Here is a 144,179-nt window from a genome sequence, read left to right as displayed (position 1 = left end):
TAGCTACAGCAGAAACAACAGAACAATAAATATTACTGTATTAATTATTTGTTTGTGTCACGTGGTATCCTGTCTGTTTGATGTGAAGTACAAAATATTCTTGTATTCTTATGTAACACTATGCCATGGGTTACATAAGAATATTTATGTAAAATGAACAAATGTCCAAAGAAAACAACCACTCTGTCCAGTAATTGAACTATTAGGGGTCGTTACATGTGGGGTTGAGGGTAAAATGTTGTGGGTGGCGGTGATGTCTTGTGCTTCCAATGCATGGATTCCGATATGGTTTCAGGATGTTGGTGGTGGAGCCACGTTTATTCAGTTACCAGAAGCAAGATAAAGTCGGTCGGTTCTGTTTTGATCAGTTTGAAAAGCTCGTGACAAGTTACTGCTAATCGTTATGGCTACAGAGGTGTGGATCGGTGGGAGTGAGACCCATATTACTGAGATCTTTGACATGGCCAACTGTTCATGGATGATGGTGATATCACTGTTTTGAGGAATTCCAAATTCCATGGATGTTTTGGTGATTTAAAAAAATGAAGCAATTCTCGATGTTTAATCTCTCAGCCTGCGCAAGTTTGTGGGTCTGTCACATCTGCTGGATATCCTAACCTGGCGTCATCTCTAGGTTCTTGCCTTAGTCCACACTCTCATGTCAACCTCCCATTTGCTTACTCGAGAGTCTAGATTACGTATGAGAGTGCAGTGTTCCATGTGCGCCATGCATATGTCTGTGGATTTATTTGTGGCTGGAACGTTCTTTGCATAACAGATGAAATGACATCTGAATACTATATTATTACAGTGACATCCTTGAATGTATGGCATAGCAAACTTCAATATTGTAACGATTTTGAGAAGTGTAACGGGTTTTGAGAAGTGTAACGGGTTTTGAGGAGTGTAACAATTTTGGAGGAAGGGTAACGGATGTGAAGAGTATGGTTTTGGTATGGTAACATCCTGGTAATGTAAATAATGGTCGCAGCCGTCCTCCTAATTAATTTCATAGAACATACACGCAGGTCACGATATATCTTTTAAATAGTGTATTTCCTTATTCCATGTAGGCTAAGTATGTGTTTTCCACTAGATTGACTTTGCATTGTATCAAACAAAATAAGCGTAGGCCCTTCCAATTTCCCCAAAACCTCCCTTCCATTTGCCTTCCGCATTTTGGTCGGTTTTTCTCTTCAACCACCATTGGCCACGAGGTAAGGTTGGAGAAGAAAGGCGTGTCTCCACCTCGTCAGAAGAGGGCAGGAGTGAACCGGCCCTAACAGCCAATCAACACCGCGGTGAGTGACCCGGTAGGCGTGCCCTCGGAGCCGGCGGCTTAATTCCGCCGGAGGTGATAAAAGCGAATGTAAGGAACTGCTTGACGGAGAGGCCTTGAGAGATACGCTGGGGGATGACCTGGAAGAGGAGCGCAATCCACCGCAAGCCCTACCTACCTACCTGCCTGCAATATCCCCTGTCGTTGGAGAGACGCGCTGAACGGAGGGAGACGGCTCCACCCCAGGAAGAGGAGCAGGTGTGCCGAGCCAGCGCGTGACGGCCGCGGATACGCGACGGAGGTTTTCCCGCCAAAACCGCGAGGGGTTGAAAGCTGCTGCCTCCGACCTTGCCTTCCTCTCAAGCAATCAACCTCGAGCCATTACCTGCCTGCAATATCCACCGTGTGAGTGTGAACGTCCTGTCCTACTCGTTTGTCTTGGGGATTAAGTAAATGAAATAGAATAAGTTAACAATGCACTGTGTGACTGCTCTTTTCCATCTATTGCTGTAAATAATATTGGTCGCTCTAAAATATTGCTTGTGTGTGTATAATAAATCTGTTCTTCCTCCAAACTCTGTCTTTCTTCTCTCTTCTTCTCTTTCGGTCGCTTTAGAGGTTTCCCAATTGAATATCTGTAGCGCGATTAGTCAACGTTCGGGTGGAATCGGGTTTTAATCGGGGAGTAACTGTTCGGACGCGGTTAAATACACCACCGCTCGGTCAATATAACATCTAAAAGCCGTGTCCGTAACAATTGGTGTCGAGGAGTCGGATTCGGACCCGGGACTAAATTTGTTAGGCCCAAATTTAAAAAAAAAATTTTTGGTCAAAATTACGAGCTGCCGAAATTGTGTTGTTTTATAAAACCCGAATTTTGAGATCGCGCCATGGACAATCAAGGCGATCGGATGTCGGTGGGGGAGATAGACGGGTTAGGGGTAACCCAGGAACCAGGGGAAATGTATGTGGAAGAAAGGGAGGAGGAAAATGGCAATGTGGTTGCGGGAATTTCAGGTGCACAAAATGGCGCTCTCGCGCACGTGATTACAGCGGCGCCACATTTAGCCACGCCCATGGTCGCGGTAGTCGAACCGGAGATGCCAATGGATTTGAACCTTTTTTTTATACAAATGAAGGCCCTTATGGCCCAGAATAGTGAGCGATTGGAGGGCCGGATGGATGCTCAGAGTGAGCAATTGGGGGTAATGGGGAACCGGATGGATGCTCAGAGTGAGCAATTGGGGGTAATGGGGAACCGGATGGATGCTCAGGGTGAGCGATTGGAGGGCCAAATGGGGGTAATGAGGGACGAAGCGAGGGGTACCGGTGAGGGGTTAGACAATAATTTTAAGGAGTTAGACAAGAAATTAATGGGGTTAGAAAATAGGATGGAGGACAAATTGCGGGAAATGAGGGAACAATCCGCCCGGGAAATCGAACAGATGGGGAACCAGATGGAGGAAATACGAAGAGGGATGAGTGAGGAGGTCTCGGGGCTACGCGAGGAGGTAAAGCGAGGCGAAAAGCGTATCGAGAAAGAGGTGAGAAATAATACGGTAAAGTTACAGGGGGGAATAGAAGATCTGACGGAGGAGGTGGAGCAGCTGACAGAGGGACAAACTAAGTTAGTGGAGCAGGTTCAAAAGAACACTGCGGTACTAGGAGGGTTAAAGGCGACACAAAAAGAAATAAAAAACGAATTAATAGCGACGCAGAGGCAATGTCAGATGGTACGGGAGGAACTGACAATGAGGGTGGAAGAGGTGACAGAAGCAATGGAGACGAAGGACCGGGAGGTAAGGACGCACGTAGAAACGGTCACGGTAGCCTTAGAGGACGAACTTGAGGAGACGCACCGGGAAATAAAAGAGGTTAAACAAAAATTAGAGGAAGTGGGAGAAGAGGTGAGTGAAATTAAGAAGGGACGGACAGAAACTAAGAGAGAAATCCGGGAGGAGGTGATGGAATGTGTACAAGGTCTGTGTTCAAATCATGATGCGGTGCTCACTAACCAAATAAAAAGTTTGCAGGTGGCAGAGAAGGTGCGACGAGGTACGGAGGTGAGTGGCAATGTACATGATGTGAGGGGAGATTCAGTCGGCTTGGGGATTGGTTTGGATCCGGGTGTTCGTGAAAGGCCGTTGGTGAGGTGTGTGACAGGACAGGTGTGCGAAAAAAGGGGTGTGCGAGAATGTCCGACCATGGGGTGTGTGAGGAAAAAGTGCACGCCGAGGAGTGAGTGTGCCGTCAAGAGTGAATTGGTCGAAGCGCGTGTGCGAGGGAGCACAGGGAAGCGCGGTGTGGTGAGTGTTACGGAGGAAGTAACGAAAAAGTGTGCGCGGGAGGACGCGCGAGAAAGGTGTGTAACGGACGGGTGCATGAGGAAAGAGTGTGCTGTCGAGAGTAAGGGTGAGTGCGCGACCGAGAGTGGAGGTGAGAGTAGTGAGAGTGAAACGGAGCGTGAGTTGGTTGTGACAGGTGAGCGAGGATGTACACCTGGAATGGAAGGATGCACACCTGGAATGGTAGAGCGTGAGTGGGAATGCACGCTGGAGTTGGTGGTGAGGCACGTGGTTGGGTGTGCGAATGAGGGCACACCTGTGATTGTCACAGAGGAGGTGACCGAGGAGGGGGCGCGAAGCGGTGTATTGGTGAGGTGTGCGAGCAACGAATGTGTGCCAAAGTGTTCGGTGGTCAGGTGTGTGACCAAGGCTGTGAGTGGAATGGGTGTACCGAGGTGTGTCAGGAAAGGTACGAGGAGAATGGGAACAGCTGCATGTATGAGCAAGAAAGGGGTAGCGTATGCTTGTAGGAATCCAGGTGAAGCGTCGACGATAACTGGGTTAAAGGTTAGAACGACTTATAGCCGACTCGGGCCCTCGGTGCGTGCCGGGCTTCGCGTGCCGCGAGAACCAGCGGGGATCCGAACCACGGCGGTTTCGAAAGAACCGCCGTGCGCGATCCACGCTGGGCCTCGCTTTGAACGGCCGCGGCCGGGCTCCACTAGGCGGAGCGGGCGGCTGGATAGGAAGGGTCGCTATGGCGACCACGTTTTGTTGAGACGTGCCGGCAGGTCGAGATCGGGACATTGGATGGCTCCACGCCGAGGTGATGCGTGGGATCTCGGCCCGGGTAAGCCCCGCCCCGGCCCCGAATGCGGGACGCATCCAGCCGCCAGCACAAAAGAATCCGCGTTCAGTGCTCGGCTGTACGAAGCCGGGCTGTAGATGTGAATTGGCGCACCGAGAGGATGTAATAAGTAGACGGGTGATGGTGATAGTGATAGTGATTTAAAACGAAATTTAGAAAAGTGAATGGAATTGGCAGTAAATGGAAAATTTTTGAATTGTTGGATTTGGACGAGCGAAATTGGTAGTGAGAGACCCCCGATGTGGTGGGATGGCAAATCCACCATCCCTCACAGGTGGGGGCAAATGCGCAATAGTTTATGGGGTGGCTATGACAACCGAGCCAGGGAGGGCTTGGATAATGATAGGGATCTAGAAGAGATTGACATTAGGTAACGTTAAGGTTAGTTAGTGACTGATACCTGTAGTGGGGACGCAGGTAGATTAGTGTGGATTATAATGACGTGGGAGCGCAATAGTTTAAAGGGACGACTGGGAAGCGCAAGTTTCAGAGGGGAGTAGTTAGCTGAGATGATGCCGTGTGTGTGAGGATTGAACAGGTGAGAATGGAACAGGTGTGATTGCACAGGTGTGCAACTGAACAGGTGTGTGGAGCAGTGTATGAGGGAGTAGTGGTGATTGCGTGTTGTGTTGACCAAATGGTCCAGGAAGAAAGGAGGGTGCAGGTGGCACCAGGTATGATTGCACAGGTGTGCAACGACAGGTGAATGAAAGACAGGTGTATGGAATAAATGGTATGGAGTATTGGCCAATGGATGGTCGTGGAGTGGGTATGGTGGAAATTGTGGAGTGGAGTGGATGGTGCGAAGGTGTGAATGGGGGAAGAGTGGACCCCCATCACGGATACCCGGGGCGGGTAGTGTAAGTGTTAGGTAGAGGGTACAGGTAAATTGTGGTTGGATATTGGCATCTGTGGTGCGGGTGACAGAATGGTATGTGGATGGGTGCGTTGGTGTTGTGGAAATGGCTGGGCGTGTAGCCTGTTAGTGTGTAGTTGGTTTGGGCACTCCACCACTGTAAGGATGTCGGCCAGGTGAGGCCGCAGGTGGGCTCTGGGAGCCGGTAGTAGTTGTGTGGATGGGGCCCGAGGATCCGGAGGACGGACCCGGGTAGCCCAGTGCCAGAGGGCACCAAGGGGTGACAGAGCCAGGAGAGGGGCTGTCCCCAGTTAGTTAGGTTAGGGTGAGGAGCTAGGTAAGCTCGGGTGGCAACTACAGTGGTGGAGGTGTGCAGGTGGGTAGACCTGTTGGGAGAGGTACACGTCGCAGCCCAGAAATTGTGCTAGAGCACCGGGAGATGAATCGGGGGAGTGAGACCCCAAATTGAGGAGCACCACAGTTTGGTCAATGGGAATTTGGTTTTTAGAACCAATAGTGTAAGTGGCCAATGGATTGGCAGGGAAAGACCCCGGGTAGTGTAAAGTGTGTTAAAATCATTTAGAGGATAGGTAGGATGAAGGATCTCCTCGCACCATCTGCATCCACTCACCTGAGGTGACAGGTACTCCACACCATGCCATGTTTTGATTATTTTTTTATGATGCAAATGTTTGGGTTGTGAGACGCATCATGACGTGGGTGTGACATTGTGCGTAATTCCATCTCTCCCTCCTTTTGAGGATTGATGATGAATTAATGATGGCAAATTTTGAAGTAGAGGGATTGTGGTGACGAATTTGGTATAAGGGAAATATGGGGAAGACGTGACAGTAGTGACGAATTTGTAAATGGGTAGATTTTGTAAATATGGGGTAAGAGCAAGGGTAGTGTAGGTGACAGGGGGGTGACGTACGGTAGGGACGAGCTTTCTCACTTCGCCCTCCGTACGCATTTCACCTTGCATTGCCTTGTTTGACGTGTACCCTTGTGACCTTACCCCTCGCTCAATTGTCTTTCTTTTGTCTCCCACATGACCTGTGCGCCATTGGGTGCCGAGGGGAGCGTGCGTGAGGTGGCCATTGTGCGCCCGAGATTCCCAGAACCAGCACGCATTGCGTTGATGTACCACTTTATGGACCGCTGTTCGGCGGCCAAGTACCACTTGATGGACCCCAGGTTCTGGGGCAGAGCACCTCTGTTGGAGACCGGCCATAGTGGCCAGGGAATCTTGCTTGCGGACCTCGGTAAGGTGGCACCTATGCCAAACAGGTGGACCACCCTTAGTTGGCCCCTGAGGCCCTAAATAATAATAAAAAACGAACACAAGTTGTGCTTTTTTTATTATGTCCAAATAGGCCGCATGAAGCCAGAAGACGTCAGGAAGAACATCGGCCCAGCAGACAAGGAGAAGACCACCACCAGTTGTTTTGTTGTGTTTATTATGAACCACGGTGACTGCGCACCGAGTGGTGCTTGTGGTGCTTTTGGGTGCTTTTGGGTGCTTTGGTGGTATTGGTACTGGTGCATCGATGCAATGCGTGCTGTCTCCTCCCTCCCAACAGGAATTTCTTTCTCTTGTTCCCTAAAAAGAAAAGAAAAAAACACACAGGTCCTGGGTTGCGTTGTAAATAAGAAATCACGTCATTGTAAATAATGCTCCCCACCGTAAATGTATAGTTTCAGAATAATTCCGTAATTCGGTTAGCTGTGGGCTTGAGTCTGTTAGACAGGATGCAATGCAATAGGGGGACATACTTATTTGTGTTTTAAAATTGTCACACTCAGGGTCAGGTTAATTGTAGAGGGAATTACACCTACATGTCACACTCAGTTAAGTCTAGTAGGCCCGAGGACGTGCCTGAAGAAAGGAGGGTGCAGTGTAACGATTTTGAGAAGTGTAACGGGTTTTGAGAAGTGTAACGGGTTTTGAGGAGTGTAACAATTTTGGAGGAAGGGTAACGGATGTGAAGAGTATGGTTTTGGTATGGTAACATCCTGGTAATGTAAATAATGGTCGCAGCCGTCCTCCTAATTAATTTCATAGAACATACACGCAGGTCACGATATATCTTTTAAATAGTGTATTTCCTTATTCCATGTAGGCTAAGTATGTGTTTTCCACTAGATTGACTTTGCATTGTATCAAACAAAATAAGCGTAGGCCCTTCCAATTTCCCCAAAACCTCCCTTCCATTTGCCTTCCGCATTTTGGTCGGTTTTTCTCTTCAACCACCATTGGCCACGAGGTAAGGTTGGAGAAGAAAGGCGTGTCTCCACCTCGTCAGAAGAGGGCAGGAGTGAACCGGCCCTAACAGCCAATCAACACCGCGGTGAGTGACCCGGTAGGCGTGCCCTCGGAGCCGGCGGCTTAATTCCGCCGGAGGTGATAAAAGCGAATGTAAGGAACTGCTTGACGGAGAGGCCTTGAGAGATACGCTGGGGGATGACCTGGAAGAGGAGCGCAATCCACCGCAAGCCCTACCTACCTGCCTGCAATATCCCCTGTCGTTGGAGAGACGCGCTGAACGGAGGGAGACGGCTCCACCCCAGGAAGAGGAGCAGGTGTGCCGAGCCAGCGCGTGACGGCCGCGGATACGCGACGGAGGTTTTCCCGCCAAAACCGCGAGGGGTTGAAAGCTGCTGCCTCCGACCTTGCCTTCCTCTCAAGCAATCAACCTCGAGCCATTACCTGCCTGCAATATCCACCGTGTGAGTGTGAACGTCCTGTCCTACTCGTTTGTCTTGGGGATTAAGTAAATGAAATAGAATAAGTTAACAATGCACTGTGTGACTGCTCTTTTCCATCTATTGCTGTAAATAATATTGGTCGCTCTAAAATATTGCTTGTGTGTGTATAATAAATCTGTTCTTCCTCCAAACTCTGTCTTTCTTCTCTCTTCTTCTCTTTCGGTCGCTTTAGAGGTTTCCCAATTGAATATCTGTAGCGCGATTAGTCAACGTTCGGGTGGAATCGGGTTTTAATCGGGGAGTAACTGTTCGGACGCGGTTAAATACACCACCGCTCGGTCAATATAACATCTAAAAGCCGTGTCCGTAACAATATTATACTCTGAAGCAACAGACAAAGTCTTTTTCATGGAACCGATGGCGTCTGCAAGGGTGTCCATCACTGGAGAAAGGGGAAAAAGAGTAGTGGGAAGACCTCTTCTCAACCTCCTCTCCCTCAGAAGGAAATATGAGACTCTCCACCTATGGAAGCAAACACATTGCCAACAGTTTTTTAAAACAATGCCAAGATTGCCCATTTTAATTGGTCGAAGCTTTTTATAAACTGGCATGAAAGTGTCTTTTGACCATAAACGGAGTTATTATCTACCACATTTGTAGCTGTCCAACTTCAGTGCATTGACTTGTACGTTATAAATAGTTCCATCTTCCCCTAATTGTCTCAGGAGTTTTTCAGACATCTATTATTTATGTCGGTTTATCTTCCTCCTATCCAAGTCCAGCCCAATAATGGCATCACTCCTTATGGCGATGAGCCTCGATCACCTTCATCAACTAGTTGCACAAAGGGGCCGTCACTACATATTGCATTGAGAATAACAAACCGAGGAAGGGGCAATGGGGATGCCATGAACAAGTTTTCACTCGAAATGCTCTTTATGCGCAGACTTCCTTTTCAGTGGCTTTTTACATCTCCTAGTTCTATTTACTTGGATAGCACAAGCATGACATCCATTCCTAAAATGAGAAGTGTCCATTTGTAATAGAAGAAGCGTCCATTGGTCCATCACGCTTTATTCTAAAGAGTTCCTGCTGTCATAGAATAATAAACATGGTTCAGTTGGAAAGATAATGAATGATTTTCTTTGTTGGAAACCTAATAATCGATTTACTTGGAACAAATAATAGTGTCTGTTTAATCATAAAGGTACCTGCTTTAAAATCCCGTCTCCTAAAAAATACCGAGGAAGAAGCAGGGTTTTGAGCTGAATATAACAGTTCCTATACGGTGCCATTCTTATTATTCTACAATGGCAGGAACCATATTGAATAAAACATGATGGACACAGAAGGAGCACACAAAATTATATGCAGTAATACTTCTTGAAGCAATGGAAAATATATATATTAGTACACAAACAAGTCCGAGAGCTACTCATGTGAAAAGTCTGCCTCCTGATCCATGGCTCGCATGAGATGCACGAGCTACGTGTTATAAAAGACTCTTTTTCATGATTTCACGTCATCCTACATCTTCGTTGAGACTCGCAGGTGACATGCTATATGTTTGTGAAGTGCAATATGCCGTCTTTTGAAAAAATCCATCAGTGAAGTGTCGGGTACCATCAGCACCAAATTTATGGTGGTGGAAGTCCTGGGGCACACATGGGTGGCGGTGGCACTTTCTGCCACCAACAATAAAGTAAAGAAGTAGTTTTCAACCGTTTTTACTGAGGGCACCCTAAACTCTTATCTTATTCTGTGGCGCCCCTATTCATTTTTCTATTTGTATGGTTGCCTTAAGAACATTGCAGGCTCCATGAGTTAAATTATTGGATAAAATACATAATTTCCTTGGAGATTGAATTTCCTCGGAGCTCAGCTTTCTGAAGAAACCAAAAATCCATAGATCTCGTCATATGCTTACTATTGGCTGTTGTAGCGCACTCAATAGGCTATCAGGAACTGGCAAGAATGAGGTGATTTTTAAATGCCTAGCAGCAGAGTCCTGATTAGGTTGTTCAACGACCGGATGTGGTGTTCCTGGGTCATCCAGACGAACGCTGCATCGGCATGCATGTTTCTAAATTTCAGCACACTCTGAATTATCGCATTTTCTGCCACTGGCTTCTCATAGTATACAAGAAACTGCTGCGCTTGGATGCCACAAAAGTACGCAATCCTTTTAAGCGACACAACATTGGGTGGTGGAGGCCCCGGGGCACTTGCCCCGGTTGCCCTTGGGTAAATCCAGCTCTGGGTAAATCTGACCGTAACGGCTTAGCTAGTTTTACTATGAAATTGAATCTAATCCTGTGTACTCATTCGGTTTTTCACTTTGCAGAAGATCTCTACACCTTCTAACCCGTATTAGTGACAGACAAGATGTAGCATTATGTCTATCGTAAACTAGCTGGAACACCACCTCAAATCCTATTATAATTCAAGAAGTGTCTGTTTGTTTGTGTGACTTCTATGCAGTCCTGAACCATAGGATGGAATGAGGTGAAAACTGTTGTCATACCTCGGAGGTACACGGCAAGGTTTTAGGTGGGACTATATTTTTTATAAACCTGGGGGTTCAGGGTGGGTGGAGTACCTCATTTCTCTCTATTTAAGTATACAACTAGAATAATGATTGCAGTCATAACTAGGGCGGCACTCGGTAGAGAGCATACCTCCGCCATGCTGAACAGTTTTATATGTTTTTTATCCCAGTGTTTTATATCCCAGTGACAGGCAGGATCTGGATTTGGACCTGAACCAAAATTGAATGGCCTTGTTCTTGTCACCTAACATTCACACACAATAATGATTACTTGGTAATTAGCAGGTATTTTGTTGAATAATAATCTAACATACACTACTGGTCAAAAGTTTAGGTACACCCAACATTTTTTATTTATTTTACTGTTTCATGTGCAAAATGGACATAAGATGTGAACAAAACTCTTACCAAAGATAAATGTGCTTATCTATTGATAATATATTGTGCTTCAATGCATCTTTCTTGTGTGAAACGTAGGTTTAAAGCAATTTTTGGAAATAGGTTGAAAAGTGCAATACAAAATTTAAACTGAAACGTGAAGTTAATGTTATAAACTTTTCATGTAAGGAGCAAAAACTGTTTACAAATACTCTGCTCTGTGTGGAATGAATGTTTGTTGTTGGTTTCTTAATCACGTGCAATGTCTATTATTGCCAGGCGTTGAAAAAAATGTTTACAGAAAGGCCGGCCCATACGATTTAATGAGTGTGTTTTTTTTTGTTTCAGATTGCATGAACATGGGTGCCAAAGTTCAGCTAATGCCAGAAAAAAGACAGGCAAAAATTCAACAAACATTCATTCCACACAGAGCAGAGTATTTGTAAACAGTTTTTGCTCCTTTCATGAAAAGTTTATAACATTAACGTCACGTTTCAGTTTAGATTTTGTATTGCACTTTTCGACCTTGAAACTAAAGGTGGTTATTGCACTTTTCGACCTATTTCCAAAAATTGCTTTAAACCTACGTTTCACACAAGAAAGATGAATTGACGTACAATATAATATCAGTAGATAAGCAGATTTATCTTTGGTAAGAATCTTGTTCACATCTTAAGTTTATTAACTCAACTGGACTATGTCCAGCTGAGGTTTTGTCGACACCCAGTGTCCGTCATCCATCGTCCGTCGTCCGTCTGTCTGTAAACAATTCGACGTCTATGCTCTAAAAGTCACAAATAATGATAGAATTTGATGAAACTTGTTATGCAGCATCTTTAAGACATGAACTAATTTGGGATTGCATTTGGGCGATGCACACCCAAAAATGCACGCGGCAGGGCGGCCATATTGAAAAATCAATTTTTGTCATATATTTTTAGCACGTTTTTTTTTTTTTTTTTTTTTGTGTACAGAGTCGAGGCTCGTGAAAGAGCTAACATTTATCAAACAAACAAATCAAACAAACAAGCAAACAAAGTATATAAAAAGGGGGAGCGGTCGACAAGATGGGGAGAGAAGGGGAGGAAGCACACAAACACAACATTTGAGAGCAGGGACATCGGGAGATGTTTTTGGAGGGCGAGGGCCTGGGGGGAGGCAGGATAGGTATAAAACGCAAGGACACCAAGGACTTCCAGGAGAGAAGTCAAAAGTCACCTAAAAAAAGTGGATTTGGGGTGAAATTAGCAGGGGTAGAAAAGATCAAGGTTTTGGATTGGGGAAGATAAGAGATGGTGGTGAACAGCCGTTTTAAAGACCTGGAGGGAGGAGTGGGATTGAAGAGAGTGAGGGAGTTTGTTCCAGAGGCGGGAGAAAAGAGGATGAAGGAGTGAAGGTGAGCAGAGAGTCTTGATTTTGGCAGTTTAACCATAAGAGGGTTGCAGGCAGATCTTGTGCGACCTGCAGGAATATTTGGGGGACAGAGCCCAGAGAGAGCTGGGGGAGCAAGGCCGGAGAGGAGTCGGTAGAAGACAGAAAAACCACCAACCTGCCTGCGGTGATTAAGTGAAAGGCCCTCGGAGATAGCGTCATCGCGGGAGATTCCAATGATTCTGAACGCTTTGGTTTCAACAGCGTGAAGACGAGCTAGGTGTGAGGCAGGAGCACCAGCCCAGAGGGGAGAGCAGTACTCCATTGAGCTGCGGATGAAAGCCTTGTATGTGGCGAGGAGCTCAGGTGTGCCAAGGAAGGACTTCGCACGCCGGAGGATGCCCAGTCGGCGACTGGCTTTGGAGGCCAGCTTGGAAATGTGGTTTTCCCAGGAAAGATCATGGCAGATAGTGAGACCCAAAAGCTTGAGTGACAGAACTTCTTGGAGAGGATTATTCAGAAAGTAGATGGGAGGGTTGTCCAGTCGGTCTTTTCGGAGAGACATCGTAAGAGTGTGAGATTTGTCAGGATTGAAAGACATGTTCCACTTGTTTGCCCAGTCTGTGATTTTGTCCAGGTCTGCAGAGAGTGAGGAGGCTGCAGACTGCCGATCTGAGGGATGAGGAATGGAGCGGCAGAGAGTGGAGTCATCAGCAAAGAGATAGAGAGGATTTTCAAGAGAGGATTTTCAAGAGACACCCAATATAAACTATATAGTTTGTGGTTCTATTATGCATATTCTAACCATATTGATATAGACCAGTTGAGTTCAGGTTCCCTGGAACCTCTAGTTTTGCACATGAAACAGTCAAATATAAAAAAATGTTGGGTGTACCTAAACTTTTGACCGGTAATGTATACTACAAAAAAATTCTCATGGTACATTAGCAAATTAGGTTGTGAATTCATAACTGCTCACCTACTCTGAGTGCCTTAAACTGTTTACTTTTTTCAGTACATGGGTTGTTGATACCCAGTATCTACCTGTATTTGCTACAGAAAAGGAAGTCCTCACCCTTACCGCTGTTGTAACTTTTGTTGCTGTTGAGTGTCCGTGATACTGACACCTTTATTAATCGTCATATTATAAGGCCATTAACTTCATTTGGAATACCCTGTTGCATAAATCTGGTCTGTCAGATGCTTGAAGAACAATGTTTCTAACCTGGAAAATATTGTTACAGACACGACTTTGATGTTAAGGTGGGCCGAGCGGAATGGCCGTCGTGTCCGCACAAATTACCCGATTGTACTCGAACGTTGACGAAGCCGCGCCACGCTGGCTCAATAAGGAAAAAGAAGACACACGGCTGAATTATAATGACAGACACCAGGGATACGGTTAGATCTCCGGAGGAGATTATATTCGTGCGGAAGGTCAGATTACAGGGACGAGAGGTACAACATAGAAAGACAAGCACTTAGACACAATCTTATATTATTCCCCAACAGACGACAGGCAAACGGGACAAGGCTGACTCACACGGGGGTTGATGAAAAGGCCAGCGGGTATCGATGGCTCAAGGTGCACTCTTGGCTCAAGGACAGGGTCGACCCGGTCCGGTCCAGAGATGCGGAAGGTTGCACAGCGCTCGAGGTGGTAACGTTCTTTCACAGGCGGGTTCTCTTCCTCTCAGCCGTCGTAGGCAACGTTCTTTCTCCAGCTGGGGGCGCATCTGACGTCACATCCGGCGCGTGGCCGCGTATATCCGGCGGGGAGTGACACGCCCTCGGCTCGTTAGCTCCGCCTCGTGGAATCGGCACGTTGCTTCTCATTGGGTGCGTGCGGGGGGTTTACCAGGCTCCGCCCTTGACGAGGAGCTGACAAGGAGCCCCTTCGTGGTAACCCCGTGGAGCGCATGGTCTGGAGCGCATCGTCTGAAGCGCATTGTCGATGGCGGCGAACCGAGCCGGTGGGAGGACGCACACTCCCCCCGCGCAGCGCCATGCCCCTCTGTTGTTGTAGACGGGGAAGAAGATGGAAGGAGGTATGGGAAAGGTCCTAAACTCACTACTGGTGCTATATAATCACATTCTGGTGCAACGAAGAGTCATAATTAATGGAAACGAGGCCTTAACTGACATAGATTAAGAATAACTAGCAAGATGTCCGAAAGTTGTCTACGTGTGGTGCGGTGGACCTGGGCACGACATTTAATGGGGGAATAAGGGGAAGGTCGGCTCTACTGAGTGTTATTTACATGCAATGGGACTAGGGAATGGGGGATTGGGGAAAGTTGGGGAGTACTGGAGAAATAGGGGAATATTTACAAGCGGATATGGAGGCCAAATTCCATATTCGCAACATTGCACCCTTCTCTACCCTCGGGGCGTCCCGACCCGATAAATTTTTACCTAGTTTAGTGTGGCACTCAGATGTAGTCCCTCTACTATTAACGCTACCCTGAGTGCGACAGTTTTACAGATGTTCACAAATGAGTAAATATGTCCCCCTGCGACGTTGCACCCTTCTCCTCACAGAAACACACCCACAGGATAACCGAATCCGGAAAGAATTCTCAAACTAAACATACAGCCGGTAGGGAGCATTATTTACAAGACTACGCTGCTATTTACACTACGATCCAGGACCTGTTTTTGGAGGAACACATGCAGATGTTATGCATAGAGAGAGCGCGCTTGCCAGCATCGATACACCAACCCACGAGTGCTCTGTGGCCGACGGCCTTTAATAACGTGCAGAGCACCCTTTCCCAGCATCAAAAGCACCACCCCACCACCAATCGGTGCAGTCACCATTGTTCATTGGAATAAAAATAAATTCGACAACCCCTAACCCTGCAGGTGTCTCTTGCTCTTCTTGTGGTGCACTTGGTGTTAACTAAAAGTGGTTCACCTGTATGGCATAGGTGCCACGTTGACCCATAGGTCCATCCCCGGGTGGTGCTTGGCCGCAAACGAACTGCGGTCCATTGTGGGTGGCCACAAACATTGCGGTCCATATGGTGTATCGATCCCGGCAGCAAACAGCGAAAGTGCAGGCCCACAACTGCGCAGCCAGCACCTCTCTCTCCTCTCTCTCTACCCCAAAGCCAGATCCTCGGAGGTGGGAGACAAAAGAAGCAGACAAGTGAGTAAGGTGGTAAGGGCGCAAAAGTGCACGCAATGTAAGGTGATGCACACTGGGGGCACATGGGAACCAGGTGAGACAGGTACGTTCCTATCGTACGCCCCCCCCCCCCCCCACCAGGTAACCTACATGGCCCCTCCCTTACCCCTTACTGTATCCACAAAACACAACACTACCCATAAACATCTACTTTACAAATCAACAAACATCCCTACTGTCTTCCCCGTTCCTCCCATATACCAAATTCGTCTTCTCTCCCTCCTAACCAATCAAATTTGCCATTTTCAACTCTCATCAAAATTTGCCATCTCCAACTCAACATCATAATTTGCCATTACCAATTCATCATCAGTCCCTCCTAGGGAGGGAGAGATGGAATCACCCCAATGTCTCATCCACGTCGTGATGCGTCTCACAAATCCACACAGCGATTCATCTCCTGCAACAAACAAAGAAAACACAGGTGTGGAGTCATCATCATCACCACAGGTAAGTGGCTGCGTATGGTGCGACAGGTTCATCAATCCTAACTATTTCCTAAGTGACTTTAACAACTTTACACTACCCGGGGTCTTTCTCCGGCCAAACCATTGGCCCTCTTACACTATGGGTTCTAAAAACCAATTCCCATTGGCCAAACTGTGGTGCTCTTCAATTTGGGGTCTCACTCCCCCGATTCATCTCCCGGTGCCCTCGTACAATTTCTGGGCTGCGACGTGTACCTCTCCCAGTGGGTCTACCCACCTGCACACCTCCACCACTGCAGTTGCCTCCGAGCTTACCTGCTCCTTGCCCTAACCTAACTACCTGGGGAAGGCCCTCTGGCACTCTCCCCACTCGGTGCCCTCTCTGGCACTGGGCTACCCGGGTCCGTCCTCCGGATCCTCGGGCCCCATCCACAACTCTACCGGCTCCCAGAGCCCACCTGCGGCCTCACCTGGCCGACATCCTCACAGTGGTGGAGTGCCCAACCAACTACACACACTAACAGGCTACACGCCCCGCCATTTCCACAACACTAATGCACCCATTCACAACACCATTCTGCAACCGCACCACAAATGCCAATATCCAACCACAACTTACCTATACCCTCTACCTAACACTTACACTACCCGCCCCGGGTACTCGTGAAAGGGGTCCACTCTTCCCCCATCCACACCTTCGCACCATGCACACCACTCCGTACCACTTACTCCAACTCTCTCCACACACCTGTAGTTGCACACCTGTGCTCTCACACCTGGTGCCACCTGCACCCTTCTCTCCCCAAGCGCATTCGCGCTGATCCACACACTCACTACTCATACACTGCTCCACACACCTGTCCAGTTGCACACCTGTGCAATCACACCTGTTCAATTCTCACACACACGGCATCATCTCAGCTAACTACTCCCTTCTGAAACTTGCGCTTCCCAGTCGTCCCTTTAAACTATTGCGCTCCCTCGTCATTATCATCCACACTAATCTACCTGCGTCCCCACTACAGGTATCAGTCACTAACTAAACTTAACGTTACCTACTGTCATCTTCTAGGGCCCTATCAATATAACCTAACCCACCCGGGCTAGTTTTCACTGCCATACACCCCATAAACTATTGCGCATTTGCCCCCCACATGGGAAGGGTGGCAGGGATGCCATCCCACCACATCGGGGGTCTCTCACTACCAATTTTGCACATCAAATTTCAACAAATTAAAAATTTGCCAATCACTGCCCATCATCTGCCAATCACTACTGCCAATCCCTTGCCAATCATCAAATTTTGTTTTTCTCTAATTTTGGGTCCAGAACACTAACCTCATCACCCAGTCGACTCACTAATACCTCTCGGTGCGCCAATCCCTGTCCAAAGCCCGGCTTCGTAAAGCCAAGCAATGGATGCTGGTTGTTTTGTGCCAGCGGCTGGATACATCCCGCATTCGGTGCAGGGAAGGAGGTTTACCCGGGCCGAGATACCACGCACCATCTCGGCACGGAGCCATCCAATGTCCCGATCTCGACCTGCCGGCACGTCTCAACAAAACGTGGTCGCCATAACGACCCTTTCTATTGGGCTGCCAGCTCCGCCTAGTGGAGCACGGACGCGGCCGTTCAAAGCGAGGCCCGGCACGCACCGAGGGCCTGCTTCGGCTAAAAGTCGCTCTAACCTCTAACCCGTGTAACGTCGATGCTTCACCTGGACGCTTACACCCCGCAGCCCGTTCCTTGCTCACACATCCAGCCGTGCCCATGCTCCTTGTACCGTTCCTTACACACCCAGGTACACCCATTCCACTCACAGCCTTGGTCACACACCTGACCACCGAACACTTTGGCACACATTCGTTGCTCGCACACCTCACCAATACACCGCTTCGCGCCCCCTCCTCGGTCACCTCCTCTGTGACAATCACAGGTGTGCCCTCATTCGCACACCCAACCACGTGCCTCACCACCAACTCCAGCGTGCATTCCCACTCACGCTCTACCATTCCAGGTGTGCATCCTTCCATCCCAGGTGTACATCCTCGCTCACCTGTCACAACTAACTCACGCTCCATGTCACTCTCACTACTTTCACCTCCACTCGTGACAACGCACTCACCCTTACTCTTGACAGCACACTCTTTCCCCATGCACCTGTCCGTCACACACCTTTCTCGCGCACACTCTCCCGTTACACCCTCTGTAACACTCACCACAGGTGGACACTCTTCCTTACTTCTGACAGCGCACTCTTTCCTCATGCACCTGTCCGTCACACACCTTTCTCGCGCACACTCTTGCGCACACTCTCCCATCACACCCTCTGTAACACTCACCACCCCGCGCTTCCACGTGCTCCCTCGCACACACGCTACGACCGACTCACTCTCGCCAGCACACTCACTCCTTGGCACGCACTTTTTCCTCACACACCCCAGAGTCGGACTTTCTTGCACACCTCCATTTTCGCACACCAGACCTGTCGCACACTTCACCAACGGCCTCTCACGAACACCCGGGTCTATCTCGACCCCCAAGCCTCTTAAATCACCTGGCGCATCATACGCACGACCATATTGGTCACCACTTACACCGGGTCCTCTTCCTCTTCGCTTCTCCTCCATCACCTGCGAATCCCTCATCCGGTTAACGAGCACATCACGATCCAAACACAGACTTTGGACCAATTCTTTTATCTCCTCTTTTATCTCTTTGTTATCCCCTCTCCGTCGCTTCTCAATTTCGCTCACCCCTTCTTCCACTTCTTCTAATTTGTGCCTCACCTCTTTTATTCCCCGGTACGTCTCCTCAAGCTCGTCCTCCAAGGCTACCTTGACCGTTTCCATGTGCGTCCTCACCTGCCGGTCCTTCGTCTCCATTACCTCTATCACCTCGTCCAACCTCGTTGTCAGTCCCTCACGTACTATCTGACATTCCCTCTTTGTCGCTATTAAGTCGTTTTTTATGTCGTTTTGTGTCGCTTTTAAACCTCCTAATACTGCAGTGTTCCTTTGAACCTGCTCCGTTAGTCCTTTTTGTCCCTCCGTCAGCTGTTCCACCTCCTGCGTCAGGTCCTCTATGCCCCCTTGTAACTTTACAGTCCCCTTTCTCACCTCCTTTTCCATGTGCTCCTCACAGTGCCTCACCTCCTCGCGCACTCCTCCGACCTCCTCACTCACTCCTCTTCTGATCTCCTCTCCCATCACTTGCATCTCCTGCCCAGATGCCACCCTCATCTGCTCCATTTCCTCCCTGTGAGCATCCAATTTGGTTTCTACCCCCATTCTGACCCCCTCTATCTGCTGCCCCATTTGGTTAACTTCCCTTTCCGCTTGGTCCCTCATGTCCCTCAATTTGCCTTCCATGGTGTTTTCTAACCCCTCTAACCCATTTTTCACTCCCTCTATTTGATTCTCCTGGGCAGCCATTCTATTTTCTACCCCCTCTAACCCATGTCTCACCTCTTTTATCCCATTGTCTAACCCCTCAAAATTTTTGTCTAACTTCTCAAAATTATTGTCTAACTTCTCAAATTTCATGTCTAATCCCTTAAAATTATTGTCTAATCCCTCACTGGTACCCCTCGCTTCGTCCCTCATTACCCCCAATTGCTCACTCCGAGCCCTCGCTTCGTCCCTCATTACCCCCATTTGCTCACTCTGAGCCTCCATCCGGTTCCCCATTACCCCCATTTGGCCCTCCAATCGCTCACCCAATCGCTCAATTTGGCTCCCCATACTCATCTGTACAGCTGCCTGTAGCTGCGCAATGAGGGCCTGTATGTCAATCGGCTGCATGTTAAAGCCCGTTGATACAGCGGGCTCGGCTACCGCGCGCTCTTGCGAGGCGCCATTTTGCGTGCCTGCTACCCTCGCTGTTTCGCTCTCCTCATGTCCCTCATGTCCCTCAATTTGGTCCTGGACCGACCCTGCTTCACTCTCCGCTACCGGACCCCAGCCGTCTTGATCCGCCATAGCGCGACTTGCAAAATTCGAGTTTCGTAAAACAAATCCAAATTTTTTTTTTTTTTTTTTTCGTTATAATTTCGGCGAGCGCAGTAACCGCGGGACCGCACTCCGGCTCGATTTGGTCGAGCGCAGTACGCGCTCCGAACCGATTTTCCCTCCCAAAATTTGGGCCTAACTAATTTAGTCCCGGGTCCGAATCTCACTCCTCGACACCAATTGTTACCGTACTAACACAATTGGTGTCCAAAATTTGGGCTAAATAAATTTAGTCCCAGGTTCGAATCCAACTCCTGACAACCAATTGTTACAGACACGACTTTGATGTTAAGGTGGGCCGAGCGGAATGGCCGTCGTGTCCGCACAAATTACCCGATTGTACTCGAACGTTGACGAAGCCGCGCCACGCTGGCTCAATAAGGAAAAAGAAGACACACGGCTGAATTATAATGACAGACACCAGGGATACGGTTCTCAAGACCTCCGGAGGAGATTATATTCGTGCGGAAGGTCAGATTACAGGGACGAGAGGTACAACATAGAAAGACAAGCACTTAGACACAATCTTATATTATTCCCCAACAGACGACAGGCAAACGGGACAAGGCTGACTCACACGGGGGTTGATGAAAAGGACAGCGGGTATCGATGGCTCAAGGTGCACTCTTGGCTCAAGGACAGGGTCGACCCGGTCCGGTCCAGAGATGCGGAAGGTTGCACAGCGCTCGAGGTGGTAACGTTCTTTCACAGGCGGGTTCTCTTCCTCTCAGCCGTCGTAGGCAACGTTCTTTCTCCAGCTGGGGGCGAATCTGACGTCACATCCGGCGCGTGGCCGCGTATATCCGGCGGGGAGTGACACGCCCTCGGCTCGTTAGCTCCGCCTCGTGGAATCGGCACGTTGCTTCTCATTGGGTGCGTGCGGGGGGTTTACCAGGCTCCGCCCTTGACGAGGAGCTGACAAGGAGCCCCTTCGTGGTAACCCCGTGGAGCGCATGGTCTGGAGCGCATCGTCTGGAGCGCATTGTCGATGGCGGCGAACCGAGCCGGTGGGAGGACGCACACTCCCCCCCGCGCAGCGCCGTGCCCCTCTGTTGTTGTAGACGGGGAAGAAGATGGAAGGAGGTATGGGAAAGGTCCTAAACTCACTACTGGTGCTATATAATCACATTCTGGTGCAACGAAGAGTCATAATTAATGGAAACGAGGCCTTAACTGACATAGATTAAGAATAACTAGCAAGATGTCCGAAAGTTGTCTACGTGTGGTGCGGTGGACCTGGGCACGACATTTAATGGGGGAATAAGGGGAAGGTCGGCTCTACTGAGTGTTATTTACATGCAATGGGACTAGGGAATGGGGGATTGGGGAAAGTTGGGGAGTACTGGAGAAATAGGGGAATATTTACAAGCGGATATGGAGGCCAAATTCCATATTCGCAACAATATTTTATACATACATCTTCTTTAAATATACTAACACAATTCACCATGGTCTAATCCAACTATTTACATTTGAAACAACCTATATATATATATATATATATATATATATATATATATATATATATATATACATACACACACACACACACACACACACACACACACACACACACACACTGTCACGCGATCCCTTCCGGTTAATACCAGGGCTCGCGAATGACCAAACGTCTTTAATGGAGGCGACGATCAAACACGGATTCGGCTATAAGAGCATGGGAGGAAGAAGTGAAGAAGAAGAAGAAGCGAAAGCGCTTACCTATAGCGAACCGATGGCAGCTCCAATCCTGCAGGGGAAAGTAACTCAACGAACACGGGAGGTAAAATGTACAAAGAGAATGATTTATTTCAAACCCAAGACAATGAAACGCGACGGAAGATAAATAATTTTCCTAAATCGGGATCCCGCACACCGACTTCCAAATACAAGACAAAGGAATGAATTACATAAAATAACTGTCCCGTCGAGTAATGTTCTGTGGGGTGCGGCCTTATCTGTCAGTAGTCTGTAGTGTGTCGTCCGGAATTGTCTAGGCTCCAGTGGCGCGAAGAAACCACTGTCCGCCTTGCTCGCACGCTCCGCTAGGCCCCGAGTTCACGCCGCCAGGTAGGCCCCGGCCTCGTCTGCTCGCACGCGAGGTCCCGCTCGCTCCAAGCACCACGACGAACCAGCTAAAAGCTCCGAGCGCCGAGATCTCTCCAAGAGCGAAGCACGAAGGGTCCAGGCAAAAAGAGAGCGAAGCACGACGGGTCCAGCGCAGAGGCTAAAAGAGGGCGAATGGTGATCTCCAACACGAAGGGGTCCAGCGCGAAGCAAAAAGCACGAAGGGGTCCAGCACGAAGAGAGAAAATGTCTTCCAGCAAGTCCTTTTGTCACCTCACATGTGACGTCAATTCTGGCACGTTCCCAATCAGAGCCTCGTCTCTCGACCTCTCGAATGTTCTGACTGCGCTGGTGCCCTCCCATTGGCCAAGTGCTTCCCGCCCTGTGGTGTTGCTCGCCCCTCCCCATGGCCAATCAACAGTCCTCCTGGGCGTGGCTCCCAGCCTTGCTCGATGCTTGGTCGCCCATGGTAGCATACTGCGCAGCTGCTGCCTGCTTGTCTTTCGGGGTCAGTCATTGAAAGGGGAGGGAATTATTTAATGTGTGCTCTAAGGGATCTATCTAGTGCCGTGGTTCTTAACCTGGGTTCGACCGAACCCCAGGGGTTCAGTGAGCCAGTCTCAGGGGCTCGGCGGAGGTCCACCGAAACGCATTGCAATTTGTTTTTTTGTTTGTTTTTTTGTTTTGTATCAATTTTGAATCTATATGTAATTACGCTTAGTATTAATATTATTATTAATAGGAGGAAATGTTGAGTTGGATCTTGGAGACGGCGTGAAGCTGGAAGGTGTGAAAACATTTTGCTACCTCGGAGACATGCTGAATGGAGAAGGTGGATCAGACTCGGCAACGGTTGCTAGAGTGAGATGTGCATGGAAGAAGTTTCGGGAACTGAGTGGCGTGCTGATGAGGAGGGGAGTGTCGTTGAAGCTGAAGAGAAAGGTGTATGCTGCATGTGTGAGGAGTGTTATGATTTATGGGAGCGAGACATGGGTAATGAACGTAGAGCAGCAACGAAGGCTGGAAAGGTTGGAAATGTGAATGGTTCGGTGGATGTGCTAAGTATCGTTGAGAGAGAGTAAGACAAATGATGAATTGCGAAAGATGATGGGAATAGAGCCTGTGATTGATGATGTGAAGAGGAACAGGTTGAGATGGTTTGGTCATGTGTTGAGGAAGGACGAAAGTGACTGGTTGAGAAGAGTGATGGAAATGTATGTAGAAGGAAGTAGAGGACGGGGAAGATCGAGAAAGACTTGGCTGAAGATGGTGGAAGAAGAAATGCGGGCAAGGGGGTTAACAAGGAGAGATGCAGAAAATAGGGCAAAATGGAGAAGATTGTCATGGGGACCGCAAGGCTAACCCCCGCTCTTGCAGGGAAAATGGCCTTAAAATGCATGTTGTTGTTGTTGTATTAATATTATTATTATTTTGCTATGTATGTTACGAACGAATGGAAATGTTATTTGTAATTGTATTCCCATCCCATTCATGGTTTCTCTGGTCTGTGTTTAAGATAAGTGGTTTCACACTGACTGTAGTAAGTTGAATCAATGAGCAACTTGCTAATTATTCTGTTGATGGTGCTTACTTGCTTACTTACTTACTGGATTTTGGACTTTGCAGGTGTTCGGAAATTCCAGTGAATAGCCTCGATTAGCTTGCCGTGTGCCGTGCGTCATTGGTCGCGCCTTACTTTGGAGTTACTGTTTAATTGAAAAGTAAGTTGGAAATGTTTGTGGATATGCAGGGCGGGTTCAGAGTTATATTAAAGTCAAAAGTGGATGGTGATTATAAAATATGATTGAATTACTCAGAAAATTAGGTGGAGGTGATATAACTGCTTTGGTCGCAATTCAAAACGAACAATTCGCAGTTTTCTATGTAATATTATAATGGGACTTGAGGTGACAGAGTTGAGTAGATAATAAATCCCATCATCGTAACTATAAATTATGTTTTCTTCGTTAAAATTTCTCAGTTTTCAGAGGGGTACTGATTATATTTAAGCATGTTCCTTTTTAAATTTTTGTCATATAATTATTTGCCCGAACTCAATTAAGATCAGTTTGTTACTTTTTTTTTTTTGCAGTATGTCGAGCAAAAAAAGGAAGTGGTCGGAGGATTACGTGCGGTACGGGTTCACGTGTTTGATGGAACGGAAGTCAGTGTCCTCAATGCATGCTTTGCAATGTCAAGTTGAGCAACTCCAGCCTAGCACCAGCAAAACTACGGGAACACTTCAAAAAACTGCATGGCGTGGGGCAGTACAAAGACGCAACGCTGGATGAATTCAAATTGAAGAGAGTCCGATTCGACGCAAGTGCTACCTTGCCCACTCTCGGCTTGGTTCCAATTGACAAACCGATCCTCACCGTGTCGTATGAAGTTGCGTACCTGATCGCAAAGCAGGGCAAACCGCACACCGTTGGCGAGACACTCATCAAACCGGCCGCGTTGAAGATGGCCAACATCATGCTGGGAAAAGCTGCTGAAAACAAGTTGTCTCTCGTTCCACTCTCAAATGACACCATCAGATGCAGAATCGATGACATGAGCGACGACATCCTCGCCCAGGTAGTTGCAGATTTAGTCGCGAGCCCGACAAAATTCAGCCTTCAACTCGACGAGACCACCGACGTTTCGAATTTGAGCCAGCTCATCTTATTTGTGCATTATGTCAAAGGAGACGAGATCAAGGAAGACTTTCTGTTCTGCAAGCCTCTCACAACAACGACAAAGGCAGCTGACGTGAAGAAGCTTGTGGACGACTTCTTCAGAAGCAACGGCCTCTCGTGGAACATGGTGTCTGCAGTTTGCACGGACAGAGCTCCAGCCATGCTGGGATGCAACTCCGGTTTTGGAGCGCGGGTGAAGGCCGATGCACCATACATCATCGTCACGCACTGCGTCCTGCACAGACACGCGCTGGCATCAAAAACCCTGCCTCCAAAACTGGCCAATGTTCTGAAAATCGTCGTTGAAACTGTGAATTACATGTGAAGCCGTGCTCTGAATCATCGCATCTTCAAAGAGCTGTGCAATGAAATCGGCTCTGAATTCGAAGTCCTTCTCTACCACTCTAACGTTCGATGGTTATCATGAGGGAAGGTAATGAGCCGTGTTTTTGCCTTGCGTGTAGAATTAGCCCTGTTTTTGCGAGAACACCAGCATTGCCATGCAACGCGCTTCCAAGAGTCAGAGTTCATCCTCGCCCTGGCGTACTTGGCTGACATCTTCGACGCACTCAATCATCTCAATTGCCAGATGCAGGGCGGTGGAGTGAATGTCATCGAATCTGAAGAAAAGCTGAGTGCTTTCCGAAAGAAGTTACCGTTGTGGAGGCGGCGAACAGAGAACGATAACTTCACGAACTTTTCGCTACTGGACGAGTGCGTGAGCGGAATCGAAGACGAGTCTGAAGTAGGAGGCACTGCTGTACTGGGGGAGCTGAAGCAAGCGATTGCCATGCACTTGGATGAGTTGGGAAAGTCATTCGACGGCTACTTCCCCGACCAAGAGGAATACCCAGCTTGGGTGTGGCAGCCGTTTACTTTCGACGTTGCAAAGGCAGATGTCAACCACCAATACCTTGACGACCTCATCGAACTTCAGCAGAGCCAGACTCAACAACAACTCTTCAGCACAACAACGCTCTCAACGCTTTGGTGCCGCCAAATGTAAGGGTATCCTCACATCGCTAAAATTGCCCTTGAGATCCTTACGCCGTTCAATACAACGTATCTCTGCGAGCATGCGTTTTTGAAACTGGTGGACATTAAAACAAAGAAAAGGAGCATGCTTGCATGTGAAAATGATTTGAGGGTGGCCCTTGCCAAAACAAAACCACGCATTTCCCAGATCGCCTCCCGAAAAGAAGAACAGAAAACGCATTAAGATGCAATTCTTCTTAATTTTTTTGTCAAATTTCAGGGGTTCCGTGAGTGCTCGGTGGGTTTCGTTCGGGTTTGGCGCCTTTAAAAAGGTTACGAACCACTGATCTAGTGTTTATGTGAGTGTGTATTACCATAAAGGGCACAGGTTTGGCAGAGGGGACGACGAACAAAGGAATCTTGTCCATAATCCGTGTACTACTTAGCACGCCCCGTCCCCTCGTGGCGGGGACACCAATACAGCTTATACCGACATCCGGCTAACCATAGAACTTATTACAGGTAGATTCCCTATCACGACAGTCGAATACCTACCTATACAGATCTATCTGACTCTATATATCACTCTACCCAAATTCATAACAATACTGTATATATATATAAAATAAAAAAGCAGGAGTGTCTACCTCTCCCATACCTGAAATGATTCGATTTTGGTGAAGATCCAGACTCGGATTTGGATCCGAGAATTTTAAAAGCGATTCTTCACCTTTGAAAGATGGGGCCAAAAACGATATATAGCACGATATTTAAAAAAAATTGTGGATGGATTATGACAAAATTTGGTGGATAGGTTGGGTGTGTGACAAGCACGAATCGATTAGATTTTGGTGAAGATTCAAATACGGATCCGGATAAGAGAACTTTTAAATTCTTTAAAGTGATTCTTCACCATTGAGCGATGGGGCAAAAAACGATAAATAGCATGATATTTTAAAAAGTTGTAGACGGATTATAACAAAACTTGTTGGATGAGTTGGTTAGGTGATAAGAACAAGCCGATTAGATTTTTGTTTGGGTCCGAATCCAGATCCGGCCTATCAGTGGGATACAAAACGTAAACTATTCAGCTTGGCAGAGGTATGCTCTCTACCGAGTGTTGTTTGAGTATTTATTATGTACTAGCAGGTGTACCCATTGTTGCTCGGTCCTTTTTTTGAGGGGGTCTAAAACACTTCCCGAGCCACACTAAGCAATGGCGTCGGGGATCGTTTGATATTACCTTTCACATAGCTACAAAGGCCTCGGCACTATAAAGGGATTAAAAATTTTTTTTAAATCCCAAGAAACGGAACTTCTTTTTTAAAATGTGGAATTTTTTTTTTGCCCAAAACGTTCCCCCAGCACGCACTGAGGAACTTTCGAAAGTTTGATGAAGATCCGTTCAGCCATCTATGAAAAAAATGGCGACACACACACACACACAGCTCTCTTATAGTATAGATACAGGTAGGATACATCCACATAGTTGCTTGCAGTATTCAAGCATGCCCCATTGATTGATGTGTGTGTGTGTTTGTATATATATATGTTTGTATATCTCGTATATATATATACATACAGTATACGTGTATATATAATAATGCAGGAGTGTCTTACCTGTCTCTGTGCCACGTTTGGTGGGGCTGGTCCCAAAACTGAGTAGTTGACCGAACTACTCTCAGTTTTGGGACGGCCCCACCAAACTTCTTGTGGAACCTTATGGGGTCCCAGCGGGTGTCCTAAGGTGAGTGTGAGTTTCCACAAAAAAATGTGTTCTTTTCTTTCGAGATTTTGGGCTCCCACTTGTACCTCACTAGTATGTATCTATATACCCGTTGTCCATCCCAAAGATTCCTCAGCAGTTACCAAGGCACTCACTACCACTTTGAGGTGGTCGAGGAATTTATTCCAACATGAAGGGTCAAGCATATACATGTACATGTGTAGTACTAGTCGGGAGATACCTTGAAAATAGGTGAAATGTATCAACTTTGCTGTACCTTTTGATTTCCCTTCCACTGTAAAGACTCCACGTCAAATTTGAACAACCTTCATATATAAATAAGCACGTTGTCGAGGATGTTTCAGGAATGTTGCTGCAGCAGTGAAGAAAACCAGCGTTGAAAGATTAATCTATCTTAAGCAGTTGTGAATGTGTCTTTGAGATAATTGACCAATGGCAGCATTGAAAGGCGTGTTTTTACCTCCATTGACCAATGGCAAATGAGCAAGCTAAAAGTAGGTCGGAACACAGTTCGGTGCTATACTAGTTTATGTTTGTGACGAGCATGTGGTTTGCAATAGTTATTCGAATTGTTTTTAGTTCGGTAGCTGAGCCTCTGGCTCTTTGCAGCGTTTGCTCTGCAGTCTGTATCTGTCTGTGCACTATCTTTCCCATCTTGGATTGTTATTCGAGTCGGGTTGTCCGCGCTTCTTTTGTCGTGTCTGTGTCCACACCTGAGATATCCGTCTCTCCGTCTGCATGGTTTCCAAGCTGCCGCAGCCGCTGTCCGTGCTTGTGACGGGCGGTTTGGGCTTTCTCGGGGCACGCCTCGTGCGGGAGCTGCTGCTGCTGCGTGCGCCGGATGGAAACGGCCACCTCGTGCGTCTCGTGCGAGCCATGGACCTTGACGTACACTGTGCACGCAAGGCGCTCTCGGACTTGAACGGTGCACGCACCAAGTCGCTGGACGGCGCCGCGCTCCACCTTGTATTTCCTTGTCATTTGTTCGTCCTTCATTCACAGGACGCCTTTTTTGGTCTTTGATTTTTGTTTTTTGTTTGCTTCTCCAGTTGTTTTCATATTTTGCTGTCTTTCTTTCCCTTTTTTCATTTATTACCTCCGCCACCAAAGGTATTTTCGATGGAGGTTGGTTTCACCCCTGTCTGTCTGTCTCTCCGTTTGTGAACAAAATATCTCAAAAAGTTGTGGACGGATTCGGACGACATTTGGCGTAGGTCAAGATGAATCAAGGAATTAGGGTCAATTTGGCGTAGGTCAAGATGATGTTCACTACATATAATATGTAGTGTATGTGACAAGGACGAAATGATTAGATTGTGGTGAAGATCCGGATCCGGCTACTAGAATTTTTCAAGTGATTCTTCACTATTGGGAGATAGCGCCAAAAACGATACATCGCAGGATATCCCAAAAAGTTGTGGACGGATTTGGACGAGGCTTGGTGGAGAGGTTGTGTGTGTGACAAGGACGATTCGATTAAATTTTGGTGAAGATCTGAATATGGATTGGGATATGAGAATTATTTAATTTTTAAAGCGATTCTTCACCATTGGGAAATAGGGCCAAAAACGATACATCGCAGGATATCTCAAAAAGTTGTGGACGGATTTGGACGAGGCTTGGTGGAGAGGTTGTGTGTGTGACAAGGACGATTCGATTAAATTTTGGTGAAGATCTGAATATGGATTGGGATATGAGAATTATTTAATTTCTTAAATGATTCTTTACCATTGAGAGATCGGGCCAAAAACGATACATAGCAGGATATCCCAAAAAGTGTTGGACAGATTTGGACAAAGCTTGGTGGAGAGGTTGTGTGTGTGACAAGGACGATTCGATTCAATTTTGGTGAAAATCTGAATACGGATTCGGATATAAGAATTATTTAATTATTTAAGTGATTCTTCACAATTGGGACATAAGTCCAAAACGATACATAGCAGGATATCTCAAAAAGTTATGGATGGATTTGGACGAAACTTGTTGGACCGGTTGTGTGTGTCATAGGGAAGAATTGGTTCAATTTTGGTGAAGATCTGGATCCGGCTACTGAAATTTTAAAGTGATTCTTAACCATTGCCAAAAAACATAGCAGGATATCTCAAAAGGTTATGGATGGATTTGGCCGAAACTTGTTGGACAGGTTGTGTGTGTGACAAGGAAGAATCGATTCAATTTTGGTGAAGATCCGGATCCGGCTAGTAGAAAATTTTCAGTGATTCTTCACCATTGAGTGATATGGCCAAACAGGTGGTGGTATGGTCTCTACTGAGTTCCGTTGTAGTTGTCTGTCTGTTTTTCTGTCTTTGCTTTAATTATCTTTATTAGTCCCCTACCGGTGTACACCGGAGGGGACTATAGGTTTGCACTCCGTCCCTCCGTCTGTCAGTCTGTCAGTCCGTCATGCAAAGAACAGTTTTCCGGACTTTTTTCCTAAACTCTTAATGCTAATGATTTCAAACTTGGCACATGGTTTCCTCATGATAAGTTGCAGATCAAGTTCGAACTTCACGACGTTTCGATCATTTTTGACAAAGTTATGGCACTTTGAACTTTGGTAATTTCCCCAACAGTTTTCCGGACGACAGACTGCCGGTAGGGGACATGTATTGCAGCGCAATACTCAGAATGCTTGTTTTACCTCTTTCTTGTTAAGTCTTTCATTTCACTGATTTTTTCCTCTCACCCCTGTTTTGTTTCGTGGTTCTCTATCTATCCACTTTATATCTCACTTTTTGCACGAGTGTCTGTACAAGTTGTACGGATGATTGTGTCTTTGACTCAAAGTGTGCGTTAATGTGCAGTACAAGTTGAAGGAATTCTTCAGATATCTATTTATATCTCCATCTCCATCTCCTGCCTGATTGGATGACTTAAGGACATAACTCAGGATGTGGACCCACTGTTTGGAAAGGTTAATGGATTGACAGGTGGTGGCCATTGAATCAGACATTCGATGAATTGAGTCCTCTCCCTCATCTGTTTTCTGCTTCCCTTGTGTTTTGCCTTTCATTCCCTAACTTTTCCTCTATACATCAATTTTTTACATTCATTGTCGATGTTCTTGAGTTTCCATAATCATTTAGTGTCATTTCAACGTTGGTCTCGGTTAAAAAAAAGGTATTTTAATTCTCTCGACGATTGTACAATTAAGTTTGAATGATCTGATGGCCTACTGGTGTAGAGCAACGTAGCACATGCTTCGAATGGATTTTAAAGTTCTCAGTTGTTAATGTAAACTTTGAAAGCTTCATGTGACCATATTAATTATTTGTTGTTGCTTATGGTGATTCTGCTTAGCTAGAATCTTTGCTGTAATGAAAATTAAGTTGGAGATATAATGAATTTTTCACTAATATTGATTCATTTTTTTTCCACTAATTTGTTCAATGTATGCAGAAGATGAGTGGTGTAGGGTCGACTTGTGCCAGGGGGATGTGCGTGATCCGACGTCTGTCCATGAAGCGTGTCGTGGCATGGATGCGGTCATACATTGTGCTGCCCTCATAGATGTTTGGGGTCAGGAGAGCGACGAGAAGATTTACTCTGTCAACGTGGAAGGTTCGATTCTGCATCCAACTATATTTAATCGCCTTAGCTTTCTAACTGCCAAGTTATCCTAATCTCATTTCTTTTGTTTCATTATACTCACCTCCAACTGCTCAACTCTCTAGGTAGTCTAGTACTTCAACCTAAATTTGAACCTTGTGACATGCTAACAAGCTTTAAACAAGCTGTATGTTTTTCAGTGATTCACTTTTCACTATCCTTTAAAAAAATGTATCGGGAAAGCTAGAACATTATATATTTATTATATATATATCTATATATATATATATATATATATATATATATATATATATAACACAGTTTGTGTGTGTGTGTGTGTGTGTGTGTGTGTGTGTGTGTAATGTTACCGATAGACTCCTAAACGGAGAGGCTTACGTGCTTGATATTTGGCATAGACATGGCCATTGAGCCTGGGACGAACATGGCCTAACTCAAAATATTTGACGATCCATATTTTTTATCCATATTTACCTCAGCGCATTTCAGCGCACGGAATCAACGGAATCAGAGCAGGTGGGCGCCGATTCGCTCAGAGCGATCACATGATGACGCTATGAACGCTATGACGCTATGAAAAAAAAAATCGCTATGACGCTATGACGCTATGAAAAAAAAAAATCGCTCGCTTTGCCAAGGGGCTCGCTCCCCCCCCCCCCCGTTCCCCTCCCCTCCCCTTCTCCCTCCCCCACCCCTTCCCCGCCCGGCAATGCCGGGTACTTCTGCTAGTCTATATATATAAAACACAGTTTGTGTGTGTGTGTGTGTGTGTGTGTGTGTGTGTGTGTGTGTAATGTTACCGATAGACTCCTAAACGGAGAGGCTTACGTGCTTGATATTTGGCATAGACATAGCCATTGAGCCTGGGACGAACATGGCCGAACTCAAAATATTTGACGATCCATATTTTTTATTCATATTTACCTCAGCGCATTTCAGCACACGGAATCAACGGAATCAGAGCAGGTGGGCGCCGATTCGCTCAGAGCGATCACATGATGACGCTATGATGCTATGAACGCTATGACGCTATGACGCTATGAAAAAACAAATCGCTATGACGCTATGAAACGCTATGAACGCGATGACGCTATGACGCTATGAAACGTACGCTATGAACGATATGACGCTATGAAAAAAAAAATCGCTATGAACGCGATGACGCTATGAACGATATGACGCTATGACGCTATGAAAAAAAAAATCGCTATGACGCTATGAAACGCTATGAACGCTATGACGCTATGAACGATATGGACGCTATGACGCTATGAAAAAAAAAATCGCTATGACGCTATGAAACGCTATGAACGCTATGACGCTATGACGCTATGACGCTATGAAAAAAAAAATCGCTCGCTTTACCAAGGGGCTCGCTCCCCCCCCCCCGTTCCCCTCCCCTCCCCTTCCCCCTCCCCTCCCCTCCCCTCCCCTTCCCCCTCCCCCTCCCCTCCCCCACCCGGCAATGCTGGGTACTTCTGCTAGTATATATCAATCTATAATTCCAGTAATCTCTGTGTGTGTGTGTGTATGTGTGTGTGTCGTTTGTCTGTGACCGCTGTTTCTCGACAACCACGGGTCCGATATACTTGAAACTTGCCAGGTATATTGCTGGGGACCCGAGGATGTGCCTTTTCAAGGTTTCATATTAATCGGAGAAGTAGTTACCGAGCTATGGCGATTTATTTACCAAACTCCGCAAGCCGTTCGCTTTGGACCAAACCATTTCATGTAAATAGAGGGGGGGGATTGTCACCGTACTCGCAAGCCGTTCGCTTTGGCTTTGCGAATGGACCAAACCATTTCATGTAAATAGAGGGGGGGGGGGGGGGATTGTCACCGTACTCGCAAGCCGTTCGCTTTGGCTTTGCGAATGGACCAAACCATTTCATGTAAATAGAGGGGGGGGATATAATTTTAGATATATATATAGTACGGGCATGCCCTAGTATATACAATTTTATAACTAGAGAGTTCATCGAACATGATACCCCACGCAGTGTTCAGGTATATACTTCAGTTAAATAAACAATTATTTTAAAGATCGTTTCAAAAAAAAATCCAGAAGTTTACATACAGAGCCAAATTTGCAGTCTTCTTCACCTGATACTGGCCCTCTCATGCCACGCCCTCTCATGCCATTGTTACGGTTGTGCAAAGAATGGAGAGATGCCGGTGGTGTTCAGTTGCTGCTTCTCTAAAGCTGCTTTGATGTGGCGTTCAGTTGGGCTGGACGTTCCCCATATTGGAGGCTCCACCTTCATGGATAAGAACGAAAGGCAATGTCGTTTTATTTCAGGAAAGAGGCAATACATTGACTGTTTTGCAATGTAAGAGGTTGCTTTGGCGAACTCCTGAAGAACAAACAGTACATTGTTATTAAGAACTACATCATGCGCACTACCTTTCTTGCCAGCTGAAAGGGGGAGAAGTTGAAAGGTTTTTAGCTTGAAAGCAAGACGGACCACCATTTTGTGAATCCTGTGTGAGGAGTCGAGAGGTTTTGCCTCGGAGACACGACGTGGCTCCATTTTTCAGTCATTCAAGCTCCTGGGTCTCACTGTCAGCCATGATCTTACTTTGGCAAACCACATTTAAAAGTTGGCCTCCAAAGCCAGCCGCCGACTAGGTATCCTCCATCATACAAAGTCCTTCTTTGGCAAATTTGAACTCCTATCTACCTACAAGGCCTTCATCTGCAGCTTGATTTAATACTGCTGTCCCCTCTGGACCGGCTCCATTGCCTCACATCTTGCTCAGCTTGATGCCGTGGAAACCTAGGCCTTTAGGATTATTGGAATCTCCCGCGATGAAGCTGAGTCTACGTGCTTATCACTGTCATCCCTGTGTTTCACAGGCAGGGCGATTCATCAATAAGTGTGCCTTCCCTCAGATGGACGTTAAACTGGGCGTCTCGTCTGCCGGCATTAGTTGGTCGGTGTTAAACATCCCGCAGTATTCTTCACAAAATTTTTAAGGTAATTTTAGAACTTGATTACTTTAACATTTCCATGGAGATGCTGCACATCTCTACTTCTTCCTCCATCGATTTTGCTCCAAAACGATTCTTTTTTTCATATTTTATTTTTCCGCGTACATTGCTGCCGTGGCACTCATCTCCGATACGCCTCTCCTGCAGATTTAAAATTTGCTTCCCCCCTGCTGCACATTTGATTTAGAGTACCATACTGCATTATTATTTGGTGAGCTTGCAAAGCAGATCCCCTCGCCGCTCTTTCTTATCGTTGGTATGTTTGTAATGCTGGCGGCAGCTTGGGCCTGGTTGCCGGATCAGGCATAGTGGTGTTATTCAAGTTTTCCCTCAACTTTCAAATTTATTATTGGCTCTTCTTCATATTTTCAAGATGTTGATAGCACATTCACCCACATTTGACATGCCTTGTATGAATGCAAAAAAATAAGCAATGAAGTCCAGTTCCATTGAACAGTTTGAATAGTGTGTGAAAGAATCTGTTCCCCTGTTGTTGTGTCTTTTCATAGAAGTAGAATTTGGGATTACGAAATGTTACCGTTTCATTTCTTGGCTTACAACAGCTGTCACCGGTTTTGTTTGAAAAGCCTAATCGTCATGCTAAAGAAGTGTTGTTCCATTTACATGTATGTTTAACTATTGTCCTTGGTGGAAGAGAAATTGTAATGGAAATTACTTCTTTTTTTCACACAGGAACGCGCTTGCTTCTGAAATACTCGATCCTAGAGGGAGCCCGTGTATTTGTGTTCACAAGTTCGGTGGAGGTGACCGGGCCCAACAGTCGAGGAGACCCGATCTACGATGGAGATGAAGAAACGCAGTATGAGCCAGACCTGAAGTTTCCTTATAGTCGCAGCAAGGCTGAAGCGGAGAAACTGGTTTTGGCTGCGAACGGCTGCCCACTGTCCCCTCGGCCTGGTTTCCAACAGCATGAATTGACTGCCTTAGTTTTGCGCCCTATGTACATATATGGTGAGGACAGCCGCTTTTTGCTGTACCACATGAAAAAAGCGGTTGCCAATAAGAACGTGATCATTCGCTCCTCCCTACCCACGGCCATCGTCAACCCCATTTACGTCGGTAACGCCGCCTATGCTCACGCGCTGGTCACCGTGAGGGCCTTGCAGGCTGGCCAGAGAGCTCCGGCTGAGGTTGGGGGAAAGTTCTACTATGTGTCTGACGATACTCCTCCATCAAGCTACACAGACATAAACTACTTGCTCCTCGCTTCTTTAGGGTTTGGAGTTGCATCACACCTCCCTTTACCTTACGCGCTTTTGTACCTGTACGCTGCTTGGCTGGAGTTGTGTGCATTGTTACTCAGACCGTTCTTTCGCTACGTCCCTCCACTCAATCGGCAGCTGCTCGTCATGCTGAATACACACTTCACGTTTCGCTACAAGCGTGTGCAGGATGCCTTTGGGTACAAACCACGGTTTTCTTGGGAGGAGTCTCGCACACGTACCACAGCATGGCTCGATAAGCAGTTGATGTCAATGTAACTCGTAGATAGTCAGTTTAACTACCATTTTAGAAATTTTATTTTGTGCACGGAGCGTGGATCTTGATGTTACCTTAGTTTCCTTTTGCACCTCACTGAAACCGAGCCGGTTCACAGTTGGTGGTTTCTCATGTGAAAAGCTGTCTGCCTGCCCCTTAATGCCCTCTCGACATTGATCATGATGAATTTAATGCACATGAACCACATTCGATACTGTGGTCCAACAAGACCTAATGAATCATGTCACTTGCCTGGCTTCCCAACCAGCGAATGATTCACAAAATGCGGACGATGGAGGATCACACTATGGACGGACGTGTATAATAATGCTCAATTGGGAGAGCTAGGGCGATTGTTGTATACTACACTAAATTGTTTACAGTTAATCATATTTGAACGTCGGGAAGTTATGACTACTATATTTCAGCCTTGTGGTGTCCATGCTGCTTTTCTTCTTTTATTTTTTGGGGAGCGATGACCCACAAAGTGTGTTCCTTCATCTCCCATCAAGAAAATGGCATCAATGGTGTTTGATTTCAATAGTTGACAAACGTAATCTCTTCTTTTTATCACTCGGTTGCTTCCCTTGGTACTTCAAACCTTGAAATGCAAAAAGGCCCTGTTATACTTCTGATGGATGCATCATATAGTGTATACAAAATCAGTGAGAGGTCAATGTTTCCTCCATTTTACGTATTTATTATGTATCCCTCTCTCCCGTCCCTCAATGAAATGGTTTAAAATCATTTGATTCATGGGTTGCGATGAGCAATGGGGTTTTGCGATGTGTATTTTCCCAACAAGCACAGAAGAGCTTTGTCTGATATTCTGCTTTTCAACCCAAGGTCTTGTTCTACAAAGCATAACAGCAGCAGCTTGTTGTGACCATGACTGGCCATCCGTTAAAAGAAATACCGACTCGAAACCGGAAAACATCCATGGAACAGAGACCTCTAGGATAGATAACGACCTTTAATGTCTCAGATCAGCAACTGTCATGACATTGTTGTGTCATTTACGTGGCTAGACATGTCTGCTCGCTCAGCAGTGCATTTTGGTGCTGTCTATTTATTACATATACAAATATGATGGAATTTTCCCTGCCACCTCATTACCTTATGCCCCTTTCCCACCCTCTCATTTTACCAAGAAGGTGGAGAATGAATCTTGTGTTTGAAATAATTGAAACTTTTGCCATATTTTTTTCTCTGTAACTGCTGCTGTGCAGTTGATGTAAAGGAATGCCCTCCCAAAAGCAAAACCATTATTTGAGTGTTTGCTAACCCGAAACAAATCCCGTTAAGCTACTATGTAGATTTTGTAAAATTAGACATTCACCTAGTTATCAACTTGTTCTGCAGTTTCATCAAGGGTCTATAAATTGAGGAAAATATAACAGATTATTAATATAGAGTGTGGGAAGGCAAGGGAAGGGAAAGGATGTTGAGGTGGAATGAAAGGGCAAGTATGAAGCATGCAAGGATTGTCGGGGTGAAATATTTGCGCACGTAATAAATAGATGAACACGCAAGTAACCCTTTGTTTTTGCGAGTTTCATAAGGTGTGGGCAAAGACTTCCCATTGCGAAAAAAATGTTGTGGTTAGTTGCATAGTTCTGTCTTGAAGTTGAATCTAACGAAAGCTGACGTTCTCGTGCAATGCCAGGTGACAGGTGAGAGTACTGTATCATGGAGTATGCTGTTCTTTGAATTAGACGTTAATTCGACTATTGTGTTTGCAATCATGTAGATGTAAAAGATTCGCCTTTCTTTCCTTCTTTAAGACATCCACTTAACGTGGTGACATCATGAGATTTGCCAATGTTCTCGATTGGACATAGCATTGACTAAATCAACCTTACACAGGCTGGTGTCCTTGATAATGTTGTAAAACGATTCTCCTTGAGACTTCAGGGTAGGACTTCCTTTGCTGGATCTTCATGGCACATCACATGACCGGCAAGGTGAAGTCAGTGTTGCCTCACAATAGCAGAGATGCGGTGAAGAGAAGCATGCAAATCTCTGTCGGTGACGCGGTCTCACCAATAAACGTTCAGGACTTTACGAAGCAATCAGGTGTAGGTACCATCCAATGATTTCTCCAGGGCTTGTTGGGTCAAGATCCACGATTCGCACCCATAGAGAAGGATCCACTCAGCAGTCGTTTTGAAGATCCTCAGCCAACTCTGTCTGTGGACTGGAAATCTCCAAAGTTTGTTGAGAACCTGAACTGCTGCCCAAGCCTGAGTTTTTCTGTACTCTGAGTCAGGTTGCGTGTTGGTGTAGGAGCCGAGGTATTTGAAGTCATTCACTTTCTCTATCGGATATCCAGAAACACAAAGTAGAGCACAATCTGCAGAAGAAATGACGTGCAAAAAATCCGCAGTAGAATATATATTTAAAAGTTTAGACCTTTGGGCTCTTGCCATCATCAAATGAACCCCGTCCAGAGATTGAACTGGAAATAAGTAAAATGAAACAATTGGTGGAGGTTAAACTTTGTGTTTATATCGGTGGGAAACATCACTCGCGATTGAACGTTTCACGTTATTTAACAATAGTTGTTGTCAATATTATTTTGATTGCGCTTGCTTTCTGCCCGCAGTACTGATGGCCAATGTGGATTTGTAAAAGTGCTTATGAGAATTGCACAATGTGTCCTTTGCTCTTTGGGTGGTAGTTCCGTACCCTGCGGAGATATATCTCCTCTCTTTCCTATTGTTTTCACTGCTTTTGTTGTTATTGTAAAATGTTCTTGAGATTATCTTCTGTACTTTCTTATCCTAAACATATACCTGATAGCGGAGTGTGATTCTTCTCCCCCTCCTTTCCCACTTTAGGCAGATAGACCCTGCCGATTCGCTATCTTATTGCTCAAAGCTTTAACTACAGCTTATACTTATCTGTACCAATTGTTGAAGCATATTTATCAATAACAACTGTTAAATCCTGTAATGTTTGACTCGGTTGTTTTTCAGATCTATATCATAATTCTAAAGTCATGGTGGTTGTGTAATGAGAGAACCGAGCACCTCGATATCAGCACGACTGCTACAACTACTTTTAACAGCCCCAATTACTCCCACCTTCTTGTGTGGTTTGTTGGAGAAAGTTCTTTCATGAACCAGGTAGCAGGCCTGACATTTGACTCGCAAAAAGTATGTCCAACTTGAGGCAATCCGGAAAACTTAACCTTATAAAACTGAAGGCCGAACTCTCCAACCAGTCTCATTCAAGTCAAGCTGGTACCTCCTTGTCAAGTGTGTCTCTGGTGTATCCGCACCCTCCATGCTGTTCCTCACCTCAAACTGCAGTATATACTGCAGACTGCTCAAGATGCCCAAGCAACTCATCCCGTTCTGTCTCTTCGTACCCGGACATACCCACTGTCTATTGGACTCTTCACCCGAGAAGGTAGGGAGAGTTCTATCCGGCCTTCACCTTATATCAGTGCCCTGTTCACATATCCTCCTCTGCTGCTCTTGCTTCCTCTCCATCTGCCATATTCGGTCTACCCTTGTCATCTGGCCACCTGCCCTCTGCATGGAAGTCAGCAAACATCACTCCGATCTACAATAAGGATGCAAAAACAGACTCTATACCAACTACAGGCCAGTGAGCTTGCTTCCAATTACTGTACTAGCAAAGTAATGGAATCCATCATTACTTCTGATGTAGACCTTCCTGTTTTCATTCTCCAGAAGGAGTTTGTGATTTACTATAGAAGGAGCGCCCATCTCTCCAGAAGTATCGGCAAACAAACCCACTTATTTCCTTGGTCATCCATTGGAAGAGGTTAGTTTAGTTTCTTGAACTTCCGGGCCCACTAAAGCACCAACTCTCAGCACTAAAGCGGATAACTCTCTCTCAATCAGCACATGTTACACTAATTTAGACTTGTTTATTTTGGAGATGAAAAGAAGAATAGCCGCTTTGTCGTCAAAATGCTCATGAGGCATCATCTGGAACCCATGCAGAACATGTCACGGAAAAACAAGTGCCAGCACATCATGCACTAATCTGAATTGTTATTTTAAAAATTTCAGAAATCCTGCTTTCAATGCAAGAATAAGGATTGCACAATATTTAATATAGTATACATTGGGGAGACTGTCTGTGCAAGTGATACCATGGGTGGTCTAGCAAGCCAAACATTCTAAATCTACAAGAATGTTCCCCTAACATATTTATCTGCATTGCCTGGATGCCCCAGTTCAGCCTGATGCTCACACGTGAGGCGTGATCAGTAAGTCCATGGCATAATACAGTAACTGAAAGCCGATATGTTCCTCACTTGGTTGGTCATTAGTAGTTTTATCCAGCAGTAACTTTTGCTCAACCTGGCAAGTGATCTCAAAACCGATAATACCCTACAGTAGGCCTATATCTTTTAGTTTGGCACCTGAGATTCAAAAGCATCCAGTGGCAGGGAGTGCACAACATATATTATTACCTACTAGATCCCAAGATTGGAATTGTCACTTCTGATTCCTGTGCAATAAATACAAGTGTGTCAAAGTTTAAGTGTAAACATAAGCCAACTATGTAAAAAGTTAAACAAACTACAACAACAAAGTCAACATTGTAATGCAACTCCGAAAGGACCAGACAGATACTGAGATAGATAGGGGTTCAAATTTTTTTGTTTGTTTGTTTGGGGAAGATTACAAATGACAGAAGCCTGTGGGTGGGGAAAGACTAGCGAGTTGATGTGCCTCCGGAAGATGTTGCGCTCAATGGACTGCATGATTGTTTGCTTTTTTGTAACAGCCTTGCTCAATATTTCTGGCCGGCACCTCACCTGGCATCGCCCAGTGGCTCTTCCACAGCTCTGGCATCCATCCCATCGGAGTTTGTGCCAAGCGACTAATATTTGATTTTGATGTGCTGTACCTTTGCGGAGCATTGGTGCTGCCGAAGCAGTTTGCAATAGGCAATCATTGGGTTACACTGGTTTGCCATTGCCTTGCCAGCATTGTTTGTCCGGGCTCTATCCCCTTAAATGCTGAACATCAAGTGAGGAAGCGGCACGTACCATTTTGAAAGTCTTTGGTATGATTCAGACGGGATTTGAACCACTGATCTCCCAGATTCAGAGCGGACGTTAGAACCATGACACCACCGAATCTGGACACACAGCTCTTGTTATGTATAATTTACATCTTATTTTGGACAGTGGTGTTAAGAGTGGGCTCTCCAAATTAGCAGATCCCACAAAGCTTGCAGGTAAGGTAGACAGCTCAGAAGCCGAGTGGGTGATTACATTAAGGAAAGTCTAAACTCTAGATACTTTCATACATTGGGCAAAACATTGGCATATGCAGATCAACACAAGGTAATGTAAAGTGTTGGATTTGGGTAAGAATAATGAACTGGGATTATATAATGCTTGGGGCAGTGTTAGAGTGTGCGACTCAAGAGGACTTGAGAGTGGTAATAAATGTTGAGAAGGGGCGGTGGGTATAGCAGACAGCACAGTTCCAGGCAAAGCTAAGTGGGTTTTACATTGAAATGTTTTCCTCGGGGATAAATCATAAGATGTTGTGTCAACACTGTACAGGAATTTAGTGAGGCTTTTACCCGGAATATTGTGTTAAGTTTTGCCCACCACATCTGAGGAAGGACATAGCTGCCAAAGAGAGGGTTCAGCGCTTGGCTACTAGATTGATTCCAGGCCTAGCTAGACTCAGCTATGAGCAGCAGCTGAAGGAAACATGACTTTATACATTAGAAAGGAGATGGTTATGAGGGGATATCATACTAAAATACGCCATTTGTGTCTGTCTGATGAATTTTTGACTCCAATACATTCTGTTGTTACTTATCCAATCTCGACCAAACTTGACAGGATGACGAAGGGTTACATAATGAAGGTTGTAGCGCATTCATTTGCCCCCCTCCCCAAGGGGGTTTTCTCCCCCGAGCGGGGTTTCCCCACCATTGCCGTCAATGGGGTTGCGTGTTGAGATGTATATCCATATTAAGTTAGCTTTATCGTGGCGTTTTTCCAATGCCGCTTCTAATAACAAAACTGACGATAATAGCATAATATCAATGTTATTACAAAACAATATTAATACCAATAACATCCCACCACCCCAAGTGGTTTTTCCTCCTTGAACAAATGTCAAGTCAACGTTTCTAAATAACTTATCATGCTATTTGCTAACCGAATTAAAAATATTATAAACCACAAACACATGTGATTAGCTTTTTAAACAGTCACTAATGCTATTTATAACACCAACTAAAGAAATTTGGAGGAATCCCGACATCCGTGAGGTAAGTTTTATTTACAGAACTGAGCGAATATCTACGGTACTCTATATACCCCACAAGAATTGGTTTAATAACCTGACCCTTCCTGGTGCTAACGTGGCGTTTTTCGTCGCGAACTTTTAAAACTCGCTCCTGCTGTTTAACATGAAACTGAAAGGGAGTTAGCCCAGGTTGTGCTCATTTGCCAAGCAGCTAGCTCGCGCTTGCCAAACCAGCCATTCCTTAACGGTTTTGAATGGAGTGCTTGCTCGAATGCTTAAACCACTTGGCAATCTCTCCACAAGAAACTTGGTAAATGAACACACCCAATGTTCTTGAGACCTGACCATAGATTGACTGTAATCTATGCACCCCAAAGAGGAATGACCCTTCCTGCCACTCCTGTAGTGAGCGGTAGTACTAGTAAAAGATGTTTAATATAATGAAAGGTATAGACGAAATAGGTGGAGAATAATTTTTTCAGCAGAGTGGACAGTGATATGACCAGGGGCCATGACTTCAGAGGAAAAAAACAATGCAACTGCGTCGCCAATATGCCTCCGCATAGTCCCTACCCGTGACAATGGGTAGATGTCCTCATTGATTGTTCTAAAAATAAACAAGTTTGATTTAAATCCCTTCAGCTGTTCTCAAGTATCACATTTTTACCAGACATGACATCGATCGGTGAAGCGGTTTCAGAGAAGGGGTGTTTTTAAATATCGACTTTCAAGCTAATATGGCTGCCAAACCACGTGGCATATGACATCAAAATGTACATTCTGCATATTGTCCTGTGGATGACTATTAAGACTTTACAACCACGGATGGCTAATCGAGCTTTAATGAGGCGTTCACTTCAATAAATGGTGGATGATACGCAAGGGTAAAACCCCAAGAACAAAGAACGCGATGGTGAAAACTAAACCCCTCTAATGAGCGCTCCTACACAGACTTCAACTACAGGACAAATGGAAGGATAAATAAAACAAACGTTGTGTTCTGTGTGGTGCGTCTTATCTGTCTGGATGTGATGTCAGGGATTGTCAGGTCCGAGCATGTCGTCCGACCACAGCTCCAGTTGGCGCGAACTGCTCGGTCATTGGCGCGAACACCGGCCTCGCTGCACTGTCCGTCCCACGCCACAGCACTCACACGCAGGCACCAAGAGAAAGAACAACAGGGGAGGATGATCATCGGCGCTCCACCGTCTCTCCACCATTCGTCGTCACCCAACAAGCAAAGGTCCCAACAGGAAGAGGTCCAAACGGGAGAGAAGGGAAGATAGGTCTGGGCAGGAAGGAATCCAAAATTGAGGAGCGGGAACTGTCGGCCAGCGAGTGGTTTTACTGGCCGTCTCGTGACGTCAGCTCTCTTTCCCCTCCAACCAGTGCGTCGCTTCTTGCTAGTCTTTTGCGCCCTCCTCTCTGATTGGCCGAGCGCTTCGCGCCTTTGGTGTTACGTCATCAGTTGGTGGCCAATCAGTGTGGCACGTCCTTCACCTTCCTTACTCTGCCAATCGGCGACCTGGTTGTTACTCGCCCCTCCCCCGGCCAATCACGAGTCCTCCTGGGCATGGCTCTCGGCCTGCCTGTGCAATGTCTGTCGCCATGCCGGTGTTGTCAGCTCAAGTGCGTGGTCGCTTCCTGTCTGTTCTTCCGTAAGTTATTGTGGCGGAGGGGGGATTTAATTAGTGTGGTGCTAATTGGCCGAGCTAATGTCTATTAGTGCATTGCCATACGGGACACAGGTATGATCACAGAGGGAACGACGTACAATGGAATTTTATCCTTATGCCCTAATCTAGTTAACAAGCCCCGCCCCCTCGTGACGGGGACACATGTCCAACTTATCCGACATCTGGGCTGGACAGGTCCTCTACTTATTTACATTGAGATGGTTCTTCTTCTTCACGACATCGGAGCACCTACATCAGAGCGCCCCATACCTAAATCTATATATCCCCCCACCCTAATGACATAACAATATGTATGGGTAGGGATCACTTTTGTGAAGTTTTGTGTTGATTAGATAAGGTTCGTTTTTTATCTAAGATGTCTGCCAAACCACGTTTTTCAAACTATATGCAGCAATGGTGTTAGATGACGTTTGTAAAGTTTTGCATTGATAGGGTAAGCGGTTTCTTAGATATAATTATTTCATATTTTCTTTCAATCCAATATGGCTGACACACCATGTGACAGATGACATTTTCGTAATCAACTTTTAATCGCCATGCTTAGTCGATGACACGAGTAAAGTTTTGAGTCGATTGCTTAGGTGGCTTGGAAGATGTTTTTAAAGGTTTTAGGTTGAATCCAATATGGCTGCCAAACCATGTGACCTATGTCATAAATTTAATATTTCAATAAAATTGGGTCATACATTATGTGCATGCAATTTCAGATTTTTAGGATAAGGCATTCAATTAAAACATTTATGGCTGGTATTTTCACCAATGATGTCATCATTACCATGCTTTTGTTCCCCATTGGGAGTACTTGACAATGTGCCAAGTTTCAAATTTTTCCATTCAGCGGTTTCCAATAAATGCTTTTTTTATTATTTGTGTTTAATCCAATTTGGCTGCCATACCACGTGACCTATGACATACCAATTATCACAGAAAAACATTCTATAGCATGTCGCTCCTACCCTGAAAGTTTTGTCTCAATCGGACATGTGGTTGCTGGAAAAAAAACGAGGTTTAGCACGAACCTACTTTTAAATTAGTCACGTGAAAAAGTAAGTACACCCCATGTAAAGTTTTGACTTTTTCAACATATTTCAACATCCAGCTATTTGATCTTCATTTCAACACTATTGATAGATAAAGGTGATGTAATATAACAAATATCATGAAACATTTACATTTTGTAGTCCATTGTACAATTTAAATAAACATAAATGCAAATTTTGCATGTGGAAAAAGTAAGTACACCCCTACATTTATCACTACTTCAAATACCTAAAATTAGAATCGAGTGCACCAGCTCAGGTGCAAATGATTAGAACATCGTTGGAGAGGATCTTGGAGGAACCTGTCTTATTTAAACCTCAGACATTTCGTTTGGTTTGCTCTTTGTTGTTGAAGTGTGCGGTGTCACCATGCTTAGATCAAAAGAGCTCTCTGAGGCCTTCAGAAAGAAGGTTATAGATGCCTACGAATCTGGGAAGGGTTTTAAAAAGATCTCCAAACAATTTGAAATCAATCATTCGACTGTCCGGAAGATCATCTACAAGTAGAGAAGATTCCAAACAACTGCCAACTTGTTCAAGCCAGGCCGCCCCAGCAAGTTCAGCCCGAGAGCAGACCGCAAGATGCTGAAAGAAGTCTCTAAGAACCCCAGAATGTCATCAGGTGACCTGCAGGTAGCTCTTGACACTGTTGATGTCAAAGTGCACGAGTCTACCATTAGAAAGAGGCTGCACAAATTTGATCTACATGGGAGGTGTGCCAGGAGGAAACCTTTGCTGTCCAGAAAGAACATCAGGGTAAGACTAAAGTTTGCCAATGAACACCGAGGCAAAGACCAGCACTTCTGGAACAATGTGCTCTGGACAGATGAGTCAAAGGTAGAGCTATTTGGCCACAGTACCAGAAGACATGTTTGGCGAAAACCAGACAGCATTTGACCACAAGAACCTGATACCAACTGTAAAGCATGGCGGTGGAAATAGCGTTGCGGTTCTGAGAATGTACATATTGATTAATAAAGGTTAACGGTTTGCCCCCATAGTTAGTCCACATGCAACACGTAGGCCACCTTAGAACATTAGTTATGTCATAGTATATGTGAGAATAAGGCCATTTCCAATAGTGATACCTGCGTTGTGTAAAATAAATAAGCTTAGGTCCCATTCATTTTGCGGCCCACCCTCCAAATCTATCTCGTTGGGCAGCATCCAGTCTGCGCCCCATTGTTGCTATTGCCCCTCGCATTGGGATGCTCAAACCAGCCAAATGCCATGAGGTAGGCCTGAAAAGGGGGAGGAGCACGAGGTCGGGGTGTGGCCATGTCAAGCAGACGTCAAGGACGGAGCCAGTAAGAGCCAACAACCAACCAGGGCTCGGGTGGAATGGCGTGAGGGGCGTGGTAAGACGTGGCTGGGAAGTTCCAGAGGGTTCGCTGGGCGGCGCTATATAAACGCGCATGCAAAGCCCTTCCACAGGACTCGTGAGGGAAGCCAAGCATTGGCATGATACAGGACTCATGAGGGAAGCCAAGCATTGGCATGATATAGGGCTTGAGGATATACGCGCTCTGCAAGAGGACTTTTGCACTTTATCGAAGGGCTTATTGAGAGGACTGATGAGCGAGGGGCTTTGTAACAGGACTGACGGAACTGCAATCGTTGTTTGGAGGACTCCCGTGTGAAAGGACTGGCCAGAAGGGGTATATGCGCTTTACCAAAGAGGACGATTGGGAGAGGTGCTTTGTTGGAAGGACTTGAACGAAGGACTCGCATCAGTGGCGCATTGTTGAGGAATTCGGCGGGAGAGGCGCTTCACCATTTGAACTGTTGGAGCGCATATAGCGCCGGTTCGTTTATTACATACGCGGCTGAGCCGCGAAGTAACCGCCAGCCTCGTGTACCTTTCCCCCTATAATTGTCCGATCCATGCCAATGACACGCGGGGAGCTTTCTGCTATCCTTCCATCTTCTTCACGGCGAGTCGGGGACCCAGAGAACGAGCTGTGGACATCATCCCTGGAACATCAACCCAACCATCTACATCCGTGAGTGTGTGTGTGTGTGTGTGTGTGTGTGTGTGTGTGTGTGTGTGTGTGTGTGGGCCCGTTTGTCCAGGGGATAAGTTAAGACTGTTCTTAAGGCTGCACTGTGTATTCTTCTTCTTCTTATTGTACAAAGTGTTAATAAACCAATCTGTTCTTCCTTTCTTTTTAATCCGACCGTATTAGTGATTTCTTCCATTGGGTAAGCGTGGCACGATTACAACCGCTCGGATCGGGTTTAGTACCTGTTAACGGCCCGGATCACGGCTCGCTATCGCTCGGCATTTCCACTACAACCGTGGTTCGGGCGGGGTTATTTCCTTGCTTCCTGGGAGGCGCTGGTAATTAGGTAATAGGAATAATTCGGCCTACCACCCTATTCAGCGCTGACCGGAAGGAATGTCATAGCCCCGGATCACGTCGGCTAGATAAGAGACAAGGGGATTAATCCCCCCCTTGGTAAGGGGAAGGCCGACTTTGAGATCCGCAACAATATTATTGTTTGGGGCAGCTTTGCTGCATCAGGGCCTGGACAGCTCACCATCATAGAATCCACTATGAATTCTTCATTGTACCAGAGGGTGCTTGAGGATAATGTGAGGCCATGTGTCGGAAAGTTGAATCTCAACCGAAAGTGGACCTTGCAACATGACAATGACCCTAAACATACCAATAAATCCACCAAGGAATGGCTGAAAAGAAAGAAATGGAGGGTTCTGGAATGGCCAAGTCAACGCCCGGATCTAAATCCCATCGAGATGTTGTGGGGGGATTTGAAACGAGCTGTGCATGCAAGAAACCCCTCAAACATCGCACAGCTGAAAGAATTCTGCATGGAGGAGTGGGCAAAAATTTCTCCCAGTCGATGTCAGAGACTGCTAGACAGTTATAAGAAACGCCTACTTGAGGTTGTTTCTGCCAAAGGGGGCAATACCACCTATTAGAGCCAAGGGTGTACTTACTTTTTCCACGTGCGAAATTTGCATTTATGTTTATTTAAATTATACAATAGACTACAAAATGTAAATGTTTCATGATATTTGTTATGTTATATCACCTTTATCTATCAATATTGTTGAAATGAAGATCAAATAGCTGTATGTTGAAATATGTTGAAAAAGTCAAAACTTTACATGGGGTGTACTTACTTTTTCACGTGACTGTAAGTACATGCAAGTACTCCAATCAAAACCCTTAAGGAACGGCTGGCTTGGCAAGTGCTAGCTAAGTGCTTGGTAAATTAGCACAACCTGGGCTTCCTCCCTTTCAGTTTCATGTTAAACAGCAGGAGCGAGTTTCGAAAGTTCACTCCGAAAAACGCCACGGTGTAGCGCCAGGAAAAGGATGGACAGACAACCCAAAAAACATAATGCCTCCAGCCACCTTCGGGGGTGGAGGCATAAAAATAAAGAGGAGTTAGGGCTGTAGTCAATTTTGGGTCTTTCATTTGGAGAATTGTAAGTAAGTACATGGAATGGTTTCCCTGAAAAGTAGGGACAACAGAAACAGCAAAACGTTTAAACTGGAATTATTTTATTTTTACAACATGTTTGTAGGTAATGAGAAGCAATGGATATAATTAAGTACGTGGACATTTACAGGAACGGTATGTAGCTAAGGTATAGATGGATGATTGCATACATTTGTAGTGATTCTGTGAGAGAGTCTCCTTAGACAGTCTTTTGCCCCTCCTGTTTTTCCTGGCCCTGGACCCACTGAGCAACCTCATAAATGAGCAAGGACATGGATACACCCGAATGTCCAATAAGAGAGCATGCAAACAGACAGGAAAGGTGACACATTGATAGTACATGTATGATTTAAACTCGTTGCAACAAACGAGAAAAAAATTGGTCGAACACCTGAAATTAGTGAAATGGTTATCCGACGACATTCATATGGAATTTGGCTTAGATAAGCGTTTAGTTTAGAACCACCTTTGGTGGGGGAGGTAAAAATGACCAAATACCAGGACCTCAAAAATGAACTGAAAAGATTCTGGAATCTGAAGAGTGCCGAAATTGTACTTAGTGATAATTAATTGGAGCAAAAGGAATGATGAAGAACTTTACAGAGATCTTAAAAACCATCTCTGGGAATATTACGACAAACGCACTGCAGTTGGAAGCTGTCCGAGGCTCAGTGACGATCTTGAAAAGATCCCTCAGAACAAAACTTTGTGAACAAGAAAACCTCACAAACTGGTCCACAAATCATGATCCTTTACTGAAACGGTGGATTACTTCAAGGTCTGGGAGGACTCCGTTCCACCTTCTGAAACCCCCATAGGAAGTTAAACCAACGACACACATACATAAAACACACACAAACACACACTTCCTATGGAATGAGGCAGACTGAACTAGTTGACCTAGACCTGTCCCCTCTACTACGAGTTGTCAGGCATTTGTCTTGCAATATCTTGACTTATTCTGAAGTATCTCTGACATGTATCACATTTGAAATTGGCAAGAGCACTTGTCAATCTGTTCTTGTCTGACAACATCGCAAATTTGAGCATCGTAGTTTTAGTCCAGTGGAATTTCAGAAAAGCGTGTTTTGCGGTATGGATGATGTTTTATTGTTGATTCTGGTACTATGGCATGTCCTGAGCAGGAATCAGCCGGGTACCACTTTGGCACCCTTGGGGAAATTTTTTTACGGGCCAAAAATAAAATGGCCGCCGGGCGACTATGTCGCCGATCATAAATACCTCATAACTTCCTTATTATTGGTGCTAGAAAGTTAATCTTGGTGTCTACACCTATGTTTTCAGGGTCCAGGAAGCCATTTATACCATCTAATTTATCATTGTCACTTCCCTACAGCATGATATTGCCGACATGACCAATATTTATACTAAATTATGCATGTATAATGATGGTGGTTCGCTAACATTGATCTCTTTCTGACCTAACAGGTATATATAACAGCACGACCAATGATGGATGGCAGATGCTTCTTTGACTGTACAAATGATTCTCCTAATCTTATAAACTGTGGTGTTGGTAGACTAGAAACTGTTAGAAACTGTAGCATTAGGCGTAGTGATGGGCTAATTAATAAACTTGCTGGAGTTGATTCGATCAGATGTCACAAGAATTGTGTATCTACATATACATCAGCACATCACATAAAAAGATTTCGATCCAGGCAGAAAGATGACAATCTAGGAACTGATGAAGTTATTCCCCACAAAAAATCTTGCAGATCAGGGACAACAGACTTCAACTTCAAAGAACATTGCTTGTTCGGTGGCGAGAGATGTATAACATTGGCCTCCAGCTCCCGGCATCCTGACAGATGGAGTAAAGTAATCCAGTGTCGAACAGCAGATCACTTCAAGCAGAACATGTTACTTACCTGTGATGTTCGCAATGATTGTCCAGCAGATGAAGTCCGAGTTCGAGTTAGTGGTGCGGTTTCAGATTTGCATGCTGCTGATGGGCAGTATCATGATGATTGTTATAAGCTCTTCATGAATCACAAGAATATACAAGCAGCTGCTAACTGCGCAACAAATTTTTCCACAACCAGATGATTCTGCCTTTGATGCCTTGATTGAAGAAATATCAGTAAATAAGTCGCATGTATGGAACTCTCTTGAAATTCAAGATACATACGCTAATCATGGAGGTACCGCACAACCACGTCGCAAGCTCATTGATCGATTAATCACTTTGGTGATGATATCCTTGTGCTCTCAGGTAATGGAGTTGCGAGTATACTCGTCTCCCGCAGAAAAGCTCCTCATCTCCTCAAACTTGTTGACGCTAACGCTGATGTTGATGTGACACCCATTGCCAAAACAATCAAGAAAGAGTGTTCAGAAAGATCAGCTGACCGAGACACGTATAAAACTCGACTATTGCTGGAAGATGCCTCTGAAGCATGTAGTGATCTACTTCTAAACTTGCTTGCTGAATTGTCACCCAAATTGGATCACACAAACATGGCGCTACTGAAAGGCAACATCATAACTAGTGTTCTAACCAACAGACCAACAACACTACAGATAACTCTTGGAACTTGTTTGACTAAGCTACAAGTTGAAGTATCAAACCGTCGTACCAACCCTCCAGATGCCATAATCATTAAAGGGTGTGCCTTGTTGTGGAGTGTCCATTGGCCTGCAAGTAGTACTGTCGAAGATTACATAAATAACTTCATGGGAGGCTTCTACTACTACCTTCGAAAGTGTTGTGTACATCTCATCTTTGATAGATATCCACCAACAAGTACCAAGGGTGCTACAAGATCCAACCGCGCTGGAAAAGATGCTAGCTGCAAACATCTACTGACACTGCATACGCCTCTACTGGCCCAGAAAGTAGTTCTGAATGTCACACACAACAAGACCCAACTGATCAGCTTGATCAGCCAATATCTGGTTGATCATCTGGTAGGCAATACCAACAATGCGCTGGTCATCACATCTGAACACCCAGTTCCTGTAGCGATCAGAAACGGTGAAATAACCACGAGGAATGATCTGCATAACACTCACGAGGAGGCTGATGTTATTGTCGCGCAACCGCCGAAATTAATATCTGGCGGTCACGGATTGCCGATCACGAGGCTTTAACTCCGAGGCGGAAGCTCAATGGCAGATTCCAAAATCTAAAACACCTAAGCGCGCGGAATGGAGGGAAACAGTGCAAGTCCCCGCAGCCTTATCTATCAAATCAATCAGGTGGTAAACTGTGTTCAAGTATGTACAGAAAATAATGCAAGGGTTTATTGGGAAAAGCAAAGACAGTGAAAAGCACGCGCCGGTAATAAAATAAGGTAGCTAAATTGGGATCCCACACACAACAGATATCAAATACAAAAACGAGGGAGATGAATACGAAAATAAAAACGTCCGTTATGTAATTGGGTACACGGAGCTCGGTTTTAGCTGTCTTGTCGTCTTCAATTCCCGGCCTGGAAGAATCGTCCGTCCGCCTCGCACGCCCCGCTAGGCCCGAGGCAACGCCCTCGCCGCTGCACACGAGGTCCGTGCACCAAGCTCCAAAGCACCACGAGGTCCCACAGCAGGACAGCGAGCTCCACTCCGGCTACACCTCAGCCCAACTCGGGTCGGGGTCTCTGAACTACGCTGCCAGGAATCCAACTGCTTGGGATCAACTACCGAACTGCGAACTGCGCACTGCCAACTCCGCTTGGGCTCTCTGCGCTCAACTGAACTGCTCTCTGCACAACTCCACACGCCGAGTCTCAACTGCTCAGGATCGCACCGGGACTGTAACTCAACTGCTTCTTCTGAACTCGACTCCTCTCAACTCAGGTCGGGGCTCTGATCTCATCTCAACTGCTCAACTGAACTGCTCGAAAATGGCGTCTGGCCCCCGTTAATATCTCTGGCCGATGACGTCAGCATTGGCGCACTGCTCTGCCAATCAGAGCCTCCCCCGATTCGCCGGCTCGTCCAGGTCACGCCCACTGCGTCACTCCACTCCCGCTCCTGCTCCTTGGTCACAGCACGTGCTATGCGAGGTGGGTAGGCCTCTCGGAGGTGTAAATGGTGGCGGCCAATTGTGGCGGTGCTTCAGCCTGATTTCTTCCAAAGTCATGTCAGGGGAGAAGGCGTCATTTAGTGTTGTACTAAAGGTCCTAACTAATGTTTAAGTGGTGTGCAATGCCAAAATGGACAAAGGTTTGACTACCAGGTGAGACATACAAGGGCTCTACTGATTAACCCCTACACTACCTATCACCCGAATCTCCTGGTAGATCCACAGTTATACACCTTAACCCAACAAACGCCTACACATGACTTATTACAGGTAGATTCCCTATTGCGACATCTCGAAGCATGTTACCTACTCAGATCTACTCTGCTCTACATATTGCTCTACCAAACTCGTAACATTATCATAGTAAATCAGTTGGTAGAATTGGCGGTCAGAGGTACATCGAACATCTGCGTAGTTTGTGATGACACTGATGTCTTTGTTCTCCTCATACACTTCTACTGTAGAGAGAAACTAAATTGTGGTCTGACGATGGAGAGCCCCATTGCTGGACGATGTGTCATAGACATAAAGGCTACCGCAAACAAACATAGGAACATCACAGACTATCTTCCTGGTGCGTTGAGCGGTTGTGACACTACTTCATATCTTTACGGCATTGGTAAAGCAACAGCCTTGAAAGCACTGAGCAGCGGAACGTCACTGAAGTTGTTGGGAATGCAAGACGTCAATATGGACGATGTAGTATCTGAAGCTACATTGTAGCGGCTGCCGCTGGGTTTTCACAATCGCCTTGCACCTATCAAGGACGCGGAGCGATCACCATGCCGGGCTCGTCCAGGACGCCCGGGCAGGCCCGCGCTCAACTTGCCAGGCCTCGGTCGGGACGCTGGGCCACGCCCCCTGGCGCCAGGCCTGGGCAAACCCCCTGGGTTAATCGATATATTGCTGCCCGATAAACGGGTTTTCAGAGTGCCTGAGTGTTTGATTTCATTAAAGCAAATCGGATGAATTCTAGCTTTTTGTCGTGTCCATTCTTCCGATCGACGTGGGAGCCCCAGCTCCTTCATTGGTGACCTATCGACATGGACACGGCAGTCGCCCTTAAACTGCCTACCTTCTGGGAGGCTCACGCGGCGGTTTGGTTCGCGCAGGCGGAGTCCCTGTTCGCCCTGCGAGGCGTCACGGCCGACGACACCCGCTTCCACCATGTGGTAGCTGCGCTCGGGTCGGCTACCGCGGCCCGCGCCCTGAGCCTCCTCGAAAGCCCGCCAGCCGCTGACAAATATGGCGCGATTAAGAAGCTGCTCCTCGATGCTTTCGCCCTCCCATCGGCGGAACGCGCACGGCGCCTGCTCGAACTGCCTGAGCTCGGCGACACGCGCCCTTCCGAGCGAATGGACTACATGCTTTCACTGCTCGGCGAGCACTCTCCGGCATTCCTGTTCCGGGAGCTGTTCCTCCGTCAGCTGCCTAACCCGGTACGCCTCGCCCTGGCAAGCACGACGATCACAGATCCCCGGGCCCTTGCCAGAGAAGCCGACAAGATCTCCGCCGCAGGACAGCGCATCGCAGCGGCGACATGGGACCCACCGCCGTCCGACGCAACACCCATGGCGCCCGAGCACCCGGCACGGTCGACGGCCGAACTGCCGACGCAATTGGCGGCCGCTCTACCGAGCCGACCACCTCCAGCACGACGACCGAGGCCTCCACCTGACCAAGCGTGGTGTTACTATCATGCCAGGTTCGGACAGAAGGCCCGGACATGCCGACCCCCGTGCACCTTCGGCAGGCCGGGAAACGGCCGGGCCGGCGTTCATTACCAGCCATGAGCGCCGGCCACACGGGCAACTTACTGTTCATCACGGATAAAGCGTCCGGACGGCGCTTCCTGTGCGACACCGGCGCCCAACTGAGCGTCATACCCGCCTCTGACCAGGACAGGCAATCCGCGGTTTGCGGCCCCTCCTTGGTTGCGGCCAACGGATCGACTATCCGCACCTTCGGCCCGCGCAACGTCACCCTCTGCTTCGGCGGCCAACGCTTTGCTTGGACGTTTGTAACCGCCAACGTGCCCGTGGCTCTGCTAGGCGCCGACTTCCTCTGCGCACACGGACTGCTGGTGGACGTCCAACGGCGTCGTTTAATCAACGCTGAAACCTTCAGCTCCCTGGTATGCACATTGAGCAGCTCCGCGCCGACCGAGCTAGCATGCACCGTCCCGGCGGCGAACGAGTTTGCTCGCCTGCTCACGGAGTTCCCGGCCCTCACGCGGCCGACGTTTTCGGCCGTCGCAGTACGGCATGGGATCGAGCACCACATACCAACCACGGGCCCGCCGGTCTACGCCAGGGCCCGCCGCCTCGACCCGGCCAAGCTCGCCATGGCCAAAGCCGAATTCGACGCGTTGGAGCACCTCGGCATCGTGCGGCGCTCCGATAGCGCGTGGGCCTCGCCACTGCACATCGTGCCAAAGCCGGGGGGTGGATGGCGCCCGTGTGGCGACTACCGCCGTCTCAATGATGCTACCACCCCCGACAGGTACCCGATCCCGCATATCCAAGACTTCTCCGCCCGTCTGGCGGGACGGGTCATTTTTTCGAAAATTGATCTCATACGGGGATATCACCAGGTACCTGTCAGGGCGGCCGACGTCCCTAAAACGGCAGTCATCACGCCGTTCGGCTTATTCGAATTCTTGCGGATGCCGTTTGGTCTCAAGAACGCGGCTCAGGCGTTCCAGCGCTTGATGGACGGCGTGCTGCGTGACCTGCCGTTCCTTTTCGTTTACCTGGACGACATCCTCGTCGCCAGCACGTCCCGGGCCGAGCACCTCCTCCACCTCCGAACACTGTTCGGGCGCCTCAGCGAGCACGGCCTCATCGTCAACCCGGCCAAATGCCACTTCGGCACGACGGCCGTTGATTTTTTGGGCCACCACATCACCAAGAACGGGGCCGTGCCGCTGCCAACCAAGGTCGAGGCCATCACCACGTTCCCGCGTCCCCGCACCATAAAGGCCCTGCAGGAATTCCTGGGAATGGTGAATTTTTATCACCGCTTCGTGCCCCGCGCTGCTCAACTCATGCGGCCCCTCTACGAAGCCCTCCGGGGCAAGCCGGCCAAGCACGACATCGCCTGGTCCGCAGCAATGGATGCGGCCTTCCAACGCTCAAAGCGGGCCCTCGCCGACGCAACACTGCTCGCTCACCCGGTGCTCAACGCTCCCATCGCCCTCACCACGGATGCCTCCGACTACGCGGTGGGCGCCGTACATGAGCAATGGGTGAACGGGGTTTGGCAGCCACTCGCTTTTTTCAGCCGGCAGCTCCGGCCGAACAAGCTCAAATACAGCACGTTTGACCGGGAGCTCCTCGGTCTACACCTGGCCGTCCGCCATTTCTGCCACCTCCTGGAGGGCCGACCTTTCACGGCGTTCGTCGACCACAAGCCGTTGGTTTACGCCATGGCCAAGGTCACGGAGCCATGGTCGGCCCGCCAACAGCGCCACCTCTCCGCCGTGTCGGAGTTTACCACGGACATCCGGCACGTCGCCGGCAAAAACAACGCCGTGGCCGACTGTCTTTCCCGGGCCAGCGCGAACGCGGTCCACCTGGGCGTGGATTTTGCGCTTATGGCGGCGGACCAAACCACCGACACCACGGTGCAAGCCCTCCGGGCGGCGGACACGGGCCTCCGCCTGGCCGACATCCCCTGCGCGGACACTGTCCTGCTCTGCGACGTCTCCCAAGGCCAGCCTCGCCCCATCGTGCCCGTCACCTGGCGACGCCGCATCTTCGCCTCCCTCCACGGCCTTTCCCACCCGGGCCGGAAAGCTTCCCAGAAGCTGGTGTCGGCGCGTTTCGTCTGGCACGGCCTTCGTCGGGACGTCCGCGATTGGACCAGCACCTGCACGGCCTGCCAACGGGCCAAGGTCCACCGACACACCCAGGCCCCGCTGGCACCTTTCACCGTGCCCGAACGACGTTTCGACCACGTCAACGTGGATCTGGTGGGCCCCCTCCCCCCGTCACGGGGGTTCACACACCTGCTCACCATGGTGGACAGGACCACCAGGTGGCCGGAGGCCGTTCCCCTCGTCTCCACCACCACCGCCGACGTGGCGCAGGCTTTCATCGCCACCTGGGTCGCCCGCTTCGGCGCACCGGCGGACATCTCGTCAGACCGCGGACCACAGTTCACCTCCGAGCTGTGGGGCGCGGTCGCCCGCAACCTGGGGGTCAAGCTCCACCGTACTACGGCCTACCACCCCCAAGCAAACGGGTTGTGCGAGCGATTCCACCGCTCCATGAAGGCCGCGCTCATGGCCGGCCTTCAAGACGGCGGTTGGGCCGACCGGCTGCCGTGGGTCCTTTTGGGCCTTCGCACGGCCCCCAAGGAGGACCTCCAGGCATCCACCGCCGAGCTTGTCTATGGCCAGGTGCTACGCGTCCCGGGCGAATTCGTGCCCGACGCTACCAGTCCCTGGTCCGCAGCTCACCAGCGCTCGGACCTCCAGGAGGCCGCCCGACGGTTTGCCCCCGTGCCAACATCCCACCACGGTGACCCCCAGTCCTACGTCCCCCCAGCACTCCGCACAGCGGAGTATGTTTTTGTGCGTCACGACGCACATCGGTGGCCACTCCAGCTGCCGTACGACGGGCCCTTCCGGGTGCTGCGACGGGACGACAAGTCGTTCGTCATCGACATCGGCGGCAGGTCGGACCGGATTGCAGTGGACCGCCTCAAGCCGGCGCACGTGGACGTCGACCACCCACCACGGGTGGCCCTTCCGCCGCGGCGAGGCCGCCCCCCGTCCACGGTGCCCCCCACTCGACCGCCCACCACCTCACCGGACCCCCTCCCACGACCCGCCAGGGGTCGCTTCGGCCGGGTCATCAGGACCCCCCTCAAATTGACCCTGCCGGTGCAAGTCGATTCTGGGGGGACGTGTGTAGCGGCTGCCGCTGGGTTTTCACAATCGCCTTGCACCTATCAAGGACGCGGAGCGATCACCATGCCGGGCTCGTCCAGGACGCCCGGGCAGGCCCGCGCTCAACTTGCCAGGCCTCGGTCGGGACGCCCGGGCATGCCCGGGCATGCCCGGGCAGGCTCGCCCTCAACTTGCCAGGCCGCAGCCAGGACGCTGGGCCACGCCCCCTGGCGCCGGGCCTGGGCAAACCCCCTGGGTTAATCGATATATTGCTGCCCGATAAACGGGTTTTCAGAGTGCCTGAGTGTTTGATTTCATTAAAGCAACTCGGATGAATTCTAGCTTTTTGTCGCGTCCATTCTTCCGATCGACATGGGAGCCCCAGCTCCTTCAACATCATTCATATCCATGTGTTATGGCTCAAAGTATGATGGAGACATGTCAGAGATGCGTTATGCTGTCTGGTCGACAAAAATGGCAAACACGAAAATATCCAGTGCTCCAAAGCTAAAGTCTCTGCCACCCACTTCAGATGCCTTCGCTGAGCATGTCTACCGTGCCCACTATCAGACTATGATCTGGAAATCTTCACTCTCAAGCGCGTCACCTGCAGCAGCAGATCCTGTACAGTATGGATGGACCAGGAAGGACGACAACAAGTTGTTTCCAGTGATGTTACCTGATGATATTTCTCCTGCTCCACTCGAGGTGCTACAGATGATCAAATGTGGCTGTGCTTCAGCACGTCCATGTTCCAACGGTAGATGTAGTTGTGTGGTTTCCCAGATGTCATGTTCCATGTTCTGAAATTGTCATGCTGGATCAGAATGTAACAATGATCACACCAGAACCATTTCATCACAGGACGATGATGAAGACGTCTGAAGGACCTGTCTAAATTAATGTATTTTACAACTGGGCTAAATGATTGGTTAAATGGTACTTACCGTGTTTAGTTTTAATCTATTGATATTATGATGTATCGGATACCTGTAAATTTTAATGAGTGATACAAGTTTATTCAATATTGTGTATCGGTAGGATGAATGAATTGGTATGAATTAGTATTCCGTCCAATATTCTGATCTATTGTTGAGTTGGTATAATACTCTGTTCATGAACAAGGTGATGTTTCATTCGCTGTATGTATTGATATGGCTGATCAGTATTATCTGTAGGTGTGATTAGTATGGCTATGTCTTAGTGTTAATTTTGTTAAGGACAGTTAATAATAGCTACTGGTGGTTGCCAAGGTTGAAAGATTGTACTTACGTGCTGAATTTCAATAAAGGAATGAATTTGTGAATAAAGTTTCAAATTTTTCTCGCAATATTTTTAGCTTAGGTGCAAATTTGTTTATTTCTAGTGTAGTTATGGGTAATCTTAGTGCATAAATGGCTTCCTGGACCCTGAAAACATAGGTGTAGACACCAAGATTAACTTTCTAGCACCAATAATAAGGAAGTTAGGAAGTATTTATGATCGGCGACATAGTCGCCCGGCGGCCATTTAGTTTTTGGCCCGTAAAATATTTTCCCCAAGGCTGCCAAAGTGGTACCCGGCTGATTCCTGCTCAGGACATGCCATAGTACCAGAATCAACAATAAAACATCATCCATACCTTGAAACACGCTTGGGCTCCCGAATCCCATTTGGCAACTGGACTATTTGCTCTGTCCATCTCCACTCTTCTTTATACAGACATCTAACCCTTCTTTAGATTTAAGCCTGGTGTTGGCTTAGCGGTTAGGGTGCCGGCTTGGGATCCTAGGATCCTGGGTTCGAATCCCGGTCGATCGCTGAATTAACGCCAGGGGGGCTGACTCAGCCTGTCATCCTTCCGAGGTCGGAAAATTGAGTACCAGTTCACTGGTAATTCCCTGTGTCGGAAAAAGCGACTACCAGGGTTGGCGTCAGGAAGGGCATCCAGCCATAAAACATTGCTTCAAAAAGGGGACAATGGTGCCCAAAAAAGGCCAACCCTGTTAGTCATCAATATAAACTTATTGAGGTCTTGTCTCACTTTGTTTCTCCATCTCAGCTTGATTCCATGTGCCAAGTGGTGTAGCAACCATCCCAATAGGAGTTTCTTAGGAGTGCGCTTGTCTTCCATTTCGGCAAGATGACTGAGCCAGTGAAGTTTGCTTGCTGCAATAATAGTCTAGGACCTCCTCCATCTCAAACTGTCTTCCAAGTTGTATACTACTACTATTCACTATCTATTTATTGAGCCTTACTTATACGTAATATGCTTCCAAGGCAATTGTGAAAGGCCTCAATCTTTCTGGAGATGTCCCATGTCGGTCCATATCTCAACCCTGGAGATAATAGTACAGCTGCTACTCCAAACCCCATTGTCCAGAATCGTTGATGTTCATTTATGAGTAATAATGGTCCTAGAACTCATCACTGTGGAACCCCACTACCTATATACCTACCAGTCAGATATCCTTCCAGTCAAAGCCACTCTTTGCTTCCTATCACTAAGCCAGTTTCAAATCCAGTTAGTTACTTCAAAAACCAATCCAAAAGCCTTCTACGTGGTACCTTGTCAAAAGCTTTCTGAAAATCGAGATAAATGTTGTCCACAGCACTTCCACCATCAAACTCAGCCAGAAACTGTCTCATAGAACTCCAAGAAATTTGTAAAACATGACCTTCCTTTGGTAAATCCATGCGATTACCTTTAGTTCCGTTTAAATTTTTCACATGGTTCCCTATCCGTACCTTAATTAACGTCCCCAACATCTTCCAACCAACTGAAGTCAAACGAACAAGGTCTCAGCTCATGTACCATGCTCTGTACAGCACATCGGTTCAGCGGAAGCAGTTTCTTGGCTGGGGTTACAATCCAGTTTAGGTCAACACTCCGACACAGGAAGTCAGGGCAGGGGTTTGGTAATTTGTTCAGGGTGCCGGCTATAATTGGCCTACTTTCACAAACATCTACAAATGAATGTCGGCAGATGGGATGCCCAGTTCAACGTCTAGCGGAAGGACGGCACACACATTGATGAATCACTCTGCCTGCGAAACACCAGGGCGACAGTTTTTATGCTCGGCTGAGATTCAAACACAGGCTAGACAGCTCAGAGACGAATATGCGTACGTCTAGTCTAGGCCATCCTGCCAGCCTTAATTGGTCTAGTTCTCCAATTATTCTCTGGAGCCTTTCTTAAATAGTGGTGTTAAATTTACTGCTCCAATTCTCTGGTACCTGTCCTGACTCCATCGAGCTGTTAAAGATGTGGATCCAGGAACACAACACTTATTTGTTCTACCATGTCCCTCGATACTCTTGGATGCAAATAATCTGCTCCTGGAGATTTATCATCCATTAATTTTTCTAGCTGTTTCTTAATTTCCTCTACTCCTACTTGGATCTCTTCTAAAAGTCCTTGCTCACCCCCGAGACAGACACATACTCTCAACTTTGGAAGTCCTCCTGACTTCTTTTTCTTCAATTCCCTTAAAATGTGGGGTAAGGCATGATGGTACCAAGTTTCTGCTAGCTACCCCCACCCCCCCTCACTTTTAGTACAATACTCCTCCACTGCCCTCTGTTCCCAGCCAACCCTCTCCACTCTCCCATGACCCCGAAGTTACTTTGATCCCTCCTTACACAATCTTCCCATCACAGTCGAGGTCTAGACCTCTTCCTCTTACCTTGCTCCCTTAACCTGTCCACTTTGTTTGCCATTCTCTTTTCCCCCCATCTGCACCAGGTGCCCAGCCCACCTCAGCTGCCTCTTTCCCAATCCCTCTGACAAGCTAATTCACAAATCAATCTCCTCATTCAGTTTGTCCACCCTTCTTCTGTCGACCCTCTTCACTCACTCTAACTCCCTGACAGTTGTTTTCGCAGACCTGCAGTCTCTGTTGTTGCTTCTCTGTAAGCGCCACTGTCTCCAAACCGTAAAGGTCGGCCGGGGGTTACATAACACCCTAGAATTTTCCCTTTCAATTTCCTTAAACATTTCCTGTCCACCATGAGTCCCTCCATGTACAATGTACATGCACACACCTGTATCCTCCACTCCTCCATCTCTGAACTACCATCTTCGGTTCCACCAAGAAACTCAAATCTGCTTCCCTGACAGATCTTCCCCATTAAACGGATGTTCAGTTCCCTTCTCTGCTGTTCAACCCACATTACCCAAGGAGTCTTCTCCAGGCTCATCCTCAAACCATGTCTCTTGGGCGCACCCTTCAACTCCTCAAACGTCTCCTGCATTTCTTGCCCGCTCTCAGCCACAATAACTAGATCATCTGCATATACGGTATTTTTTTTTTCAGGGTGGCTCCACTGCTGGTCCTCCTGCTCACCAGCTTCATCCCAATAATGAACTGTAGTGGACTGAGTGAACTTCTCTACCTCAATCCGATGTTCACATGCTGAACTCTTTTGAAAAGCCCATGACCAAGCGAAACTCTTTCCTTCATTCCCTCGTACATACCTTCAACCAACCGAGCTTCTGCTTCCGGCACTACCACCCATCTCTGCGTTTCCATCACAATCTCTCTTGGGACAGTGTGGTAGGCCTTCTCAAGGACCACAACCCCTAATATAATTTCCCCTTGCATCTCCAATCTTTTCTCCACCAAATCTCTCAGCGTGAACATCCCATCAATCATTTTCCCCCTTTTTATAGCCCTAAAGTTCTTCACCTATCTTCTGCTCCATCCATTTCTTTATCCTCCCATCAAGAAAGCTCTCCAGTAACCTCATGAGCAGACTAAGAGGCGTGACGTCTCGGTACCTTCCCAGATCTTGTACATCCCACTTCCTCTTCCGTATTGGAACAGTTCAGACTAGAATTTCCAGAATCTTACCCTCTTTCATAAAAGCATTCCACAGCCTCTTCAGCCAACTGATTCCAACTCCTTCTACCACAATTAGCATCTCCACACGTATTGCATAAATTCTCCTCTTCCTTCCTCCATTCCACCTCTTCCCCCCTCCATTCCACCTCTCCCCCCTCCATTCCACCTCTCCCCCCTCCATTCCACCTCTCCCCCCTCCATTCCACCTCTCCCCCCTCCATTCCACCTCTCCCCCCTCCATTCCACCTCTCCCCCCTCCATTCCACCTCTCCCCCCTCCATTCCACCTCTCCCCCTCCATTCCACCTCTCCCCCTCCATTCCACCTCTTCCCCCTCCATTCCACCTCTTCCCCCTCCATTCCACCTCTTCCCCCTCCATTCCACCTCTTCCCCTCCATTCCACCTCTTCCCCTCCATTCCAACTCTTCCCTCCTCCATTCCACATCTTCCCTCTTCCATTCCACCTCTTCCCTCCTCCATTCCACCTCTTCCCTCCTCCATTCCACCTCTTCCCTCCTCCATTCCACCTCTTCCCTCCTCCATTCCACCTCTTCCCTCCTCCATTCCACCTCTTCCCTCCTCCATTCCACCTCTTCCCTCCTCCATTCCACCTCTTCCCTCCTCCATTCCACCTCTTCCCTCCACCACTTCCCTCCACCATTCCATCTCTTACCTCCTCCCACCTTCCCCCATACCTCCTCCCACCTACCCCCGTACCACCTCCACCCTCCTTCTCCTCCCGTCCCCTCCACCTCCCACCTCCTCTTCCATACTCCCCCTCCCCCATACACTCCCAGCCTCCTCCTCATCCCTCCTCCATCCTCCCCATTCATCCTCCCTCCTCCACCTCCTCCTCCCCATTCATCCTCCCTCCTTCCCTCCTCCACCTCCTCCTCCCCCCATCCTCCACGGCCTCCATACTCCCTTCTCCTCCCCTCCATCATCCATACTCCCCCCTCCATCCTTCCCCGTCCTCCATCCTCCTCCCGCCTGCCTCCCTCCTTCCGCCTCCCGCCGCCTCCCTCCTTCCGCCTCCTCCCTCCTTCCGCCTCCCGCCTCCTCCCTCCTCCCGCCTCCTCCCTCCTCCTCCCTCCTTCCGCCTCCTCCCTCCTTCCGCCTCCCGCCTCCTCCCTCCTTCCGCCTCCCGCCTCCTTCCGCCTCCCGCCTCTCTCCTCCCGCCTCCCGCCTCTCTCCTCCCTCCACGCCTCGCCCTCCAAATCATGAAGAGCCGCGGACGTGTGTCGACATGGAGCACACTGGTTGCTTCAACTTCAATTTTCAAATACCGTATTTTATTTACATTGTTGAAATACATTTTGATTTCATAGTTTACTCTTATTTTTATAAATTGGTAGGAAAATATCAATTTATTTGGTGTTTCTTCACTGACAAGATTCATTACCAAATGATTCACATTGAGCGGTGTATAATTATAGATAGTTACGATTAGGAATTTTTATCCGCGTTCGTGTTGATACCCGTTTTACACATACCACTAATAACACTGTCGAATTAAAGTGAAATAGCATGGTTTCTATTTCTGATAAGCCATGCTAACGAGGAATGTTGGTGTGTTTTATAATTTATTATTCCGCCTTCCAAGTTCCAACATCCAACCAGCGCAGTACTAGCACGTTTAAAGTAGTTTGCGCTTATAATTCACCACAAATTGTGAGAAATGGCAGAGGTGACTGGAATTAAGAAGGAGATTGGGCAAAAGATTTGTATCATCGGAAGGTATGAGCTCAGTGTTTGCGATGAACTAGATAGCAAATCGCCAATGACGTCATTAGATAATCGCTTCGCGCGGTAGCGTATTGTATGCTCTCATTGCTCCCACACAAGCACTACTTTCGGTCTACCGTGATTTGTGTCAAACTGTGATGGAAGCTTTACAACTTGCCCGACATGCATCTGCACTTTTTTTGTTTGTTTGTTTCCTGGTAATGGTATTACCTCATGTTTTTCAACGCAGGACGCCATTACATTAGGCCCATTGAAGCCTTCACTATTATTACCAACCTATGGTTGATTGTCTGTGCTCGATCCTTTTAAAATTCTGAAGGTCAAGCGAGGAAGCTCTAACCCGAACCATTGCACCCCGAGTCTGCTAGATAGATCTTTCGGTTCCACAAGTAACCTGTTCTTCCTCAACTCAATATGGTATGGTCGTTCGAAGTCAAAATCATTGGCTACCGGGAAAAAATTGTCGATTTTGATATTTATATTACATCAATTGATTAATATATTACGGTAGTTTTATTATTCCAGTCCTTGAATATGTCAAACAACCCTTGAAGGGTCGAGATCATTGGTTCAAAATATCCGATTTTGTGACCGCGATTTCGGTTATTTCTTGCAAACAAACATTCTTGACAACAGTTCGTGCATGCGTGAAATATTTGCGAACGACGTATGTGACACGAGGTTGTTCACCTGCAGCTTCTTAGTGAGGGAATAGTGTAATTAACTTCACGTACAGCGGGCGGGGAATTCCAGTCGAGGTAAATGTTTGATGTAGGGGTGGCCTAAGCTACGTAGAGTTCGGGTTTTTATCATTGTCAGTGGCGGAGATTCGCGGGGTGGTAGGGGGCATGCCCCCTACGAAAATCCCACTCGGTTGTTTCAGACTGAGTCGGTCAATTCGCGGCAACCTAAGAAGAGAAGTGAATGAAGAATCTTGGAAATGGTTACAGACAAAATATGAAAAAACGACATTATCATGTATACCAGTCCCAAATGTCTATAAGGCGAGCCGATATATTTGCTACCGTCAAATTCCGCGCTATACAGGGTTGATTAAAACGATATATATTTTGTACAAGAATTAGTCTTCCATATTATCGATTAAATAAGCCCCACAAATGTGTACACCGGGCGGGGCCCCTAGGCAGCCCCGGGCCCCCAGCCCATTGATAGTAATATTTTTATGCTGCATATTTTCATCAACGATTCATATTTTTCTATATACTCTATAGTAAGTCCTGTTAAGTGTTTTTGATGTGGTTTTAGATGTATTTTATACGCAAGGAGGTCTATTTGTTTATTTTCCCTTTCCAGGTAACAAAATGGACACGGCTCCCAGCGAAGAAAGCCTTGTCTTCAATGAAAACAGCTGTGTTATATGTCGAAATGGCTTCCAGGCACCGGGTGATGCGGTACAGGTCACTAGGGGTCTGCCAAATCTGATCATCTTCAGTGAGGTACGTGGCCCACTTGATCTTCGCGATTATCTTCACCAGCGAAGTAGCACTACACCTTGTGGAAAGGTTCTTGTTAATGGGGAATGCCGACGCACCTTCGTTGACAAGAAGAGGTTGAAGCGCCCAAGTGAGGAAAAGGAAACATTGAGTCCAAAGAAACAGAACTTGCGATCCGGCAGAGAACCATTCCAGTGGAGGGAGAACTGTTTCTTTTGCAACAGTGAAGTGAAAGTTGATAAACGAGACCCAGACCGCGATGAATCTAGAGTTGTGCGCACGATTCCTTTTCACGAAGAAATGCTTGCAAAATGTCAGAAAAGGCAAGACACTTGGGCTAAGGATGTGCGCATGCGCCTTCAGGACTGCATTTACCTTGTTGCAGCTGAGGCAGTGTATCACAAATCTTGCTACTCTCGATTTTACTCTGACAAAGACCTAGCCTCTCCCAAAGTAGCTTCGAAAGCTGCTGGCTGCCCTGAAAGCCAATACATGTTTGAGCAATTCAACAAGTTGTGTGAATGGCTTGAGAGAGAAGCTGAACTGTATACTCTTCCAGAACTGTATTCAAAAATGATCGAGATTGCTGGTAGCAGTGATGTGTATTCTGTAAAGAGAATAAAACAGAAATTGCAGGATCGATACAAGGACTTCATTTTCTTTGCTGAAGTTGATGGAAGAAAAAACGTTGTGTGCTTCCGGAATACGGCCAACTTCATCATTAACGAGAAGTGGTACGAAGAAAAAAGACTGAACATTGAGGACGAAGCAGACAGGATCGTTCTCGCTGCGGCAAAGATCATTAATCAAGGCCCAAATCAGGGCAATGTCGTATTCCAAGGATAAGTATCCAACCACTGACGATATTTGAAACGGCCTAGAGTGGCTGCCACATAGCCTGCGGATTTTTATGGAGAACATTTTTTCTTCCGACACCAAGCAAGCTTCAATTGGACAGTATATCGTCCATGCGGCAAGACCTCGCTCTATCATCCCCCCTTTGGTATTTGGCTTGGGTGTTGAGCTTGACCATTCATACAGTTCCAAATGGCTCATCAATGAACTAGCCAGGTTGGGGTATTCAATATCCTATGATGAGGTGACGAGGTTCAAGCAGTCAGTGGTTCATACTGAGAACTTCAATGATCTAATTCCTGCTTATCCTGGAAGTTTTACCCAGTGGGTTGGTGATAATATTGACCACAACGTTGCAACTCTGGACGGTCGTGGAACATTTCATGGAATGGGTGTGATTGCAGTGTCGACATTTGGCAGACCTGTTCCTCAAGTGACACCTCAGGCTATCGAGCGACGCAAGATAATGCAAGTTAAGACAGTTGTGGCAAACAAGGGAATTCCCATCCAATCGTATGACGAGCCAGACACTCCTGGCCTCTCTTCAACAGTCTACAAGCCTCTCATTGAGCTGCAATTCCCTTACGTTCTGCCACCTTCTGTAAACTCAGAATTGCTTTGGCACTCCGGTTGGTACTTTAGCAACTCCACAAGCCCACGGCCTAACTGGTCAGGATTCATGCAGGACGTCTCAACTGGTAGACATCCACCACAATCTCGTGTGTAGATGTTGCCAATAATCGACTTAAACCCTGCTGATGAAACCTGTATCTATTCTACATTGCTGTACATGCAGAGCCAAGCTGAGAAGTTGAACATTCCTACACCGTGCATCACGTTTGACCAGCCACTCTGGAGAAAAGCTGTCGAAATCATCGATGCCAAGTCACTGAACATAGTCTGCAGGTTAGGAGGCTTTCATACCATGATGAGCTTTCTCGGCAGCATTGGCAACTTAATGTTAGGTTCAGGCTTGTCGGACTTGCTTGAAACTGTTTATGGTGTGAATGCTGTGACACACATGATGTCGGGGAAGGCTGTTTCAAGAGCTCTAAGAGGACACTTTTTAGGTGAAGCAGCACTTATGGCCAGACTCATAGAAGCGGTGCTTCCGAGGAAATCATGCCAGGACAACGACGGTGATCCTGTCGTGATGCATCACAGGACAACCGTGGAGATGGGTGATGAAGATAGGGGGGAATTCACTTTCGAGGACGAAAGTGAGGAAGCTTCCAGTGACGCTGACTCGGAATGTCACGAGGAGTTTGGATGAACTTGACTGCGATTTAGAGGAGTCCACCAAGAGGCTGAATGAGACTGAAGTAGAAGAGCTACGTTGGTACTACGAACAGCTTAGAAATCACGAAATCGATGTTGAGAGTATTGGCGAGTCACCTGCCCTCCTGAAGCTGAAAGACATCATGGAAGCCATTAAGTGTGAGCAAAATAAGTGTTCAAGAACGGCAAAATTGTGGCTGACTTACATGGAGTACATCGACACTTTAAAGCTGTTCATTCGTGCAGAGAGGACTGGTAGTTGGAATATGCATATCATCGCAGTTAGTAGTATGCTGAACCTATTTGCTGCCACTGGCCACTTCAACTATGCCAAAAGTGCTCGCCTGTATCTCCAGTGGATGTTAGAGCTGCCTTCTAGCCACCCCTGGTTGTATGCACAATTTTCAGAGCATGGGTATCACATAGTGCGCCGCAGCGATCGGTTTTGGGCCGGCTTGTGGACAGATCTCACAATTGAGCAAGTAATGATGCGATCTATAAAGAGCCGAGGAGGGTTAACTAGAGGACGAGGGATCACAGACACGGTGAGATTATTATGGATATACAGTATGCATAAGTGTGCCGAGGTGCACGAGGCCATGACCGATGTCACAGGACTTGTCCACAGAACCAGTGAGCAGCATGTGGAGCTGGGGGGCGCCCGCTGTAATCGTGATTTTGAGGATTTTAACAGAATCTTCAACTGGCTTGCTCAGCATGATCCCTTTGATGTTCAGAAGCACGAATTGAGATCGCTATCATCAGGGTTAACTGCTACCGATGGTGACGGTGTCAATTGTGACGAGGTCGAAGAAGTTGGTTTGTCGCTCCAAGAAAAACTTGATAATGTCAAGGTTCACGAAGCATCGATGAAACGCAGTCAGAACGTCCGCACTTTGATTCATTTGAAAAAAGGAATCAAGATCAATCAGCAGACGGTGCATGTTGATCCACTTATTCTGTATTCAAGACTGCTGGTCCTTCTAGAACGATGCGAAGACACAGCACCCTACTTTCAGTACGAGCTTACTCCGTTCCCGACATCTCTGTTCAAAGACTTTGTCATGCGTAAGCCGAATAAGGCCGTTTTGGCCAACAGATTGACTAGTGGCTTAAGCATGGTGAGAGCATTACAAAACACGACGTATGTTTTAGATGGAGGGGCCTTGCTTCATCGAGTGCGATGGCTGGCTGGAAAGACGTACAAAGAAGTGATCATGCAGTACCTTTTGTATGTCCGTTCCAAGTATGGAATATGTAGCATCGTTTTTGACGGTTATGAAAGTGGACCCTCAGTGAAAGACCACGAGCACCAGAGAAGGGCTGGAAAAGCTTCAGCAGATGTTCAGATCAGCGAAGAAATGCACGCTCACAGAAATCAACAACTCTTTCTCGCGAACGAAAAAAACAAGACCCAGTTCATCAATTTACTCAGCCACTATCTCAGGTTGGATGGTCATGAAGTGGTTCAGAGTGAGAGCGATGCTGATACCCAGATCGTTTCTGCAGCCCTTGACCTAGCTTCATCTGGCCAGCATGCCACAGTGGTAGCTGATGACACTGACGTCCCATTGTTCTTCTGCTCTTTCACTGGAACACAGACATGGCTGATATTCACTTCCGATCAGAACCCAGGAAAGCACAGAAGAGACCTTTGAAGCTCATTAATATCAAAGAAGCTGTAGGACACTTAGAGCAGACTGTTCTTCATCACCTTCTAGTAATTCACGCATGGGGTGACTGTGATACAACCTCTGCTGTTTTTGGTCACGGAAAATGCAGGATCCTCAAGCTTGTCCAGAATTCGCAAGAAGTGCGACAATGGTGTGCAGTAGTTGCACAGGAGGATGCGACCCAGGATGCTGTCGGAGAAGCCGTTGCACGGATTTTCATCAAGATGTATGGCGGAAAGCCAGACGACTCATTGACCAAATTACGACATGCTCGCTACAGGGAGCTTGCAGCAACAACCTCTTCCACTATGCGACCAGAGCGACTTCCCACGACGGAACGAGCTGCATTCCAACATAGCCTCAGAGTGCATCTGCAGGTTATGATATGGAAAAGTCTGAATGTATCTCAAATAGAACCGTGTGAATGGGGATGGATGGTGGAGAATGGTAGATTGGCGCCTGTCATGACCGACATGGAACCTGCCCCCGATGATCTTCTGAAGTATGTGCGCTGCAAATGTAAGGCATCGTCACAAAATCCCTGCAGCACCAATCTTTGTTCCTGTCGGAAAAGTGGGCTCAGTTGTGTAACTGCTTGTTGTGACTGTCGAGGTGAAGAGTGTCAGAATGCTGCTCCAGTGCAACCAGAAGAAGACTAAATGCCTGTGGACGCGAACATCTTTGAGATACTACTTTAGATTTATTTCCTACATAGTACATATGATTTACATCTTCCGTAGAAAGTAAGCCATTCCAGTTTGTTCCCTGTTATTTTTTTGCAATGTTGCTTGGTAATGGCCTGACTATACGCCGGATGCGTAATATTTTTTTCCCATGATGGTACAGGGCAATTATACTATACTATACTATACCATATTTTAATGACAATTGCCCTGTACCATCATGGGGAAAAAATTCGCACCCCGGACACAAGGCTGTTACCATGCTGGATAAATCGTGCTGTAAAAGGTTTTCCCCAAAGAGGATCAAAGAGGATTTTCACCATCTTGTAGAACATAAAATTGCGCTTCTTTTGATGCCATATATGCTTTGGTAACAATTTTTTCCCGGTACATCAATCAAACGACCAGACTAATAGGAACTCCCTCCAACTATCTGGTAAAATGCTTTAATGAGCAAAGATCACAATGCACGAAACATTGAGGGGGTCAGACGAAACACGATGGGTGTGTTCCGTTAGCAAGCCGCTTGCTTACCGCTCGCCACGCATTCCCTTAATCGCTTGATCGATCCTTTCCAACCAGCTGACATGGAACGGCTGGCTTGGCTAGCAATAAGCAAGCCGCTTACTATCGTAACACACACCTGGTCATTAATCAAGGTTTCACACAGGTGTGGGGTACAGTTCGAAAAGGTCCAAATGAAGATCTTGAATTGTTGAGACAACTTGAACCATTTTGTGTTGCTGAGACAACTTTGACCATTTTGTGTGGTTGAGACAACTTTGACAACTTTTTTTGATTGAGACAACTTTGACAACTTTATGTGGTTGAGATAACTTGGACAACTTTGTGTGGTTGAGACAAGTCTGACAACTTTTTTTGATTGAGACAACTTTGACAACTTTATGTGGTTGAGACAACTTGGACAACTTTGTGTGGTTGAGACAACTTTAACAGCTTTGTGTGGTTGAGACAACTTTGACAGCTTTGTGTGGTTGAGAGAACTTTGACAACTTTGTGTGGTTGAGACAACTTGGACAACTTTGTGTGGTTGACACAACTTTGACAACTTTGTGTGGTTGAGACAACTTTAACAGCTTTGTGTGGTTGAGACAACTTTGACAGCTTTGTGTGGTTGAGACAACTTTGTGTGGTTGAGACAACTTTGACAACTTTGTGTGGTTGAGACAACTTTGACAACTTTTTTTGATTGAGACAACTTTGACAACTTTGTGTGGTTGAGACAACTTTGACAACTTTGTGTGGTTGAGACAACTTTGACAACTTCTTTTGATTGAGATAACTTTGACAACTTTGTGTGGTTGAGACAACTTTGACAACTTCTTTTGATTGAGACAACTTTGACAACTTTGTGTGGTTGAGACAACTTTGACAACTTTGTGTGGTTGAGACAAATTTGTGTGGTTGAGACAACTTTGACAACTTTGTGTGGTTGAGACAACTTTGACAACTTTGTGTGGTTGAGACAACTTTGTGTGGTTGAGACAACTTTGACAACTTTGTGTGGTTGAGACAACTTTGACAACTTTTTTTGATTGAGACAACTTTGACAACTTTGTGTGGTTGAGACAACTTGGACAACTTTGTGTGGTTGAGACAACTTGGATACAGTGTGCCTATTCTGAATCTGGGTACACACCGTGATCATTCATCCCAGCAAGCTGGTACTCAATTTGCCTACCTCGGGAGGATGGCAGGCTGAGTCAACCCCCCTGGCGTTAATTCAGCGATCGACCGGGATTCGAACCCAGGATCCTAGGATCCCAAGCCGGCACCCTAGGAACCAAGCTAAGCCAACGCCAGGTTAAAATAAATAGCACATCAGATTGATCATTTAAATACGTCAGATCATGTGAGGGATTTTCAACAATCGGATTTCACCAACAATCATGATAAGAGATGTGAAAAAAATCATTGACAGATGTAAGAGTTGAAGAGGAGCAGCCATCTTTTGTGACCATCAACTACGAATCACACATCTGGAAATGAAATTGAAGAAAGCGGGGACACTTGCCCAAAGGCAGAAGTGTTTTGATGTGGATGAGCTTGAGATGGGGTTTTTTGGAGTAATACAACATAGAAGTAGAGAACAGATTTGCAGCAGTAGAGGAAGTGAACGGCATTGACTTTTAAGTGATAGATTAACTTTGGAAATTAATTAATGATGTGTACAGACAAGCTGCAAAAAAGCGATTGGAGTTAGGAAGACGAAAAATACATGGATTTCCACCCAAATATGGAATCCTAATTGAGAATAGGAAGAAGCTTGAACAGAAACTAGAAAGTTGCAAAACACAAAGGATAAAGGAAGGACTGTAAAATATATATGCTAATCAAGACCAAGCTGTGAAGAAATCAGCACGAAAGGATAAAATATTGTTACGGAATCCGGGGGACAGCACTCCCGTTAGCCAGGGGGGGGGGGGTTAATCCCCTTGTCCTGTTAAGCTGGCCGTCTCCATCGGTCCTGGAAGTATGACGTCACTGTTGGCCGATGGTACGTAGGGTCGTAAGCCCAATTAGTCTTAATACCTAAGTATTACCACCGGCTGTCAGCGAGGAAATACCCCCGCCCGTGCCGCAGCGTAATTGATTGATTGCGCCGAGCGAGCGAACTGCGGCGTGGGCCGTTAGCAATGACTAACCCGATTGCGAAGCGGTTGGCCAAAAATCGTGCCACAGGTACTCAATTAAGAAATCACGAAAGCGATCGGATGTGAATGAAAACCAAAGTAAAGGGAGAACAGATATTTATTATTATTTACACAAAACCCAAAGAAGAGAAGAAGAACGAAGTAATTTACAGGGAAGAGGAAGAAGCAGATACACAGGGCAATCCTTAGCTTATACAGTCTTAACTTATACCCACAGGACAGAACAAACAGACTCACACGAATAGGGAATTGCAGGTAGGATTGGCTGGAGGGAGAGGAAGGGTCTGTGCAGAACGGCAGGGCTGGAAGGTGCGGCGAGAAAACGCGGCAACGACGTCCGCTCCAGCTCCACGCTCCGGGCTGGAAGTGAGCAAACGGTGACTCCACGCACTAGGCTTTGCACCGGCAGCTTTCCCAGGCACCTCTGCCTCCTGCGTTCTCTTTCACGTTCAGCTGGATCACGCACCTCCTCCACAGAACTCTTGATTCGTGCTTCCTCTCTCATCTGGTGGTGGGGGCTTCCCGTAACAGGTTATATAGCCACGCCCTACCAAGCCATGCCCACTGATTCCTGGTTGGTCGTAAGGGCTTCCTGGCTCCACCTCTTGATGACGATGGGCGGGCCACGCCCTTCTTCTCCGAGTTGACCGCGTGCGTAATGGAGTCTGAATGCTGTTGGAAACGTAGGCTTTGGGGCCATCGAAAAGGGGATCTGTCTTATTTGATTTGGTGCAACGTAAGATTGACTATTGGACACACAGCCTTATCTGGAACACAGAATAAGGATATAACAATGGAGAGGTTCTATGATTGGCTATGTGCTTGTACATGGACTAGCTAAGGTGCACTCATTTCAATTAACAGCCAATTAAAGGGAAATGTACACAGGGGTTATTTATGAGGGATTTTAATACTAAATTTGATAGTGAAGGTTCTATAAACTGCAACACAGCACCCTCATTCCTCACGGGACGTCCCGGCCCGAAAACTTTAACTTAATGTGACACTCGGGTGTAGTACCCTCTACAATTATCCTGACCCTGAGTGTGACCGTTTTAAAATACCAATAAAAATGTCCCCCTATTACGTTGCACCCTACCTAACAGATTCACACCCACAACTAACCGAATTTCGGAATTAATTTTCAAACTACACATGAACGGTGGGGAGCATTATTTATAAGTGACATTATTTCATTATTTACAAAACGCAACCCAGCACCTGTTATTTTTCTTTTAGGAAACAAAAAGAATCCTGTGGGAGGGAGGAGACAGCATGCACTGCATCGATACACCACCTCACATGCCCGGGGGATGCAGAATTGAGATTCTGTCATACATCCCCAGGCATGCAAACACCAAAGCACCAATAAAGAGCACCACCAGTCAAGCACCAATCCAGTGCTAAATTGCACAACACACAAAAAAAACAACACACTGATGGTCTTGATCCTGTTCTGCTCCCTCTGCTGGCCGTCGTTCTTGATGTTATCTTTCTTGGTCTTCACTCTTGTGGCTTGCTGCCTATTTGCCATAATACATAAAAAAGCACATAAACGTGTCCATGTGTTTATTTATGGCCAACAGGGGCCGACTATGGTGGTCCACCTGTGGGCTTGGCGCCACCTCACCGAGGTCCGCAAGCAAGACCTTTCTCTGGCCACCCTGGCCGGTCCCAGCAGAGGGGCCATGCCACGAAACGTGTGGTCCATAAATGTGGTGCTCAGCCACAGACTGTGGTCCACATGGTGGTGCATGGCCGCGAGAAGTGCGGTCCATAAGTGGTGCATGGATGCAGGCAGCTTGCAGCGGGAATTTGGGCACACAATGGCGGGCTCCCGCACGCTCCCCCTCAGTGCCCAGAGAGCACGGTCCATGGGTGGGGAAGGAAGACAAAGCAGAATTAGCGAGGGCAAGGGCGCAAGGGTACACATCAATCAAGGTAATGCAGAGCGAGGTGCGCACGGCGAGCGAAGTGAGAAAGCTCGTTCCTAACGTACGCCACCCCCCCGTCACCTACTCTACCCTTGGCCTTACCCCATATTTACAAAACCTACACATTTACAAATTCGTCACTACCGTCACGTCTTCCCCATATCTCCCCTAATTCCAAATTCGTTACAAACCCAATGTCTAAATTTGCCATCACCAATTCATCATCAATCCCTCTTAAGGAGGGAGAGATGGAACAACCAGCACAATGTCTCACCCACGTCATGATGCGTCTCACATTTCCAAAACATTTGCACAAAAATAAAACAACAACACATGGCACGGTGTGGAGTTCTGTCGTCACCTCAGGTGAGTGGATGCAGATGGTGCGAGGAGATTTCAATCCTAACTACTTCCTAAATGACATTAACACACTTTACACTACCCGGGGCCTTTCCCTGCCAAACCATTGGCTGTCTTACTCTATTATTATTATTTATTTTTTTTTATTTTTTTTTTGTATACAAGATCGAGGCTCGTGAAAGAGCGAACATTAATCACACAGAAAGACAAACAGACACACAAAACAAATAACATCGGGAGCGGTAGACAAGATGGGGAGAGAGGGGGAAGGACACAAACACAACATTTGAGAGCAGGGACCGAGAGACATGGAGACATCGAGAGAACTGTGGGAGGGAGAGGGCTTTGGGGGGCAGGCATGGGAAGGGGGGGGGGGGGGTGGGAGAGGTATAAAACATATGGACACTGCCAAGACTTCCAGGAAAGAAGTTGGTATTTCAAAAAAGTGGATTTGGGGTGAAATTAGCGGGGGTAGAAAAGATCAAGGCTTTGGATGGGAGAAGATAAGAGATGGTGCTGAACAGCTGTTTTAAAGACCTGGAGGGAGGTGTGGGATTGAAGAGAGTGAGGGAGTTTGTTCCAGAGGCGGGAGAAAAGAGGAGTGAAGGTGAGCAGAGAGTCTTGATTTTGGCAGTTTAACCATGAGAGGGTTGCAGGCAGATCTTGTGCGACCTGCAGGAATATTTGGGGGACAGAGCCCAGAGAGAGCAGGGGAGGGGGAAGGCCGGAGAGGAGTCGTTAGAAGACGGAAAGACCACCAACCTGCCTGCGGTGAGTGAGTGAAAGGCCCTTGGAGTTAGCTTCATTGCGGGAGATTCCAATGATTCTGAACGCTTTGGTTTCAACAGCGTGAAGACAAGCTAGGTGTGAGGCAGAAGCACCAGCCCAGAGGGGAGAGCAGTATTCCATTGAGCTGCAGATGAAAGCCTTGTATGTGGTGAGGAGCTCAGGTGTGCTAAGGAAGGACTTCGCACGAAGGAGGATGCCCTGTCGGCGACTGGCTTTGGAGGCCAGATTTGAAATGTGGTTTTCCCAGGAAAGATCATGGCAGATAGTGAGACCCAAAAGCTTGAGTGACAGAACTTCTTGGAGAGGAGTATTCAGAAAGTGGATGGGAGGGTTGTCCAGTCGGTCTTTTCGGAGAGACATCGTAAGAGTGTGAGATTTGTCAGGATTGAAAGACATGTTCCACTTGTTTGCCCAGTCTGTGATTTTGTCCAGGTCTGCAGAGAGTGAGGAGGCTGCAGACTGCTGATCTGAGGGATGAAGAATGGAGTGACAGAGAGTAGAGTCATCAGCAAAGAGATAGAGAGGATTTTCAAGAGAGTCAGAGAGATAATTGATGAAGACCAGAAAAAGCACAGGGCCCAGAACACTGCCTTGGGGATCTCCAGCCTGAACAGGAAGAGGAGATGAGAGAAACCCATTCAGGGCCACACGTTGACTACGACTAGAAAGGAAGTCCGCCAGCCATGCGTGGAGATTTCCATGGATACCAAAGGAGGAGAATTTGGTGAGCAGAGCGGGGTGCCAGACCGTATCGAAGGCACGTGATATGTCAAGGGAGACAGCTCTAATTTCCTGTTTGGCATTGAGGAACGCCATGGAGGACCTCCATGGCGTTCCTCAAAAACCGCAAATATTACACGTGAATGAAAATGAAATGAGATGAAATGAAAAAATAAAAAAATGAATGAAATGAAAAAGAAAAATGAGATCATGGCCGTGAGTAGGAACCCCCCCCCCCCCCCCCACTGCGATTTCGCGGAACACGGCCACGAATATAAAAAAAACCGCGAATTTGCTGGACACTTTTCCGCGACTAGACAAACGGGTCGCATTTTATCACCCGTGAAAACGTGGAATCCATGAATAGCGGCACCGCAAATAGCAGGGTCCGACTGTATACGTAATAGTACACGGAAGGAGCACATAAGCAACAACCACACCACATCCACAACAGTTTGGACCAAACTGCACGGTGTTGGCTTCATGGAGGCAAGAGCACATAATGTTAGATGTGAGGGATCTCTGGGTCCCTGAAACTAATACATTTGACAAGATGCAGAGGCAGTAAGGTTTTCATTTTGAAATGGTTTTGTAGAAGCTTTACAAAGGAACTTTGAGGATTGATATCCTTGTCCCTGAGAGAGTGCAGGCATCTGTTCACTGGACCTCTACTGTATCCATTTGAAAACTGAATGGGGTGCAGTGACTAAAGTCGTCATATGTAAAATGGGACACTGCTGTCTGTATGAAGTGGTGAATTCCATTAGCGTCATACTCCAAGTCATCTATACTGATATCAAAGTTTTCTCTTGAAGGGTACCACTGACTTGGAAAATGACATGAGAACAAAATGGTTCATGGTCATGCTGGCTGGTGCAACTCCCCATATTGTGAGAACTGACCTTCACCTTTTCCTTTAAATCTTGAAAATCAAATCATTTCTCTCAAGTTTCCAGATAAACACCACAGGGGAAATGAAGAAATTGTGGCAGACAAAAATCCATGTGTTTCCTTTCCCTGGGGTCATTACAGGCCTGTCTGCTATGATACGTGCCGAGTGGAACCACCAAGCCAGTTGATATGTCATGCTCATCGGGGTCTTTCACTCATTCTCGAATAACCACCGAGTGGAGTTGCTCGGCATAGGCATGGCCTTGTTCTGGGTGCTAATCGCCCGAATCCAATCTGTCCTTCAACAGACTGTTCAACTGTGATCGTGATCAGAGCCAACCAAATTCACTCCAACACCAAGTAGTTTTTAAAGTGTATTGAAGGAACACAGGGCAGGAATACAAAGGAGGCTAAACACCAATATTGTACTGTAATTAAAATAGCACTCAGTAGAGAGCATACTTCTGCCAGGCTGAACAGTTTACGTTTTGTATACCACTGATAGGCCAGATCTGTATCTGGACCTGAACCAAAATCGAATCGGCTTGTTCTTGTCACCTACTCAACTCATCAGTTTTGGCCCTATCTCTCAATGGTGAAGAATCACTTAGGTAATAAAACTGCTCTTATATCCACATACTGATATTCACCAAAATCGAATCAATTTGTCCTTCGCACACACCCAACCTCTCCACTAAGTTTTGTCCGAATCTGTCCATAACTTTTTGAGGTATCCTGCTCACAGACAAACAAACAAACAACCAAACAGGAGTGAAAACATAACCTCCATCCACCTTCGGTGGTGGAGGTAATTAACCCCAAAAAACCATATGCCCCACAAAGTCAATGGACGAATGGGAACATAAATTATCTAAGGCCTAACCTTAAGGCCTCAGACATTCCTCAGTAGAGAAATAGATAGAGACTGACAGAACAGAAACACCGCAATCTGTGTCTGGCAGGATGCAGCTTGGCCCAAGTGATGACATGGCCTGGCCGTAAACAGTTAGTGGCTGTGGACAGAAGCTGGCACAAAGGGGAGAGTGAGCATGGCTTGCCGTGAAGGGACATGGCTGGAGGCTGCAGCAGAAAAGGCTTATTTCTGAGAGAACCCCCGAGGCAGCTCGCACACAGGTTTCTCACCAGGCTCCGCGTGCATCTCGTACCCCCTCTCCCCACTGCCCTTCCCACTCCCACCCCCTCTACTCCCCCCACAGCTTGCACTCCACCTTCTTAGATCTGCCCCACCGCCCCCCATCCACCCCCGCATTAGCGACGCACTTAGTCCCTCCCTGCTATTGTGTCAGCGCGCTCAGTCTGGGAGTGCGGTATCCCCCCTGACCTTTTGCCAAGGTGGTGCGGGACAGAACAGGGTCATTATGGGGATGGCGATGTCAGGAATGTCAGGAATGTACTTTTTCCTCCTAAACTTGTGCCTGACATCCTATCAGAATGCTAACAAGTACATTAAAGACAGATTCAAAAGGTAAGAACATTAAAAAGGGGTTAAAAGGGATGGCGGTTTAAGACACAAACATTAGGGGCGGGTATACGGAATCTTTCTTTACCTAAAATGATGCATATATCTTATATCACAATTATAATCTTTCATACTTTTGCTAATACATTCAATATGGGAGATAACTACCCTATACTACACAAAGTTAGCTCCTATAAGTCATTCCCACAACACTATTGTTGCTTTCTATGTATTCATTATTAATGTATTAAAATTACATTTTACAATATGTCATTTTGTGGGCTACCCTGTATCGGCATTATCAATGATTTATGATGACACACAGAGGCCTTTTTGTAAAATCTAAACTTTGGAAAATATTTTGTGATCTGACGACAAGGCCCCTTGTGCATTGATGTTGTTTCAGTGGCGTTATTGGTCGGAACTGGAGTATGCTGTTCACTGCAGCTGGCTTCTCCGTGTCTCTTCAGGACTCTAACCCAGAACAGCTCACTCATGCCCTTTCCTCCATCAGGTATAAGAAGGTTTATCAGCTGATCTTGTCAGTTTCTGGATTGTCATGTTTACTGATTGTCCTTTTTTATTTTCATTTTATCTGCATTTGTATTTCCTTTATTCCATATGATCAGTTATTTTATAGTTGTATGATTATAAATCTGACTGCCAGACAAAGAGAAAACCCACCTTAGTATCCCTTATGTATGTTTAAAAAAAAACTTTTGCAACAACCTTTGTATGGGAATTGAGAAAGTTTTTAAGGCTGAGATAAAACAAAGTTTATTTCCTTGTTGAAAACAGAGGAACGAAAGATCATTTCAACTTCTAAATGTGGTACAAAGGGTATTTCCATTTTAATTTAGACTGACAGGAATCAAAATTGTATGAATCCCCAAAAAATCTCAAGTTAATTTTTCCATATTCCAATATTCACCATGCTACAGCTACTTAAAGGCTACACAACAACAACAACAACAACAACATGCATTTTAAAGGCCATTTTCCCTGCCAGAGCGGGGGTTAGCCTTGCGGTCCCCATGACAATCTTTTCCCCATGACAATTAGACTTAAAGGCTACACACATGGCCAAAATTTACCTGCTTCCTGCAACAGGGATTGGAAGCTAGATAAGGAACTCAGGTATCTGCAGGACGCACGTGGACCACCATTAATCCCCCCTGTGTGTTTCTCCTTTGTTACATCCTGATCAGTTCTTTGTTATAGCCCCTCCACGAGCTTCGACTTTGTATACAAAAAACAAACGTGATGATACTATGATGTAAACATGATAATTCTTTCAACCACTGGCGTCACTAGGGGGGTGCGGGGGATGTGGACCGCACCGGGTGACACTATCAGAGGGGGTGACACCAAATTTTTGCAGTGTCAAGGCTTTCCGATCTTGCGATATTATCAATTGAAAGTGGGTTGGCGAAAGGCATTGATTTTGATGAAGTGATTCACAAGTTCGCAGCTTTGAAGGCCAGGAAGGAAAGTTCTGAATTAGTCGAGATGTTCACTAAGTGCTGTAATGCTTGTGTATTTGTTCCTGTTTATTTTTATAGTATTATTTCATTTATGAGTATATTTCCATATGCATTTGTCTACAAGTTCTACATTATTTGGGCCGTTATTGATTATGCAAACCTAATCCATTAATGTATCTCATGTAACAATAAAGTTTAACGTTAAAATCAACATAATTTTGATGTAGTTCTTAAACGTTTTTACTTCGAATTCTATTGTTTTCTTACCGAATTTTCACTTTTACCACATGAAACTATGTAAATGTAAATACATTTAGGCTGTGCGTATGATATTGTAATTTAAAGGTGTAATTTAAATTTTGCTAGTTGTTTATGTCACTACTATTGCCATTACATTCAGTGATATACGGGAATTACGATTTAAGACTAACATTAGTACAAAAACATTACGAAGGATTCTGTATGTTCTGGTATGGGAGGAGGTCCATGTAGTCAGGTTCACTATGTTTTTTCGTTCAAAATTTTGGTAGATTAGCAAAACTATACATTTTTTGGAATATTCAGAGCATGAGGAAATCAAAAATTAATGTTTACATTTGCGTAGACACCTTTGCGAAAATGACACTCAGGACAGTGATGAAGATCTGTAAAAGCATATTCCTGAACGGTATAGACCTCGTAGATCCTGTGTATAGGACTTATAGTTCAATCTGATACTACCTATAACTTCCTATAACAACCTATAACTTCAAAGGACTTGCAATATCATGTATTATGTAATACAGTTATATCACAAATATAAAGACAATGGTTTTCAATCACCTTTGTTTGTTGCTTTTCTATAATCTTGAGCACTATTTTGAGGCCTTTATTGGATTCCTTGACCCAGAAAACATAGGATTAGCACATTTAATTAAGTTTCTATGTTGACTAGAAGCCGAGATCGCGCAAAATATGTATTTTATGGCGGCCATTTTGAAAATCCCAAATCTGTGTCTGTGCAAATGCCAACATTGATTTTCGGGTTCTCCATGCTCTGATGATTCCAAAAATGTATAAGTTTGCTAATCTCCCAAAATTTTGAACGAAATTGTATTTGTTAACATAGTGAACCTGACTAATGGGTGGGGGGGGGGGGGGGGGGGTGACACCATGAGTTACCGCACTGGGTGACACCAACCCTAGTGACCCCACTGCTTTCAACAGCTTTGTCTTGGAAATGTGAGTACAGTATTCAAGAAGGCCTTTGAGGCTGCAGCATTGCTCGCATGAGTAAATGTATCCGGAGGTTCTCGAATCGTTCTCGGCAGGTTGGAATCTCGAATCGTTCCGTGATTTATTTGTGTCAGTTGCACGTGGAGTTATGGCTTAGAATAACAAAGCAGAGCCCCGCCACGGTATTTGTCAAGACAACCGCTTTACAGACAGTGGGTGGTATATGGTATATCAAAGTTGATCTGTGTGTGGACTCACACACACATACCTGACACAGATTTCAATTGCGTTTTTCGTCCCTTCGTGAACAGGTGAGGCAAATGACATCTTGACATATTTCCTGCTTTACAAATGATTTCCAGTGAAATCTGATCAGTAGTTTACATTTATAAAAATCAAATTTGCCTTACTCTTGTTAGTCCCCTACCGGTTTCACCGAAGGGGACTATAGGTTGTCTGTCCATCCGTCCGTCTGTCCGTCCTACCTGTAATTTTCCAGACTTTTTCCCCCTTTCCCTATAACATATTAAAGGGAAGCGCAAAGCGCCCCTCCCTTTATATAAGGGTATGTGCCATGTGGTGAAGTAGAGAAAAGAAGGGACATTCCATAGCTTACACAAAATGTTGAACAATAGAAAAGAAGGGACATTCAAAAAATCTCGTGTGCATGCTGTACTATCCTTGTGTTCTTAGTAGGAACCAGGTAATGCTCTAAAATAGTTCATTAAAGGGGCGCCCTACATATATAGGTTAAACCCCATCAGTACGTAAAGTTTTCTGTGTACCTTGAAAACGAAAACACATAACATAATGTGCATGTGTGTGAAATCTAATTTGTTAAAAAAAACTAGGGGGCCCGTTGGTCCGTTGTACCAAATTTTCATTGGTCTTCACGGCCTTGTAGCATACCTGCCTGCTGGACTCAGGAGGGTCTTTTGGGTCCTCTGGGTCTTTTGGGTCGTCAGGGAGTTTTGGGTCCTCAGGGACTCTTGGGTCTTTTGGGTCATTAAGGACTTTTGAGTCACCTGTTGTCTTTTGAGTCCTTGGGGACTTTTGGGTATTTTGGGTCTTCGGGACTTTTTGGGTCATTAAGGACTTTTGGGTCCTTGGGGACTCTTGGGGTGTTTGGGTCCTCGGGGACTTTTGGGTCATCAAGGATTTTTTGGGTCCTTGGGTTCTTTTTGGTATTTTGGGTCATCTGGGTGTTTTGGGTCCTCGGGGACTTTTGTGTCCTCGTGGACTTTTGGGTCATATAGGACTTTGGGTCTTTTGGATCCTTGGGGTCTTTTGGGTCTCAAGTGTTAAAGGGTCTTCCAAGGTCGAGGGAGTCTCAGCAGTCTAAAGGGTTAAAATGTACATTTGAATAGTACATAATTCATTAATAGACGTACGTAATAAATAGACAGAAAAAGTATCACTCACTCACACACACACACACACACACACACACACACACACACACACACACACACACACACACACACACACACACACACACACACACACACCTCATCCATTTATAGTAGATTAATACAGTTAGTATGTATTATGTACCAACCAATTGCAGACATGTTGGGTGTGATGTATTCTTCGGGACAAGCATTGGACAAGCACGATGTGTGTACACATTATAGGCAACAATTGGATTAGATGAAAGAATTGTACACGTGCGCAATGCAGCCTATTTTACCAGTCCCTTTTGGACCATAATTGCACATTACATAAAGTTGCAAGTGTTGACATTGCGGACATATTGGACAAACGTGATATGTACATGACAGCTACTGATGATAAATAATTAGAGATGATGATAGATGAATGATATATGTACACCTACTTCTGCAATAGAATACAAAACTAATATTGTGTATGGGATTTGAATTTTTTACAGAAAAATGAAGGACCGCGAAGAGGTCCCTTTGAAACCAAGACTGTAACTGCATTTAAAATACATTTACTTATTTATGCAGGTGTATGAATCAAATTGGTGCCACTTTATATGAACTTTTCTAGAGCATTACTTGGTTCCTCCTAAGAACACAAGGGTAGTCCAGCATGCACACAATATATTTTTTTTGAATGTCCCTTCTTCTCTATACTTTGCCACATGGCATATACAGTCACGTGAAAAAGTAAGTACACCCCATGTAAAGTTTTGACTTTTTCAACATATTTCAACATACAGCTATTTGATCTTCATTTCAACAATATTGATAGATAAAGGTGATATAACACAACAAATATCATGAAACATTTACATTTTGTAATCCATTGTATAATTTAAATAAACATAAATGCAAATTTCGCATGTGGAAAAAGTAAGTACACCCCTACATTTATCACTACTTAAAATACCTAAAATTACAATCAGGTGCACCAGCTCAGGTGCAAATGATTAAAACATCGTCAGAGAGGATCTTGGAGGAACCTGTCTTATTTAAACCTCAGACATTTCGTTTGGTTTGCCCTTTGTTGTTGAAGTGTGCGGCGTCACCATGCCTAGATCAAAAGAGCTGTCTGAGGCCTTCAGATAGAAGGTTATAGATGCCTACGAGTCTGGGAAGGGATTTAAAAAGATCTCCAAACAATTTGAAATTAATTGAAAATGGCATCAGGAAGGGCATCCGGCCATAAAAAAAACATCGCCTCAAACAGGGAACCATGGTTGTCATGGGGCCCGCAAGGCTAACCCCCGCTCTAGCGGGGAAAATGGCCTTAAAACGATCATTCATATATTCATTCATTCATTCATTCATATTCATTCGACTGTCTGGAGGATCATCTACAAGTGGAGAAGATTCCAAACAACTGCCAACTTGTTCAGGCCAGGCCGCCCCAGCAAGTTCAGCCCGAGAGCAGACCGCAAGAAGCTGAAAGAAGTCTCTAAGGACCCCAGAATGTCATCACAGGACCGACAGGTAGCTCTTGCCACTGTTGATGTCAAAGTGCACGAGTCTACCATTAGAAAGAGGCTGCAGAAATTTGATCTACATGGGAGGTGTGCCAGGAGGAAACCTTTGCTGTCCAGAAAGAACATCAGGGCAAGACTAAAGTTTGCCAATGAGCACCTAGGCAAAGACCAACACTTCTGGAACAATGTGCTTTGGACAGATGAGTCAAAGGTAGAGCTATTTGGCCACAGTGCCAGAAGCCACAGTACCAGAAGACATGTTTGGTGAAAACCAAAGACAGCATTTGACCACAAGAACCTGATACCAACTGTAAAGCATGGTGGTGGAAATATTATGGTTTGGGGCAGCTTTGCTGCATCAGGGCCTGGGCAGCTCACCATCATAGAATCCACTATGAATTCTTCATTGTACCAGAGGGTGCTTGAGGATAATGTGAGGCCATCTGTCAGAAAGTTGAAGCTCAACCGAAGGTGGACCTTGCAACATGACAATGACCCTAAACATACCAGTAAATCCACCAAGGAATGGCTGAAAAGAAAGAAATGGAGGGTTCTGGAATGGCCAAGTCAAAGCCCGGATCTAAATCCCATCGAGATGTTGTGGGGGGGTTTGAAACGAGCTGTGCATGCAAGAAACCCCTCAAACATTGCACAGCTGAAAGAATTCTGCATGGAGGAGTGAGCAAAAATTTCTCCCAGTCGATGTCAGAGACTGGTAGACAGTTATAAGAAACGCCTACTTGAGGTTGTTTCTGCCAAAGGGGGCAATAACATCTATTAGAGCCAAGGGTGTACTTACTTTTTCCACATGCGAAATTAGCATTCATGTTTATTTAAATTATACAATGGACTACAAAATGTAAATGTTTCATGATATTTGTTATATTATATCACCTTTATCTATCAATATTGTTGAAATAAAGATCAAATAGCTGTATGTTGAAATATGTTGAAAAAGTCAAACCTTTACATGGGGTGTACTTACTTTTTCACGTGACTGCATTGGGGCCTTTTCTATGCCCCTGGAATTTTTCCCAAGAATTAAACTGAAACTTCGTACATGGCTTTATTATGATAACTTGAAGAACAAGTTCGAGTTTCGGGGCATTTCATCAATTTTTTAAATTAGTTACGGCTTTACTATGCAAAATTTTGGGATCGGTAGGGGGGCATGTATTGCAATGCAGTTCTCCCTCTTTTTTATTTATTTATTGACAGCAGGAATGCTTACAGTTAATATCACAAAGGTTACAATGACAATCAAAAGTTCCGAAATACTGAAATGAACAAACGGGCTGCTGATATTGTCCTAAACAACAACAAAAAAGAAACAACAAGAAGCGTATGTTATTATATTTACAAAAGTTCAAAAACAGCAGTTATTACTCTTTAAAATCTGCCTGGGTATCAGATTGAGATTGTTTGTGCTTTGTTAGGACAATGCCCATCCTGGTTACAGGTTACAAATGTTAGAACTTGAGGAACGAGGAGAACTGTTGGGCAAACGACCAGCATTGGAGCAGCTGAACCTTATAAAGGCCGAACAAGATCTCTCGGTCGCTGTCAACGGAGCAGTTTACATCCAGGTATGCTGGGTGAGATCTAAAAATATGTAACCCCACAGGCAGTTATAGTTTTAAATAAATGTTTCTGCATTTACAATGCAGTGAAAATGCAATAATTATCACAGTAAAGTTTATTGTGCTGAGTTGATTTGTACAATAATTGTACAAGGTGACTAGAGCAATGTGACTGCATCACCAATATGCCTCCGCGTAGTCTCTGCCCGTGACAACGGGTAGATGCCCTTGTTGACTGTCCTAAAAATAAACAAGTTTGATTTAAATCCATTCAGCTGTTGTCAAGTATCACATTTTTAACAGACATGACAGGTTTCACATCGATCGGTGAAACAGTTTTGGAGAAGGGTTTTTTCTATATATCGGCTCTCAAGCCAATATGGCTTCCAAACCATGTGACATATGACATCAAAAATGTACACTCTGCATATGTATGTGTAGGGGATCACGTTTTTGAAGTTTCGTGTTGATCGGATAAGGTTTGTTTTTCTATCCAAGATGGCTGCCAAACCAGATGACCTATGACGTCATCATTTTCAAACCAATGCAGCAGTGCAGCAATGGTGTTAGATGACATTTGTAAAGTTTCACATCAATAGGGTAAGCGTTTTCTGAGATATAATTATTTCATATTTTCCTTCAATCCAATATGCCACACCATGTGACCGATGACGTTTTCATGATCAACTTTTGTCGCCATGCCTAGTCGATGACACATGATCACTTTGGTGGTTTGAGAGAAGATGTTTTTTTTAAGGTTTTAAGTTAAATCCAATATGGCTGCCAAACCATTTGATGTCATAGATTTAGTATTTCAATACAAATGGATCTGGGATTATGTGCATGCAATTTCAGATTTTTAGGATAAGGCATTCAATTAAAACATTTATGGCTGGTATACCACTTCACCGACGGTCTTCATTATCATGCTTTTGTTTCCCATTGGGAGTACTTGACAATGTGCCAAGTTGCAAATATTTCCATTCAGCAGTTTTCGAGAAATAATTTTTAAATTATTTTCATTTAATCCAAGATGACTGCCATGCCACATGACCTATGATGTCACAATTATCATAAAAACATTCTGCACAGGTGTCGCTTCTACCCAGAAAGTTTCATCTCAATTGGACATGTGGTTGCTGAGAAAAGCGAGGCTTCGCCCGTACGGACAGACGGACGGACAACCCGGAAACATAATGCCTGCGGCCACCTCAGGGGGCAGAGGCATAAAACTATCTGGAGGTGGTAATAGATGCGGCAGGTGAACAGACAACGCAGTGCCAGGCAGCCATTGCTAAAGCTGTTAGGGTTTTAGGTTGCATTCAGAGAGGGATAAATTCTAAATCAAAAGATGTAGTTTTAACATTGTACAGGAATTTAGTGAGACCTCACCTGGAATATTGTGTACAGTTTTGGTCACCACATTTGAGGAAGGATGTAGCTGCCATGGAAAGGGTCCAGTGCAGGGCTAACTACACCTGGATATGAGTTACGGCCGAAGGAGACGCCTTTATACATCATAAGATAAGCGATTATGAGGGGATCTGATGAGATGTTTAAGGTAATGAAGGGTGTAGAGGGAATAAGTCTGGAAACGTTTTTCAGCAGAACGGAGAGTGATGGGACCCTAGGGGGAATAGCTTGAAAGTGAAGAAGAGGAGAGTTGGGATGACATTAAAGCAGGGGTCTTTTATTCAGAAGGTAGTTAATGCATGGAATTGTCTCTCTGGAGCAGTCGTGGTAGCTGAAACGGTGGAAGTGTTTAAAATGGAGTTAGATAAATACCTGGAATCGTTGAGGATAGAGGTCTTGATGATAGAGGGCATGGATATTCACAGAAATGCACTGGCATCATGGGCCAGATGGCCTCCTCCTGTGTCGGACTTCCTTGTACACTCTCCACCATTAAAAAACCGAACACATTATTGTTGTTGATGCAATTTAGTTGTGTAACGTCATGGGACACAGATGAGGTGCAAACCTCTGACAGAGAAGAGTGCTGAATAATAACATGTCTATTCCATCATGTAATCTTGTGCTGTGGCGAATGTTTTCACGTAGGGATCCAATGTTGAAGTAAGAATCTCAATACTGGGCATGTCCACCTGTGGCAGCAATTCCTGCATTGCACCGTCATCACAAGCCTGGTGTTGGCTTCGCAGTTAAGGTGGCTGGCTTAGGATCATGAGTTTGGGGCCCTGTCGTGCGTTATTTATAACACCATGTGGGTTGACTTGGCCTGCTAGTCAGCACAATGACTACCAGCTTACCTGCAATAGGGACACTGTATCAGCGGCATAGATGCACTTCCAGAAAAATGATGCGCCCAGAAGCCGCAGGCTGCATACAAAACAACAACAACCGTCGTCACATTGATGGTATGAGTACTATAATCTGAGTCTGGGGAATGGCATTCCATGCTCGAATCAGCTCTTGTTCCAGCTCATCCATCGTGGGTCTGCGGTGTCTTGGCAAGTTTTGAATGCGACAACCGATGATATCCCAGAGATGTTCAATTGGATTTATATCCGGCAAGTTGGTGGGCCAGGGTGCTATGACATTAATGTTCGCAGTGACCAGAACATTCCTTGTTCAAATGGCTATGTGAGCAAGAGCATTATCTTGCATAAAGATGATTCCTGGATCATGTTGTTGAAGGGCAGGTAACACAATTTCCTGCAAGATCTCATTAATGTTGCCATCGGAAGTTAGATTGCCATGTCTATGGATCACGTTGGTGCGAAAGGTTTCAGCAAGATCCCCCCACCGCATGACACTTCCATGTCCAAAATTGTTTGGGTTCCTGGACACAGACTGGGACATATCGCTCATTGAGTCTTCTGTAGACCCGTGCACAACCATCATGCTTTTCAAAGAGAAGTCTGCCTTTTCAAGGAGAAAGTCACTGAACATAACACTTGCCATTGCCTCTATGTCCAACGGGCGTACTGATTTGACCCCTCCAAGAAAGCTTGGATGTGTCGCAGTGCAAGTCTTGGACTCTGAACAGGATGCAAAGCACGGATTCCTGCATCATGGAAATGCCTCAAGATGGTGTTGACATTTGCCCTGCGTAGTCCAGGAAGTGTGTTTACAGTACTCTGGGCAGTTTGAAACAGATTGCGTAGATGGGTCGTACAAATGTATTGGTCTTCAGTGGGAGTTGTTATCCTGGGACGTACACTTCTTGGCAGATCTCCTGTTGATGCAGTGGCTTGATAACATCTTCTGAGGCCATAAACAGTTATTCTCTTCGTGTTAAGGAGCCTTGCAACGTGGCTAATGGAAGACCATGCTTGAAAGTGTCCAATTATTTAATTCCTCTCATCTTCTGACAGACGTTGCATTGTCGTGGATTGCTAAATAATGTAATCAGTGTATTTTTACATGATCCACACACTGGTGTCTCAGAAAGACTTTCAAATTTGCTCAGAATGCCTCGTGTCACCTCTGAAACCCAAGGTTGCATGAGTTATACGTGCTGAACGTGGAAACGTGCAATCATGTGTTCTGCACATCCCTCGTGCCAAAAAGGCACTTGGAATGAACGCTTGAACAATTCTTCAACAATTACATTATCAATTCTACATGTTCGTTTTTCTGGCGGAGAGTGTGTAACTCCTTGTATGTTAAAATAGACCCAAGATATTTACATTCATGTACTTGTTACTCCCGCCAGGGAGTAATGCATTCGCTCATGTCCGCCCGTCCGTGTGTGTGTGTGTGCGTGCGTGCGTGCGTGTGTGTGTGTGTGTGTGTGTGTGTGTGTGTGTGCGTGTTTGTGTGTTTGTGAACAAGATATCTGGAAATGTTCTGAACGGATTTGGATGAAAGTTGGTGGATGATTGCCCTTGGTTTCAGGAAGAATTGATTCGTTTTTGGTGAAGCTCAGGAAATTATTCCGGATCCAGGAAAAAATTTTGGGAATTTGTTTGTGAATTTTTTTTCTGTTTTCCTTTAAAAAAACATTTTCTCTGCAATAATTGCACCGATTGAGAGCAAATTTTCACCACAGGAGGGACTCGGTCTGTAGAATATTTTAATGATAATTATGATGTCAAAGGTCACGTGGTTTGGCCGCCATATTGTTTTGAGTGAAAAACACTAAAATCCAATTTTCTCCAAAACGCCTGAACAGATCGAGGCCAAACTTTGCAGGCAGAATCGCATACCCATGACGAACAAAAAAGTCAGCGAGCATGGTTTCAGAGTTATGATGTTTTTAAGCACAAACCTTTAAAACCTAGCTCCTCCCTCATTTGTGATCCAATCAAGGGGAAACTTCACAGATCTGTTCAGCATATCGGTCTACTAAAATGTCCTTTTAGAATTTGCGATAGGTCACGTGGTTTGGCAGACATCGTTAATTAAACGCAAATAATAAAAACATTTATATCTCTTCAACCACTTCATTGATCGACGTGAAACTTCATACTGCAGTAGAAGTCATGAAGAGTAACAAGTGTGCAAAATTTGAAGATGATTGGATGTACAGTCTGGAAGCTAGAAGTTGTTATTGCGTGAAGAAGAAGTCTTCGACTGTGGACGATTAATTTTATTTATCACATGTACAGACTTGCAGGCATCGTTTGACACAATCTCCCGGGTTAATTTGAACCTCAAATAAAATTATAATTCCAGATTTGTCAATGGCTGAGGTATATTAACAAACGAATAAAACAGATTTGGCAAAATTCCAACTTTTTTATTTTAAAAGATCACATATTCACCCAGGGGTGTGAGAGGCTGAAGAAGAAGAAACCTCGCATGGGCTTCCCAGACCAAATAAATAATTCTGGTTCTGGCTCTGCGATTTTCAGTTTCATTACTCCCGCCAGGTAGTAATGCATTCGATCATGTGCGTCCGTGTGTGTTCGTATGTTCATGTGTTTGTGAAAAAGATATCTGGAAAAGTTCTGAACAGATTTGGATGAAAGTTGGTGGGATGATTGCGCTTGGGATAAGGAAGAATTGATTCGTTTTTGGTGAAGCTCAGGATATTAATCCGGATCCAGGAATTATTTTTGGGAACTTTTTTGGGAAAGATTTTTTCTGTTTTACTGCATTAAAGCTTTTATTCTTAATCTTAAATGATGTTTTTCTCCTCTAATTCCGAGATATATCAAAATAAATTCTCTGACAGTTAGGGCCTACTTTCTTTTTCATTTATTGTTTTGGGGAGAGGGGATGTTAAACAAAACGTATTATTCCAACTAAACCCACGGCCAGAGTATGCACTCTACTGAGTGGTGCTCTAGTATGAAGTTATGTTTTTTAATTTTTACCTGGGGGCATCTGCAGAGTATGCAGAAACTCCACTTTACACACCTGTAAGAAGTAAGAGGAAATCATTGGAGTGGAGGAAGTTATTAGAAGTAACATCGGTCGGTACCGTTTTTTGTCATCAGCCAAATCCATTTCTTGCTGTTTCCATGTGTTATTATTCATAAACCAGAGATTTTCTTTAAGCACTGCCACCTCTGTTATTAATGGTAGCTGTGAACAGGTTGAATGAAGGTGGATAGTTTGTCTAAAAAGTCCAATATACTTTCACTAAGCTCAACACCTCTAATCACCATTTCCTCCACAGGAGTGCATTCCTGAAGATCTCGAAATGAAAAGGGGTCTTTTTTCCACTTTGGACCACATGCTGCCCCCGACTTCCATCATTGGTAGCTCCTCGTCATGCCTTCTTCCGTCAACCCTCTTTGCAGACCTCAAATGCTGTTCACGGTGCCTCGTTTGCCACCCCGTAAAGAATTGCACGCACACATTTTTATTTGGGGACGCGTGAAATCAGTGGTTTATACCACAAAACCACGTACTATTGATGATTAAAATAATGAAATTGGAAACAAATGTGCTAAAACCGATGTGTCGATGTAAAGAAACATTCCAAGAAACCTCCATACAGGAATTGATATGCGTATATGCACGTCGGTGGCTCGCAATTATTGTAAAATAAATATCGTTATGATTCTGAAGTTTTGAAACAATCTGTACATTGCACTGGGATGCATTCAATCAATCAATCAATCAATCAATTCGGTTTTATAAAAAAAAAAAAAAAAAAAAAAAAAATGTACATGACTGTAGTTCAAGGACTAATAATGTCAAGTTTACAATATAAATAATTTCACATAGTAACAAATACATTATACAGACAGAAAAAGAAATCAATTATTATCTATTTGCATTGGTGAATCAATCAAAACTGAAGAAATTCATTTAAAAGGTTGAAATACTTCAGTCAATATATGAATGTCAATAATTACATTCAAAATATCTAAATATTTGTATTAAATAACCTACATTGACTTAAAAATGGTTTGATATATAATATAACAAAAATTAAACATTCAATCAATCAATCAAAGTATTTCAAATTATGCGTCTTATTTCAGTTATACAGGAAAAATGTATTTACTTTGTGTCAAATAACACATGCTGTTAATAAAAATGAAAATCTTTCGAGATTATTACAGAAATTCGGAAAATCAACATCAAATAAAGAAAACAAAACAAAACAAAATAATTTGGAAAGTTAAAATACATTAATCATGCTCCCCAAATTATGCAATTTATTTCAATAATACAGGAAAAATATATTTACTTTGTATTAAATTACACATGCTGATAATAAAAGTTGAAATCTTTTGAAATTATTGAAGAAATATTGTATTCTGCAGTGCTCCTGCACATACAACAACAACAACAACAACAACAACAACAACAGGCATTTTAAGGCCATTTTCCCTGCAAGAGCGGGGGTTAGCCTTGCGGTCCCCATGACAATGTTCTCCATTTTGCCCTATTTTCTGCATCTCCCCTTGTTAACCCCCTTGCCCGCATTTCTTCTTCGACCATCTTTAGCCAAGTCTTTCTCGGTCTTCCCCGTCCTCTACTTCCTTCTACATTAATTCCCATCACTCTTTTCAACCAGTCACTTTCATCCTTCCTCAACACATGACCAAACCATCTCAACCTGTTTCTCTTCACAGCATCCATAACAGGCTCTATTCCAATCATCTTTCGCAATTCATCATTTGTCTTCCTCTCTCTCAACGATACTCCACACATCCACTGAACCATTCGCATTTCCACCCTTTCCAGCCTTCGTTGCTGCTCCACGTTCATTACCCATGTCTCACTCCCATAAATCATAACACTTCTCACACATGCAGCATACACCTTTCCCTTCAGCTTCAATGACACTCCCCTCCTCGTCAGCACGCCACTCAGTTCCCGAAACTTCTTCCATGCACATCTCACTCGAGCAACCGTTGCCAAGTCTGATCCACCTTCTCCATTCAGCATGTCTCCAAGGTAACAAAATGTTTTCACACCTTCCAGCTTCACGCCATCTCCAAGATCCAACTCAACATTTCCTCCATCTGCAGCTCCTTCTGTGCACACCTTACACTTGAATATAGCTGCCACACTGGTTAATGACCCTCTCAAACCACTACATTTTTGATGAACCCACTCAGCGCACATTGTACATTGAATGGAATTCACTCCGACACCCTTCCTGCACACAGCACACGGCCACTTCCCAGTTCTTTCCACCTCACCACATGCTTTACCACTTGCCATCACCTTCGTTTTTCTGATATTCACCTTCAGACCTTTTGTCTCTATACATTCCTTCCACTTGTTCATCTTCTCCTTCAGTCCATCCATACTTTCTGCAATCAACACCAGATCATCTGCATACAACAACTCCCACGGTAAACCCTCCTTTACGTTCTGAGCCAGCACCTCCATGACAGCAACAAATAGTAGTGGACTTAGTACCGACCCCTGATGCACTCCCACCTTCACCTCAAACTCACCACTGTTCCCGTCCTTCGTCCTTACAGCTGTGCGCACTCTTTTGTACATTGCCATCACTACTCTGATCAACCATTCCTCCACTCCTAACTTCCTCAATGCCCATGTTACTACTTCACGTGGAACCCTATCGAATGCTTTCTCCAGATCAACAAACCCAAGAAACAACTTCTTCATCTTCTCCATGTACTTCTCCTGCAACTGCCTCACAATAAAAAGCGCGTCTGTCGTTCCTCTTCCTGGCATAAATCCAAACTGCATTTCGTCAATCTTCACTTTCTTCCTTATCCTCCTCTCCAACACCCTTTCCAATACCTTCATTCCATGCTCCAATAACTTTATCGTTCGATATGAGCCACAGTCCAGAGGGTCACCTTTCCCCTTGTATAGAGGGACGAGGGTACTCAGTTCCCAATCCACTGGAATGCAGCCTTCTTTCACCACCAGATTGCAGATCTCTGTGATTCTCTTCACACCCCAATTTCCCGCTGCCTTCAACATATCTCCCACAACTCCCGTTGGCCCACCCGCTTTTCTACTCTTCATTGCTTTTATCGCTTCCTCAACTTCCTCCTCGGTTATCTTCTCTGCCGGTCCTAAAACTGGGTTACTCTCTATGTTGCCATCCCATTCATTCTCTGCATTCAACAGTATTTCCATATATCTCTTCCATCTTCCTTTAATTCCATCTGGGTCCACAACGATTTCTCCCACTTCATCCTTCAAGCAACTCACCCCCATCACATCACACCTCTCTTTCGCTATCTGCTTTGCAATCCTGAATACCGCTCTCTGACCCTCTTCCGAATCCAAGCGCTCTCCGAACATTTTCCTACATGCCTCCTGTGCCTTTGCTACCTCTTTCTTTGCAGCCTTCTTGGCTGCCTTATAACTTTCATGCTATGCCTTTTCTGCCCCCATACCCTTTGCCTTCGCCCCATACCCTGCACATGAGGGAAGGATTTTGTAATTTGGCCTGGGTTCCCTGCACACAATGGCCTACCCTTTTGAAAGTCATTGGATTTTTAATGTGCACAAGCAAATGGCAACCAGAAAATGCCAACGTCCCCATCCAAAGAATGGTGCACTCATTGATACAATGCCCTACCTACAAAACACCAACACGATGCCTCAATAGACGACAACACTTCTTGGCAGTATTTCTTGGATAGTTATCGGATAAGTCGTACTCTATGTTGTGTTCTATGTCAACAATGAAGGCTTGATCAAGTGATGATTAAGTGGTTATTAACACTTAAACTTCCAGATAAATCTTTGTAAGAATCACGTCTTTACCACAGGTTAATCCTCCATACCTGATACGTCTGGTCGAGTTGGTTCCTCACCCGAAGACCGAGGCCTGGGTGACGCTTCAAATTGAGGACCTAATGCGACAATTGGGCCGAATGCCGATTACTCTACGGGTGGAACTTCCGGGATTTGCCCTCAACCGCCTGCAGTATGCGCTCCTTACAGAGGCCTGGAGGCTTGTGGAAGTGAGTATGAAAGGAAAAAAAAAAGTGTTCTTTTGGGGAACATCGAACAGGATGGATGAAGGTGGCGAAATGTCACGGGCCTTTGCTTAAATAGCCAAGGTGAGAAAGGGGGAAAAAAGTTATTTTGGGGCACATTGAGCAGGATGGATGAAGGTGGCGAGATGTCACGGGCCTTTGCTTCAATAGCCAAGGTGAGAAAGGAAAAAAAAGTGTTCTTTTGGGGAACATTGAGCAGGATGGATGAAGGTGGCGAGATGTCACGGGCCTTTGCTTAAATAGCCATGGTGAGAAAGGGGGAAAAAAGTGTTATTTTGGGGCACATTGAGCAGGATGGATGAAGGTGGTGAGATGTGACGAGCCTTTGCTTAAATAGCCAAGGTGAGAAAGGAAAAAAAAGTGTTCTTTTGGGGAACATTGAGCAGGATGGATGAAGGTGGCGAGATGTCACGGGCCTTTGCTTAAATAGCCATGGTGAGAAAGGGGGAAAAAAGTGTTATTTTGGGGCACATTGAGCAGGATGGATGAAGGTGGCGAGATGTGACGAGCCTTTGCTTAAATAGCCATGGTGAGAAAGGAAAAAAAAAAGTGTTCTTTTGGGGAACATTGAGCAGGATGGATGAAGGTGGCGAGATGTCACGGGCCTTTGCTTAAATAGCCAAGGTGAGAAAGGAAAAAAAAGTGTTCTTTTGGGGAACATTGAGCAGGATGGATGAAGGTGGTGAGATGTCATGGGCCTTTGCTTAAATAGCCAAGGTGAGAAAGGAAAAAAAAGTGTTCTTTTGGGGGAACATTGAGCAGAATGGATGAAGGTGGCGAGATGTGACGAGCCTTTGCTTAAATAGCCAAGGTGAGAAAGGAAAAAAAAGTGTTCTTTTGGGGAACATTGAGCAGGATGGATGAAGGTGGCGAGATGTCACGGGCCTTTGCTTAAATAGCCATGGTGAGAAAGGGGGAAAAAAGTGTTCTTTTAGGGCACATTGAGCAGGATGGATGAAGGTGGCGAGATGTGACGAGCCTTTGCTTAAATAGCCATGGTGAGAAAGGAAAAAAAAAAGTGTTCTTTTGGGGAACATTGAGCAGGATGGATGAAGGTGGTGAGATGTGACGAGCCTTTGCTTAAATAGCCAAGGTGAGAAAGGAAAAAAAAGTGTTATTTTGGGGCACATTGAGCAGGATGGATGAAGGTGGCGAGATGTCATGGGCCTTTGCTTAAATAGCCATGGTGAGAAAGGAAAAAAAAGTGTTATTTTGGGGAACATTGAGCAGGATGGATGAAGGTGGCGAGATGTCATGGGCCTTTGCTTAAATAGCCAAGGTGAGAAAGGAAAAAAAAAGTGTTCTTTTGGGGAACATTGAGCAGGATGGATGAAGGTGGCGAGATGTCACGGGCCTTTGCTTAAATAGCCAAGGTGAGAAAGGAAAAAAGTGTTCTTTTTGGGAACATTGAGCAGGATGGATGAAGGTGGCGAGATGTCACAGGCCTTTGCTTAAATAGCCAAGGTGAGAAAGGAAAAAAAAGTGTTATTTTGGGGCACATTGAGCAGGATGGATGAAGGTGGCGAGATGTCACGGGCCTTTGCTTAAATAGCCATGGTGAGAAAGGAAAAAAAAGTGTTCTTTTGGGGAACATTGAGCAGGATGGATGAAGGTGGCGAGATGTCACAGGCCTTTGCTTAAATAGCCAAGGTGAGAAAGGAAAAAAAAGCGTTATTTTGGGGAACATTGAGCAGGATGGATGAAGGTGGTGAGATGTGACGAGCCTTTGCTTAAATAGCCATGGTGAGAAAGGAAAAAAAAGTGTTATTTTGGGGAACATTGAGCAGGATGGATGAAGGTGGTGAGATGTCATGGGCCTTTGCTTAAATCGCCAAGGTGAGAAAGGAAAAAAAAGTTCTTTTGGGGAACATTGACCAGGATGGATGAAGGTGGCGAGATGTCACGGGCCTTTGCTTAAATCGCCAAGGTGAGAAAGGAAAAAAGTGTTATTTTGGGGCACATTGAGCAGGATGGATGAAGGTGGCGAGATGTCACGGGCCTTTGCTTAAATCGCCAAGGTGAGAAAGGAAAAAAAAGTGTTCTTTTGGGGCACATTGAGCAGGATGGATGAAGGTGGCGAGATGTCACGGGCCTTTGCTTAAATAGCCAAGGTGAGAAAGGAAAAAAAAGTGTTCTTTTGGGGAACATTGAGCAGGATGGATGAAGGTGGCGAGATGTCATGGGCCTTTGCTTAAATAGCCATGGTAAAAACTACACCTACTTCCAGCATTATCTCAAATGGATAATCAATGAAATTATCTCATATTTGTTTAAATATTTAAGAATTTGGTGGAGTAAGCCATTTGTGACCCCAAAATGCCACTTTGTAACATCGGTACCTCAGACCAATGGATATATTTAAGGTTCCCTCAGCTGTTACACAAATAACTAGTCAATTGTGGGAACTGCTGAGAACAAGGTACCAACCATGCAGTATTGAGTCTCCGCTACACCAGTAACAACACCAAGCAAATGGTCTCCTTGTTCACAGCCTGGTATTGTGAATAAAGCCGTATGACCAAACAATCATTTGGACAACAAAAACAAAATCACCCGAGGCAATGCACGTCTTACCTCAGGCTCTGTTTTCCAAATTAAAAACGTTTTGATGGATCATTCACCTTTTTCTTCGAGCAGGATCAAAAACAGCAGCTTTTGGGCATTTTGCATTTTACAAAGCACTAAAATAGACTGTTGCAAAACCCGAGCTTTTGAGGTAATTCAAAAGGCCGTGCGAATGTTTTCCCCTCTCCGTGTGTTTCCAAGGCAATAATCACGACTGCTCCTGGAACGTCATCTACTGCGTTATGGGGCACCATTTGAGGTCATGTCAGGTTGAACAACATCGAGTTTTTAGAAGATCCAACCGCACGTTGCGGACTTAGAGACACTTGTAGACAGGGAATTAGGAATGTACAATACAAGGTTTTGCAAAAGTCAGGTACCATAGGGATTGTGGTAAAAAGAGACGCATTAGGCAGCAGGAACTCATGCCTCTTGACTAGAGCGGGCTCATCTGAGAGCAGTCAGCTACGTTGAAGGCTCCAGGAACGTCGAGGAAATACGATTTGAGGATGTTAAGATCGATATTGACATGGTAACGAATGCTCAAGCATCCTTTGAGACAGATTCAAAAGTGCATCGATATTAATAGTGAACGGTTGGAGCCTCTGTTGTCATTGAATGTTTAAAAGCGAAATGATTAAAGATAAACTTAAATCCCGATGGTAACGGACTTAGGTACACGCTACCAAGTATACCTTGCCAAAGGTCGGTTCTATAAAACGAAAGACATGCTTCATGTACCGGTGTTTTAAGTTTTTGAAGCCTGTAGCTGTAATTACCTCCGACACCGAAGGTGGATGGAGGTTATGTTTTCACCCCTGTCTGTCTGTCTGTCTGTTTGTCTGTGAAAAAGATATCTAAAAAAAGTTGTGGACGGATTCGGACGAAATTTGTCAGAGAGGTCGCGTATGTGACAAGGACGAAATGATTAGATTTTGGTGAAGATCCGGATTCGAATCCGGCTACTAGAATTTTTTAAGTGATTCTTCAACATTGAGAGATATGGGCAAAAATGATACATAACAGGATTTACTCAAAAGGTTATGCATGGATTTGGACGAAACCTCGTGGAGGTTGGTTATGTGACAAGGAACAATTGATTCAACTTTAGTGAAGATCCAGATCTGGATCCAGCTCGTAGAATATTTTAAGTGATTCTTCAACATTGGGAGATAGGGACAAAAACGGTACATAGCAGGATATCTCAAAACGTTGTGGACGGATTTGGACGAAACTTGGTGGACCGGTTGTGTGTTTGACAAGGAAGAATTGATTCAATTTTGGTGAAGATCCAGATGTGGATCCGGCTAGTATAATATTTTAAGTGATTCTTCACCAATGAGTGATATAGGCTATGAGCCAGACCCCCCAAATTGACCGGTCGGTACCATACAGATGGAGTAAGGCTCATTGTGATTTTTAGCAAGATATATGTCCCTAGATATGAAAAAAAAGTGATAGCAGTGTATAACTCTCGGCCATCTCTGTGTTATCACCCGAAATATTATTATACGCCTGCTTCGCTTCGCCAAAAAATGTGATATTTGCTAAAATTGGAATAAATATGTTTTTAAGGACCACAGAGTGCCGAGATCGAGATCGTATTTGTTCGAGATATCATGATACACCTAGAGTGTGGAGCAAGTTTGCATGCATTGTGAAATATAATGCAGCTGATGTTACAAACCTACTTTAGGATACTAGCTAATACCAAAAATTACACTGAGATACCAAAAGTAGTAGACGAATAAACCGAAAATGTTCAAAAGCTATGTTTCGTTCCAAAATATCAAAATTAGGGGGTATGGTTGAACATATTTTGAACTTTGCCAAAATATGTGCCCCAAACAACCACCATATTACAAAGTAATGATATATTCCAATGCAGTGGTTCCTTGCGAAGATTGAGGGGTCAAATGTTACTCTGGGAGTTTTCATTTTTGAAATATTGACAAAAATGTACAATGTGAATTCTGAACTCGAAGCGATTTCGACCACTTTTTCACTAAATTTAACATATTTTTTGTCATTATATCAATATTTTGATAAATAACCCCCACAAATGTTCTATATTTCTATTACTATATTAGTTGGCATCCAGTATGCAAATTATTGGCACTCTGTGGTCCTTAAAAACACATTTATTCCAATTTTAGCAAATATCACATTTTTTGGCGAAGCGAAGCAGGCCTATAATAATATTTCGGGTGATAACACAGAGATGGCCGAGAGTTATACACTGCTATCACTTTTTTTTCATATCTAGGGACATATATCTTGCTAAAAATCACAATGAGCCTTACTCCATCTGTATGGTACCGACCAACCCCCTTGGCTCATAGCCTAATAGGGCCAAAAACAGGATGTCTCAAAAAGTTATGGACGAGTTCTGACATGGACGAGTTATGACAAAACTAGGTGCATAAATTGGTTAGGTGACAAGAACAAGCTGATTAGATTTTGGTTCAGGTCCGAATCCAGCCAGCCTACCAGATCCGGCCTATCAGTGGGTTACAAAACGTAAACTGTTCATCCTGGCGGAGGTATGCGCTCTACCGAGTGATGTTCTAGTTTCTTACAAGTTTCCATAACCCTGAGCTAATTTCACCAAAAGTTGCTGTACCGCTTATCTTCACCCGCAGAAGGTCAACGTCACAAAAACTTTCAATTCGTATGGTCAAATTGATGGGGAAAAAACCGTGAAATAACGCATTGGTCGATTGAACGTCCTACGTCAGGTGTCTCTTTCGATGGGGACAGGAGAGGAGCTTGGACTGCACAAGTCTGCACCTTCAAAGGTCAATACTGTTGGGATCTCATCGATTGTATTTATTTTGTTTACTTTCTGAATGCAAAATAACATACAAAGGGTCCTCTGTCTCCATATTGCACTCATGAGTTAATTTGTTTTTAATTTTTGCTGCAGGTGTAAAACATGCATTACTGTTTTTTCTGGGTGTTTCTTCCCCCAAGGGAGGGAGTGATGTGCTAACATTGGATAATCGATACAAATAGGTTGAAATGAAACGTACTCCAATCTAAAGAACCCTATCTTGATCGAATGACCAAACTTCTTGGCTACATGCATTTGGCTTCACATTGAACACGGGGATTAACGGAATACTTGGATGAGAATGGAAGCTTGATGGTTATTTTAATAGTATGATGACATCTGTTGTAGAGTGGAGCGCTCACACCAGATGAAGTGGATCTCGTGATCACAGAAGGACTAGGTCCACGCTATGCCTTTTCGGGTCCCCTGGAAACGATGCATCTCAATGGTGCAGGTTGGTTTGACTCTGTAACCGTCATACAGAATGTTTGCCAAAATGAGCACTTTCACCTTCTGGGCCATCTACCTTTGGGGACAAAAATGGCACAATTTGAGCCCCTCACCTATTCTCTTGAATCGCACCTCCCTAACTATCGTTTCCTTTTCTGCCTCCTTCCACACGTGTAAATGTCACCTTATGTACTCAAGCACCAATCTTCTATCTCATCAACCTCGGTGTTCTAAGTGCATCAAGTTTAACCAACGTACTAACCAACAGGCATCCGCAACTACTGCCAGCTGTACGGTGAAAGCATCTGCTCCGTGTCCAACACCTTTGGGCCAACTCCCAAGTTTTCCGGCGTCGTAATGGACTCTGTTCACAAGGTGGAACCTTCATGTTTTCTATTTGTTACATTAGCACTACCTTGGGTACCAAAGACAAACAAAACGATGGCCTTTTTGATCGTTTATTTTTTAATTGAAGCTTTAATGCCATTGGTGGCTGACAGGATGGCCCAGCGGTACGCACAGCTGTCTAGCCTGGGTTCGAATCCCGACCCCGCTATAAACTGATAGTTTGGTGTTTCACAGGCAGGTGATTCATCAATGTGTGTGCTGTCCCTCGGATGGACGTTAAACCCGGAGTCCCATCTGCCAGCATGGGTTGGTGGACGTTAAAGATCCCATGGTGTCCTTCGCAAAGAGTAGGCGAGTATCGCCGGCATCATGGCCAAATTCTAAATTCCTGCCCTAACTAGGTGAATGTCAGGCCTGGCCAGCCAGTTCGTGAATGACTTGGGTCAAGCTCCCCCGGCCGACCTCACAAGGTGGGATAATAGTGGCCGTTAAAGAACAACAACTTTAATGCCATTTGGGAATTATGTTGCTCATAGTATTTTTTTTTTTTTTAATGTTGAAGGCTCCAGTCACAGACTATATAGTCCTCATCAAGGCCAGGCCTTAAATATAATAGCTGCATTGATAGAAAAGTGAAAAAAGAGAGAATAGTCCAAGAGTTTTTTGAGGAAATAAAAGAGAGAATGTAAAGTTGAGGAGTGAAAATGAGTAAGAAAAGTGTATGATGTTTGTTTGTAAGAAAGAGAGAGAGTAAACCTAGCCCGGTAGCTATAGTTTGAGTGACAGAAAGTAAGACCAGCAATTCTGACACGGAGTGTGCAAGATGTTTCCGGGCTCCACTTTAACGCTCCTAAATCAGAACGGTAGTACTGCCCTGGGCGGTTGCTGTCTACAACCTGCTACCTAAAGATGAATACTCTCGTGGTTTTATACTCACTCGGGATCAGTACTCGAGAGAATACCGATGCTTATAATACTGGCCTTGCACACTTAACCTTAGGAGTGTCATCACTAATAATTCAGACAGATATCAAGGACTTGCATTGGTGTAGTAAAACCTAATTATCTATTTCTGTAGCAAATGCATATTTTGATTGAGATCAATTTACCAATTTGGTCTGTTGGTTGCATCATCAGAGGCATGGCTATGTTGTTAATGTAATTCCCCCTTATAGACGAGCAAGAAGTTCGCTTAGGTACCAACACACAAGTCTGTTGTTTAGTAAAGGTACCTGGGATCTTTATCCACCAGCAAAGCACAACCAAACTTCGTGATGTCCAACTACTGTAAATCCAACTCTCGAGACAAAAGCACAACTTGTCATCTTTTGCAGGAAATACTGGCCTTTAATCCACTCTCCAACCATCCCTCTCTCCAGGCAATGTGTGACACAGTTGGTGACAGTACCAGAGACCTGGAAAAGCGACAATGCTGGAGGGATCGCTGCCTTGCTGCTCTTTCTAAGCTCAAACGGACAATCAATGTGCAAGACAAGGAAGGAAAAACTACAGAAAAAGAACAAACAGGCAAATTTACATAAAAATTTATTAACCCATATTTACACTTGTAACAAGGCACAATGCTGTGATTTATTGAAATTACTAAAAAAAAAAAACTGCCATTCCACAATCACCCCACAGCTCGAACGGCCATTGGCCATGCATTCGCACAACACCAAAAAACAAGTTTTACTTGAAATCAACAATCTACGTATTCCAAGAATGAATAAATAATGAAATCAACTTTTATTGGTCGGAAACTTCACAACAGGAGAGGATGTCGGTATATGTGTACAAACGTGCGGTGAAGGGCTGCACTGGAATTCTCGACCCGTGGTTGAGGCAGAAAAAACTCCCATGACATGCAAATAGAGCTCCCTACGTGTGCAGAGCCACATGGTATGCGCACACAAAAAGCCTCACCTGTGGACACAAAGACACACGTACGCATTAGCTTGCATCATACATTACACGATTAGATATGTGAGACGATTAAGAGTAACCAGTAGCACCGGACGACATCACAAGTACAACAATAATCGTTTGAAAGAGTAGACCAAGTGAGTTGGTGTCCTGTCCCAAATTCCTTGCAAGGGATTATTGTCGTTTCAACATCCCTGTTAAGAGCGGGATTTACATCACTGGAAAGTTTGTCCTTTCCATTACATTTCAATTCAGAAAGGTAAAAAAGTGGGTCTTGGAGCTTGCTGACATTTTTGAATACCGAGTCCATCCATCACTTATCCTCCCCGGTTTCCCGTTCCTTTTCCCCACATCCATCTTTGTCTCATTCTTCCCTCCTTGTATGAGAATTGGGGGAGGGGAGATCATTATAAATTCTTTAAAAAAAAAGAAAGATATTGTATTTGTTACTTTTGTTGTAAGAGCAAGGAAACAAAGATTTAGTCAGGTTCACTATGTTAACAAATATAATTTCTTTCAAAATTTTGAGATTAGCAAACCTGTACATTTTTGGAATCTTCAGAGCATGGAGAATCTGAAAATAAATGTTGGCCTTTGCACAGACACCTGCATGGCCGCCATTTTGGATTTTGAAAATGGCCGCCATAAAATACATATTTTGCGCGATCTCGACTTCTAGTCAACGTAGAGACTTAATTAAATATGCTAATCCTATGTTTTCTGGGTCAAGGAATCCAATAAAGGCCTCAAAATAGTGCTCAGGATTATAGAAAAGCAACAAACAAAGGTAATTGAAAACCATTGTCTTTATATTTGTGATATAACTGTATTACATAATACATGATATTGCAAGTCCTTTGAAGTTATAGGTTGTTATAGGAAGTTATAGGTAGTATCAGATTGAACTATAAGTCCTATACACAGGATCTACGAGGTCTATACCGTTCAGGCTTTTACAGATCTTCATCACTGTCCTGAGTGTCATTTTCGCAAAGGTGTCTACGCAAATGTAAACATTAATTTTTGGATTCCTCATGCTCTGAATATTCCAAAAATGTATAGTTTTGCTAATCTACCAAAATTTTGAACGAAAAAACATAGTGAACCTGACTAATTAAAGGTTAGGAGGAAATAGGATAAAGGCAGGGAAGAGGGTCGACATTCCTGACGTCTTAGGACAACTTGTGCGAATAGTTTTGCACAATAATCATTGAACAAGCACAATAATCTACATTTTTCCTTTTTCTTTTATTCTAATAAAACCGAATTGATTGATCGATTGAATTTGTAAACCCCAAGGTAAAATATGGGACCTCAGAGCATTATTCTCCGTAAAATATATCTGCAGTTTGTTGCTCGTTTGTTCTTTTTACAGTTTTTCCTCAATTTTCCGATTGTTGTACACTTCAATCATCACGTTATACACTTATTTGTCATAGACTGGTGTTGTAAACTTTTACAAATCTGAATGGCCACTGCACAATTTCCATGCAGGTAATGGTCCATTGCAATGCTCCGTTGGGAGCACCCATTTCATACATATAAGAAAGCACAGTTTAGTCCAGATTGAATGAATTTAAATACTCGCTTATCATTTCCTATGCAGCCTGTGGCTGCTGGTTGCATCATTGCTGGGAGCGCAGCTGTGCTGCTGATGCAGTGCCCCGTTTTCAGTAAACTGATACTCATTTTGCCAACCTCGGAAGGATGACAGGCTGAATCAACCCACCTGGTGTTAATTCAATGGCACGACAGGGGCTCGAACTCAAGACCCTAAGATCTTAAGCCAGCCACCTTAACCGTCAAGTCAACACCAGGCTTAAAATACAGCACTCACTTTGAGCTACATTTTCTGCCCACAACTTGATCCGTGACAAGACAGCTTGCAATGATCCCAAGCTTGATAAGATACAACGATGACGAGGCACATTCACAACTTGGTTCTGGTCTCCATAAACACATTATGCAATTATAATCGCAATATGTACGATTTTGTGAGCTTTCACGTTAGACACGCTCAACCTTGTCGATCAGATCTTGGACAGGAACACATCGATGTTAAATGTGTATTTTAAATTAACGATTATACAATATATTTCAGAAATTATCAAACTTTGAATTTTTCTTTCATTAATGCAATTCAATGTTTTAAACCACAGATAAGTCGATTCTGAGTGCCAGGTCTTTCGGGCAAAGAAGTATGGACTTGTACGCCAAAAAATATTGTGTACAGAGCACTTGAAATGATACTGTTCCAATTCAAAAAGCGTAAAATGAAGAGAATAAAGTCTTTATATGATGCCAGCAATAAAAGGTGGTTTTGACACAAAACTCTCCATTTCAATAATTTCATGTCATGAAATTATCTTCTTCTTCTTCATATTTATATATGTGCAACACCTGTATCGTTTTGATACAAGATATATATATATATATGTTGCTTCCACGGCCACCAGAGTGCACTGTTGACTTGAGATCCATCTGAAAATGTTCACTCTGGGTCAAAGTATAATTATGTACCAAGTTTAATTTTAATTCAAAGTGCACGATTTTGGCAAAACATTTAGTTAACCGCAAAGCTACATTTGTTCTTAAAATCAGAAATGCCCTGATAATATAAATCTCGACTGCTCCTTAAACCACTCAACGGTGATGTTCGCAGAATCTTCATGTGGGATCCAATTACCAGCAGCTCGGACTTCAGATGTCAGAACAAATAATAGTCATTCACGACCAAGTCTGGACTGTAGGGTGGACGATTCACCTTTTTTGATCCCAAACTGTCGATGGACAGTGTCTTTACCTGTGGCTGTTGGTTGCTCATTTCTGGGAACGCGGCTGTGCCACCGATGCAGTGCCCCGTCGCCAGTAAGTTGGTACTCATTTTGTTGACCGTAGAAGGATGGCAGGCTGAGTCAACCCACCTGGTGTTATTTAACAACGTGAGAGGGTCTCAAACTCAAGACCCTCAGATCTTAAACCAGCCACCTTGACCGTTACACCAACACCAGGCTTTTCTCTTTGTAAAGACGGCAGAACATAGGGCGAGTTAACAACTTCATACCTTTTTATGGTAATTTAACATTTAAAAATTATTTTCCAATTGGTTTAAGCCAATCTTGTTGTTTGACATTTTCCAGAGCAGTTTGGTAATTAATGGAATTTCCCAATTGCTAAGGAACAAACCAGCAATTTATCAATTGTTTGAATCGGGCACATTTGGCATTTTCATGTTAATATGGAATATGTTTACCGCATTAACACATCTTCAACTGCAGTACTACCAAACAAGTTAATTTCCGTGCACGGATCTTTCCAAGTTGTTGGAAGTGAAGAAGCATCTCTTTGCATATTCCTCGAAGTTGATAATCCGACCGTGGATCAAATTTCCTTTGTGTCTGCGTGGGCGTCTCTTTGCGTTGCGATGTTGTTCATGTCAGAAATCCTGGAATTTCTGCTGTTATAACTGTTATAATAATAATAATAATAATTCATTTATTTTGTATAGCGCTTTTCAAGAAGCCCAAAGGCGCTTTGACAGAGTGGAAAACATAATGCATAACAAAACTGTTGATTTATTGTTCCCCGGCGCGGAGCGAAAGGGGGACTATGGTTTTCCCCTCCGTCCGTGTGTGCGTGCGTGCATCCGTGCGTGCGTCCTTGCGTGCGAACGTGCGTGCGTAAGCGAAGGACCGAATTCTAATTTGGTGTGTGGGTGCAACCCACGTCAAAATCCAAGATGGCCACCGCCATGTATGTCTGACGCCATGTATGTCTGAACCTTGAGCGGAATATCTTGAAAAATAAGCGAAGTACCAACTTCTAATCTGGTGTGGGTGTATCTAGGCATAAGGAAGAAGGCTATTGAAAATTGGGTCTCCACGTCAAAATCCAAGATGGCCACAACCATATATATGTCTGAACCTTGAGCGAAATATCTTGAAAAATAAACGAACTACTAAGTTCTAATCTGGTGTGTGGATGTATCGACGCATAAGGGAGAACGCTATATTGAAAATTGGGTCGCCACATCAAAATCCAAGATGGCCGCCTTGCGTCTTCCACTTTGTCAACTCACATCACTTCACCGACGGGGGACCTAGGCGTAACGCTTGTTACCTTCCATTAACATTGGGTAAATATTTTAACACAAATAATAAATGATCTTTTAATCCTTCAAACGGGAAAGGTAGCACCAAACCACCCAGGATAACCCTTGCCAAGAAACTGCTTTGGCACCACCGACGCTCTGGGATTGATGAAGATGACAGAAGGAAAGACACATTGATGACAGCGAATCCTCTTAATTGAGGTGACAAGAATTCAAAAGATGAATCATAACTTGTTTTGTCAATACAAAATTACATGATGAGCTTATTTGAGATTTATTATGTTATCGGCATAATATAATTGTTATAATAAAACCACCATAATAAATGATCCTTCCAAGCTGCCCTTGATGGTTTATAAAATGAGGAAGCAAACATGCTGCCACTCCTTGTATTCCACTTTTATGTTCTCAATTTCGTCATTGCACCTCAACTGAGTCTGACAATCGTGCAGAGGTAGAATACTTACCCAGGCTTAACGGTTTGGGTGGCTAGCTTGGGGTCTTAGGTTTGAGCCCATGTAGTGCACATTACACCGGTGGGTTGACTCAGCCTGTCATCCTTCCGAGGTTGGCAAAATGAGTACCAGCTTACTGGTAATGGGGCACTGCATCAGCGGCACAGCCGCGCCCACAGAAATGATCCAACCAGCAGCCACAGGCTGCATACAAATCAACAACAACAAAGTACTTGCCTTTGAGATGTCTAGCCTAGGTTCAAGTCTCAACCTGACTATAAACTGTCAGATTGATGCTTTGCAGACCGTGTGTTGCATCACAAAGTATGCCATTCCTTGGATGGATGTTCATCTGGGAATCCCATCCGCTAACATTGGTTGGTGCAAGTTAGATTCCACAGTGACTTTCACAAAGGGTCGGCGAATTATCGCCAGTACCCTGAACAAATAACAAATTCCTGACAAAATCGCCTTCAAACTTCAGGCCTGGCCAGCTGATTTGTGGAAAAGAAAAATTTCCTTTGCCAATCCCATTAAAAAGTGGGAATCATTGGGGTCTTTAAAGGAAAAGTAGTGGTAGTAGTGTCTCACCTGTGTGCTGGTACATTTGGCAAGGTACAGCTGCATTCTGTTCCTTCCTTCCTTGGGACTCAAAGAGAAAACAAAATTGTTTCCCTGCAATACAAAACCATGCATCACAGAGATTCAAAATGCAGCCTTGAATTGTGCCAGATGTGAGCAAATTAGGTGAAGAAAAAGGATACAAAACATGCTTTACTTGCACCTCCCACAACCCCACCCCACTGTCCCCCAAACCACTCATAAGGCTTTTGAAAGAGCTATAACACACGTCACAAAAAACACATGCACCTACAGGAAGTAATCTCGTGAAGCACACCGACTTACAGCGACACTTTTCTCTCCTTGTTCACTGGGACATTTATTTATTTATTAAGGATAAATCTCCCTCCCCCACTCGCCCCCATGGGATGCCAACCCACAGGATTCATCTGTGCTCTATCCTGAAAATGCTGATTGGCAGCAAGGAAACAACACGTACCGTTTTTAAAGACTTTGGTACGACTCGGCCCAGGTCCGAACCGCCGACCTCAGATTCGGAGCGGACGCTTTAACCATTACACCAATGAGTCTAAGCATTAGGCCTGCTGTAAGCTGGAATGGGAGCTATATGGTAAAACCCAGAGATACACCTCCACCATACATGTCAGGCATAAATCATGGAGCGCCATTCACACACATCCACGATTCCACAGAACATTTTTGATTGCACTGATGTAGCAAATAAAGTTATTTGAATCTACTATGTACGATCCTTTTGAGGTGATCAGAGTTAAACGAAACTCGCTGTATTGCGACCAAATTTTTTACCAAAACTCACCACAAACTAATCATTTTTCTGGGTAATGCAAATCAAGTTTTCCTACTTTCAGTAGAATAGGAAACAGGGCTGACAGGATGGCCTAGAAGACTCAGCTCTAAGGTGTCATGCCTGGGTTCGAATCCTGACCCAGCTATAAACTGTCATCCCAATGTTTCGCAGGCACGGTGAGGCATCAATGTGTGAGCCGTCCCTCGGATGAACATTAAACTGGGTGTCCCTTCTGCCAGCTTTAGTTGGTGGGCGTTAAACATCGCACGGTGTCCGTTGTGAAGAGAGGCAAGCAATCACCAGCACCCTGAACCAATTACAAATTCCTGACCGAAGTACTTCTGGGAAGGCAATGGCAAACCATCCAGTATAACCCTGGTTCAGGAAGCTGCTTTGTTAGCACCAGCACTCTCTGAAGAGTATGGTACATCAGATGGAGAGAGACAATAGCCTAATCTTGAACACTAGCGACGATCTGTGTCGACAGACAGGCAGAACAATATGGATTATATCAACAGGTCGTTCATTGAGGTACGCTAACCACCTTGGGAAGCCGACATTTCAGGCATTAACCCTTCTGAGCAAAAGAGCTAACGCATGGTCAACGCCTAAAACATCAGCTTCCCCTTGCCTCCCACAGCGGTTACCATGTCTCTATCAACGTTTTGTTGATACCGCCCATTGTTCAGAATTTTACAAACTTTTATTTCACGAATCAACATGTTGGAGCATAATGCCAAAAAATAACACAAAAAAATGGAGGGGAAGGGAATAAATGAATGAATATGAATAGCCTGGTGTTGGCTTAGCGGTTAGGGTGCCGGCTTGGGATCCTAGGTTCGAATCCCGGTCGATCGCTGAATTAACGCCAGGGGGGTTGACTCAGCCTGTCATCCTTCCGAGGTCGGCAATTTGAGTACCAGCTTGCTGGGATGAATGATCACGGTGTGTACACCGTATCCCTGCGCATCGTAAGAGCGTGACCAAAGGTTGGCGTCAAGAAGGGCATCCGGCCATAAAAACATTGCCTCAAACAGGGAACCATGATTGTCATGGGGCCCGCAAGGCTAACCCCTGCTCTAGCGGGGAAAGGGAGGAGGAAGGGAGGGAGGGGAAGGGAGCTACACGATAATTGCCGTACCATCGGAAACACCCAAAATAAATAAATAAATTACACAGTTAAAACAGCAATTTCACACAAATTACGGAGAAGATGAAGGAATATGGATTTACCATAAAGAGTGGGAGTTGAAAATTCCCGTTGAGTGACACGGCCAGAACGCTGCTCTCACCAGAGAGACGCATTATAGAAAGACCTGCAGCGGTGCGTGCCCAGTGTGCGACAAACAGCACAATGCCTGCACCTGTGCAAGATAAATTACTAAAACTCAACAATAAACACTCTTGCAACATTCAAACTTCATTCAAGAACCAAACATTTTATTGATTCATTTAATCTGGTGTGGGTGTGGTGCAAGCCAAACAGGGTGTGAAACAGATGAGATGTTTTTGGAGCAACAGCGTTGTGAAAAGGCCGAGGATGTCTGCGGTACCAATATAACGAGCACCTGCACATCTACCAGCGCTAAAACAAGTAACGTGCTTAACTAAAAGTAACTAAAAGCAAGTAACACTTTGAAAGCTGTTTTAGATCCGAGTTTTACTTAATGAAAATTTTTGGCCAAAAATAAATAAAAGTTTTCACTTTTTAACGAATGCTTTTTTCTTCTTTTTCTTTTCAACACGAGCAAAATTATTTTGCAAACAAAATAATGAGAATGAAAAGTAAAACCCAAGTGGCATCATTGCTTGGTGTATTTACCTGACATAATTGATCCCACTGAAAAAACGAGTTTTAAAAAGTCTCTCGATTAAAAAAAGTAAACATTTGCTATATTTAATTCTCTATCAACACAGTATTGTATCATATGATTTATGATTGATTACACATATTTAGGGGGGGCTGGGGGGGAGAGTGAGGATGAAAGGTGAGGACAAGGAAGTGTGACATATGACATATCCCACCGTCATTTGTGTGATGTCATGTGACATGACATCCAGGGACAATGGGAGTGAAGTTTTCAGATCGCTATAAACAATGTAAATGCTGATGTGTGTGTGTGTGTGTATGTGTGTGTATGTGTGTGTATGTGTGTGTATGTGTGTGTATGTATGTATGTATGTATGTATGTATGTATGTATGTATGTATGTATGTATGTATATATATATATATATATATATATATATTGTTGCGAATATGGAATTTGGCCTCCATATCCGCTTGTAAATATTCCCCTATTTTCTCCGATACTCCCCAACTCTCCCTTACCCCATTCCCTAGTCCCATTGTCTGTAAACAACACCCATTAGAGCCGATCTTCCCCTTCATCCCCCCATTAAATGTCGTGCCCAGGTCCCCCGCACCACACGTAGACAATTATAGGACATCTTGCTAGTTATTCTTAATCTATGTCAGTTAAGGACTTGTTTCCATTAATTATGACTCTTCGTTGCACCAGAATGTGATTATATGGCACCTGTTAGGAAGTTTAGGACCTCCCCATACCTCTCCGCATCTCTTCCCCATGAAGAAGCGCCAACTACAACAACAACAACAAAAGAGGGGGGCGGCGCGGTGACGGCATGGGGAGTGGGCGTCCTCCTTCCGGCTCGGTTAGCCGCCATTGACCACGCGCTCCACGGGGTTACCACGAAGGGGCTCCCTGTCGGCCCCTCGTCAAGGGCGGAGCCGGTAACCCCCGCACCCAATGAGAAGCCATGGGCCGATGCCATCTGGGGCGGCGCTAACGAGCCGAGGGCGTGTCACTCCCCGCCGGATATACGCGGCCCCGCGCCGGACGTGACGTCAGATGCGCCCCGAGCTTGGAAGGACAAGACGCCACCCTCCCGAGCGCTGAGCGACCTCCCCGGCATCTCCACCAAAGTCGCGACCCACAAGCGCTGTGATACCTTCACGCATCTCTGGACACCACCGTACGTGATCCTGCCCTGAGCACAGGTGCACCTGGAGCGATCGCTACCCGCTTTCCTGGCCATCAAATCCCGTGTGAGTCAGCGTTGTCCCGTTTATCTGTGGTCTGTCTAGGGTTAATATAAGGTTGTGTCTAAGTGCCCACCTTCCTATGTTTCCCTCTTGTCCCTGTAATCTAACCTTTTTCCGTACGAATATACTTGAGAACTGAACCCCTGGTGTCGTATTGTGTCATTATAACCCAGCCGGGTGTCTTCTCTTTCCAATTGAGCCAGCATAGCGCGGCTTCGTCGACGTTCGAGTACAATCGGGTAACTTGTACGGATACGGCGGCCATCCCGCTCGGCCCACCATACCATCAAAGTCGTATCTGTAACAATTGGTGTCGGGAGTGAGATTCGAGGCCCGACCAAATTTTGAAGAAAAAAAAAAAACGAATAGAGGAAAAAAAAAATTTGGTCAAAATTTGGAGCGGCCGAAATTTGTTTTGTTTTACGAAACTCGAATTTTGCAAGTCGCGCTATGGCGGATCAAGACGGCTGGGGTCCGGTAGGGGAGAGTGAGGTAGGGTCGATCCAGGACCAAAATGAGGGACAGGAGGAGAGCGAAGCAGTGAGGGCGGCAGGTTCGCAAAATAGCGCCGTCACGCACGAAGAAGCGGGCGCGCAAAATGGCGCCTCGCTGATCACCGCGCCAGCGACCGTGGCAGCGCCCCCGATGGATTGGGGCCTTTTTTTCATACAAATGAAGGCCCTTATGGCCCAGAATAGCGAGAAAATGAGGGAGGAAACGAGGGCTGATAATGAGCGGTTGGGAAACCGGATGGATGCTCAGGGTGAGCGATTGGAAAACCAAATGGGGGTAATGAGGGACGAAGCGAGGGCTCGGAGTGAGCAATTGGGGGTAATGAGGGACGAAGCGAGGGGTACCGGTGAGAAGTTAGACAATAATTTTGAGGAGTTAGACAAGAAAATTGGGAAGTTAGACAATAATTTTGAGGGGTTAGACAACGGGATAAAAGAGGTGAAACATGGGTTAACGGGGGTAGAAAACAGAATGGCCGCTCAAGAGAATCAAATGGAAGGGATGCAAAAAGGGTTAGAGGGGTTAGAAAACAGTATGGAAGGCAAATTGAGGGACATGAGGGACCAAGCGGAAAGGGAAGTTAAACAAATGGAGCAGCAGATAGAGGGGGTCAGAATGGGGGTAGAAACCAAACTGGATGCTCACAGGGAGGAAATGGAGCAGATGAGGGTGGCATCTGGGCAGGAGATGCAAGTGATGGGGGAGGAGATCAGAAGAGGTGTGAGTGAGGAGGTCGGAGGAGTGCGCGAGGAGGTGAGGCACTGTAAGGAGCGCATGGAGAAAGAGGTGAGAAAGGGGACTGTAAAATTGCAAGGTGGTATAGAGGAGTTGACGCTGGGAGTAGAACAACTGACAGTGGGACAAAAGGAGCTGGGGGACCAGGTAAAGAAGAACACAGCGGTAATAGAGGGTTTAAAATCGACACAGAAGGAGATGAAAAAGGACGTAGGGGTAATTAAAAAAGAGTGCCAGACGGTACATGAGGACCTGACGAGGAAAATGGACAAGGTGGTAGAGGTAATGGAGGTTAAAGAGCGGGAGGTGCGGGAGCACATAGAAAAAAATAAAGTGGAGTTAGAGGAAGAACTTAAAGGGGCGCACGAAGAGATGAAGGAGATGAAGCAAAAATTAGAGGAAGTGGAAGAAGGGGTGAGCGAAATTAAGAAGCGACGGAGAGAGGATAAGAAGGAGATAAAGGAGGAGATAAAAGAATTGGTCCAAAGTCTGTGTTTGGATCGTGATGATGTGCTCATTAACCGGATGAGGGATTCGCAGGTGATGGAGGAGAAGCGAAGAGGAAGAGGACCCGGTGTAAGTGGTGACCAATATGGTCGTGCGTATGATGCGCCAGGGGATTTAAGGAGCTTGGGGGTCGAGATGGACCCGGGTGTTCGTGAGAGGCCGTTGGTGAAGTGTGCGACCGGTCTGGTGTGCGAAAAAGGAGGTGTGCGAGAAAATCCGACTCTGGGGTGTGTGAGGAAAAAGTGCGTGCCAAGGAGTGAGTGTGCTGGCGAGAGTGAGTCGGTCGTAGCGCGTGTGCGAGGGAGCACGTGGAAGCGCGGTGTGGTGAGTGTTACAGAGGGTGTAACGGGAGAGTGTGCGCGAGAAAGGTGTGTGACGGACAGGTGCATGAGGAAAGAGTGCGCTGTCAGAAGTAAGGAAGAGTGTCCACCTGTGGTGAGTGTTACAGAGGGTGTAACGGGAGAGTGTGCGCGAGAAAGGTGTGTGACGGACAGGTGCATGAGGAAAGAGTGCGCTGTCAGAAGTAAGGAAGAGTGTCCACCTGTGGTGAGTGTTACAGAGGGTGTAACGGGAGAGTGTGCGCGAGAAAGGTGTGTGACGGACAGGTGCATGGGGAAAGAGTGCGTTGTCACGAGTGGAGGTGAGAGTAGTGAGAGTGACAAGGAGAGTGAGCTGGTTGTGACAGGTGAGCGAGGATGTACACCTGGGATGGAAGGATGTACACCTGGAATGGTAGAGCGTGAGTGGGAATGCACGCTGGAGTTGGTGGTGAGGCACGTGGTTGGGTGTGCGAATGAGGGCACACCTGTGATTGTCACAGAGGAGGTGACAGAGGAGGGGGCGCGAAGAGGTGTTTTGGTGAGGTGTGCTACCAACGAATGTGTGCCAAAGTGTTCGGTGGTCAGGTGTGTGACCAAGGCTGTGAGTGGAATGGGTGTGCCTGGGTGTGTAAGGAACGGTACGAGGAGCATGGGCACAGCTGGATGTGTGAGCAAGGAACGGGCTGCGGGGTGTAAGCGTCCAGGTGAAGCATCGACGTTACACGGGTTAGAGGTTAGAGCGACTTTTAGCCGAAGCAGGCCCTCGGTGCGTGCCGGGCCTCGCTTTGAACGGCCGCGTCCAGGCTCCACTAGGCGGAGCTTGCAGCCCGATAGGAAGGGTCGTCATGGCGACCACTTTTTGGTGAGACGTGCCGGCAGGTCTAGATCGGGGCATTGGATGGCTCCGTGCCGAGATGGTGCGTGGGATCTCGGCCCGGGTAAACCTCCTTCCCTGCACCGAATGCGGGACGCACCCAGCCGCTGGCACAGAACAACCAGCATTCATGGCTTGGCTTTACGAAGCCGGGCTTTGGACAGGAATTGGCGCACCGAGAGGTATTAGTGAGTCGACTGGGTGATGAGGTTAGTGTTTTGGACCCAAAATCAGAGAAAAACAAAATTTGATGATTGGCAAGGGATTGGCAGTAGTGATTGGCAGATGATGGGCAGTGATTGGCCAAATTTTTGATTTGTTGAAATTTGATGTGCAAAATTGGTAGTGAGAGACCCCCGATGGGGTGGGATGGCAAATCTGCCACCCTTCCCATGCGTGGGGCAAAGGAGCAATAGTTTATGGGGTGTATGGCAGTGAAAACTAGCCCGGGTGGGTTAGGATATTGTGTGTAGGGATCTAGCGAAGATGACAGTAGGTAACGTTAAGATTAGTTAGTGACTGATACCTGTAGTGGGGACGCAGGTAGATTAGTATGGATGATAATGACGAGGGAGCGCAATAGTTTAAAGGGACGACTGGGAAGCGCAAGTTTCAGAAGGGAGTAGTTAGCTGAGATGATGCCGTGTTTGTGAGAATTGAACAGGTGTGATTGCACAGGTGTGCAACTGGACAGGTGTGTGGAGCAGTGTATGAGTAGTGAGTGTGTGGATCAGCGCGAATGCGCTTGGGGAGAGAAGGGTGCAGGTGGCACCAGGTGTGAGAGCACAGGTGTGCAGGTACAGGTGTGTGGAGAGAGTTGGAGTGAGTGGTACGGAGTGGTGTGCATGGTGCCAAGGTGTGGATGGGGGAAGAGTGGACCCCTTTCACGGATACCCGGGGCGGGTAGTGTAAGTGTTAGGTAGAGGGTATAGGTAAATTGTGGTTGGATATTGGCATTTGTGGTGCGGGTGAAAGAATGGTACATGGATGGGTGCATTAGTGTTGTGGAAATGGCTGGGCGTGTAGCCTGTTAGTGTGTGTAGTTGGTTGGGCACTCCACCACTGTGAGGATGTCGGCCAGGTGAGGCCGCAGGTGGGCTCTGGGAGCCGGTAGAGTTGTGAGTGGGTGCCTGAGGATCCCGGGTGTGGATCGGGCAGCCCAGTGCCAGAGAGGGCACGGAGTGGGGAGAGAGCCAGAGGGCCTTCCCCAGGTAGTTAGGTTAGGGTGAGGAGCAGGTAAGCTCGGAGGCAACTGCAGTGGTGGAGGTGTGCAGGTGGGTAGACCCACTGGGAGAGGTACACGCCACAGCCCAGAAATTGTACGAGGGCACCGGGAGATGAATCGGGGGAGTGAGACCCCAAATTGAAGAGCACCACAGTTTGGCCAATGGGAATTGGTTTTTAGAACCCATAGTGTAAGAGGGCCAATGGTTTGGCCGGAGAAAGCCCCCGGGTAGTGTAAAGTTGTTAAAGTCATTTAGGAGATAGTTAGGATTGATGAACCTGTCGCACCATACGCAGCCACTTGCCTGTGGTGATGATGATGACTCCACACCTGTGTTTTCTTTGTTTGTTGCAGGAAATGAGATTGCTGTGAGGATTTGTGAGACGCATCACGACGTGGATGAGACATTGGGGTGATTCCATCTCTCCCTCCCTAGGAGGGACTGATGATGAATTGGTGATGGCAAATTTTGATGTTGAGTTGGAAATGGCAAATTTTGATGAGAGTTGAAAATGGCAAATTTGATTGGTTAGGAGGGAGAGAAGACGAATTTGGTATATGGGAGGAACGGGGAAGACAGTAGGGATGTTTGTGGATTTGTAAAGTAGATGTTTATGGGTAGTGTTGTGTTGTGTGGATACAGTAAGGGGTAAGGGAGGGGCCATGTAGGTTACCTGGTGGGGGGGGGGCGTACGATAGGAACGTACCTGTCTCACCTGGTTCCCATGTGCCCCCAGTGTGCATTACCTTATATTGCGTGCACTTTTGCGCCCTTACCACCTTACTCACTTGTTTCTTCTTTTGTCTCCCACCTCCGAGGATCTGGCTTTGGGGTAGAGAGAGAGGAGAGAGAGGTGCTGGCTACGCAGTTGTGGGCCTGCACTTTCGCTGCTTGTTGCCTGGATCGATACACCATATGGACCGCAATGTTGGTGGCCACCCACAATGGACCGTAGTTCTTTTGCGGCCAAGCACCACCCGGGGATGGACCTATGGGTCAACGGGGCACCTATGCCATACAGGTGAACCACTAATAATTAACACCAAGTGCACCACAAGAAGAGCAAGAGACACCTGCAGGGTTAGGGGTTGTCGAATTTATTTTTATTTCATTGAACAATGGTGACTGCACCGGATGGTGCTGACTGTGTGGTGGGGTGGTGCTTTTGATGCTGGGAAAGGGTGCTCTGCACGTTATTAAAGGCCGTCGGCCACAGAGCACTCGTGGGTTGGTGTATCGATGTTGGCAAGCGCGCTCTCTCTATGCATAACATCTGCATGTGTTCCTCCAAAGACAGGTCCTGGATCGTAGTGTAAATATCAGCGTAGTCTTGTAAATAATGCTCCCTACCGGCTGTATGTTTAGTTTGAGAATTCTTTCCGGATTCGGTTATCCTGTGGGTGTGTTTCTGTGAGGAGAAGGGTGCAACGTCGCAGGGGGACATATTTACTCATTTGTGAATATCTGTAAAACTGTCGCACTCAGGGTAGAGTTAATAGTAGAGGGAACTACATTGCGTGCCACACTAAAGTAGGTAAAGATTTATCGGGTCGGGACGCCCCGAGGGTAGAGAAGGGTGCAATGTTGCGAATATGGAATTTGGCCTCCATATCCGCTTGTAAATATTCCCCTATTTTCTCCGATACTCCCCAACTCTCCCTTACCCCATTCCCTAGTCCCATTGTCTGTAAACAACACCCATTAGAGCCGATCTTCCCCTTCATCCCCCCATTAAATGTCGTGCCCAGGTCCCCCGCACCACACGTAGACAATTATAGGACATCTTGCTAGTTATTCTTAATCTATGTCAGTTAAGGACTTGTTTCCATTAATTATGACTCTTCGTTGCACCAGAATGTGATTATATGGCACCTGTTAGGAAGTTTAGGACCTCCCCATACCTCTCCGCATCTCTTCCCCATGAAGAAGCGCCAACTACAACAACAACAACAAAAGAGGGGGGCGGCGCGGTGACGGCATGGGGAGTGGGCGTCCTCCTTCCGGCTCGGTTAGCCGCCATTGACCACGCGCTCCACGGGGTTACCACGAAGGGGCTCCCTGTCGGCCCCTCGTCAAGGGCGGAGCCGGTAACCCCCGCACCCAATGAGAAGCCATGGGCCGATGCCATCTGGGGCGGCGCTAACGAGCCGAGGGCGTGTCACTCCCCGCCGGATATACGCGGCCCCGCGCCGGACGTGACGTCAGATGCGCCCCGAGCTTGGAAGGACAAGACGCCACCCTCCCGAGCGCTGAGCGACCTCCCCGGCATCTCCACCAAAGTCGCGACCCACAAGCGCTGTGATACCTTCACGCATCTCTGGACACCACCGTACGTGATCCTGCCCTGAGCACAGGTGCACCTGGAGCGATCGCTACCCGCTTTCCTGGCCATCAAATCCCGTGTGAGTCAGCGTTGTCCCGTTTATCTGTGGTCTGTCTAGGGTTAATATAAGGTTGTGTCTAAGTGCCCACCTTCCTATGTTTCCCTCTTGTCCCTGTAATCTAACCTTTTTCCGTACGAATATACTTGAGAACTGAACCCCTGGTGTCGTATTGTGTCATTATAACCCAGCCGGGTGTCTTCTCTTTCCAATTGAGCCAGCATAGCGCGGCTTCGTCGACGTTCGAGTACAATCGGGTAACTTGTACGGATACGGCGGCCATCCCGCTCGGCCCACCATACCATCAAAGTCGTATCTGTAACAATATATATATATATATATATATATATATATATATATATATATATATATATATATATATATATATATATATATATATATATACACACCCTGCAAAAAAAGAAACGCAAAACTGCAAAAAAAGAAACGCAAAAGTGATTTTAGATGTATATTTTATATATCATATAAATAATCAAAAGATGGTAATCGATTGTTCAAAATTGGCACACATCATTCTCATTGACCCAGGTTCCATATGGCACACATGGAACAGTAGATTTTCAAGGTGAAGGTCATCTGTGCTCAATATCTTGTATGGCCACCATTAGAGTCCAAAACTGACTGGCATCGTCGTCCCATGGAAGCAATCAGATCCCGAATTGTGGCCTGGTGAATGTTCACCCACTCTGCCTGCAGTGCTTGTGCCAACTGTCGGAGGTTCTGTGGTTGTTGCTGACGTGCTCGCAGTCGTTGATCCAGTGCATCCCATAAATGTTCGATTGGGTTTAAATCTTGAGACCTGGAGGGCCATGGCAGGACCTGGATGTTGTGATTCCTCAAAAAGGCTGTTGTCAGTCTTGCCGTGTGAAGTCGGGCGTAGTCTTGTTGGAAAATGACGTTCGCTTGTTGCATAATGGGAAGGACGTGTGGCCGAAGAATCTCATCCGTGAGTCGTGGCATGCTTTCGCTGTTCACTTGCTGTAAGATTGTGATGGCCTGCAAATGAAATCCCAACGTTTTTATAGCCCAACAAGTGATGTTGCACCTGCATGTCATGTTGGTGTGTTTCGGCACCAGACTCTCAGGTGGTTGTGTTTTTGCGATTGTTCCATCTTTTCGCCAAATTTCTGCAGTACCTCATTCTTTCCACACAAATCAATCCCAATCCATGCAGAAATGACCTATTCATTTTTGGTATTAATTTTGTATGGATATCGGCAACACTCTGTCAGATATTTACGATTTTACTACTTTTGCGTTTCTTTTTTTGCAGGGTATATAAATATATATATATATATATATATATATATATACGTATATAGTTGTGGATATGAGGATTGTGTTTTTTTAAATTGTGTTTTTTATGGTTGTAAAAATATCACCCTCCTTCCTCCAGATGTTGTGTATAAAGGTCAAAGGGCGTCCCGTAGTTAGGTCATATACAATCACGTTTAGCCAATCATAGATTTCCTGCTTGTTGGTAGTTATTTCCTTATTCTGTGTATTAGGCTAAGGCTTTGTCTTCCATTAATTGACACTCCATTGCACCGAATTCAAATAGATAGATCCCCTTTTATTCCCAAAGCCTCGATTGCCAACTGCATTCGCCGCAGCTGCTGGGCGGTTTTCACCGCGACTCCATTAGCCACGAGGTGGGCTCGGAGAAGAAGGGGGAGGAGCCGCCGAATCCAGGGCGTGGCCCGCCCATCGTCATCAAAAGGGTGGAGCCAGCGAGCCCTGACCAGCCAACCAGGGCTGGGGAAATACCATCACGGGCGTGGCGCGGGTTGATCTAAAAGCGCGTTATAAAAGCGCGCGCGCAAGCATTTAGAAAAGAGAGGCGGCGGATGTGGCAGATGCGTGACAAGAGCAGTCCACCAGAGTTCAGTTCAGAGGAGGAGAGAGCATAGCCAAGGAGCACAAGGCGAATGAGAATCGGCACGCCCTGCTCGCGGTACCAACCAGCACTCGAAGGAACAGCAAGTGCGGGCACGCGAACCTCGACGTCCCGCGGTCCTCGGATCTCCCTGTCGCCCGTTCTGTGAACCAGAGTGCGAGGAGCCGGAGCTGTCACCTCCAGCCCTGCCGTTTGCACGGACCTGACCCTTCCTCTCCCTCCAGCATTCATTCCTGCCATTCCATCCTTCTTGTGTACGTGAGTTTGTTTTGTTTGTCTTGTCCTTGGGTTATACTTAAGACTGTAGGTAAGCTAGCGTTGCACTGTGTCTCCTTGATTCCTTCTGTCTTTATTTTATTATCTTTCCTTCTTCCTTAGTTATTTTGGTCCTGTAAATAGTAATAATAAATAATAGTCGTATTTCAAACCTTTTTGCCTTCGTCTTCCTCTTCTTCACATCCGTGTCGTCTTTGTGATTTCTCCATTGGGCACCTGTGGCACGATTTGGCCAACGTTTCAGGATCGGGTCTAGTCTTGGTAAACGGCTCACGCCGCGGTTTGCTTCGCTCGGCGCAACATCCATTACGCTGCGGCCGTGAGCGGGGGGTGTTCCTTCGCGTACCGGGAAGCGCTGGTATTTAGGTCATAGGACTTGTGGGCCTAAAACCCTACCCAGCGCCGACCGGGCGTGGCGTCATACCCCCGGGACCACGTCGGTCAGCAACTGACGAGGGGCTTAATCCCCCCTCGAAGGGGAACCATAGGCCGACGTTGGGTTCCGTAACTATATACTGTATATATATATATATATGTATATATATATATATATATATATATATATATATATATATATATATATATATATATATATATATACACACACACACACACACTGTATATATATATATATATATATATATTACTACTTTATATAATACTACTTACTTTAAGTAGATTACTACTTACTTTATATAATATATATAAAGGGATTATATATATATATATATAATCCCTTTCGTCGGACCCAGACAAGGCAAGGCCTGGACCTGGTGGGAATACTTAATACATAAATAATACTTGGAACATATATGTACACACACACACACATCAACGATAGTTATGCAGTGAAAAGGGTTGGTATAATAGTTCAATTGATAGCATAGTCTCCACTGGGTTTTTTATTCCATATTGAATCCCTAGCAGGATGGAAATGAACCCTTTTCTTGGTCATCTGAGAGATCTGCTTCCAAATAAACAAGTAATCGTTCCTGATTTGTCTGTACTGCCACAGATTTTATGCTCTCTGTTTGTGTCGATTGTTTTTCATATCAAGTACTCACTCCTGTGTATTTTTCCGTGCTCATCATATATATATATATATAATATGGAGTAAATTTGGCTGTGTTGTATTGGTTATGTATTGTTATGTATTATTGGTTATTTGGCATATGTATTGTTTGTATGTGTGGTCTGTCATCTCTCCCAACTCTGATAATGCCATGTATGAGATTATTTGAAAACATTGACTCTGCTCCCTGCTTATCTATGTACACTCTTACTATAGTATTCTGTAAAGACTTTAACCATGACAGCTAGCTCTGAGTTGGGTTACATACTGAAGTACATTGCAGTCAAGTCATTCGGTGAAACGTGTTTTTTTTCCCCAACACTCATTGTTGGGGTAGACACTCAAACTATCTGGTAGACATTCCCCTTCCATTCCTTTGCTCCTTCAGAATGGTGTCGTGCAAGACACTGCTCGAGTAAAAGCTGATTTATTAATCTACCTCTTCCCTCAAAAGGCCAAGGTCCCAAATTTGTTCCTTCCTGTACCCACCATATTCTCCATAACAGAATGTTCCCTTTACCATATGAAATTCTCCCCGACAATAGAGAAGTTTCTTACCCAGCTTGATACCATTTCCACAACCATTCCTGAAAGTTAGTGGCCAATTTCCTCTGAGTGTAAACAGCTTGTGGCCCATGATAACGTCCCTTCCTTTGACATTTCCCTTCAGGCTGTGTTTCTCCAGGCAGCACCTGAGAACCTACAGTATTCAATGATCTATATGATTATCTTGAAAACAAGCTTCACCAATTTGTTGGTGAATCCACCCTGTGTCGGATGTTACATTCATTACTCTGGTGAAAGTACGGCTGCTGCAGAATCCCTTTCGTCGGACCTGGACAAGGTAAGGCCTGGACCTGGTGGGAATACTTGATACATAAATAATACTTGGAACATGATGGTCAATCCCAGCAAGTCACATGCTCTCACACAGTCTCTCTACAAGGATAGCCAATCAAATGATCCAATCAACTTCTCTGGACAGCCACTAGCAGACGTGCAGTCTCTGGAACTCCTTGGCCTCACTTTCTTATCTGTCACAACCTTTTGTGGGGGATCATATCACCAAGATAGCATCAAATGCTAGTTGCTGTCTGGGTATGCTCTGTAGAGCTAAGGCATTCCTGAATCAAACTCATCACAGGGCACAAGGCTTTCACACAGAATCCCATGGATCATCGCTCGCTCGCTCCCCACTCTTAGCTTGTGCCTCTGCTTCCCACCTTGCTCTCTTGAAGCAGTAGCATAGAAGGCCATCCGCACCATTGGTATTTCAAGGCAGGAGGCAGATTCCCAAGGACCGATACTCTCCCACCGTCAGCAAGTTGGTTGGTTCTCTGTTGTGTACAAGCTTACATCTGGCCTTGCTTCTCCTGTCCTTCCCAAACCATCCCAAGTCACACTCGTTCCTCAACACTCACCTATTCACCCTCCCAAAGTGCAGGTGGGTTGCCAACCTGCATTCATCCATCCCCCTTATTCTCCAGATTATGGAATAATCTCCATGCCTTATCTTATCTTCCTCACTTCTATCGTTCAAATGTGCTACCCATCATTGGAGTCTGAGTCCAGCAAAAATATAAAATAAATAACAGACAAAAACCCGATCCTAAAAGAGTCCTCAATTACTGGTTTGAACAAACATGACATGAATAAAAATGAATACAAGAAGCATACCAGGCAGTGACATGAGAGAAGAGCTGGACTCAAACTCCATAGTGAATGTGGAACCCTCACAGAGTCGATGGCAGGCAGGAGGGAATGTGACGTCCATGATCTTCAAGTCAGGCTCAAAATGGTCTCGGATTGCAGCCTCCATCGCTCTCATAACACTGTGCGGGGAAAGAGTTCTCATTAGGGTATTGAACCCAGGTTGGGTTACAACTATGCCCCTAAACTAACCAGGGGAGGCAGGAGTTGCAAGTGCAACAAACCCACCCGTCTGAGTGCTGCTTGAGCACATCCTGCACTGCGGGAGGCATTGACAGACCAGGACGCAGACATCGCCGTGCCTCTGTCCAATACGCTCCATTGTCCAGCAGCAACCGAATGACTAGGAGATGCCCTGCTCGGCAAGCCTGTACTCACACAAGTCTCAATTCTTCCACAAGAGTTTGAGCAGCAACTCGAATTAAAAGCCTTCATTATAAACACTTGCAACTACCATAGTGTATCCTGCTTCATCTTATACTCCAAATTGACATATCTATGAATGAAGGAAGGAAAGCAAAAATTGGAAAATTAGCCAATTCAACTTGTACTCCTCCATATTGACTTGTATGCTAAAACTTTTGCTATTATAAAGGTGAAATATTAACATATTGAGATAAAATTTTAATGTTTACCATTAATGTGAAACTACTCACAAACCATATACTGTAATTTGACATTATCATAGTGGGGGAAGAAGGGAGCAAAAATATTTTGATTTCGTAATCAAAATAATAACTAATTTGGGTATGCGGGTGTCTTCCGATACCCCAGGGAGATGGATGCCCCCGCCTTGCATAACCCCAGGTCACCTGTGGGCAAGGTGTAGTACTAGTCAGCACCCCTTACCAGGGTGACGGTCCGGAGACATGCGGTTTAAATGGCAGATGGCTCCACACATCTGGTGGATGAGAGTCCAGTCGGCTCCAACAGCACGGGCGGAAGAGGGTGAATTCCTCAATGGCCAGCAGAGAGACGGAGAGGAGTGGCTACCCCCTGTCTATTCCACACACTTACCCGTGTGTACTAGCCATAGAAAGGCAATGCCATCATTGCCCGAGGAGACATGACATAACAATCTATCTATAATTCCAGTAATCTCTGTGTGTATGTTTGTATGTTTGTATGTCTGTGACCGCTGTTTCTCGACAACCACGGGTCCGATATACTTGAAACTTGCCAGGTATATTGCTGGGGACCCGAGGATGTGCCTTTTCAAGGTTTCATATTAATCGGAGAAGTAGTTACCGAGCTATGTCCAAAAAACGATTCAACCAATCAGAGAGCAGCGAGCTATCACGTGTGCCGAACGTGGCGAACAGACTCTGCCTCGGACGGCACATTTGAGAGCGTATTCATTTATTTCACGTTGGAAAACTATGTTGCCGTTAAACTATGTTTTAAAACTAATTAAAACTAATTTGCGATTCATCGTAACTGCGATTTGCGACCTTCCGGACAGTGAAGACTGCACTTCCGGCAGCCAATCACAGAACGCGTTGTTGCGTAGGCGTGGCCGATGTGAGAGCGAGCCGAGCCGAGCGCGTGCGCCATTACGGTTCGTAATTCGATTTCTTCCGGAGAAAATAATAATTTCTCGATTTCTTATGCGCATTATTTCTCCCAATTCAGTCAGAGCGAAGGGCGGAAGCAAAGAGCGTTGTTTTTTTTGTTTACGGGCGTACGGGCGGGGTAGAGCGTACGGGGTAGCGTTTTTTTTTTTTTTTGGCAAGGAACGGGCACCCACGTACGGGCATGCCCTAGTAATAATAATAATAATAACAAATTTGGAGGGAAAATAAATAAACAAGAAGAAGTCATGCAGAGCATGATACTTACAAAATCCACCCCCCCCCCCCCCCCCCCCCAAAAAAGTTGCAATGTATACATCAAATTTTCCATTTCATTAGATAAAAATTGACGATCTTAATCAAAGCTCGGGTCAATCGGATTAAAATTGATGATTTTTCAGTTGAAAATTGATGCTATTAGAAGTTTGACCTCGAGTTGCCCTTAGACCTTTTGACATCAAAAATAGTTGGTTTCCCAATTCAGTGAGGCATTGTGCAATTGCTGTTTAATTTTCAAGTCAATCAGATGAAAAGCGACGATTTTCAGATAAAAATTGATTTTAGAAGTTTGACCTTGAGTTGACCTATGACCTTTAGACCATCAAAATAGTTGGTTTCCCAATTTAGTGAGGCACTGTGCAATTACTGTTTAATTTTCAAGTCAATCAGATAAAAATTGATCATTGTTGAAGTTTGACCTTGAGTTGACCTTTTGACTTCAAAAATAGTTGGTTTCCCAATTTAGTGACTCAATATGCAAATGCTGTTCAATTTTCAAGTCAATCTGATGAAAAATGACAATTTTAGAAATATGACCTCAAGATGACCTTTGACCTCAAAATCAATAGGCTTCTTCCTTATGACCAACTCTACATCTGGTGAAATTTTGTGAAGATCGGTTTAAACAAACCTGTAGGAGATTGAAAGACAGACAAACAAACAGGCAGACAGAATAATGCATAAGACCAACCAATATACTTGAAAAATCTTTGATTTTGCAAGTAATAAATTGGAAATCCACCATCTGGCAGAGGTCTGGCTGTATTAATTTTGCGCAAAGAAAAAATAAAATCATGGACACAGAACAGAAAATTATTGTGGTGCAGGTTCAGCTGAGCACCTAATTTTACAAAAGGTGGTGGCTTGACGTGAGAAAAATGTACTGCCGCTTGAACCATGATGTGACGAGACACGTACCTTACTCAGAGCTGTGTCACCGTTACTTTGCTGTGCATGGATGCATGCTCCATTGCTCAATAAAAGTTCCACCGTACACAAGAAGCCCTAAAACCAACAACAACAATGTTGGAACAAAATAACAAATACAACTGTACACAGAAATGTATGCAAAAAATAAATTCGATTTTAGAATCCTGTCTTATGTGAGTAAACCTCGCGTTGGTGGTCCATGTACATTTTACACAGTGTATGTGTCAGATTTTTGCGACAAGCCGATTTGGTCTACAATTACCTTTCCCACTGCCATGCTGATTGCTTCTACTGCTGTATTTCTTGCTCGATTAACACATTGCTTCAGCTTTTCTGCTCGAGTTGGTAGACTGTGCATGGTTTATTGTGCTGTGGTTCCGGAGACATTTATGACTGCAAGGATACCCAACAGTTTTGTTTTATCATATTGCTGGGTGCCAACCTTCCAGGCCAAGCTGTAACACCGTTCAACATTTACAATGCAATTAAGGTGCCATGGATCTGGCATACACAGTCGGTACTGATTAATCCCCAATTAATATCTTCCCTTTCTTTCTACTTCCGCTTGATGAGAATAAACGTATAATTTTTGGAATTTTGCTTCGTTAGAATTTTTGCCTTTTTTGTTACAGGTGCATTTTTTTTTTTTTTTGTATACAACATCGAGGCTCGTGTAAGAGCTAACATCAATTCTTTGAAGTTCTTCTTGAAGGGTCATCTTCATCATCAAATTTATTCTTGATGTCCCAATGCTGCGCATGCCAATGAACTTAACGGATGACGCGTTTTGTTTTTAATTGGTTATCCATGTCTTTACTGCCTCCGCCACCAAGGGTGGATGGAGTTTATGTTTTCACCCCGTTTGTCTGTTTGCTTGTTTGTTTGTGAGCAGGATATCTCAAAAGGTTGTGGACAGATTTGGGAATTTGGTAGACATGTTGGTTGTGCGACAAGGACGAAGTGATTAGATTTTGGTGAACATTGGAATCTGGATACAATAATTTTATTTTATCTTAAGTGATTCAACATTGAGAGATAGTGCCAAAAACGATATGTAGCACGATATTTCAAAAAGTTGTAGACGAGTTATGATAAAACTAGGCAGATGAGTTGGTTATGTGACAAGAACAAGCTGATTATATTTTGGTTCGGATCTGGATCCAGATCCGGCCCATCAGTGGGATACAAAATGTAAACTGTTCAGCCTGGCGGAGGTATGTGCTCTATCGCATTTCTAGTTATTTATATAAACTTCTCCATGGGCTCACAAATTGTGAGTGCCGAAGGCATCAAAACCTGCTAAGGAAGCGTGCCATCAATGGCTCGAGAATCCAGTTGCATTGATGGGATTCGTATAAGGCAGAAAGCAAATGTGGCCTATCAGGGTTGTTACTAAAACCAGTATAGCAAGAGGAGAAAGGGCAAAATACACTAAAACATGGGAAAAATTCTCTGAAAATACAACAAACTTACTGGTACACTATTAGTGGGGCAGATTTCACCAAGATATTTGATGAATTGTGCAAATTGTGGTAAAAGCATCAAACTTGGTACACATTTCGAACTCCCCAAACTGATCAATTTAAGATAGGCAACCACTACACCACTATGCCCCTGGTGGCCAGCAGCGCTACCCATTGGTAGTGAGCCAAGGCAGCCTAATTCTCACAAATTATATTCCTTAAATGTTTGTAACTTCACAACTACACAGTAGTATTTTTTCATTCGGATTTCACTGATCTGATGCTTAGACATGCCTAAATACAACCACACCATTATTTATGTGAATAAACAATCAAGTCAGTAGAAAGAAATCAGTCATTGAAAAGCTGTTCAATTTTACTTTTGTTTGGGTACGAAAGGACTTTTCTTCTCTTGTGATCCAGATGGTGAAAAACACTTCATAGAACTGTACCGTAGCCAAGATGTCAGAACCAGGGAGATGTCTACTACGAACACACAAGACAATCCCGACATTACAGACTGGAGGAAATGTCTATTGTGTCAAGAGGAAACATCAGAGGCTCTTCGGTGCACAGTGAATTATAAAGCCGACTCTGGATCTGGATATGTCACTTGCTGAAAGTTTGTTTCAATTTAATGAAATAGATGCGCTACCCTTCAACGTCAAGCGACTTAATGGTGAAACTGGTATCAAAGAAACACTGGTGGAAACAGAGCTATTATCCACAAGTCCTGTCGTTTGAAGTAAAATAACAGCAAGTTGCAACAGGCAAAAAAGAGACACTCTGTGGAGACTCACTGCGACATTGAACCAAGGAGAAGATACACTAGCCCGTCAACACCTAGACTGAAAGAGCCAAAACGAGTTTATGTTTTCACCCCTGTCTGTCCATTTGTGAACAAAATATCTCACAGTTGTGGACGGATTTGGACGAAATTTGGTAGAGATGTAGCGTATGTGACAAGGACAAAATGATTAGATTTTGGTCAAGATCCGGATCCGGCTACGAGAATTTTAAAAGTGATTCTTCACCATTGGGAGATGGGGCCAAAAACGATACATAGCGGGATATCTCAAAAAGTTGTGGACGGATTTGGACGAAATTTGGTAGAGATGTAGCGTATGTCACAAGGACAAAATGATTAGATTTTGGTCAAGATCCGGATCCGGATCCGGTTTCGAGAATTTTTAAAGTGATTCTTCACCATTGGGAGATGGGGCCAAAAACGATACATAGCAGGATATCTCAAAAAGTTGTGGACGGATTTGGACGAAACTTGGTAGACCGGTTGGGTGTCTGACGAGGAAGAATCGATTCAATTTTGGTGAAGATCTGGATCCGGATCCGGCTAGTAGAATTTTTAAGTGATTCTTCACCATTGATATGGCCAACCAGGCGGAGGTATGCTCTCTACTGAGTGCCGTTCTAGTTTCATCTGTGATAAAGGAGATGATGTTGACTCCTTACACGAAACAACTAACTTTAGCTGGATGTGCATGTCCATCTGTGTGCTCAAAAACTTCAGGACGAACAACTTATCAAAGTTAAGTGCCGGGGATCTTGTCACGTAAAATGCAAAATATCATTCAAAGTGTTTCGTGTCTCTTTATAACCGAGCAGAGACAAAACAGACCAAAGACTGTTTGGATGATAAAGATAAGGTCATATTGTACATGGCATTGTATAAGCAGAACTTGCTGCCTATATCGAAGGACTGAGACAAAATAGTGACACAGTTCCCATCATGAAACTGTCTGAACTTTCCAAACTCTACACCAAACGTCTTGAGCAACACCAAATCACAACAACTAGCTGCGTCCATAATACAAGACGAAAGGAACATATTTTAGTTCATGTTCCTGATCTACAGGCTCACTCTCAGGACCGTGAGGTACTCCTCGCCTTCAATAACATTATCACGATGCTTAACAAGGTTATGGAAGAAAACGCTGATGACAACGGGATCCATTTCATAAAAGCTGCAAATATAGTGCGAGGTGAAATGTTAAATTCAAAGTCCACATTTAGCGGCTCATTCTCAGACCAATGCTAGCAAGACTCTGTGTCACAGTTACCCTTGGCACGAGTGCAAATGACATTGAATGGCCCAAGTATAATCTATCAGTCTGAAAATGTAGAACCCAGCCAACCAGCATTATCTATCGCAGAACCTTTGTTGTACAACAGCCATTCCCATCGATCAAGCAAGCTAACTGATGCATACCATTCCAATGCATGACGCTTTGCATGATGCATACCATACCATTCCACACCATACCATTCCAATTCCAATACATGACTACCATACACACTTCGACAGTCTCTTTGCACCAATGACCAGATACCAACGCAATCATCATTGACGGTGCTGTCGTAGTGAATATTCTGAGCCCTAGGCATGCAAAAGCATTTGGAGAGTATGCTGTGACTATATTCCAACCATTTGTTGCACGCCAACTTCAGAATGTTGCAAGTATTGACCTTGTGTTTGACCGGTATTTTGAAAAGACTTTAAAGGAGAGAACCAGAGCGACATGAGGAGAAGGAATCAGGAGGAGGGTCTGTCCAACAGGAGCATTGCCAACTCACTAGCAGAAATTTATTTTTGTGGACCAAAAGACAGAAATGTTCAATTTCCTTGCTGAACATAATTGCACACACGCGCACGCACACACACACACACAACCTCCTCCCCCTACCCCCCAAAAGAGACAACAATTATTTTTTAAAAAGATGTAGGGATGATTTCAAATGATCATTTCTTGTGATCATCCCTCCCTTGTTTCCATACTTTTTGGAGTTACATTCCTTTACTTAAAACATTTTTTTTACCTTGTTTCTTTATTATTACTTTTTTGAAATATATATGGATGTTCTACTACTGATTTACAAATGTTGTAGCACAAACTTTATAGACGTGCTCACATTGAAATGGTACTGGACATACTCTACAGACGATCTTACACTCTACATAGTACGTACGAGCAAATGTTTCTGGTGGCCCCGCCCCCATCAGGCTGATTGACAGTCATAGTTCCGCCCACCCCTCCATCTGTTCCCTTCCTATTCCTTTACAACGGATTAAAATTACAATAGCAAAAGATGCTGCACCAAGTAAAACTCTGTCAGGATTGTACCAGAGTCACTGGCATCGAGAGAGGCGGTTCGGAAATACGTCGTATGAAGATGATTATTATCATGAAGGAGAAGAAGATTCAGTTTTTTGACCAATCTCGGTTTTATTTTATTTTATGTTTTTGCTTTTGCCATGGTCTGGAGTACTGAAAAGTGATCCCTGCCTGGACAATCAGCTGAACAGACCATGTGGGCTCTCACGTGTAGCCAAAGCGACTTTTTCGAGAAGATACTCCAACTTTAGTTTTCTATGTAGTGGTTGAGACCGACTTTTTTTATTTATTAACGAATCACGCATCCTAGATCGAACACAAATGAACCATTCATTTTACATGTTGGTTTGACGTTTTCTTTTGCCATGAAATTTTCTTGGACATTTTGGTGAATAATGTCTCTTTTCAGATTACATTAGTACTTTGAGTTCGGAGAATAATCAATAATAGCTGTGTGATAGCAGTCTATAGTCCAGGTATATCATGTTCTGGAGACCCAAAGGAGGCTCTGTAGTAATTTGTAGATTAAACTCATTGTGATACCTGAGCTGAGGCGATCTGCAAGGCTGTGGCGACACCAGGCGAACTGGGATTGGGGTTTGCTCCCCGCCGTAACAGCAGCTGCAGTATTTCATTCCGCCCTGCACTTGCTGCCAAAAACAGCAGGCCTGCCCCATCCCAAACCTTGGAGCACAAATGCAAGTGAGTTAATCAATAACCTGATTTGCAATTTTAACATATATTCGTTTCTGCTTATTTTCACACAATAAAGCTTCAAAATGCAGAGAGGGCAGTGATGCAAGATGAAAAAGAGTGAGAACCAGAAGCATTAACAAAATAACTGAGGAGGAGAGAACAAGTCAGACCTCACATGATTAACATGCAAGAAAAAAAAAATCGAATACGGTACTACATATTATGTAAAGGGCGTTTCCCTAAAGAATGCCTTTTTTCCCCAAACGAATCATCCGGTCGGGAAAAAAGGCATTTAATTCTTTAGGGAAACACCCTTTACAACAAAACAACAAAGATGGAAATAAAGCTATAGTTGTGCCAGGATTCACACCTTTCCGACATCATCTCCTACACGACCGTGTCCTCCCAACCCCACCACTTCTCCAAGCCCTCCAATTCAGCATCCTTTCACCTCATATCACCACTTTTTGCTTCGCCGCCAACTCCCCACAACCACTTTTGGCAAATAAAGCAAGTTTGGCTAAAGCCTAGGAATTTGACTTCGCCAAATTTGGACATCTAGAGCCAATCCTAATCTTGTAGTGGTATACAAAAACATTGTACTGGCATATAAATAATGAAATATATGGTGGAATTTTGAATTAAAAAAAAATTCAGCAACAATGGAGAAAATAAACTTCATTCATCGCAGATTGGACTTTGTTTTAAAGTACCCGTATACGGCCGGGTCTGAGCGTGTTCAACGTTGGTTCATTCAGCAACAAAGGAGAAAATAGGCCTCTGCTCATACGTGTCTCCTTGCAGTTTATCAAAGCTAATTTATCCAGACCAGATCCTTTATGTCTATAGATTATCGTTTCATCCCTGTGTTAATTGTTTTCATCAAATTTTCTGTTTTACTGTACTTAGTTTACTTTTTACTGTGTGGTGTACTATCACCCTGCCAACAGTGCCTCCTCCCCTGTCTCTAACTGTGTAGACTGGTAAATCCGAGGCTTCTGCTCCAACTTGACAGATCCCTCAATCCAGGCCGTGGCTGATAAACCATACATTCTTTGCCGATTCTTTAATGTCGCTCACTGGTTATTTATTGTCTCCTCCAATTTGACAGGCCTGAACCCCTTCTAGGTGGTGAAGTTGCAGTTTACATCAATAACTTTATCTCTGTCTGTGTACTGCTCTTGCACCTCAAAACCCCCAGTATCTGTTTCTGGAGTATGCTCCCCTTCCATCCTTTCCCTCATTTCAAATGGCACCACAGCCATCCCTGCTTGCAAGAAGGCTGAATGCTCAATTCTGTGTTTAATTACAAATCCTGTGTCAGTTTATTTTATTCAGACATTTATTAATTACAAATTACATTAATTACAAAAATACATTATTCACCAATTCTGTGTTTTCTTACAAATCCTGTGTCCGCAACCCCTCGCTCCTTGTACCCAACCCACCCAGTCACATCCGACTGCTCCTGGACTGTATTTCTAACCTGAGAAGGTGGAGATGTTTCTGGAACCACAACACTGATTTTGCAATTGACTCGGACAGCATCGGCACACGTGTCCTAAAAACCTGCTCTGCTGCTATTGCACATCCTCTCTCTCTGTTCTGTCCACCCTATCATTTGCCCTAGGTTATCTTGCATCTGCTTGGAAGGCAGCCAATATTACCGCATGAAAAACAAGGTGCAAAAATGGATCCCCTTAATGACAGACTAATTAGCTTACTTCCAATAATCAGCAACATCATGGAATCAATCATCACAAAAAAAAAAACAAAAAAAAAACGTTTGGAGGCCATTTTTCCCCGTAAAGCGGGGGTTGGCCTTTTTCGGGGACCGTGGTTGTTGTTGTTTTTTGGTCCCCTTTTTGAAGCAATGTTTTACGGCCGGATGCCCTTCCTGCCGCCAACCCTGTTTGTCGCCTTTTTACGACACACAGGGAATTACCAGTGAACTGGTACTCAATACTTCACATGGAATCAATCATCACAGTTGACATAAAATCCTCTCTTCTCCAACAGTCTCATCTCAGATAATCAGTTGAGATTCAAACCCAGCACACTACCCTGGATCCCCCCTTCCCCCAACCCTCATCTCTGGAACAAACTTTCTCACTCCCTTCAATCTCAATCTTCCTTCCAGGGCTCCAACACAGCTGTACAGCACCTTCTCAGTGAACAGAGAGTCTGGATTTTGGGAGTTTCACCAACTTTTTTTTTTTTAAACACGAGTTGTTTACAGAACGTAACCCCATCCACAACCATTACATTTTTCTACCCTGTTAACCCTCCCCAAGCTTTCAATTTTTCCCTTCCTGACAATTTGCCTATGACCATGTCATTTTAAAATCCATGTCATGGTCGAGTAGGCTCAGATCATGATGCATGACCAAGAGGAATGTACAATATAATGGGAAGATAAAGTTCAGAGACGTTTTTTATTTTTCGTATTACAAAGGCCATCAGTGGTTACACATACACAACTGGGGAAATGAATCGCCATTTGCATGCTCCTGAACGTATTGTTTTATTTGCCAGATTCAATGTTTGTTCGCTTACGGTGGTTTCTTGATAAGATTGAATGGGTCAAGAAAAATGTACTTCACAACATCAATGAAACTTAGTGTACTGTTTAAAAATAATTAATTAACATTTCACATATAATATTCCCCTTTCAGGTCAACGTAAACAAACATCTAGAAGGTCACTCTATTGAGTTATTTGCTGTCGATTAATTAATTATTCAGTGGCACCAGCACCACTCCTTCGAGATTACAGATTACATGTAATCTATCCTGAGCACAATGTCTTTAAACATCAAACAAATTCCAAGCCAACGACTTCTAGCGGTGTTTGGCCATATTTAGTTGAGCCAGAATGGAAAGGGAGAATCCGAGAGAAGAAATAATCAACCAATCGACGTACAAAAATACGTTTTTCAAACATTTGCATGTCAAAGTATATATACCACTTTGTGAATATGGATGGACAAATCGGATGGAATAATGAAGTAAGTAAGAGACCTGTTCTTGCAGGTTGATGGATGTTTGAAAATCAAGCAGCATCCTCTGCGTCGTACGTAGATCTCCAGCCTTTACTGCTTCGCGGAGATCAGCTGTGGACCAGGATGACCTACTGTTTCACTTTTGCTCATCCATGAAAGAGTTAACAACAACATAATCATCAGAACATAACCCCATTCCATACTTCTCACCACTTACATGGACAGGTCGGGATGGAATGTCCTGGTGAATCCGAACGCTTATGGATGAGACTTCGGATTTTGTTTTCATCCAAGCAGATGAAGTCCAGCTCTGTTGTGATCAGCAAATTTACTTTAAACATTGAAACAAGGACAAATATCTCGTTCTTAAAACATCATGGAACCACAATCAGAAAGAATGTGTTCATTGCATTATAATTTTAGAATGACAACAATGACGGTCCTTGAAAACAGGTGGCTGCACAACAACCCAACATTCACCTCAGAAATAGTTTCCTGAAGTAAAATGTAAACTCCAAGCAATTTGAAGTTAGGATGTTAACTACAATATAAAAAAATAAAATGTGTGGATACATGCATACATACTGTGCCTTTAAAAAGTATTCACACCCCTTTGACTTTTTCACATTTTGTTGTGTTACAGCCAGAATTAAAAATGGATGAAATTTAATTTTTTTTGACACTGACCTACACAAAATACCCCATAATGTCAAAATGAAAGCATGTTTTAGAATTTTTTACAAATTGATTGAAAATGAAATACTGCACAGAAATATCTAATTGACTATCTAATTAAGAAATATCTAATTGAAATATCGAATGTACATCTAATTGACAGAAAGTATTCAACCCCATGTAAACACTTCGCACAAGTGCCTTTGGCAGCGATTACAGCTTCGAGTCTTCTTGGGTATGTCTATCAGCTTTGCACGTCTGGATTTGGGGAGTTTCTCCCATTCATCCTTGCAGATTTGCTCTAGCTCTGTGAAGTTGGATGAGGAGTGTTGACAAACAGCAATCTTCAAGTCTTTCCACAGATTCTCAATGGGATTCAAGTCTGGGCTGGGTGACTCAAGGGCTTTCTCGTTCTTGTTATAAAGCCATTCCAGTGTTGCTTTGTCTGTATGCTTGGGGTCATTGTCCTGTTAGAACGTAAATCATGACCACAGTCTAAAGTCTTTTGCACTCTGATCATGACCACAGTCTAAAGTCAATAAATAATTCATCGATTAATCAATAAATCAAAAATATCCTTTATAGTCAAATCACTTGGTCACTGTCGTGTCCGAATATCAGCCTCCTAGCTCAAAAGGTACCCGAGATATTGGCCAGAAGAGAAAGAAAATAAAGGATTAATAATTAAAATAAATGAATAACAATGGTAAAATAATTAAATTATAAACAATTGGCTAATAGAACACCTAAACCACCATAGTTTCATCTGAATCTGTAACATAAAAAAAACTAATTAGTTAAGTAATTAATCGAATAATTAATTGATTAATCAATAAATCAAAAATAGCCTTTACAGCCAAATCACTTGGTCACTGTCATGTCCAAATATCAGTTTCCTAGCTCAAAAGGTGCCTGAGATAATGCATGTTGTTGTTGTTTGTTGTCGTACATAACAAATAGATAATAATTAATCAATTACTTGATTAATCAAAAAATAAAAAATACAGTTTTTGCCAAAGCATGTGCTCACTATTGTGCCCAAATTTCAGCTTCCTAGCCCAAAGGACAAGAAAACAGGAAAGAAATCGGAGTGAAAACCGAGTACTCCCTTTCAGTGGGAGTCATCGCCGGGCCCTCTTCTGTGCCCGGCGATGACGTCATGCAGCGTCTGGAGATGGAATAGGAAAGGAGCGGTGTACAAGAAGTCAAGGGGTATGAATACTTTCTGAAGGCACTGTATATTTGAAACTGACATTGAGAATATAATGCTCAAATACAACTCACCTAATGTAGCATCCACAGAGCTGGATTTCTTTCTCTTGGCCTCTCCACCAGCACCACTCCTTCCTTCAGTGGCACGTGTGGTGGAGACTGGAGAATCATGCCAATTACTCTTACCCTGTCCCATTTCATAATCTGAATTTCCAGGACCCTTAAAGCATTCAGATGTTTGACGTTTGCCCTCAGACCTCTTGTGTCGACCAATGCTATCCATCCCCCGCACAGTCTTCGATTTGCTGTTTTTCTTTGACGAAGTATGCCGCTTTTTCTTCACTAGTACGTCTCCCGTTTTATCACCTCTCGATTCATTGCCCTGGCTCTCAATAGTACTCGCCGTTATTTGCAACTTTGAGTTCTCGCGTTTATGATCAGTCGCACAAGACTTTGACCTCTCCTTCATCCCCTCAACCTTCGATTTGTGCTTCCGACCACCCAGATCAAATTTGTTCATTATAGGCTCATTCTCCTGATCTCCTGAAAAACTTACCGTGCCACACTCATCAGCAGAACTAACAGGTAAGTGCTCATCACTACTAGTTGCTGATAATGACCTGTCAACAGTAGTTAGAGTTGACTGCTGAGCTGATAATGGGGAGGATACAGCAGATTTAGATGGTAGCTCGATTTTACCAAGCTCCCATCCTACCTTTTCAACTTCTTGACCTTCTATTCCTAGATTCTTGATACTCTCTGATCTTTTCTCAGAACGTTTTGTTTTATCAGCGGTATTCCTTGCTTTTTCGGCAATGTTCTTAATATTCTCCCGAACACTCCCTGCACTTCTCTTCTCTTGATTACTTTCTGACCCCTTACGAGCAACCTCCTCATTCCTGTTGGATCCTTTCTCTTCCTGGATTTCCATGAAGCTTGCTAACCTCTCCTTAGTTTTACACAAATCCTCCCTCTCAGAACCCCACTCAACATCTCTTGACTGTTTCCCGATGCTTCCGCCTGTCATCCTTGATATCTCAACACCTTTTGTTTTCTCTCCTGAACTCTCCCAACTCATCATCTCAGCACCCCCAGACTCATTCCTGACACTCTTATTTTCTTCTCCAGCACTACAAGCTTCTTCCTCATCACTCCATTGCTTCATCACAGTGGCGTCTCCAACAAGGGAAGGTTTCTCACCATGAAGTCGGTTTACTTTGTGATTCACATCTTGAATAGTTTCCTCTCCACTTATTCCATGTCCTTTACTCTCAGACCTCCTCTTCTTTGATTTCTTTTCACCATCACGCTTGTGATGTTTATCTCTTCGTTGCGTCTTTATTTCTTCTCTCAACTTGTCTCTCTTTTCTTTTTTATTCTTCTTCTCTTTCCTCTCTTTTTTCTTTCTCTTTCTTTCCTGGTACTCTTCCCATGTCTGTGACGGAGCCACCACTTGCTGCTCAACAGATGATTTTGTGTTCTTATCTCCCCCCAATGGAACAGTTTGGGGTGGAGAGAAAGGTAAATCCTGTGGAATAACAAAACAGGAAACAACTTTAAAATGGCTCAATCACCATGGGACGAATGATTTTAAGCAATCACCAATGTGACCACAGACACCAGATGTAATGCCGCATGGACAGCAGCTTCTGGACAGGATGCAACCACACCAGAGTTAGTCACACACTCAAGCTAAGACTTAAAAGATGACCAAACAAAAAAATAAAAATAAAATGTTTCTCCCAAGCCAGCGCTGATATCGTCGGCTCGTGATCCAGCAGGAGCTAATACCACACCAGTTATAAAACAAGATTACAATGAATTTAACCCTACAGGGATCCAAAATGAACCCAATTATTTGTGTAACAAAATGTCAGCAACATGAGGGAACAAGTTTCTTCAGAAATAAATGAAGAATTTATGACACAAAGATATGATAAAAAGTCACAATTCCCGAAAAGCACAACATAAGACAACCTACCTCACCCCTACGCCTCACAGCCTTAAGCACTAAAATGCGACCCAAGTAGGGCAGTGGAGAAGGCAGATGGTTGGAGCGGGAATGATTATTGGGAGGGTGGGAGGGAGACAAAGCTGAATGAGAACATGGAGCAGGATAACATGTATGGCACTCTCTCTCCCTCCCTCCCTCTCCTCAAAGCGAAGAACCAGAGCAAGAGAGCTCACTTCCTATCAGTGCTGGGTTTTATGACCCAACCCTGCCCTAAGGCAACCTGGAAGACTGTCTCCCAAAGGTTACCAACCATATGCTACGAAGATCTCCGTCCCCAAGGGTTTCATCAATTATGGGCTTCAGATTTTGAACCAAATTCACGCTGTGGCCCTCAAGTCTCCACTATGCTACGTCCACCAATCTCAGCGAGACTCTGAGGTCTTCACGAGTCTCTGCCCCAAGGACATTCACCAATCCCAGTTTCCCACGTGCTGGTGATAGAAAGTGGGGAGGAACCTATTCCTCCCTGGTGACTATGGTGATGGGACGTCACCTCAAAGATGGTAATGTCCTCAACTTTCCAGGCTCATCAGCTGCGAGCAACTCAGTGGCTTGTACTTAATCAAGATAACAATCCCAGAACAAAGATGAAGCAATTGTCATTGAAAGACAAGCCATGGGATCAAATGCAAATACACATGCCACCTCAGTTTACTGGTTAATATATCCCTATGTTGATGGATATCTGCGTTGTGAGGAGGTGAATACATTCGAGACAAATATTTTGGAGCATTTGACCCCATTAAACAGCAACAGTGAGGCCTGGCTGGAATGGACCTTTCGATAAACTAAATGATGCTCTCCCAAAAAAAAATTACATCATAATTTTTCTTTCCTCCCCACCCCATAACCATGGCTCACCCAAGAAACAGCAATGGAAAAAGGATTCTCCTCAGCCCAAAACAATGTGGAAGGACTTAAGCTAAGCTTGACTGACCTCAAGTACGTGAAAAGAGGAAGACTGTGTACAAAGATTATTTTCACCTGCAAGGTCTTCATCTTCAGCTTGATGGAATACTGCCCTCCCCTCTAGGCTAGCACCCCCGCCTCACACCTTGCCCAGCTTGATTCCATGGAAAACAAGGCCTTCGAGATTATGGGAATCTCCCGAGATGATGCTGAATCAACGGGCCCATCACTTTCACACCAGACAGGTCGGTGGTGTCTCTGTCTTCTACCTCCTCCTTTTTGGTCTCGCACCCTCTGCCCTTTCCGTGCCATGTACCCCCCAGGATTTTGCAGCATACACATGGTCTGCCAGCAGCAAACACTTCTGGTAAAAACTCCCAAAATCCCAAATCACTGCTCATCTACACTCATTCGTTCCTCTTCTTTCCCATCTGCAGAACCATCTTCTTCATGATCTTCAATCTCTTTCTTTCCTCCTGGGCTTTAAGACAGTTGTTCACCACCATCTCCGATCATCCCCCATCCAAAACAATGATCATTTATACCCCATTAACCCTTTCCAAGCCCACCTCTTTCCAAGCTTCCAGTTTTTCCTTCCTGAAAATTTGCGGTCACATCCATTTTGTCCAACCTGTGTCCTCTCTAGCCCTCATGTTTCCCCACATTCCATATTTCTCCGAGTCTCCTTGTATTTTGTCCCTCATCCCTGCTGTTGGTGTGTTCTCTCCTCTCCCCTCCTGCCCCCACTCTCTTTCTACTGTTCCCTTTGTTCTGTTACTTCCTGATCCATTCAAAAATTTAGTTCCTCCATAAGCTTCGACTTTGTATACAAATAAATCTGAATCATATATGCCTATGTAGCAGTTATTGAGGTGAAAGGTTGAAAGTAGTCTTCGGGATTCTGCCCAAAAGGCAAAGATGCTTTGAAAAACTAATAGCATGTTTTTCTTGTTTCTTTATGTCTATATGAGAGCATACTTATTTTTATATCAACCTGCAAGTTAGTACACAATTTTTATGTCTCCTTTGTCCATCCGGACCAAAAGGCATTACACTTTCAGGTTGTCCGTCCAGCTGTCCATCCATCATAGGTTTTCATTACCCCGATAACTTGAGAATGGCTGAAGGGATCTTAGTCAAACTTGGTGCAGGTATGTATAATGAGGTAAAAAATTAACTGATTAGATTTTGGGGTCCCGAGGTCAAAGGTCAGAGGTCCTGTCAGGTACAAATGTGATAACTTGAGAACAGCTGTATGGATTTAAATCAAACTTGGTACAAGTATTATAATGATGTCATAATGTGGGCGGAGGCATATCGGTCGATGTCGTGACATCGAAGAGTGTCGTTCTGGCTTTTGACATAAAGAAGCACTTTACATATTAATTTATAAGCACTTTAATATAAATCATGGAGTTAATATTCTGAAGGATTTGGGTGGGTAAACAAACAAGCAAGCAGATATATTCCCCTACCTGTGATGAAATGACACTTGCCATGTAGGGCTACCTTTGTTTGGATAAAAAGGTGTCCATAAAAGGCAGGGACTGCTACATATCGATACATTACTAACATAATTGCCTTCGCCGATTTTCCTCGTCGACGAATGGACGCTGCTCCCACAACACGTCGAAACGACGACGCCGAAGTCCTGGATGCCACTCTTCCAGGCTCCTCTGCCGATCACCCTCCGTAAATTTCGGGATTTACAGACATTGAAAGACATGATGCCAATAGAAAACCAACGTTTCTACAATGAACTACCTCATACCTAGGCATAGACTTTATTCGAAAATAATGATTTTGATTTAAAATTTGCTACAAACATTTCATTGTCGTTTCAACTTGGTTGAAAATTAATTTACCTTCGCTGATTTTGAGACCGTTTGTGCATGAGGCAATTTGTCAAATGGCCTTCGCCGATTTTGAGAATGCTTTTGTGCATAAGGCAATTTTTCCAAAAATAAAAATCGCGTTTTTTGGATCAAAAATTAGTTTGATCGTCATGAAATTTTCTGGAGATGCTGGGTATAGTTAGGCATTCTTAATAGTGAGGACAAAATTTTTTGCAAACAACAATCGAAGGAAATTATGTTAGTAACGTATCGATATAAAAAAAAAAAAATCAATGGCACGTTTATAAAAACTATGCTCACCTCTTCAAAGCTTGTTTTTGGAGAACTTGTTTAATTAAAACTTATTAGGAAATACAACAGTGAGCACTTCTTTCAGGATAGGTTTGTACAATATTTTCTTTCCTTGCACATTTTGAGAACATTCCCAAATGAGTTTGGTGTCAATAATCTTTGTGAAACATTTCATGGCAATGTGGCCTGGATGAGTATTTCATTGAATATGTACAAACCCTTAGTTTAGAGGTTTGATGAATTTAGAAAGGAACCATACAATTTCAATTCAAAGATTAGTCTTGGTTTTGTTTGAAGTTGTAGAATGCACAGCTTTACCGAGGTTTTAGCACGATGGCGCTTGTGGTAGAAGTGTAGTAGTTCCTCACAGCCAGCCAAGTTTTCAACTGGTTCCCATGTGTCTTCGTTTGGTTGATAGCCTTTCCATCGCACACGGTACAACCGCTCGTCCTGAAGCAGATAAGCAATCAATCAATAAAATTTCTTACATAGGAATTTTCATTATGAAGCAAAATCTCAAAGCACTTTTCTTTTTATGCCTCTGTTGATGAAGTCGCCTGAGGCATTGTGTTTTCAGGTTGTCCGTCCGGCTTTCCATCCGTCCGTGATAGGTTTTCGTTACCGCGATAACTTGAGAACGGCTGAAGTGATGTAATTCAAACTTGGTACAGGTATGTATAATGATGTAAAGGTTAATTGATTTAGATTTTGGGGTCACAAGGTCAAAAGCCAACGGTCAGAGGTCATGTCAGGTAAAAATGTGATAACTTGCGAACAGCTGAAGGGATTTAAATTAAAACTTGGTACAGGTATGTATAATGATGTAAACATGAGCTGAGTAAATTGTGGGGTCAAGAGGTCAAAGGTCATAGGTCATGCCAGGTAAAATGTGATAACTTGAGAACAGCTGAATAGATTTAAATCAAACTTGGTACAAGTATTATAATGATGTAATAATGTGGTTAGAGGCACATCGGTCGACGTCGTGAAGTCGAAGAGTATCGTTCTAGTTTTCCCTTTACAGAAACTGACAGTTGGACAACAGAAAAACAGGAGAGGGAAGAGGGGAGGAAACACTGAAACAAGCAATTAAGGTGGTTGGGTTAGGAAAGGTTAATGGGAGTAATAAGGATTGAAAAGAAAGAGAAGTAAAGTAGAAAATTAAGAAAAAGAAACTACTGTACTCATGAAGATGAGATTTTAAAAATGGAATTGATGAGGTTGTGCAATTTGTCTGAAGGAAGCGAGTTCCACATTTGAAGAACATATTTGAAGAATGCTTGATCACCAAAAGTCTTCACTCTCGTGTGAGGAACTAGAAGAAGATTCCCCTTGTTAGACCATATCTTTCTTGCAGGTTGAAGATGTGATTATGTCGAAAATGTAGGAAGGAACCTATTGATGTCTAGGTTTGTCCATGCTCATTGCAGTACACACAGTGACACAAAACAGCAGAATGACTCCTTTTCTCTATTCAAACTGGTTAAATGAATGATTTTTATATTGCAGGCACCTGCAACTCAACACAGGTGAGTTCAATTCCAAAATAAAGGATAATCACCTGCTTGAAATCTAATTATTTCTAACAACTTCTAAAAGGTGCCAATAATATTGTCCGGGCCATTTTTGGATTTGTGTGGCATAAGCGAAGATTTTGTAATTTTTTGCACTTTTTTGTTTTGTTCCACTGCAAACCAAAGAAATACATATGTGGATACCAAAAGATTTTTGAATTTCAACAATTTTCTGGAAGAAATGGTGCATTATTTAAAACAAAGTGCAAGGGTGCCAATATTTTTGGCCACGACTGTATCTGTTCTCAGTGACAGGAAATGTTTGAGTTAATCCATCAATTTTAATTATTTTATGGACTTTAAAAATGTTACTTGTTTTACACTTGTGGTTTCACTCAGTGACAAAACTCTGAGTTACTTATACCATCCACCACAAAATAGTGATGCAACATCTGGCAGCGGAAGTTGAATTGTCTAAAAAGAGCGCCAAATATCCTGCTTGCTAATTCGAAATTTGGTATCAACATTGCTCACGCCTATTCTCCCTCATTTCAAAAGTGAATGTTGAGCTTTTCAAACGCAGCACAGGAAGCAGCCACCATAAAGGGGAGACAGACGAACGCACGCAGACACCACGGTTTGAGACTGACACACACACACACACACACACACACACACACACACACACACACACACACACACACACACACACACACACACACACACACACACACACACACACACACACACACACACACACACACACAGTTTTTTTTGTTTGTTTGTTTCTCATAAGTACTTACACATTGTTTTCACAATTACTCATCTCACAATCAAAATAAAGACCAATTACTGCACTGTAGTTACAAGAAGGAAACTAGACATTAACAATACATACATTCACAAACACATAATATATATATACATACATATATTATCTATATAAAACACAGCACGGGAAACAGCCGCCATAAATGGGTGACAGATTAATGCATGGACAGACACCACAGTTCACATTATTTAGATGATCATAACAATGTGAAGGTTACCATAGTCATGATTCTGAGGTTATCCGAGGGAGGACAATTGGTGTGTGGAAGGTGTCCAGCCCACTTAACACACCAATCTCCTCCATCAGACGATGCAATTTTGAGTTCACTATCTGATCTCTGCTTTTGCAGTTTCCAATCTAT

The 144,179-nt window shown here is 45.0% G+C and overlaps 3 protein-coding genes across 7 annotated transcripts; 2 read left to right on the top strand and 1 right to left on the bottom strand.

The window, feature by feature from the left end:
• The first annotated feature begins 27,882 nt into the window (after nucleotides 1-27,882).
• Nucleotides 27,883-38,400, top strand: LOC137437766 (3 beta-hydroxysteroid dehydrogenase/Delta 5-->4-isomerase). 2 transcript variants are annotated; one of them, XM_068132373.2, is made up of 3 exons: nucleotides 27,883-28,311; nucleotides 30,786-30,947; nucleotides 34,639-38,400. In XM_068132373.2, the coding sequence occupies exons 1-3, from the start codon at nucleotides 28,125-28,127 to the stop codon at nucleotides 35,445-35,447; spliced, it is 1,158 nt and encodes a 385-aa protein (XP_067988474.1). In that variant the 5' UTR covers nucleotides 27,883-28,124; the 3' UTR covers nucleotides 35,448-38,400. The 2 variants fall into 2 exon arrangements, with proteins under 2 accessions (XP_067988474.1, XP_078622472.1); XM_078766346.1 differs by having other exon boundaries at nucleotides 27,903-28,401.
• A 24,514-nt stretch (nucleotides 38,401-62,914) lies between these two features.
• Nucleotides 62,915-105,222, top strand: CRYL1 (crystallin lambda 1). 4 transcript variants are annotated; one of them, XM_068132724.2, is made up of 9 exons: nucleotides 63,273-63,416; nucleotides 64,740-64,882; nucleotides 78,624-78,731; nucleotides 85,287-85,413; nucleotides 90,998-91,159; nucleotides 94,542-94,736; nucleotides 100,519-100,624; nucleotides 100,889-100,995; nucleotides 102,348-105,222. In XM_068132724.2, exons 3-9 carry the CDS (start codon nucleotides 78,649-78,651, stop codon nucleotides 102,507-102,509), a joined length of 942 nt encoding a protein of 313 aa, XP_067988825.2. In that variant the 5' UTR covers nucleotides 63,273-63,416; nucleotides 64,740-64,882; nucleotides 78,624-78,648; the 3' UTR covers nucleotides 102,510-105,222. The 4 variants fall into 4 exon arrangements, with proteins under 4 accessions (XP_067988817.2, XP_067988807.2, XP_067988825.2 ...); XM_078766433.1 differs by lacking the exons at nucleotides 63,273-63,416; nucleotides 64,740-64,882 and adding exons at nucleotides 63,548-63,622; nucleotides 63,745-63,842; XM_068132716.2 differs by lacking the exons at nucleotides 63,273-63,416; nucleotides 64,740-64,882 and adding an exon at nucleotides 62,915-62,966.
• LOC137437842 (uncharacterized) lies at nucleotides 102,497-141,926 on the bottom strand. Its single transcript, XM_078766426.1, has 11 exons — nucleotides 141,791-141,926; nucleotides 136,475-137,930; nucleotides 134,733-134,825; nucleotides 134,535-134,626; nucleotides 131,362-131,502; nucleotides 126,213-126,299; nucleotides 123,673-123,812; nucleotides 123,412-123,566; nucleotides 110,081-110,211; nucleotides 108,049-108,132; nucleotides 102,497-102,891 (listed from the first exon to the last, which is right to left on the bottom strand). The coding sequence occupies exons 2-11, from the start codon at nucleotides 137,565-137,567 to the stop codon at nucleotides 102,847-102,849; spliced, it is 2,061 nt and encodes a 686-aa protein (XP_078622552.1). The 5' UTR covers nucleotides 137,568-137,930; nucleotides 141,791-141,926; the 3' UTR covers nucleotides 102,497-102,846.
• Nucleotides 141,927-144,179: the final 2,253 nt, after the last annotated feature.

This window comes from Myxine glutinosa, chromosome 1 (assembly GCF_964187855.1).
Source record: "Myxine glutinosa chromosome 1, kmMyxGlut1.1, whole genome shotgun sequence".
Taxonomy (NCBI): Eukaryota; Metazoa; Chordata; class Myxini; order Myxiniformes; family Myxinidae; genus Myxine; species Myxine glutinosa.
Note: the sequence above shows the minus strand (reverse complement) of the source record. Positions and strands in the feature narration are given on the sequence as shown.

What these genes read in the sequence shown, in the direction of transcription:
- LOC137437766 (XM_078766346.1), top strand. Translation starts at nt 28,125, where the DNA reads ATGGTTTCCAAGCTGCCGCAGCCGCTGTCCGTGCTTGTGACGGGCGGT. An exon ending in TTCACAGGACGCCTTTTTTG is followed by an intron (nt 28,402 to 30,785) that starts GTCTTTGATTTT and finishes CAATGTATGCAG; the next exon opens with AAGATGAGTGGTGTAGGGTC. An exon ending in TTACTCTGTCAACGTGGAAG is followed by an intron (nt 30,948 to 34,638) that starts GTTCGATTCTGC and finishes TTTTTCACACAG; the next exon opens with GAACGCGCTTGCTTCTGAAA.
- CRYL1 (XM_078766433.1), top strand. Translation starts at nt 63,563, where the DNA reads ATGGAAGCTTTACAACTTGCCCGACATGCATCTGCACTTTTTTTGTTT. An exon ending in TTTTGTTTGTTTGTTTCCTG is followed by an intron (nt 63,623 to 63,744) that starts GTAATGGTATTA and finishes AAAATTCTGAAG; the next exon opens with GTCAAGCGAGGAAGCTCTAA. An exon ending in TAATGGACTCTGTTCACAAG is followed by an intron (nt 100,996 to 102,347) that starts GTGGAACCTTCA and finishes CCCTCTCTCCAG; the next exon opens with GCAATGTGTGACACAGTTGG.
- LOC137437842 (XM_078766426.1), bottom strand. Translation starts at nt 137,567, where the DNA reads ATGAAGCAATGGAGTGATGAGGAAGAAGCTTGTAGTGCTGGAGAAGAA. An exon ending in CTCAAGCAGCACTCAGACGG is followed by an intron (nt 123,567 to 123,672) that starts GTGGGTTTGTTG and finishes TTCCCCGCACAG; the next exon opens with TGTTATGAGAGCGATGGAGG. An exon ending in TTCTCTCATGTCACTGCCTG is followed by an intron (nt 110,212 to 123,411) that starts GTATGCTTCTTG and finishes TATCTTGCACAG; the next exon opens with GTGCAGGCATTGTGCTGTTT.